General features: G+C 45.9%; 2 protein-coding genes across 3 annotated transcripts; one reads left to right on the forward strand and one right to left on the reverse strand.

Annotated features, from left to right (window-relative positions):
* The first annotated feature begins 2,649 nt into the window (after window positions 1-2,649).
* On the forward strand, window positions 2,650-88,473 carry CCDC93 (coiled-coil domain containing 93). Of its 2 annotated transcripts, none has more exons than XM_004589347.2 (24): window positions 2,650-2,810; window positions 8,651-8,764; window positions 10,754-10,848; window positions 17,504-17,615; window positions 22,576-22,674; window positions 23,768-23,824; window positions 35,770-35,870; window positions 43,922-43,958; window positions 45,572-45,664; window positions 45,851-45,898; window positions 46,970-47,056; window positions 60,936-61,052; window positions 64,478-64,540; window positions 67,427-67,500; window positions 68,583-68,664; window positions 69,562-69,627; window positions 70,851-70,904; window positions 72,230-72,292; window positions 74,478-74,586; window positions 76,291-76,373; window positions 78,181-78,218; window positions 79,372-79,456; window positions 81,778-81,891; window positions 86,140-88,473. In XM_004589347.2, exons 1-24 carry the CDS (start codon window positions 2,769-2,771, stop codon window positions 86,191-86,193), a joined length of 1,887 nt encoding a protein of 628 aa, XP_004589404.2. In that variant the 5' UTR covers window positions 2,650-2,768; the 3' UTR covers window positions 86,194-88,473. The 2 variants fall into 2 exon arrangements, with proteins under 2 accessions (XP_004589404.2, XP_004589403.2); XM_004589346.4 differs by having other exon boundaries at window positions 2,651-2,810; window positions 45,848-45,898.
* Window positions 88,474-95,246: 6,773 nt separating this feature from the next.
* On the reverse strand, window positions 95,247-113,481 carry LOC101527482 (5-hydroxytryptamine receptor 5B-like). The gene is made up of 2 exons (XM_004589348.2): window positions 112,496-113,481; window positions 95,247-95,807 (listed from the first exon to the last, which is right to left on the reverse strand). The coding sequence occupies exons 1-2, from the start codon at window positions 113,276-113,278 to the stop codon at window positions 95,490-95,492; spliced, it is 1,101 nt and encodes a 366-aa protein (XP_004589405.2). The 5' UTR covers window positions 113,279-113,481; the 3' UTR covers window positions 95,247-95,489.
* Between the last annotated feature and the right edge of the window lie 10,889 nt (window positions 113,482-124,370).

A 124,370-nucleotide genomic window follows, 5' to 3' on the forward strand; every position in this document is an offset into this window, starting at 1 on the left:
CCGGGCCCAAGCTGAGCACTTTAGCCTTTAGGCTACCGCACTGGTCCCTATCAAAGATTTTTGTTAAAGCTCTTGTTGTGTAATGGTATTTCAAAGGTTCATAGAAAATGGAATAAAAGAGAAGTTTCTTTTGGTATGAAATATTTTGAAATCCATGTGTTTTTTTTTTCATAGCACATATTTTCCTTGAACTTTTAAAAGACCTTCTTGTGTGTAGATTTCCCAATTGTTTTTGTTCTGAAATAAGCATCTCTTTCTCTTTATAAAGAGAATCTTTTAAAAAGATTTATTTATTTTTATTTTAAAGTCAGAGTTACAGAGAGGGAGGGAAGGAGAGAAATCTTCCATCCCTTGGTTTACTCCCTTAATGACTGGACACAACCAGACTAGATCTGCTCTGAAGCTGGGAAAACTTCTCCCAGTTTTCCCCAAGTGGGATCAGGTGCCCAAAGACTTGGCCCAACCTTTGTTTCTTTCCCAGGCCATTAGCAGTGGAGGGGCTGAGACTAGAACCTGTGCCCATATATGATGCTGGCACCGCAGATAGAGACTTAGCCTACTATGCCACTGCTCTGGTCACCTAAGCTTCTCTTTGCCAAGACCCACACCTCTGATTCTCAGACTTGGGCCTTGTTGGTCTGCTCTGCACAGCAGCAAGCCAGGAGAGCAAGCCAGGAGCAGGTGTGGAGGGCACGGGGAAGCTGGTTAGAACACCTCAGCTGCTCCTTCTCTTTGGAATGGCCTCCCCTGGTTTTGTCCATGGAGACTCTGGACAACTTAGTGACCCACTGGGGCAGGAGGAAAGGGATGCATGGGCCTGTGAGACAGCACACAGATCTCTTCATTGTCACCGTTCATTTCTTGAAAAGATTTATTTCTTTTTTACTGGAAAGGCAGAGTTACAAATAGAAGGAGAGACAGAAACATTTTTCCATCCACTGGTTCACTCCCCAAGTAGCCATAACAGCTAGAACTGAGTCCATCCGAAGTCAGGAACCGAGAGCCAGGAGCCTCTGGTGGTCTCCCATATAGGTGCAGGGTCCCAAGTCCCTGGGCTTCTTCCATTGTTTTTCCAGATCCCAAGCAGGGAGCCAGATGGGAAATGGAGCAGCCGGGACGTGAACCGGCACCCACGTGGGATCTTGCTTCTTGCAAGGTGAGGATCTGAGCCATTGCGCCAGGCTCCCACTGACACTGTTTAACGTCTTCATCAAGGCTGGGTAGTCAATCCCCCCTCCAATATGTTCTGCTTAAACTTTCTTGATTACTCTCAAGGCTGTTTGCTAAGATCTTAAGAGAAAAAAAAAAATGCATGCTGCTAATCCAACTCTGATATTACAGGACAGTGTCCTACTAGGCAGCTGTATAGGTACAGCTCCTGTTTCTTTACAGCAGGCGACCCGTGGGGTGGCCTACCAGAACCTGACTCCATCCCTAATCCCTGGCTGTTTTAGAAGCAGCTATTGAGACCTGCTGTTGGAAGTTGCTAGCTGTTTCTAGACATCAGGCAGCCAACACTCCCTCCCCATACCCCTTAACCACAACCTTTACTTTTCCAGGAAAAGCTGACAGCTACGCGAATAACACGCCTGGGAAGCAGGAGCACGAGTCCCTTGGACAGTGAGTCTTACTGGGTTCACAGTGGTGGGCGGCAGATGGCACACAACACGGGAGGGAGGGTTCTCATCTCAGTAACTTAGCATGTGTATTCAGATTTCCCAAATTCTCGGGAACTGGGCCAGGAGGCTTTGTGTAATTTTTACCACCTATACGCTGAGGAATGAAATGACATTCCTTCTAACTACTATCTTATCAAACTACAAGAGGAATTCAAAAAGCACAAAGAATTCCCCCAAAGACAAATATTTACCAAATGCCTACTTTGAAAGATGTTTTGAAGAGCTGTCTCTCAAAGGGGGTGGGGGAATAAAACGCAAAACTTCTCTGAGCCCAAGGGGCTTTTTGTTCCTTTCTCTCTTTCCCCAGCGCCCAGATGAACACAGGAGAAAAAGCTTTTCCACCATAAAATGTTTTCACCTAAATCAATTGTCTTTATCCCTTTGAGCCAAAAATTGGTGGAAGCCCTTATGCAGGAGGTACAGGGGGTCGTGTGGCTAGAGAGGATGTTTTGATACAGCTGCCACTTCTGGGACAGGGGTACATCATACAAGAAACGAAGCAGCTGGATGAGGCCCCATCTTAGAGATGTTGTTCCTCAGGGAGACACCTGGAATCCCAAGCGAGATTCCCCAGGAAAAAGATCCCCCTGGCTGATTGCTGGGAAAAAATGCTGCCCTGAAGCAGCTCCTCTCCAGGACCCCGTGTCCCCCCAGTCCGCACACAGAGGAAGTGTTTGTCAACCAGGGGGTCCTGGATGCCCCCTCTGGGATCAGACTCTGACCCGGGAGCGAGGTGGACTTTCATGAGGCTTGTGGAGAGGACTGGGCCCAGACTGCAGGAATAGCCTCTTCCCTGAAGCGCCTCGCAGAGCTCCTCAGAGGCTGGGAGAGGCGTCCGAGGCCTGGCTGGACGGCTGCCCGGACAGCTGCCTGGATAGCTGCCTGGTGTCCAGAGCCGCCCCAGCCTGGCCCCGGGCTGCCTGCGCGCAGGCGCACAGGCGCCGCGCTCCTGCCCCGGCGCGCATGCTCCGCCGGGCCGCGGCGCTCCCCGGCCGGCGACGGAGGAAGTTTCCGTTTCGCTCTCCACCCCGGTAGCAGCTTCTCCGCGGGGACAGCCTCCTCCGGACTCGCTGTGGGCCTGGCCGGACCATGGGGCTGCCCAAGGGGCCAGAAGGCCAAGGTCTCCCAGAGGTAAGGACCCCCCTTCCCCGCCCCGTGACACGTCGGGGCTTCGGGGGTCGATGGCCGAGCCGGCGGGGGCTGCGGACACTGAAGGACCGGCCGAGCCGCTTTGGGGGACGTGGGGGAACACCTGGCTCGCGTCCCCAGGCGTGTCCGTCGCGGGACCCGCTGCGGGTGGGTGGAGGACCCGCTCGAACCGCTCCGGGGTGTCCTGGGGGCGGAGGTGGCCTTTCGCCGGGCGTCGCCTGCTCTGCCGCAGCCCCCCCCCACGCCCCGCGGGGTCCCTCCTTTCCCGCCGTGACCCCCGCTGGTGTCCCCGGCCCCGGGCGCCGCGGGGTCGAATCCCCAGGGCCGAGGCTTGCAGAGCTCCCGGGTCACGAGACGCGCGCGCCGGACTGTCCAGGCTCGGGCGGTGACCTTGGGGCCCCTGCTGTGCCTGTTTGTGGAGGGGTGGGTGTGTGTGTGTGTGTGTGTGTGTAGGGCAGCGGGGGTGCTGCTAATGCCTCCCTTCCCGAGTTGACCCCGGCAGCAGGAGGAAGTTGTGGAGCCGTGAGGGCACTGAGGCTGTGTCCCGTTCCAGGTCCGCGCGCCATGGGGTTCGGACGCAGCACCCCGAGAACGAAACCCGGCTGCCTCTCTGGAGGATAACGAACATCTTTCCAGACGTGTTTGTAGTGCTCGCGGACTCCCAGGGACAGACGCATCAGTGGTTTCCGAATTTTCACATTGGCTAGGGATAAAGGCTTCAGAAGTGCGCTCAACTTCTTTTGGTTGCAAACAGCACTGAGCTGGGAGCCTTGCCCCTGCCTTCCTTTCCAGTTGATTGTCTAGTTCCTTAAATCCTGCAGAGTAATGGAATGCGCACTGCACGTCTGTCCCTCCCTCCCTAACGTTCAGGAGCAAACATTTGGCAGGGTGACTTGACGTGCAGAGCGGGCCCTTCCCACGTCGCTGTGCCCCATCCAGGATGTCCCACCAGGAGAGGGGGGGTCCCCCCTAACCGTGGAATCTCTGTGTTCAGTACCTGGAGGCTGGGGAACTAGAATAGATCCGACAGTGTGTGTTGCCAGAATGCAAGCCCACTCTGTGTTTGTCTTAAGAGATCCTTGTAGTGTGATGCATCCGACAAAACTTTCTGGTGCTGGTTGTTTGAAACTGAGTGGTCAGAGCAGAATCGCTACTGGGATAGTTGCAGGATGTTTTTAGCTGCTGCTTTAATTCTAAGCTCTTCATTAGAGTTTTCACCTGGCCTGTTGTTGCAGAAGCCTTTGCACTCCCAGGTTTTGCCTATACTTTTCAATTCAAGGTTCCATAGAACCCTATAGGAGACTTTCTAGAATGAAAAGGAACTTGGTCCTTTGTGCCCTTTGTTTAACCCTTCATTGACCTCTGAGAAACTGGGTCTAATTTGCTTTCTGAAACTCTAATAACAGTTCCTGGCCACTGGAGAAAGTGAAGGTGATTATAATCAAATTGTTACCATGAGCCTGTTTAACTTAATTTAGTTTTTTGACCACTTACTGCGTAATAAAGGAACTTCAAAAAGTTATCGACAGCTAGAATTAAAAGAAGCTTATTTGGTGGAAAAACCTTTTAAGTCCACGTACAGATTTTTTTTCCCCACAATGCACATTTTCCATAAAATTTTTGAATACCCCTGGTGCGTGAAAAAGGAAGATAACTTGCCTTGGTCTAATCTTCCAGCCTGCGTGAACAGTGCACAGTAGTTGAAAAATTTATTGGGCCTGGTTTAAGAGTTCACAGTCATTCATCTTTATGAGAAGTTTGGTTTTAACAACTGGAGATATTAACTGGCCTGGTGGATTTTTATGGCTTCAGGAGTGTATTCTTTCATTCCCTGTATTCCGTGTGTGTGTGTGTGTGTGTGTGTGTGTGAGAGAGAGAGAGAGAGAGAGAGCGCACACACGCCAGAGACCCTTTTCCTTCCTTTTTTTTTGTTTCCGTGCTGATCTTTTGCACAAGTGAATTTAGACTCAAATGTCCCTATTCACCACATTGTGCCAAAAAGTTATTTCGCAAGCTGTGTGGCAGGAGTGCATTTCTGCATTCTGGTTGTAGTGGACAGGAAGCACTGGCCAGGCATCTGCTGGGATTGGCCTGGGGCTGCTCATCGGATAGGTGTGGGGGCAGGGAGGGTCCCCCTGTGCTGTATTGTCTTCTAGGCAGTGTTTTTATATGTGATGGTTGAATAAAGGGTTCCTGTTTCACATCCCAAGATATGTAAGATATGTATACCGTCTCATTTCCTTTGTCTTCTCTGTCTGAATGGAATGTAATTGCTATTTTTCTGGTCTTTGAGTCTTCTCACCTGTAGATGTTTCTTAACCATCCCAGGTCTTTTGCAGAAGGAAGAGAAGGTGTGAATCATTGTTACTTTTGTAGGTCTTACCAAGAACCAGAGGATGCTGGGCTTTAGAGTTTTTGGTAGGCTAGACCAGGGTTATTTGAGGGACAGGGGCAGAGGCAGGTGAGCAGTTGCTCAGAGCCATCACCTATCCCCACCAACCTCCTACCCAGTCAGTCCCAAAGGATTAATGATTCCGTGTTCAGCTGGACACATGTTAATAGGTGCCCTCCATTTCCTAGCAGTTTGTGCTGCCAAATAAATATTGCCTTTCCATCATCATGATTATGAAAACATTTTGTTACAACATGATCTGATTTAAGTCATGTATTTCACTTAAAATGCCATTACATGTTGAATCAGTGTATGCTTTGAGCCAGATGCTGTTTTGGTACAAAGGAGCAAACATAGATATGTGTTGTGTATAGGTCCTCTCCCGGCCCAGCTAGCACTCCATTTGGAAAGACAGTTTTATATATATAGTAACAGACATGCCACTTAGAAAAGGTTGCCGCTTTATGAATGGCATAGACTGGAAGCAAAAGAGAAATGCGGAGGAATGACCACTCTGCCTGAACTTGCAAGGGATGGCATCAGGTAGAAGCTAGAATTTGAGTTTGCCTTCTGGTTGGGTAGAGAAAAGAAGGGGAGTGGTGTGAACAGTGAAGAAATAAGAGTGAGTGCTGGTTTACTGGATTGGCCATAACTATGGAATGCTTTGGGGGGAGATTAAAGTTGCAGTTGACAGGGCTACAACACCTGTGGGCCTCATGTGAGCCAGATCAGGGAAGAGCCAGGCTTAATTGACTGTCCCTACTGGTGCAAGCATAAATCAGAATGGGTGAGGGTTGGTTGGGCTTTGCCACAGAGCTAGCATATGCTGGCACTGGGGGGCTGATTCTGTCAAGTTAAACTGCAGAATCACTTGGAAAGTGCATGATCCAGGAGTGGGCCCAGGAGGGAAATAGTGGGCAACTCCCTCTTGGGTTATCACTCCCACTGGAGAGCATGAAAACCAGGACTGGGGCAGACCTAGCTGGACAGAATGGCACCCACCACCAGCATGTGCATGGGCTGGATAGTGGGCCTGATTGGGTTGAACTAGGCTTCAATGCCTGTTGACATGTAAGAGAGCTGAATGGGATGTGGGACAGACTGGACAAGTCTGTGGTACATACTGGCAAACACGGGAACCAGTGCAGAGGGCGGCCCTGGTGGGGATTATTGTGGGTCATTCCGATTAGGCTGCAACTCCCACTGGTTTATGTGAGGGCCAAGTGTGTGCTGGGCAGAATCAGGCTGGACTGCAACACCTATTGGTTCATGTGGAAGACAGGGCTGGGAACAGAACTCACCCAGCAATTGCAACCACCAGCTAATTGGGGCGACGGACTGTGCCAGGCCCTGCACTGGCAAGCACACACAAGAATCTGGTCTGGGATCACCTCAGACAAAGTTTCTTTGGGGATCTTCCCAATAGAACTGCCAGACTCAGAACCCAAATGGTGAAGAGCAATGCAGGTTCCATGGTCTGCCATGGCGTGCAAGTGTCAAAACTGAGCCTCCTCAGAGGCTCAGATGAAACAATGGAGAGCATACCCAGGTGCACATGGAGGATATGGCAGTCCCAGTCCATCAGAACCTGCAGAGGACACTTGGTACCACAACAGATGATGGAGGACAGAACAAATCAATCAACTATGCAGCCATGCATTAGTAGTGAAAATCTGGGCAAATGGAGACTCTAAGGTGGACTATGTCAACCAGTGGATTCTGCAGTGATTTCATCGTGCTTGGAATGGCGAGATTGGCAGCAATTCAGAACTTTGAATGATCAAAACCACTTGAGCAGGACCCATGGAGCATGCCCCACATCAGGAACCTGGGATGGGTGGGAGGCTGGATGGGACTTCTCACAAATTTGAGAGACCCGGAAGAAGCTCCTGGCTTCGGATCAGCTCACCTTCAGCCGCTGCACCCATTTGGGGAGTGAACTGGCAGATGGAAGATCTTTCTCTCTTTCTCTCCATAAACCTGATCTGCCTTTCCAATAAAAATAAATAAATCTTAAAAACTCTCAAATTTGTGCATATGAAGAGTCTTCAAAAAACTCATGAAAACTGCATAGCATTTTTTTTTAAGATTTATTTATTTTTATTGGAAAGTCAAATATACAGAGAGGAGAGACAGAGGAAAATCTTCCATCCAACGATTCACTCCCCAAGTGACCGCAACGGCTGGAGCTGAGCCAATCTGAAGCCAGGAGCCAGGAGCCTTTTCCGGGTCTCCCACGCAGGTGCAGGATCCCAAGGCTTTGAGCCGTCCTTGGCTGCTTTCCCAGACCACAAGCAGGGAGCTGGATGGGAAATGGAGCAGCCGGGACACAAACCAGTGCCTATATGGGATCCAGGAGCTTGCAAGGCAAGGATTTTAGACACTAGGGTACTGTGCTGGGCCCTGAGAATCTTTTTGCACCAAAATAGATGTATCTTTTTCATTTCCTGCAATTTTTTTTATTTAATTTTACTTTTGATGCTATTTACAATAATTCATGTCGTGAGGATCATTGAATAGGGTGGGGATGGTCGAGGTAAGGGGGAAAGTGGGTGGGGCAAATGCTTCCAATCTTCCTTTGCTTTCCTTTTCTCCTGTATGGGGGTGGGGACAAAGGAGATGGGGTGCTGCTCCCAGCTGCCAAACTACTCCATACCTGGGGTTGAGGATGTCCTCATGATATCATCTTAGAAGCTCTGACATGGAGAATGTTCTAGCAGAGTTGTTTGTACGGTTTGAGAGTTCTGAGATGCTGTTGGTGTCACTGCTCCAAGTTGAGAAAAGTCTTTCCAAGGTCCTTTGGCTGACCGTGTCCACCTAACACCTTAGTGCAGCCACTCATCCAGACACTTGCGGCAAACCCTGGCAGGGAGAGTTGTCCAACCTGTTCTGCTCTCCATCTTCTTACATCGCATTTGATGTCCTCTGTAGGCCTGAATCAACTGCCCGTCATGTCCCCCTTATGCACCTGGGCATGCCGTCCACTGCCCAGGCATCGTCAGTCCAGGAGGCCCTGTCCTGATACACGCATTCCAAGGTCGGATCACAAATCATGTGATCTCCCGTAAAAAATCTGTTAAGGCACTGTGGGATTTGAATTTCCCTGTTTGTTCTTACTCTATTCAGTTACTCCTGGGAGACAGGTGAGTGTACAGTTAATAAAACAACAGCTTTGTTTTTGTTTGTAAGGAACGTAACCTGTATTTGAGAAGCCTGGCAAGTAAGCCATGTGTTCGAGATGTTTAGCAGCTCATTGAGGAATGGAGAGTGTTTTTCTGTGACTCTGACAACACTCTTCCTCTTCTGCTTTTTGGTCTGTGCTGCATTTTCAGAGACCCAGGTGACCGAGTCAGCATTGCTTGCTACTTGGCAGTGGGACCGCAGCATCCTTTATAGTTTGTACCAGCCTAACACGTGCCTTGTGTCGTAGGTGGAAACGAGAGAAGATGAAGAGCAAAATGTCAAGTTGGCTGAAATTCTGGAGCTTTTAGTGGCAGCTGGATATTTCAGGGCAAGAATTAAAGGCTTATCACCTTTTGATAAGGTAAGAGGAAGCCTTCCTGACCACTAGCTGTGGTTTCTCATCAGGACTGCATGCTTCACCATGGCTGAGAGAAAAGAGATTGTGTTCTTACTTTTTCTTCCATGTTTTTCCTTCTCCCTAGTTCTGATTCATTGTGGAGATATTCAGATTTCCTGTTCAAAGAAAATGACATACCAGCTGATTCAAATTCCTGTTCTGAGCATACAGTTGTACTAAATGTAGAAAATGGCAAAGAAAAAGTTCCTCCAGTCAAGGACTTTAGAGTTGCGTAGCGATTATAGTTGTAAAATAAATTAATCTGAACAAATGCCAAGTCAGCCTTGCTCACTGGCAGGTGACGGATGCTGTGTGAATGAAGGCTCTGCTTGAAGGAAGGCGTCATTACTGTGGGCTGCAGTCCTAAAGGGCAGGAGAACCTTGCACAGTTATGCGCAAGACAGTTTTGAGGACAGAGACAATTTCTCACAGACCACATCTTCTGTAATAGTGGGGCACAGAGACAAGTAAACCAACATACAGAGGGTAAATGGCACAGTGCAGCTAGTCGTGCCGTGTGCTGCGCACAGAGGGGAAGTGCCCATTTACAATAGGGTGCATCAGGAAAGCCTGGGGAGTTCAACACTGTGTGCTCGTGGAGGTGCTTACCAGAATTGTCCTGGGTGGTTTTATGATGCGCATGTCCAGGCTTCACCCACTGGAACTGCACCCGGGCTGGGGCCCTGGAATCTGTATTTATTTGTCGTCTCATGGGAGTCTACAGCACAACCAAGAATCCATTCCACTGATGTTTTTTCTTACACCAAGCTGTGTGCGAAAAGGATTTTGTTTTAAATGGGTTTGGGGGGCTGGTACAGCGGTATAACAGGCTAGCCCTCTGCCTACAATCACCAACGTCCCATATGGGTGCTGGTTCATGTCTTGGCTGTTCCACTTCCCATCTGGCTCCTTGCTCAAGGCCTGGAAAGCAGTGGAGGATGGACCAAGCCTTTGGAACCCTGCTGCACCCATGTAGGAGACCTGAAAGAAGCTCCTGGAGCCTGCCTTTGGACCATCCCAGCTCTGGCCATTATGGCTCTTTGGGGAATGAACCAGCAAATAGAAGATTTCTCTCTGTGTCTCTGCTTCTCGTTACATCTGACTTTCAAATAAAAATAAGTAAATCTGATAATGAAATAAAAACACATAACTAAAGTGGGTTTTTAGCCTTAGTCTCATTTGCATTTTTGAGAAATCCCATAGATGAGTAAAATGAATATGTTAAGCAGTAATCACAAATTGTCTTTTTTTTTTTAAAGATTTTATTTTATTGAAAGGCAGAGTGACAGATACAGCTGTTTCATCAGGTGGTTCATCCCCCAAATGGCTACACTCCTGGGTCGAGCTGAAACCAGGAGCCTGTAACTCCAACATGGTAGAACTCCACATGGGTGGCAGGAGATCCGACGGGCCCAAGCACTGAGGGTGTCCCCTGCTGCCTTCCCAGGAACATTTGCAGGGAGTTGGATCGGTAGCAGAGTAGCAGACCTGGAACTAGTGAGCCATGCAGGATTCTGGCATTGCTTGCAGAAGCTTCTCATGATGGGGTATAACAGCAGCCCCGAAATACTGGTGTTGCCTATGTATCTGACCTATAAAACAGGATTCCTCCGGCATCTGGGACTTGGCTAAATCGAGTTAAGACTCCTTTCAGCTGAAAATGAGTGTCTTTCCCCCTTCACACATGTGTCTTTCATAATTAAAGTCGGTTTCTCGGTCACACTGGCCACACTTGTCGCTCGGTAGCCACATGTGACCAGGAGTGGCACGCACTGTGCAGGTTCTGAGCGTCTCCGCCACTGCAGAAAGTTCCATTCAGCAGTGCTCTCTTGCAGGAGATAGAGGTGAGGAGTAGGTGTTCTCTTTCTGTGTAAATATCTGTGGTTGTTGCTTACTTAGCAGATGATCAAGCTTCTACATCTCCTTTCCCAGCACATTTCCTTTGTTTTGCAGGTGGTAGGAGGAATGACTTGGTGTATTACCACCTGCAACTTTGATGTAGACGTTGATTTGCTCTTTCAAGAAAACTCTACAATAGGTCAAAAAATGTAAGTTAGTGATGTTTTCTACCAGAGAGGTGAGAAGAAAGCAGTCTTAAAATGGTTTTGTTGTTGTTGTTAATAATCTGTTTATATTCACATTCTGTTTTCATTTTGTGTATTACAGAGTTTATATTTGTTCTTAGTAACAACTCTTAAATATTGTGAATGGATTATCTCAAACTTTGTTAGCCCTTAATCAACTCAGTATGATCCCTCTAGCGTATTATAGTATGTTTTATTTTGTCTTTAAAAAAATTCAATTTCTAATTGTTTACATAATAAAAGCTAAAGGTATTAAACTAAGGAACATATAACTAAATCATAATATCCCACAGAAAATATTCATAAATGTGCTCCAAAACCATGCCTCATTTTTTCAAAACAAATGGCTAATGGCATCGTTGTCACAGTGTCATTCAGAGGAGAGCAAGCAAATAGAACTCGTTGTTTTCTTTTGTAATATTTCTTGTTCCAAAGTCTACTGTGTCTTGTATTAGCATGGCTATTCCTGCTTTTTTGATTGGCTTTTGATTGTATAATATTTCTATTCTTATACCCTCATCATTTTAAGGCTCTTTTAGACCAGATGATTCTAGCTTTTTAAAATCAACCTGTTAATTCTGTTTTTAAGCTGTTTGATGTGCATATGAACTTAAGTCTGTTTCTTAATATTATTTTGTTTTTCTTTGTCCTTTGTTGTTTTTCTCTTTTTCAGCTTTTCTTCTGAATTCTTGTTCTGTGACTCCACTCTATCTTCATTATCGGCTTACTGTTTATGCTCTTAAAAAATCAATTGTTGCGTTAGGATTTGTAATGTGTATTTCTAATTTGTCAGCCCATCTTTAAATATTGTTATAATGCTTCACATTCAGTGTAAGAGTAACAGTAAACACTATAGCTCTTAAAGAAAAAAGATTTAGTTTATTTGAAATTCAGATTGGTAGGGAGAAGAAGAGACAGGGAGAGTGATTTTCCATTAGCTGTTTCATTCCCCAGACAGCCGCAATGGCCAGAGCTGAGCCAATCTGAAGCCAGGAGTTTTCTCCGGGTCTCTCACATTTTGCATGGGCTCAAGAACTTGGGCCATCCTTCCCTTCCAGGCCACAAGCCGGGAGCTAGATCAGAAGTGGAGAAGCTGAAAAATGAAGTGCCCGTGTGAGATGCCTGCACTGCAGGCGACGATAGCACGCGAAGCCCCCACACAGCCCCGGCAGTACAGCTCTTCCTCCCCTTACATTCTGCTTGATGTGTGTCTGTCTTCACCTGTCCTGGAAAGTTCACTAGAAGTTTTGTTGATCCTTCTACTAAGGTTAACAAACTGTTTTTCCGTGAAGAGCCGGACAGTAAGTTTTAGACTTGGTGATACTATGTATGGCCTGTGCTACAAGCTGCTCAGCTCTGCTGTTGGAGTGTGGAAGTAACAAGTGACACTATAAAGCTGAATGAGCACAGCTGGGGGAGCTGAGCTTCTGCGTGCCCGAAGTAGTGCTGGATTCTTTGTATATTTGAATTTTCATCACAACATATGTTATTCTGATTTTACCAATGAAACAGGCTGAGAAGCCAAGGTATTCAGGCCGTTTGTAATCTTTTTTTTTTTTTTTTTTTTTTTTTGATCAAAATTTCTAGTGATTGCTTTTCAAAGTCTGTTAATTTGGATGTCCTCACCTCTGTTGCAGAGTATTCAGCTTATTATCTTGCTTTTCTTCCTCTCTTGAGCCTCAATATTCCATAACATTACTTTTATTTTAATAGCAAAAACATGTTAGCTAAAAGTTTGTTGTAAAATAAAAATTGTCATTTAGAGGTAGACTCTAAGAGCTAAGGATTGTGATGGACCCAGAGGACAGCGAGATCCTCTGGAGCATAATGTGTTGTTTAAAGAAAAGCTAAAGTTTCAGTCAAAGGGATCCCTTTTGATTTATTCTGAGAGGGAACATGCAAACCTTAGGCTGTGTAAGGCTCACGGAATCATTTGGTCTGGCCCCCGCAAAGGCAGCCACATGTAGGACTTGAAGGACTCTGTAATGGATTTATTAAGAAGTTGACAATTTTATTTGGTTTGCAAGTGATGTTATGAATATGCAAATAGTGCTTCGCAGGAAAAAAATTTCCCCGCCCCGTACTCACTCACCAAATATTTATTGAGGCCCTACTGTAGATAAGGCATTATTCTGAGTACTTGGGATACAATGGCCCTCCATGGGCGTAGTCTTTTGAGGGGAGACAGACCATAACAGAATTAAATAAATAAGTAAATTATGCATAAAGGAAAACCTGTGCTAAAGAAAGACGTTAATGCTGAGAAATATCTGATGAGAGATGTTTAGGTAGGAGACTGCTGACCGTTTAAGTAGGCTGTCAGTCCGGGTCTCTTGGAGAAGATGGTGCGGGAGCTGACGCTTGTGGGAAGGGAGCCTGTGCCAGCGCTGGCACCTGTGTCTTAGGGTCTAACCTTGACAGCTGTCTGAATCAACAAGGGGAGGCTGTTCTTCAGCTTGGGTGACCCTGTTGGACCAGGGAGACTGGATGACTTACCAGATGTCTGAGTGGGCGGTGGAGCTGGAATTTAGATGCTGATTTTTAGCTCAATCTCTTTCAAACTGCTGTGAGGAGGAAACAGTGCACTAAACACTCATGAAAAACAAAAACTACGAGGAGTCAAATTAGTGACAAGTCGGTGTGTTAAAATCCTACATGGGTGGGTGGGCCTTGAGTTAGCAGTGAAGCTCCTGCCTGGAATGTCTGTATCTTTTATCTTGGTGCCTCAGTTCAAGAACTGGCTCAGCTCCCAAGTCCAGTTTCCTACTAATGTGTCCCCTGGGGGATGCAGGTGATGGCTCTGGTACTCAAACTTCTGGCTGTTGGCTTTGGCTGTTGTAGGCATTCCGGAGGTGAGCAAGCAGATGGAAGCCCTCTTTGTCTCTTTCTCACTTTGACTTTCAAATAAGATGTATCGATCAGTAGTTTAAAAATCTCACACTAGATCATCTGCCTGGTGACCTCTGTAGTTGCCACTTGCACTGATTTTCTGGCAAGACATAGACTCATCCTGAGCTGTAGGAAAAGCTCAACAGAGCATGGTGAGATTCTGTAAGTGTCCCTGGCTTCTTTCCCTGCCGCCAATCTGGCTGCGGTTCCTCCCACATCCACACCAGTGTTGGTGCTTTCAGCCACTTGCGTGTGCTGCTGAGACTTGGCAGCCATTCCTGGAAGGCTGGTTTAAGAGGGTTGTAAACCCTGAGGTGACCCCGTGTCCTTCCCCACCGGCCTCTGTGAATTAGCCAGGCAGGCAGGCTCAGAGGTGTGGCCAAGGTGAACTGTCTGAGGGTAGGAGGTTGTGCAGGAAAGGGCTGGTCAGAGTGTTTCTAGATAATTGGTAATGCTATTCAAATACTGTTAGTTCTATAGCCACTAGAGGGAGCATTTCACCTATCAAACCAAAGTGCAACCGAGTGCTCCCACCAGCAGAGCCAGTAAGGTGGACAGGGAGACCGACAGGAAGTCTCTTTTTATTACTCCTTTTATACTCTTCCCCCCAAGTCCTTTACCCAAACAGTAGGATGCCCCTGAGTCCAATTAGTCTGGGTGTTTTTAGCCACAAGCCCATTTCCTGTTACTGTTCAGCGTAAGAGGGGCTAATTAACTCCTTAGCCTACAAGAATGCAAAAAAGGTTTGTTGATCATATGTATGTAAGTAGCTCAGATCAACACAGAACAAAGACAAAACCAGGTGGGAGGCCACTGAGTAGAAGGCGGTCACTGTGTAGGGTGCCACAGGGGAACCCAGATGGAGTTCAGGTTCCTGGCTCAGGCCTGGCCCAGTTCCAGCTGTTCAGGGCATTTGGAAAGCAAAGGATTAAACCTCTGGATCAAAGATATTGTCTCCCCTTCTCAAATAAAAATGAAAATAAATTAATTAAAAAATGTTTTTAAACCCAAAATTTGGTCCTTATCCTTGTTTGCTAAGTCTGGAGTTTGGGTAACAGGGCCCAATGATACATTCATCTCTTGCCGTAATAGAACCAAAGAAATTCAAAAACAAGGCATTGGAACTCGATGGAAAGCAAAGTACCAAAAAGCTTGTTGAAGCTTCCCTACCAGACTCTCCCACTTGCATCACCAGAGGCCTGGCCTACCATAGTCTTCCCCAGCAGGGCAGGCTACACCTCATGGCAGAGAGGACCCGTGTGTCCCAATCACAGGCCACTCAGAAAGGAGGGGCCCCAGCAGCAGCTCAGAGCCATGTGACGATCACTTCCTGCCAGTCCTTTTCACTAAATCACCCACGTCCCCTTCTGCAGAGAAGGCAGCTGCTCTCCCATATGGTTCCGGGCAACAAATGCTTGTACCTTTCTTGACCTCTGACCTGATAACCAGCGAGCAGGCTGTAACCATGGTCCTCGGCACAGGAAGCTACCGTTTGGATATCAGGCGTCGTTTCTTAGTGTGTTCTACAGGACATTGCCTGGACTGCCTTTCACCTCGGGGCCCATGAGTCATTTAGTTCCTGTACAGCAGCTGAGACCTTCAGGGACCATAGGCGAGCAGGAATCGCTTCATCAGGCTGAGCTAGATGCTGGTCTTCAGGTGTCTGTCTCCTGGTGACAGTTATTGACCTGAAGAAAACAGAAGGGTGGGTAAGATTCCTTTGAACAAAGGACACTTTTCGTAGACCCCAAAGTTGGCTGGATTTGAGGCATCTGCCCAATAAGACCTCAATGAACCCTGGTTCACCACCACCTGCCTCTCTTAAAACATAGCCCTGCATTTGTCAACACGTCCACAGGAGCTGTTGTGACCGGCTACAGTTGTTTTCAATAGGCTCTTACACAAAAATAAAAGCTAAACTGTTCATTTGGACTGATTCAGAAGCCCACATTTCTGGCTATGGGCGCACAAGGCTGTGCTTGGTGACTGTCTCAAGGTTTGCAGTGTTTATACTGTGGCTTTGGGGAATAGCAGATCCAGTAGTCAGAGGCAATAGGGAGTTGTGGAAGCAGCGAGTAAAACCACCACTTGGGACACTTGCATCCCATATCAAAGTCCCTGGGTGTAGTACCAGCTGCTGCACGCTTGCAGTCCAGCTTCCTGCCAGCGTACCAGCTTCCAGCAGCAACCAGGGCTCTTACCACCCATATGGGAGTCGGATGCAGTTCCTGGCTCTGGACTTCAACATGGCCTATTCTGGGCTCTAGCAGACTCTTTATCTTTTTCTTTATCACTCTGTGTTTCAAAGCAATCAATCAATAAAGATAAATAAATCTTTAAACAAGGAAGTTTTTCCTCCCAGGCTAGACTGGAAACTTAACCATCAGGAAGCAGATGGCTTGTCTTTTGACCTAGCCAGAAAATGCTCTGGTTCTTTGGGGCTCCTGGTGCCTCTCCTCCTAGCCACTCCATAGAGGAGGAGTCAGATTGTCTCTCATGAGAAGTGCAGACATTTCTCCTCTTTGTTGAAGTGAGGTGGAGGATACACAGCTCCTCTAAATTTATTATAGATGCATTTTTAAGTATAAAAATTGGTTACGGTTACTATTTTAAAGTCTTTATACAAGTATAGAGAATTCCATTTCTTTAATTTTTTAAGATTGATTTATTTTGGAAAGTCAGATTTATAGAGAGAAGAAGAGACACAGAGAAAGATTTTCCATCTGTTGGTTTGTTCCCCAAGTGGCCTCAACCACCAGAGCTGAGCCAATCCAAAGCCAGGAACCAGGAGTTTTGTAGGGTCTCAAGCTTTGGGCCATCCTCTGCTGCTTTTCCAGGCCTGAGGCAGGAAGCTAGAAGTGAGGTAGAGCAGCCAGGGCATCAACTGGCACCCATATGGGACCCCCATACTTGCAGGAAGAGGATTAATCAATTGAGCCATCACACTGGGCCCCTAAGATTTTAATGTATTTATTTTGAAAGAGCTACAGAGAAAGGGAGAGACACAAACAGGAATCTCCCATCTGCTAGTTCACTCCCCACGTAGGTACAAATGGCTCGGGCTGGTCAGGCTGTACCCAGGAGCCAGGAACTCAGTGCTGGTCTCCCGTGTGAGTAGTGGAGCCCAAGCACATGAACCTTCTTCCAGTGCTTTTCCCAGGTGATGACCAGGAGCTGGATTGGGCAGCTGGGACATGAACCAATGCCATGTAGAGTTCTGGCATTGCGGGTAGAGGCTCAACCCACTGTGCAGCAATGCTAGCCCTCCTGTTTCCTTTGAGAATGAGCCCCCAAGTGTGTCTTAATATCCTAGGCACCTGACACAGGGTCAGATGATTATTAGCTGTCTGAATGATGTTTAGGGAAAATACTAAACCATAAGTTAAATGTGAAGGAACATGGGTCAGTGATGGCTTTATTTTATCATACAAGATGGTTAACGAAATACTTACTCTCACATCACTTTCATTTTATAAAAAGTAAATATTTTAACGTCAAAGTAGGAATAATAGCATCTTGGAGTAAAACATATAGGGATTTCTATGTTCTTATACACACCTATGCAAGTATCTACGCAGTGCTAATTTTTCTTATTTTGTGGCCAGCCAGGAGGACTTGAGCACATTCTGGCCTGGTTTTGAGGACCTCAGCATTCTTGTGGAGTGTTTCTTGGATCGTTCAACCTGTTCACATTCTTTTTTGCTGCCTTTTTTCCTCCCCTGTCAAACAGCGCTCTATCAGAAAAAATTGTCTCAGTCCTGCCGAGAATGAAATGTCCTCACCAGCTGGAGCCCCACCAGATCCAGGGGATGGATTTTATCCACATATTTCCTGTGGTGCAGGTGAGAGCTTGGGACATCCATGTTGGGTCCTGGATAAGTGCTTGAGAGTCAGAAACCACAGTGGGGCATGATGATGTTAGCTGTGGCTATCCTCAGAACAGTGGGGGATGTGGTATCCCCTGTTGTAATCTTTGAATGTTCCCATCAGTGGCTTTTCATTGCCATTTTGATAAAGTGTGAATTGCAGAGCCCTCTTGGGGTTGCTGCTCCTGCTTGATTTGCCCAGAGCAGAAAAAGGAGTCATGTACTTTGGCTGACCTGTTAAATGAAAGCACCTAAGCCTCTTGAGGGATGGGTTCAGGGGTCGGGGGACAGGAATTGCAGAGCCTGTGTGCTTTGGCTCCTTCAGCTTTTAAAGCTTGATTTTGGCCCTTGCTTTTCTTTGTCCCTTTTGTTCTAGTCCTTCTGACACGCTTTCAGATTTCCCAGGACTGGACTTGTTACAAATCCTCCTGTTACAAGGTCATTGTGTGTGCTGATTCCTTGGGCTAGAAATGCTTTTCCTGTCGTCTGACTGTTAATTCATATTCCTCCTTTTGCTCTCCAGTCTCACCAAATCTCTTCAGGAAATCTTTGCTTATTCCCCCTAATCAGGAGCAGGTTCCTTTCACTGTCCATGTGACTATAGTCCCTTCACAGGAACCTTCCTTCCTGCAGTGTGCAGCCGTGTGTCTGATCACGTGTCTGTCTCCCAGCAGACTGTAAGCCTCATGCAGAGCAGCACCATGGCTGTCTTGCTCCCTGGCTTGTCTCTGTTATCTACCAGAAGGTCTCATCATTTGTAGATGTCTGCTTTTATTGACAAGCTCAGTGGCTTCTCTCCGCCTTGGCTTCTTCCCAGGGCTATATGATTAATTGACTTGACAGCTCCCTAGATTCTGAGCAGTGTGTCTGTCTGGGCTTCCTCTTGGGTTACCCAGAAAAGAGACTGGCAGCTGTGGCCTGCCGTGTGAATGATATTTTGAATGAGATCCTAATATAGTTCCTTGAGACATTTGTTACAGCTCCAGCCTGACTGTTGAGGATAGTGAGAATCAAGGAATCAGAGGGCGATCAGTTGGCTTTTGCACAGAACACTGGTCAGTGGACAAGCAGAGATTCCAGTCTGAACTTACTGTCATCAAGCCTTGTGCTTCCCCCACATCATTAATTCACACAGCCACAGGCCAGGGGAGCTGCACAGCCCTTGCCAGGAAGGTCTTCTAGGTTATGCAGTGTGGGCTTAACAGCATGGACTCTGAAGACGTCCTCATTCCAATCTTTGCTGTGCCATGTGCGGGCTATATAGGCTGTATGCAAAGACTTCTCATCTCTTAAGCAGAAATACTAACGGCACCTGCCTGATAGGATGAGAACTAAGCAAGTTAATATGTATGAATCACTTATTTGAAAGGATAGCATGTTTCAGTATGTACTTTATAGGGGTTATGTAGGTGTTTCTCTTATTAGTACTATTGCTATTGGATCTTTTCCCACACTTGACTTTAAATGCCATAAAATTAATATCTCATTTATGGGAATGTATAGTGATGGAGTAATAGATGTAGGGATACAATGCAATATGCATCCCTACTTCCAAATCAAAGATGAACTCCCAACGAAATTGTTGAAATTGTGTAGATAATGGGATACTGGACTGTCTGACACTGTCTGCACCAGCAGTGTTGGGGCACACCTAAATAACAGATGATGGAATCCTGACTCCTTGTGAAGGACTATACTATTGTAACAACGTGGGGAAAATCTATCAGGGGTGGGAGTTTGGGAGAGGGGAAATCCCAGTCTACAAAATTATAACATAAAATTCAAAAATTCAAGATAAAAATTTGACAGCAAAAAAAGTTAGTAAGTTAGACTATTAGTTTAACTTGAATTTTGATTTGCATGTTTATTAGACTTTCTGTCTGATACAGAGGGTGATAATTTTATCATTTTGTATGAAAATGGATAGTCGATATTGATGATATCTGAAGCCTCACCCTGTGATGTTGTTTTTCTCCCACCAGCCGGATTTCCAGAGGCTAGACACTTAAATCCTAATCCCTTTAGGAGAGGAAGATCAGGAAGTGATATTCTGTAGTCGGTTTGGGCATTTGAGTGTCTGCCTGGTTAGGTTTGAGTGGATTTCTGGAGGATTTCCTGTTTGGATAGAAGGGTCCAGGCTGTGCCTACCTGGTTTCATGGATCTTTTGGGCAAAAATGAAGACTGGCCTGGGGTTAACTTCTTTTTTTTTTTTTAAAGATGTATTTACTTTTATTTCAAAGTCAGATATACAGAGAGGAGAGACAAGAGAGGAAGATCTTCCGTTCGATGATTCACTCCCCAAGTGACTGTAATGGCCAGTGCTGCACCGATCCGAAGCCGGGAACCCGGAACCTCTTCCAGGTCTCCCACACGGGTGCAGAATCCCAAGACTTTGGGCCGTCCTTGGCTGCTTTCCCAGGCCACAAGCAGGGAGCTGGATGGGAAGCAGGGCTGCTGGGATTAGAACCGGCGCCCATATGGGATCCTGGCACGTTCAAGGCGAGGACTTTAGCCGCTAGGCCACGCCGCAGGGCCCCTGGGGTTAACTTCTGTGCTTTGCCAGTCAAGCAGGTTTTTGAAAGTGACCACCGTCTTGTTTGTGGGTGTGTGTGTGTGTGTGTGTGTGTTTTGTTTTTTCTGTCATTTCCTAAAAGAATAACCATTTGATTTCCACTCAGGAAGAAAGGATAGTCTTTCAAGTTGAATACAATTAATATCATGAAAAACTCACCACATTTTTCTTGTGGTTTTTGCCTGTTTTTCTGTGGACCAGTGAAAGAACAATAATGAGCCCAGCACAGTAGCCTAGTAGCTGAAGTCTTCACCTTGCATTCGCTGGGATCTCAATTGAACACCAGATCATGTCCCAGCGGCTCCACTTGCCAACCAGCTCCTTGATGTGGCCTGGGAAAGCAGTAGAGGACAGGTGCAAGATGCCTAGGCTTTAGGGTATCTCCTGCTTTTCCAGGCCGCAGGCAGAGAGCTCAATCTGAAATGGAGCAGCTGGTGTACAAGCCAGCACCCGCATGGGATGCTGGTGCTTATAAGGTGAGGATTTAGCCACTGAGCCATTGTGCTGGACCCTCCCTTGTCATGCTTCGCAGGAGCCAGTCCAGTAGTCCCTCAGAGAAGACTGCAGGTTAATGGTGCAGATCTGAACCAGCAGCACCCACTGAAGACCAGACACTGGGTCTGCCAAGCTAAAGTGAATCGAGCCAAGAGGCAGCTGCCTAATGTCCTGGCTAATGGTCCTGGGGTGCGAGTGCAAATGAGGGACTACAAGAGGTCTCAGTGCTTTCTGATTTATTTTTAAAGATTTATTTATTTGATTGGAAAGGCAGATGTACAGAGAGGAGGAGAGACAGAGAGGAAGATCTTCCATCTGATCTTCACTCCCCAGGTGACCACAACGGCCGGTGCTGTGCCGATCCAAAACCAGGAGCCAGGAACCTCTTCCAGGTCTCCCACGCGGGTGCAGGTTCCCAATGCCTTGAGCCGTCCTTGACTGCTTTCCCAGGCCACAAGCAGGGAGCTGGATGGGAAGTGGAGCTGCCTGAATTAGAACCGGCACCCATATGGGATCCTGGTGCGTTCAAGGCGAGGGCCTTAACCATTACACTATCACGCCGTACCCGCTTTCTGATTTTCTGCACTTGCTTTGGAATTTTCGTTTGGAACTGAGGTCATTGTTTGGAGGTTGGTGAGGGAAAGGTGATGGAAATTACTATCAATGGGTATTTGTCAAAGTCACTTTTGGCCATTCTTGTACTAGGCAATTTCTTCTGAACTGTGTCCGTTTCTTGAACTGTGTGTCCTCCTGATGCAGGAGTGCCTGGTATTCCATGTCATGTGTCACATGTCAGTTTTCTTGTGTAACTGACCCTGTTCAAGTGTGCAGTGCTCTTGGCAAAACGCAAGCACTATGTAAACGTTGCTCCCGGAATGTAGCAACCCTCTCTGAAGAGGCAGGAACAGTCCTGATAAGCAGCCCCTCCTCCACGCAGTCTCTACTCAAAGGGTGGGCTTGTATGGAGAGCCAGGACTAGAAGCACAGGCACTTTCTGCTCTTCATTCTGTTATTCTCAGTGTGCTCAGACTTGATGTTCCAGAACCTGTGTGTGTGTGTGTGTGTGTGAGTGAGAGAGAGAGCGTGTGCGCGCGCGTGAGAGAGAGATCATTGGGGTTTTAAGTTGGGAGAAATAAAGAGCACATGGGATTGTCAGTTTAACAGAGCTGGAAACATGAAGAATGGAAAAACCTCAGGGGTGTCACTTCCAGCTTCACGGCAGGTCAGCCACAGACCAAAGGGCAAATTTCGTGGTGTTTGCACCTCAGATTCTGTAAAACTCAGCCAACATCAGCTATCTGGTGTTGTCTGAAGGAGGAAGAGAGAATGTTCTATCAAGCTAGCCTGTCAACCATGACCAGAGTACTGAGTGCTCACATCTTTGGGGCCTTTCTTAGTCTGTCCAGTGAGGAGTTGTAGGAGGTATTCTCTCACATTTCCTTGGTCTGTGGTGCAAGCACAGAGAAGAGGGGTTTCCATTAACATCTGTCCCTGGGCCTGGGGAGTTGGGGAGGAAGGATAGCTGTATTTGTCTTCTGATCTAACTATTCACCGAGCAGTCCAGCACCTGTGATTTCATTTGCTTCCACTGCAGCTCTGTGGTACCAAGAATATCAAGACTAAGAAGGGCAGACTGAGGCCTGAGTCCCTTCGCCGCCATGCAGCGCTGGGTCCCACTGAGCCCTGGCATCTGGCATGCCCAGTCATTTGCTTTGCCTGCAAAACAGCAAATGTTGGTGGTAGTGCGTTATCACCTGGTCAGTCCAACTTTGCTGACTTGAGTTCATGAATTGGGCCACCTCTGAATTAGCCTTCACTGCAGTGGGATTTCATCCCTGTTGACTCACATTCCTCACTCTCTTCCCCAGTGGCTGGTGAAACGAGCCATAGAAACAAAAGAAGAAATGGGCGACTATATCCGCTCCTACTCCATATCCCAGTTCCAGAAAGCCTACAGCCTTCCCGAGGTCAGTATTGGCTATCTTTATTTCCCCTTGTTTGAAGACATAAATGCACACTCAGGGACTCCCCAGGAAGGACTGGAGTAACCTCAGAATTTGCTGCTTTCTGTGCCGCTGTTTGGCACATCTGCACCTCCTTCTTTTTGCACAAGCATTGAACCTGGACCTTCTGGTTATTAGGACTGCCTTTTTAAAAGACAGTTCACAAAGGGGGTCAGCACCATGGTGTACAAGTTAAACTTCCTGCCTGTGGCACTGATGTGTCATGTGAGCACCGGTTCTAGTCCTGGCTGCTCTACTTTCTTCCCAGCTTCCTGATAGTGGCCTGGAAAAGCAGCAGAGGATGGCCCAAATGCCTGCAGTCCTGTGGAAGACCTAGGGAGAAGTGTCCAGCTTCTAACTGGCCCAGCTCTGACCATTGTGACCTTTTAGGGAGTGAGCCAATGGATGGAAGATTCTCTCTTTTCTCACCATAACTCTCTTTCAAAAAAATTTTTTTGAAAGAAAGGCTACACCGTGGATACTTAATCTGGAATTTTTACTAAGTTACAAGAAGAGTGTGTATCGATAAAAGATGTTTTTGAGAGACCAGTTGCTTAGGAGGTTACTGTTGTAACAATGTGTAATTGTAACAATGGGTAACAATTGTAGCAGTAATAACAGTATTTAGTAGCTGTGAAATGCTTGCCACAGGCTGATTCCAGCATATCCACTACCACATGCCTTTTCTTCTGTAAGCCTTGTTTCAAGACTGCCTCCTGAAACATGTTCAGATCCCTGCGTTGCATTTGGGGCAACTGAGATGCCGAGATTAGGTGACTAAAATCTCAGAGCTTCTTATGATTTGAAATAGAACTTTTGTCTTAACCATAATCCCTCTGTCCCCACAGCCCCATACTGGTAGGGATCTGTGCTGAAATGACCACTGAGGTTCTGACGTTTTCCCAGGGAGTATACATTTCTACTTATTAGAACACTGAAAGCTCTTCAGGCAGTGTAGGAATGAGAAGGACATTTATAAGGGGTCTTACTGAGCAGTCCAGACAAGTGTCACTCTCCCCCTGGGATTGATTTAATCCCCACATGTTTTATCTTACAGGACGATGAGTTCATCAAGAGAAAAGAAAAGGCCATCAAGACCGTTGCCGACCTTGCTGTGAGTTTCCCTGCCCAGGTGTTTCTGCCCCAGCATTGCACAGCCCTCCTGCAGCCGCGTGGTGTAAAACAGAGCCGTGCTGCCTTCTGGGATTTCCAGATGGTTGAGCAAGGGGACTCCTGGCCCCTGCCAGGACCCTGGCCTCAAGGTAGAATCTGCCACAGGCACTGCCTGGTGTGCTGTTCAGTTCCAGTTTTAAAGATGAAATATCCAAATGCACAGCTCTTCCTCATTTATCCCCATGACATGTGTAAACTTTGATAGCTCCAAAGAGCCCACGATGAAATAGAGATGTGGGCTGGACCTTACTGAGAGCTGGAGAGGCAGAGCAGCTTCGGAACTTTGCGCAGGGGATTCTGAGATGTGTTTTGTCACCATACACCGTAATCCCTGAGGGTCCACCCTGACGTGCCCTCTCCTGAACGTGAGGGGCAGCTGAGGGCTTTGCTGCTCCTTTTCTAAGCATTGAGGCAGAGCCAGGGCCCTGCACCCAGACTCCCCGCCTGAGCTTAGGAGAGCAGAGCGTGAATGCACGCATGTGCACACTCTCTCCCAAAGGCTACGCAGTCTCCCTTCGCACCTTTCTGTCTGACTCAAATCACACTAAGCATTTTGGTCACCCTTGTTTGTGAGCTGTAAGTATGCTGATACCTGAAGCTGCAGTTGATTTTGACAGTTGTAAAGTCAGTTGAATTAACGAATGCAGCTTTCACATCAGAGGTACTTTTTGGGCTTTTTATGCAATTCCTTGATTTATATTGTGTAGTTGCAAAGGTTGAAGTTGTCTGGCTTGTATGGCTTTGTAAAGTGGCTGTGAAATTTTTCTAGAAAAGGAATTCTAAACTGGGCCAGGAGTAAATGTGTTGTCTTGCAATGTTATTACTCTGAAAGGAATAACAGTTATTTCATGATGAAAGACATGAATAGCTCATGTAAAACAAAGAAGACTTTGCTACTTTATAATTATTAGATATTTTTCTCAGTTGCATCTTAGAAATGGGAGGAGCAGAAAACCTTTTTAAGATGGTATTTCAAAGGCAAATATGATTTTCATATTTGACAGTATTAAATAATAAGAAAAAATGACATAATAGTTTTCATACTTGATTATGAAATAGACATTCAGCTTAAAGAATCCTTAAGATTTTTTTAAAAGATTTATTTGAAAGGTGCAGTCACAGAGTGAGACACCACACGCACAGAGAGAGAGAGAGAGACCGATACTCCATCTGCTGGTTCACTCACCAAATAGCCAGAGTGGCCAGCAGGTGAAACCGCAGCCAAGAGCCAGGAGCAGAGGCCCAAGCACTCAGGCCATCTTCTGCTGCTTTCCAAGCCATTTGGCATACAGATGAATCAGAAGTGGAATAGCTGGGACTTGAACCCATATAGGATGTCACTGTATCACAATTCCTCTAAAGTTGTCTTTAGAAAGGTCGATAGAGGGCTGGGCGCAGTAGCCTATTGGCTAAATCCTCGCCTGGCATCTGCCCAGATATCATTTGGTCTCTGGCTCCTGTCTGGACTGCTCTACTTCTCTTCTAGCTCTCTGCTTGTGGCCTGGGAAAGCACCAGAGGGTGGCTAAAGCCTAAGGACCCTGCACTCACGTAGGAGACCCACAAGAAACTCCTGACTTCAGATTGGCTCAGCTCTGGTGGTTGTTGTCACTTGGGGAGTAAACTAGCAGATGGAAGATCCTTCTCTCCTCTTTGTAAATCTGTGTTCCCAATAAAAAGAAAAAAATCTTTAAAAAAAAAAAAAAAGGTTGATAGATACAGGAAATAAAAATCACCCTTAATGTCACAGCACAAAAATAGCCACATTTCATTTTTGAGCATGTTTATCCTGTTATTAATCTACATTTTAAAATTAAATTAGAGTCATAGTTTAAATGGAATTTTGCTTTTTTTTTTTTTACTTTCAAGTATGGAATTTGTTGTGTGCTATTAGTATTTCTTCTTACAACATTTCTTATGATAGTAACCAATTGGTTGCATATGCTGTGTTTTCCCCTGTTTGAAGTATATACTATTTCTGGGACAATAAAAGCCAGGTGACAGTGTTAACTTCTGAGGCAGGGAACAGGTGCTTGTAGCAGGAAGGGAAGAAAGATGTCATTTCCCTGTTTATATTGCGCTATTTGAACTTTATACTGAGTCTGTGTATTGCCTATTCAAAAACGTAAGTACAAGGTAACATTCCTTTTAATGCTTAAATGAATAGCTCCACATATAAATCTCACTCTGAGCCATGGGTCAAGAGTGAGAAAATGATAAGGTTTTTGGCTGTGTTAATACAGAATGAAAAAAAAAAATGCCAGCATAGTTGTTGATCATACTGTCAGTAAAACTGGACCTGGCCTCCTCTCTGTATCCATGGAGTAGTTCAGGTCCTCAAAGACACATAATTATTTCTTCTTCTCTCTTGTAATGAAGATTTTTTTTTTTAAATCCATTTATGTTTCATAATGTGACTGTATAGAAATTAAGGAAGTAGTGCCAAAACACTGTTCTGAGTGTTTGTAGATTATCTCAGCTTCACAACCACCCTATGAAGTAGTAATGGCACTTTTATTTTCCTGTTGTTTAAGATGTCCAGGATCCTGTTGTGAAAGATGGAGTCAGACTTCAAACCTAGTGTGTCAGCACTGTGCTGTGAGCCTCTAGGTGAAACTCTGTTTGTAGCCCATTGGAAAACAATAGTAAGATGAAGGAGAAAGGATACATTGTATTGCCCCTTTGATACATTGTACTATTATTTTTTGTTGTTGTTGTTGTTTAAATATAAACCTAATCCTCAAATGACTGGCAATACAGTTTCAGCAGAAATGATAAAGAGTTTTCCATTGGGTGGCCAGAGGCTGCCTTGGGTTTTGTTTGTTTCCTCATAGCTCTGAAAACACTTGTCACTTGCAAAACCACTTCTTAATTAAACATCATTATCTTAAACATTGTTGCTTCCTTCCCACCACTTCTGCAAGAATAAACTGAATATTCATTATACCAAGGTGCTTGGGATCAGAATTACTTAATTTCAAAGGTTTTTATATAGATTGTGTCATTTAAGTATCACTAATCCACATACCTAAAATTTCCAGCAATTGTCACATTAGGAACATTCAACTGGTGTTTGCTTAGGTAGCCTGCATTAACAATGCCAGATACTGTGGGGAGAGTCCAGGACACGGCACCTTTCCCTGGCTCAGTCTAGTGAATTGGGATGAAAAATGCAACAGATTGCCATTTCTTATTTCTTGTCATTCTCCCCAGGGAAATACTCCCTGCTTCTTTAATAAAGGGAAGAAATCTTTTCCAGGTAGCCAGATGTTCTGGCTCTGTCTACTGGCTTTTTCCCAACTTTGCCTTTCAAACAGCTTTCCCTTCTCCTTGATGAACCTAGAATATGAGGTCACTTATGAATGTGCCTGGTTTCTAAACTCAGCATTTTTTGAAATGTGGGAACCTTGCCTTGTATTATTTTCTGAGTGCCAAGCACCTAATTAGGCATTTACCCCTCAGTGGCACTGATGGGGTTATTTATTATCCTTTCCATTTTAAGAATCAGGAAATTAAAACTAAAAAAGGTTACAAAGAAACTCGTTGTGTAGCTACACAGTCAACTGTGCATAAATTTTAGATCCGGTGCAATGGGTGTCTGTCTTCCCCAGTTTGCTCATTCTGGACTCTTTCCCTTGTAGTCCTAGCAGGAATTTGCTGGCCTGTGTCCAGACTCGGATATTATTCATCAGGTCACAGAGACTCAGATGCATCCAGAGTGGCTGGGTGCTCTGCCTCCCACTCCCCTCCCACCCACCATCCCTCCTGTTTCTCAAGGGGCATTGTCTGTCACCTTTCTTATCCATAGACCCGGGGTAAATGGATGCCAGGTGAAATTGCCCTGCTCTTTTCTTTCTCCGTTTGTCAGCATGATGTCATCGTGCCTCAACGGGCTGTAGTTCTTCTTGCTGATACTGAACCTCTGTTTAAAAACAAATACTAAACTTTTAGATATTAAGTATTTACCTTTTCCTTGCCTTTACACATCCTAGGAGATTTTTCTAGTCTTTTTCATTTGTTCTTGGCCATGTAAACCACCTGCCCACTCCCCCATCCACCCATCCACACATTCCTCCATCCACCGAATGGTTGATGCCCGATTTCTTTTAAAAATTGTTTCTTGTATGCTAATACTGTAGTAATAAATATAAAAATAGAGAACCATTACAAAGACTAAATTATCCATGATGTTACCAGTAGGGTGTGACTATTGGTATTCCAAGTAGAAGATATACTTAATGAATATGAATATGAAAAAAAATTTAGAAGACATTCCATATAAATTCTGTACTACTGTTTGCTCATTTTGTTCAACAGCATATTGAGATTTGCTTTCCATGCCAATAAATATTTTTAGGTATTGCTCGCAGATTATTCATTGTGTAGAACTAATTTATGTAAGCTTAGCTTTTTTTTTTTGTCATTATGTAGCACAGATTAATAGCAGGTTGCTTTCTTTTGTCTCGGTTTACTTAGAATACGTCCCTTAAGGTGGAATTGGGTCAAAGATATGCTTAAAGATTTTAGCATCTCTTGTTAGAAGGCCAGGCAAGGAGGTTATCATGAACCTCAGTGTCTGAACTCATGATTTTGAGGTGTTCTCTCTTAGTCTTGCCTCAGTCTTCTTCCTCCTAGGGGTTATTTCCAGCAGTTCTGCTGTTTGTATTTGAAATAGGTTACTTTCCTTTTCTATTTTTACCTCACACATGTCCATTTTAGAGTAGCTAATTGCTTTGGTAAAGGCCAGCATGAAAGGAGGTGACATTTTCAAAAATCAAGACAGCACAAACCATTGGCACCCCAGGACAGGTCTTCCCTTTCCTCAGCCTTCTACTTTTGCCTCCTAATCATAATTGGCTGATTGTCCCTCTGAATGCCACTCGACAGCTACTTTCTGCTCCTTTGAGCCAGCTGCCCTCCATGTCATTGGAATATCTGTGTGTTGCAGTGAGGTCTCATACTTCCTCTGTAACCTGAGGAAAGGGTGGCCATGGCAGTTTGTAGGTCCTCAGAAGATGCGTTTACTGTTCATGAGGAGATTAGATAGTGTTAGGAGTTTTTAGGAGGATAAAAGGGACAGAAGAAGACTTAGAGCTTCCAGGCCAATGGGAAGGGATTGTTTTTGCTGAACTTTGGATCATTTAAAAGACCATTGGAAATGTCATATGGACATACTGCTCTGGTGTGCGATTCTTTAAGTAATGCTGTGAAGAAGGCCTTTCCATCCACCAAACATAATGTAAATTCAGTGACACAGCCTAACAGTGCAGTACATCTATATGTATTATGTAAAAGAAATATGTATCTTAGCCCTTACTAGGTATCTGTTACTGTTCAGCACACTGATTTAATCTTCATGGCAGCTCTGTAACATTTTGTTACTCTAACTAAATGCCTAAGACAAGTTACCTGTGAAGAAAGGAGGTTTAGTTCAGCTGTTGGTGTTGGAGGTTCGCAGCCCAAGGTCCACCGTGGCGGAGGCTGGCAATGACCACGCCTTTGATCACCTGGGAGCCAGGAAGCAGAGACATAGGGCGCATGCTCATGATGGGGTTTCTCCTTAGAAGGCCATTATGACTCAACTAGTGCCCCAGTGCAATCCATCACCTCCCAAAGGCCCCAGCTTTCAGCACCGTAAGTTCATGACTTCAAGACCTAAATGTGAGCTGGGAGCCAGACCTTTTTAAAACATGCCAATCTGTTCTACAGATGGAAAACTGCAGAGGTTAATGTAAGCTGCCCCAAATCAGAGAGATTGTGAGCAGTAGAGCATGGGCTGAAATCCCGGTCTGACTCCATGTATTCATTCAGTGATACTAACCGAATGCTGACTGTGTGCTGGATCACCCTATAGGCACTAAGGAATGACCAGTGATATTGCAACTTGTAAGGTGCTTGAGGGATTTGGGGGCTCACGGAGAAGACAGTTTTTGATTGGAGGGGGAGGGTGGCAGCAGTGCATACAAGCTTTGTTCAGGTAGTACTTTGAGAGGTTTGTGGAGTGGAGGAGTCCCTCACAGCATGAGAAGCTTCCATGCAGGAGCCACAGTAGCTAGGGGACTAGGCTAGGGGACTCTCCCAGAGGATCCTGGAGGAGGTTCCCTTGTTTAGGAAGCCTGGTTGCTCAGCAGCTCATTTGGTCTCTGAAGGGTAGTGTGGCTTCGTAGCTTAGGTTAGCAAATTCTGATAGTTCCAAAGGGTGTGTTTTTGAAGATATGCAAAATAGGAAAGCTCTGACAAGCTTTTAAAAAATCTGTCTATTTGGGTCATTGGATATCTTGAGGCCACAGTTATAGCAAATAGGGTAAAGCCCCCACTTGTGATGCCAGTTTCCCATGTGGCATCGCAGGCGGGGGCTTAGTGTGCTACGCCATGGTGCCAGGCTCTGGGGTGAGATGTTTAATCTTTTTCCATGTCTGACTCATCATCTGTTAACAGAAAACAAAGATAATATCCCTCATGGGTGTGAGGTGCCAGTGGACAGTACATACTTAGTATACATATGCCTTTCTTATACCTGCCATCCAAAACATGATAGAATGTTATCCTTGCCAGCTCTGTATTAAAGGAGGGGAAAGGATTAAGGTGGTATTACATACCTTTCGTAAAGCATAATCATGTGTACTATGTTAGCTTTTTAATTAATAAAACTTCAGATTTTTGATGGAATTACACTACCAAGTCAGTAATTTTTTAAATTTGTTTTGTTTGTAAAGATTTGTTTTCATTTGAAAGGCAGATTTTATATATAGAGAAGCAGAGGTAGAGAAGTTTCTTACTCTTCTGCTTTACTTCTGAATGGCTGCAGCAGCCAGAGCTGAGCTGATCCGAAGCTCGGAGCCAGGAGCTACTTCTGGATCTCTCGCATGGGTGCAGGGTCCCAAGGGCTTGGGTCATGCTCTGTTGGTTTCTCAGGTCACAAGCAGGGAGTTGGATGGGAAGTGGAGAAGCCAGGACATGAACCAGAGCACATATGGGATGTTGATGCCACAGGGTGGAGGGTAAATATGCAGTGCTACCACACCAGCCCTGCCAAGTCAGTCTCTTCCCCATCCCCATTCCCCCACCCCCCCGCCATCTCAGGTTTATTTGTACAGACAGCACAGGAGGACAACAATCCGGTCACGCCAGTCCTCTGTCCTCACAGTGACTGGTAAAGGCTGTCACTATGTAACCTTCGTGGGGGTCTGAGCACCTTTGGGAGGAGACTGGTGCTGTAGGCGCAGGGCAGCTTGAGTCCTGAGTCTAGGCCTTGGGCTTGGTTGGGGATTGACCTTGCCATTGATCTGGGGCTCAGTATTGGCGTTTGTCTTGGCCTTTCACTGGGCCAGCCTGAGACCCTTGATCATGCAGGTATGAGCATGCTTCCCAAGCTTGGTGTGGGTGATATAGGCTACTCAGTTGAGCTTTCAGCTGACTCCCTTGGGGGATGGTAGGTTTCACTCCCTTGGATTTGACCATGGCCTTGATGTCCTTTGTCTGTGTGCTCACGACCCTAGCTAGCATCATTGGCCTGCATCATCTTCAGGCCCTTCTTGTTCTTGTTGTTCCTCAGGAACTTGGAGTATGCCCTTTAAGAGATTTGTCACTGTGATTGGGGCTTCTTGATGCCATTTGGGACTGCTAGTGCTTCTTGAACTTGGCCATGTCTACATTGTAACCTGCAGCTGCCGGAGCCCCAGGGACTGGAAGGAGACTCAAGTTATTATCTTAATAGGGCTGAAAAAAAAAAAGAAAGAAAAATGAGAGATGAAGTATCCTTTAAGATCTGTTAGTCTTAGCTTCTGTTAGAGATAAAAGAATGGAGAGAAAGTACCTGGCAGCTTCCTGGTGAGGATAGAACTTGGCCTAGTTTTCCTGACTCTTGCGCTTTAAAGGGTGACTTGGCCATAGTTCTTTGTAGTTGATCTGGAAACCTCTTGTGTTTAAGTCCTTGTTATTCAAGCAGAACGTTGTAAAGGACTGCAGGGCAGCTGCAGACGGTGTACTGAGCCTTGAGGGAGTGCTAGCAGCAGTGGTTGGAGGATGACTCAAAGCCCACCAGGAGCAAGCTTGTGTAGTAGAAAAGCCTTGGAATTAGAAGCTCCAAGGTACTTACAGCCAGACCTGATAGTTTCCTGGAAATCTTGAACAAATTCTTTGATGGCTTCTTTCTCAGTAGAAGAAAATAATAAATTGTACCCTGGTTATGAACATGAAATGTGAGATGTATATGCACATTTATGCTTTAAAGTGTATGAAATAATGCACAGAAACCATTGTTGCGATTTGTCCCCCCCAAAAAAAAAAAATCCTTTTAGCTGTTAGTTTCAGTGTACTGTTGTTTTGAAGTCAGTCAGTTTTTTTTTTTTTTTAAGAATCCAATTTCCTGTCTTGGGTCATCAATTCTTTGTATATATCTAAGAAATATTCGATTAAGCTCAATTATGAAGTGCTGTGGGAATAGTAGAGTTCAATGGAAATTGAATCATACAGACTGACGTCACGTGGCTCATTCCAGTTTTAATTTTCCTGTGGCTTTTTCATTGATAGCTGCCTATTCATATTGGCACCAGCAACAAATTAGGGAATGTTCATGGCAGCAATTTATTGAACTAGCTTCCAGCATTAGCTCAGACCCTCTCACATCTCCTTTTCCACAAAATTGTTGAAGTTCTGTAGTGAGAGTTACAAAAGAAGTATTTTTTTTCTCTCCCTCTCTGAAACTTTTTAATAATAAAATAGAGTAATAATGGAGGTTATCAGAATTATCAAGAGAGAACAATTCTAATTGCAGTAGAATACCACCACCTGGAGAAACCTGATCGTAATACTTGTTGAGTTGTCCTGGCTGAGGCTTTTGTGTAGGCAACTCTGGCAGGAGAGATGAAAAGGTCAGGATTGAACAGCTGGAATATTCTGCTGGTGCCACAGCTGCCTGCTTGCACTCCAGAGCCCTGAGCCCGTGTCACTAAGGTCATACAGCTTCCCTCGGCTAGCGCCTGGAATCAGATCTCAAACCAGGTCCGCTAGAGGTGGAGCGCTCCAGTGACCGAGCACCTGCTCTATGTATTGTACCTCCTTTAGGAGATAGACATCCATAAATTTCAGCATGTATCATGCTGTATAAAATAGATACATTTTGCTTCTATACATGTAACTTTAAAGTCATTTTTACAGTGCATTTTATGTTTTCATAAATTATAGTAAGGACAAACCTCAACCAACATAGTATTGCTTAAAATCATATGTATGTCTGACAGATTTGTATCTGATTGGTGAAGTGGATTGTGGCCTTAAGTGACAGGTGGGTCAGCTTATGTAGTGACTATCTACTTGAAAACTTGTCTTCAAAAATAATAACAATAATAATTTAAAAAGACTTAAGTAGAGGCACATATCTTGCTTATTGATGCTGGAATGTACTATTGTAGTGGCCAACATTGTGGGCCAACCAGGGGTTAAGCCCCCAGTTCTGACCCTGCCAACCCCTGCCAGGGCAGTCCTGACTGCTGTGTGCCTGTCGAGTTTCCTGCTAATGCATCTGAGACGCAACAGGTGACACCCCAGCCACCCATGTGGGAGACCCAAAGGAGGTCTTGGCTGCCTTCGGTCTGGCCCAGAGCTGACTCTTTGAGGAAGGTTGAAGAGCCTTGGTCTCTTCCTCCTTATGATGTTCTGTCTTTCAAATAAATAGATAACATCTCTTTAAAAATATACTAGTGTAAAGATGTCCGTTCTTTCCAAAGCATTCTACAAACTTGGCATGATGCTAACGAAAATCAGTTTTCTACAATGAACTTACCCTAAAATTCATTTGGAAGAGAAAATGTGTATGAACACCCAGGAAGGTGATAGGAACAGAGACGATGGACAAACATCAAGTAAAAGTAATGAAGGGGATGAGATTTGGGGGTATCATGTGGAATCTATCCTAGATAGAGGTCATATCGGAATAAGATGGGTAAACTGATAATGTTGGGAGTATTAATTTTCCATTAAGGTTTTACTCAACAAAAATGATTAAATATTAAAGATTAACTAATTATAGGGTAATTATAAACTGTAAAATAACATAGAATTTTTGTGTTATAATCCCTAGGCTAAGAAGTAAAATATAAAATCTGGAAATATTTTAGGAAAAGTTGTCTATACATTTGATTACATAAAAAAATAAGCATTAAAGGACCAAAAAAAAAAACCTACCAAATTGAAACGAAGTTAAGTGACAGTAGGTTGGTTGAAAGTATTTTCTATGTATCTAAAAGAGGATTAGTATTTGTATTATGCAGTAGTTTTAGAAATGAGTAAGAAAATGATACATTGATTGGCAGAAAATAATCAAAGGGTGAACAAGATAAATGACAGGGAAACAAAGATCTCCAGCCTTAGTAACAATTTGGAAAGTCAAATTAAAACCATGAAGTGTTTTGTACACTGATGAATGTGTAAGGTTCAAAACATTTTTATTATTTATTGTTGCCAGAAAAGTGGAAAACAAGTAGCTGGACACATAAGTCACAGTTTTTAGCTTTGTTGGTTCAAGTTGTTTCCCTGGTTTCACTTCTAGGTTATATCCCATTAATCCATATGTAAGCATTGTTTGTAAGAACTTGGAAATAGCCTGCATGGATCTCAGTCAAATGCCAAATGAACTGGAAAACACTAAGGAATATTACATCTGGTTAAAAAGAACGAAGTAGAGTTTTGGGCAACTTTATTTCATGGAAATCTGTACTGTTAAGCAAAAGCAAAAAAAAAAAAAACCTGGCATGCAACATGTAGAATCCATTCTTTCATGTAATAAGAACCCCTATGCTATCCACTTTAAGATATATGTTTGTCGTATAGTTGTAACATATGTACACACCCAGGCAAATGTCTGGAAAAATGCACAGTTAGCAAACTGACAGAGGTTCCTCTGGAAAATGATGGATGAGGCCAAATTTCTTTTAATTCTGCCTCTCTGAAAACCCTTGAGATTTCCATTATTTATATTATGAAATTAAACTTTAAAGCAAATGCGTATAAAATCCAATGAGAAACTGAGAGAACCTTATTACTTTCAAAAGTTGTTAGAAGTTCATTAGTTTTGCTTACCAGAAAGACAGTGGCTTTTCCCAAAGAAGGGATGCCAACCAGCCCCAACAGCACTCACTTCCTTATCAATAGAGTGAGTCCTCTGTTTACAAAAACTTTTTTTTTTTTTTGAAAGATTTATTTTTATTACAAAGTCAGATATACAGAGAGAGGAGGAGAGACAGAGAGGAAGATCTTCTGTCCGATGTTTCACTCCCCAAGTGAGCCGCAACAGGCCGGTATGCGCCAATCCGATGCCGGGAACCAGGAACCTCTTCCGGGTCTCCCACGCAGGTGCAGGGTCCCAAATCCTTGGGCCGTCCTCCACTGCTTTCCCAGGCCACAAGCAGGGAGCTGGATGGGAAGTAGATGGGAAGTGGAGCTGCCGGGATTAGAACCGGCGCCCATATGGGATCCCGGCGCGTTCAAGGCGAGGACTTTAGCCTCTAGGCCATGCTGCTGGGCCCCAAAAACTTTCTTTTTCAGTGAATCCCGATTGCTCTTATAACTTAAAAGTTAAGAGCGAAAGACTCTGGGCCCTCTATTGTTACTGAGCCTCTTTACCTCCGTGGGGCAGGAGCGTTTCCATTTCTGTTTCACATCAAGGAGGGTGTGCATCATCTCAGGGACCCAGAGGTTCAGGTCATCATGTCACCCAGAGCATTTGGACACCTGCCTCTGGGCCTTCAACCCAAGAAGGCAGCCACCCTGCCTGCCCTCTCTGTTTCTGCAGCAGGACCTAGAGGGCCAGGCAGTGACAAGGAAAAGGCCCCTTCCCTCCGACCAGCGATCTTCTCACACTTAGTAACTTGGCTGTCTTTTCCACTCAGGATGTTTACAAGCCCCGACGGAAATACAAACGCCAACAGGGAGCAGAGGAGCTGCTGGATGAAGAATCTCGAATCCATGCTACACTCTTGGAATATGGAAGGTAGTAAGTGGGACCCAGTCTTGGTGTCTGTTTCATAAAAACACTTAAGAGAAACACTGATTTAAGAGGCTTCCTTTAGGTTAGCTTTGTTGGCATCTACTTGATTAAGTTTACTATTTGCAGCCATGAGATTTCCAACATCAGGGTCTTTTCCTCTGTGGTGTTGATTGACCCAAGGTCACTACATGATGCTCCAGTTCCTTTCTGGATGTGTGCCTGTAACTGTGCACCTAGCCCTGCCCTGTATGGGGCATTTGCAGAAGCTGGGGCTTTTCTGCCTCTCTCCTTAGAAGGATGAAATGAATCTCAACAGTTTTACTTAGAATTAGAACTTCAGTTCCCTGTGCACATGACATGTTGGCTAGGAAAGTAGAAAATTTAGAAGTTTTGTCACATCTTAAAAACATCTCAAGTTAAAAAAAAAATCCCAAACTCTTATTTCATAACTCCAGTTTGTACTTGAGTAAACCTCACAAGGATGTGTTTCTCTCCACGGGAATTTTCAGTCAGCACGAGGTATTAACCTCGGTTTTTGTGTGTCCTCCGCTTAAGGTGACTGATCCCTTCATGTGAGTACTCCCTGTGCTTGGGGAGGCTGCTGTGTGCTGCTCTGCCTCACTGCCCCACTAACTGCCCTGTTCAGTGAGCATCTCATATCTCCCCTCTCTAGAGAACTGGAGGGAATCAAAAGGAAATTAGATTTTCATTATTATAGCTTCCGAAGGAAAGGCGATTACATTTGTCTTTTGGTGACACAGTAGGGCAAAGTCTGTCCTACCTAAAAGTAATGACTGATGTGTTTCGAAGGAAGTTGGACCATTCTGGTCCCTAGACAAGTGTGATGACTGCCTGCCCTGAGTCAGGTATCACCAGGACTAGCGGTGTATTTCAGTGAGCCCAGTAGAAATGAAAATTCAAGAAGTATGTTAAGAATTATTGGTGCCAGTTATTTAGTAAGAATATTAAGGCATCAACAGCAATCAAATGCAGAACTTTCTTAAGTTTGGAACCCTATGTAGCTGAACAGGTCACATGTGCATGAAGCCAACCCCAGGCACCATGGTGGTGATCGTGGTGATGGGTTGGAGTCTGTTCCAAGCCTCATGTTCAAATGGGCAAGGGGGAAACAGGACTCTTCTGAATGACACAGGTCTCGGTGCCAGGTAGAAACTGGTGGGATGTGGAAGGTCTTAGTTTGTACTGTTTGTGCCTCAGTTTTTTCCATTTGCATGGAAAATTAGCTGTTGCTGGAGAAAGAGTCAGTTTGCTAGCCTCCCTGAGGTTGTATTCATAACATCTCAGTACTTTGGTGTTGTCATCCTCAGTTTCATGTGTGCTGTAAGTGGTAGTCACTTTTACCTTGTGAAGGCTAAGTTGATTCAGAGCGTGCCTGCACATCCTCAGGGCTGCTTGTTGTAGTTTGAGGCCAGAATATGGCCAGGCCCTCTGTAGACATAGGTGCAAGGCAGTTTTTATTTGAGACTTGTGAAGTTCTGTGCGTAATAGAGAGCAGAGTGTCCTGTCAGTCTTCTAGCTGGTGAGGGCATCCTAACCTCTGATTTCTAAGCCTCAGTTAGATTTTGGATGCAGATTACAGTTTGTTTGTGGTTTTTTTGTGTTAGAATAAGGATTATTATGTTGTCGTTTTGGCTATTGTGACAGGAGAAGGATGAATTATGGGAGGTGGGACAATGAATAGTTAGGGTTTTCTGTGACTTAGCTCATTTTCCTCTCAGAATTATAATGACACTGTTCAGAAAGTCAAAAACAATAACAACAATAACAAAAAGCCTTACCCAAGATCATTAAGAAGCTCAGACTGGTCCTTGAGTCCATGCCATTATCATTATCTGTATTGTTTGAGTTTCTGCGGAGAGTGGCTTTTTAGGCTCTTGATTTTAGGAAGATAGTTCTCATCTTTGTTGTCTGATCTGAGATTAAACAAGAAGAAACTTGTGTTAAAACTAACAGAGCAAATTGCATATTGCATAAAATTCGGCCAATCTGTATTTTGGGCCTTTCCACTCCTTTCCACTCTGTCTGGCCATCTGACTTTTTTTGGGGGAATCTAGTCAGTGCTTTCCCCTATATGGAGATCTTTCCCATTAAATGAGGGTTATGTACTGAAATGTATGTATAATGTAAAGACATTTGGAGCAATGTGTCCCCTGTGGAAGACATTGGGGACTAGGTTACTGTTAGCTGTCACTTTGTTGTGCGTACCGTTACTATCACCAGCAGAGTATTCAGTACTGAAACACCCTTGCATACGCCTTTCAGGGTCACCTCGGGGTTCTAGCCTACACCTCCCCATCCAGTTCTCCTTATCCCTCTGGACGCTTCAAGAGGAACACCAGCCTTTCCTCTAGCATGTGTGTTGGAAGGCCCACCCCATCATCTTTCCCCATTCTACAAGGCCTACCCTCTGTCCTTCTAATCCCTCTATACTGGGATAACACTCTGGAAGAATTTCACTTCCCACCTCCACGGCACCACAGCGTTAGGAATCCTGATCCCCCAGCTGTTGTCAGTACTTTCCACTTTGCCTCACCTCTTGGTGCAAAGAACGGTAATATTTTGACTTCTAGAACAATAAGGCCAAAAACTTTCTTTGAAGTCAGAGGTCACTAGCCAGCTTTAATGCTTTCTGCTGTGAAGTGTGCATTCCAGCTTCAGCCTTTATTGACCCTCAGTTGCTCAGAGATGAATGCCTGGGTCTCGGGGTCATGTGGAAGGCCTTAAGGACTGGGTATCTGCTGGAAGCGTGTTTGGTTGTATTTTTCTAAGTGTTATGATTTAGAAAAGCATGACTCATCATTCTGATGGAACACTTAAACACAATTGTAACCCTGTATTCTTTCTATTTTGTTTGGTGTCCAATCTGATTTTAGAGGCTAACTTTAACACTTGCTTAAGCTGTGAAACTGCTTCCGTGGGTAAATGCATTTTAAGCACTGTAAATTTAACTTGCAAGTGGAATTTTGGAGCACAACTACTAAAATGCTATTTTTGGCATATTCTGCAGTAATTAGAGGCTTAATTTTGAGTTGCCTTAAAGTCATTCTTTAACTAGGAAGACAAATATAGTGTGTCTCCTATTCTGTTAGTGTTCTGAGTGATGCAAAAACCTATGACAGGTTCTTGGTGGGTGTTAGTCAATTTGGGGAAAAAGAATAGTTTACAGTCCTTGGTATTTAAATATTCTTTATACTCCTGTCTTGTTCTGCATTTCATGTAGTTATATAATTGTCTTAATTGTAAGTGCCTGGGGCACTTTCTTTTTTTTTTTTTTTTAAAGATTTATTCATTTTTATTACAAAGTCAGGTATACAGAGAGGAGGAGAGACAGAGAGGAAGGTCTTCCGTCTGATAATTCACTCCCCAAGTGAGCCGCAACGACCGGTGCTGCGCCGATCCGATGCCGGGAACCAGGAACCTCTTCCGGGTCTCCCACGCAGGTGCAGGGTCCCAATGCATTGGGCCGTCCTTGACTGCTTTCTCAGGCCACAAGCAGGGAGCTGGATGGGAAGTGGAGCAGCCGGGATTAGAACCGGTGCCCATATGGGATCCCAGCGCTTTCAAGGCGAGGACTTTAGCCACTAGGCCATGGCGCCGGGCCCTGGGGCACTTTTTAAAAAAGATTTCTTTTATTATTTTTTTTTGTTGTTTTTGGAAAGTCAGATACACAGAGAGCAGGAGAAACAGAGAGGAAGATCTTTTGACTGCCAATTCACTCCCCAAGTGGCCACAAGAGCTGGAGCTGAGGCAATCCGAAGCCATGAGCCAGGAGCTTCTTCCAGGTCTCCCATGCAGGTGCAAGGTCCCAAGGCTTTGGCCCTTCCTGTATTGTCCTCCCAGACCACAAGCGAGCTGGATGGGAAGCAGGGCTCCAGGATTAGAATTGGTGCCCATAAGGGATCTTGGTTTGTGCAAGGCTAGGACTTTAGCTACTGCAATACCACACCAGGCCCTGGAGCACTTATTTTTAAAGGTTAGTTTTCTAGAACCGTGATGTCCAGTATGGTAGCCACTAGCTCTCTGTAGCTTTTGAACAACTGAAATATTTCTGCTGTGGCCCCCAGATTTGAAAATGTGTGCTTGCTTTAGCTATTAGAAAGTGTTTAAGTATATTTGTAGCAACTTGGGTATATGAATGTACATTAAAAATTTTGTATACAATTCCTGGGTCCGGCGTGGTGACCTAGTGACTAAAATCTTCACCTTGAATGCGCCAGGATCTCATATGGGTGCCGGTTCTACTCCCGATGGCCCCACTTCCCATCCAGCCTCCTGCTAGTGGCCTGGGAAAGCAGTAGAGCATGGCCCTGAGCCTTGGGTTCCTGCATGAATGTGGGAGACCTGGAACAAACTCCTGGATCTTGGCTTTGGATTGGCACAGCTCTGGCCATTGTGGCCACTTGGGGATTGAATCTTCCTCTCTCTCTCCTCCTCTCTGTATATCTGACTTTGCAATAAAAGTAAATAAATATTTTAAAAAAATGTTTTATATGCAATTCTCATTGTATTTTGAAGTATCCTGTTCTAAGAGTTGTGCATCCTTAATTTAAAGATCAAGTTCTAGGCCTAGGGTCGAAGAACATGAACTGAGTGCATAGGAGGCCAGAGGGCTGTTGGTGTTGGCAGTATTAACTGAAGAATCAGGAAGTGTGGAGGCATGAGGCCTGCATGTCCGAGCTGCTGCTTGGGAGAAGGGAGCAGGGCAGAAGGGACAAGGGAAAAGGGGGATTTTAGTATAGCATAGCAGGACTGGGAGGGATGAAAGAGGTGCATGCTTCTGTTCCTGTAAAAGATGGTGGAGGCTACCCTGCTCTCCTGGTGCAGATGCAGCTCTCAGGGCCACCAGGACCAAATGGCAGAGTGAGACATGTGTGACTGGAAGACTGGGAACAGTTGTTCTTGTATTACATGTCACGTAATGAAGGAGGCTTTACAAACTCATCTGGACTCTTCATTGATTCAGCAAGCATTTATTGAGTGCCGGCAGGCACTGACATAGACAGTGCAGCTTCAACAGCCAATGAAACTGAACAAGAAAGGTTCAGAGCGGCGTTGTTCATAACTGCCACAAAATGGAAAGAGTGCACAAGTCAACTGATGAATTAACAAAATGTGTTTTTTCTTGAGAAGTAGGATTTTTTTTTTTTTTTTAGCCGTTAAAGAGGAATGAAACATGGTATGGATGAACTTGGAAAATATGCTCAGTAAAAGAAGCCAGATGCAAAAGAGCACATATTGAACAATTTCAGTTATATAAAATGTCCAAAATAGGTAAACCGTGGAGCTATAAAGTCCGTCAGTGGTAGCCTCAGTCTGGGGAAAGAGGGAATTGGAACCAACTGCTAATAGCTGTGGAACTTCTTTTCTGGGGTGGTAGAACTCTTCTGGATGTAGATCTGATGGTTATGTCTCACACACACACACACACACACACAGAGTGAATACACTAAAAACCACTGAGATACACACCTGTGTTGTTTGTATTATACCTCAGTTTCAAGTGTTAGAACTAAAAGTGAACAAAGCACATTTTCTCTCTTGAGGAACTGGACAGACGGGCCCTGAGATTTACACATTACAGGTCGTTAGTGAATACCACCCCGTCAGTACATTGGTAGTATAAACTCAAAAGCACACAGTTGGAGAGCTTAACTTCATTTTGTATGATCAGGGTCTTCCTGGGGCCAGCGTTGTGGCATTGCAAATAAAGCTACCACCCACCATGCTGGAATCCGATAAACGTGCTTATTCGATTTCCAGTTATTCCATTTCTCTTGCAGCTCCCTGCATATGCACTTGGGAAAACAATAGAAGATGACCCAAGTAGTTGGGATCCTGCTACCCATGTGGGAGAACTGGGTGTACCTCCTGGCTTTTGCACCACCTGGGAAATAAACCAGAAGGGAGATATCTCTTTGTCTCTCCCTCTGTAACTCTGACTCACATAAATAAATAAATCTTATAGACAAGTCTTCCCAGAGTTTTTTTCTATCATCTAGAAGTAGATGGGACCAGGGTTGAGCTACTCGGGTTTAATTGCTTACTCTTTATTCAAGGTCCCTGGGCTTTAGGGGTGAGGGTATTCTGCTAAGGATCTCCACAAGTTAAAGTCCTAGGTTAAACCCCACAAGTTAAAGTCTATGTATTGGTCAGGGTCCCCTGGTTGAGAAAAACAACCTCCCCCTAGTTTCAGTAGAAGGCATTGATCACAGAGGTCGATGGAAACTAGGCTGGTACAGAGTTGGCTCCTAAACCTCATGTGAGCACTGGGCCGGAGCTGGCTTTGCTGCCACAGTCAGGAGCTCAGAGAATTAGAAAGCCTGTGGGCTTAGCTGCTGACAGGGAACCACACTGTTTCTGCCAGAATTAGAAAATTCCTTCTGCAAAACTGGGAAGCCACTGCTACGGCTGTTTACCCTAGAGGCAGGCTGCTCCTGCTGCAACTCTCCACCAGCACAGTGTGTCCTTTGTGCTGTCTGTCTCCCCACGTTAAAGTGGGGAGATGCCTGCAGGAGCTTAGGTGCAGGAGGGTATGAGGCCGGTTATTTCCCAGCCCCTGCAAAATGCAGAGAGCAATAGCAATGAACCAGGTACACAGAATCTTCCACTAGATCCTTTATGAAATTTGTGTGGAGACCCAAAATTTAATTTTGTGCTAGATCTGCCACATCTTAGGCCTATAGATGGTTGCCTGATGGGGGAGGGGAGCACACCACCCAGCAGTGACTTCTTGTTGTCTCCAGATTCATGACAAGTTATTGCAAAGCCAGCCAATACTTTTGACTCATTGATTTCTGAATTTTTCACTTACGTTGAGTGTATTCACTTAAGAAATATTGGAGATTTAAAATATAAAGTTGAAGTACTGGTCTTAAGGAAATACAACCAGACAGTTGAACCTAATTGGCATCTGGCAAACAAGGGAAGGAAGATATGGGGAATGGACAGACCAGGGCCACACGTGTGTGTGTGTGTGTGTGTGTGTGTGCGCGCGCGTATGTGTATGTGTGTAGGGTACTGCAGAGAGGAGGCAGTTTAAGAGCTGAAGGGGGTGGCAAAGGACAAATAGAGGGCGAGGGGACACAGTTCGGCGTGTACAAAGGGCTGTGTTCATGCAGGGGACAGAATAAGGAACGTGAGCTGCTGGAAGTGAGGCTGAACAGATGTTGAACAAGACAAACTTCTGTGAAGCTGCTGAGGAAGAAGTCCTGTCTTCTCAGGAGGGAGAGGAGTATTGATAAACGTACTCAGGCCAATGAGATGTTGGATAAGGAATGGGCTGGAGGAGTGGGAGGGGAGTGAGGCAGAGGCCTCAGAACCCTGGAGGCAGTGCCTGAGCTGGGGCACAGTGGAGTGCTCAATTGGTTTTTCTCAGAGTTGCATATACCATGATTTCCTTGCAAATCACTTGAAGGCGTGTGAAACTGGGTGTTTTACATTACGCTTTTTGTTTTAGGCTGAGTGGTTTCTGTATTGTTTGCTTTTTTTAAAAAAAGCATAATTATAGCCAAAACGTCATTTAAATTGAGGTGTATTGGTGCTTTTCTTTTCAGCTAAGACTGTCTGGGGTGAGCGCACAGAGTTAATGGCATTACGCTTGAGTTACGTTTGTTGACAATCAAAATTGTGCTGAACTCAAGATTATTGACGCTGCCAGTAGTGATCTCGGCTTCAGGAGAAACTTTCGCATTTTTTAAGCTAGTATTTCTAAGGCTCTTAACTTATGATTCTGGAATAAAATTCTTGATTCAAACAGTAATGATTACTCGTAAGGAACATGCTGTAGTGTGTACTTTGTAACGTTCCCATTTGTAGAATTCGTAAAGCAAAGGAAATGGCTGGCCCTTCATTCAGAAAAACAGCGCATCAGGTGTGTGATTAGGCATTTGCAACATTTTCTCTAATCACCAAGTAGCCTAAATTGTTTTTGTTTTGTTTGGTTTTGCATAAAAAATCAACCAAAATTTGTTTGATTGAACTTATTGTGGTTTTTAAAAGTAATTGAATTTCTCCCCTTTCTTTGTGACCTGCAGGAGATACGGATTTAGCCGCCAAAGCAAAGCAGGGAAGGTAAGAAAGGCGTAGATACTGGGAGAGAATACATGACATTCAAAGGCTGAAGCAAACTTTCCCCACTTCTACCTGGTCTGGGCTTCGTAAGCTGCACAGCAGCTCCCTGGGAAGCCCAGGAGGAGCAGGATGTCAGGGCTGTGAGTCACCCCACCCTGGCCCCTGGCCACGCCTGAGTGAGAAGGATGTGCTAGGCCCCTGCATCTCCATCCTGCTGCCTCCGCAGACTGAGTACCAAAGCCAGGGATTCATCCTGGGACTAGAAGTCAGTGGCCGTGGCAGGTCATGTGTCTAGAGTCTACCAAGGTCAGACTTGCAGTTTGGAAAATGTGACAATGAAGTCTCTACTCTCAGGGTCCCAGAGACTGCCCGATCTGGTGAGAGATACTGTGGACAGGCAGCAAGACAGAACCAGGTGACCACAGTGGGGGCAGTAGGAGTTACTCATTTCTGTGTTTGTTAGTGCTCTTAACTGTTGGCAGTAATGCAAGCACTTAAATCTTAATGTGTCAAATCTTTACTATATTCCAGGCGTCCAATTAAGGCTCTCCATGGATTTGTTTTCATTTACTTCCCTCCATGTAGAAGGACTCATTTCTGTTCTTTGGGTCAGAGAACTACTGAGAGAGTCTCAGTGATTTGTCCGAGGTCACGCAGCCTTAAAGAGCCAAAATAAGAATTTGAGCTCCGGTCCATCTGACTGCAAAGTCTGCTCATGGCCATCGTAAACACCCAGTGCCAGCCACAGTGGTCATTGGTCGGGTAGAGTCCTACAACTTGAGATCTGTTCATGAGCTCTACTCCCATTCCTGCCAGTCCCCAGATTTCCTTGACTAGGGCACATTCCTGCATTTCCGGCTCCCCAGTCCCACTGTGTTTCCCGTGATGGTTGCTGTCCCAGTCCTTGCCGGACAGCCTCTGTGATCAGAGTCATGTTCTAAAGCTAGGCTGACTGAACCTCCCCTCCACTGTGTGACTTTAAATAATTTAGTTGTGTCTTACTTCATAGCATCTAATAAAGGGGCATTCATTGTACCTACCTGGAAGAAGTTTTGTGAAAATCAAAATGTAAAAGATTTAGAATTATCCAATGTGTAATAAGAATTTAGTAAGCATTATGTATTACCTTTATGAGTTCATTGGCATTCAACCATGTATTGATTATGATATGATCTTGTTTGATTTTCTCACTATTTTCACATTTGCTTTGCATTCACTACATAATCATTTCCTCCAGATCAGGATTATTTTCTGTATCTGAATATGATATGCAATAGTTTGATGTATACAATTTAATTGATATGTCATTTGAGTCTGGAAAGAAGGTATATGTGACTATGTTCTGAAATAATGCATTTTGGTTATGGCAGGAAAATCCATGAGATGCCCATAAATAGTATTCTAATTGGACCTGTCGTGTCAGATGGCACACTTGAGTTGAAAGGCTGTCCCCTGCAGCTCTGTCCAGCACTTAAGGTCTGAGGATGTTTCATGGGCAATGAGAGACTGTAGAAAAGCATTCTAGAGTTGGGATGATCCAAGTAGAATATCCTGTGGTCCTTTCCCGTGGCTCGAACTCCAGTGCTCAGCTCTCCTTATGCCTTCCCTTCCAGGCTGAGGACAAGAAAACTACACTTCCTGCAGGTCTGTCAGCTGCAGAGAAAGCGGATGCCCATGAGGAAGAAGAGCTTCAAGCAGCTGAAGAGGTGCATGGTTGATAGAGGCTCTCTGAGGTTTCCATTTAAGTCATTTGCTGCTGGGAGGCTGGGGTGGGAGTGTGGAGATGCGGAAAATAACCATTGAGTTTCACGCTCAAGACCCATGTATACCTGTTGCTCCATTGCTGTGGTTGGAATGCTCACTGCTGCCTCTCCCCATTCCTCTTTCAGCAGCGTATCCAGTCACTGATGACCACGATGACCGCCATGGCAAACGAGGAGGTGAGAGGACAGCCACTGTTGGGGAAGGGGCCAGGTGGTACTTGACACCAGCAACATCTGCTTGTTTTAAGGAACCTCCTACCAGAGCACACAGCTTCTTCAGACTGCTGTCCTCAGCACCCAGGGCTCCTGGTGGTTAGGGTCTGTCTCCAGGAAGCCTTTCTAAGTATATAGTGCTGCTGTCCACAGGGACCTCCAGCATCAGGGCCTCCCTACAGGGATGACTCCTAGGGATGGAGCACCCGGGGTCACCATAACCCCATGCCAGAGGAGCCGTTGCCACTGCTTCCTTCCCACGCTGTTGCGGAGGGAAGTGGAATACTGCATTTATGGTTGCTCCTTCTACAGCTCAAGCCCTGTGCAGGGGGTTAGCCACATGTCCTGAAGGGATTGCTCCTTTTGAAGGTAGAAAAGGCCCAGATAATCAGGATAAGTCAGGGCTTCTGAGATTGCTTGTTGTGTCTCATTTGGAGCATCTAGCACAGTCACGGGAATAACTTAAAAGAAGCAGCATGAGGCGTTTGTTCTAAGGCTTATTGCTTGGCTGTTGATGAAAACGTGGACAGACTCCAGGGTAGTGTTTAATTCTGAGAATGTTGTCCACAGTGTGACAAAGCGCAGCTCATTCAGCTTTTCTTGTGCTATGAAAGACAAGGCCCCTTGGAGATCCCTCCAACTGAACTGCTGATCTCAGAACCCCAACCATGAAGAGACTGTGTCAGCCCGTAGATTCTGAATAGATTTCATTGCTATTGGAACAGCGAGATTGGCAGCAATTCAGAACCTTTGAACTATCAAAACTGCTTGAGCAGGACCCTCAGAGCATGCCTCACATTGGGGACCTGGGATGGGTGGGAGGATGGGTGGGTTTTTTTTCCTTTGCTTCTCCCCTGACCCCAGATACAGAGGAAAAAATGATGATATTAGTGTCAAAACAATGGTATTATCCACTTTCCTGTAGTCCTTGACCCTTTGTACCCCAATCAGCTAAGTAGGATTGTTAAAAAATAAATAATAATAATAAAAGAAGAAAGACAAGGCCTTGACAGCATACCTTCTGTGTGATTGCAGAGCCGTCTGACTGCCAGCTCCGTGGGCCAGATTGTGGGCCTCTGCTCTGCCGAGATCAAGCAGATTGTGTCCGAGTATGCAGAGAAGGTAGGTGACCCCAGCACTCCAGTGTGTGCCTCAAGGAATGCCCCAAGGATTGATTCTCAAACTTCCCATCCCCTTCACATAGCAAGGAAGGGGTCTGCTTATCATTCATCAGCCATGTTAGCCCACAGTGTGTATACACTGGCTGCCACACAGATAGTAGGATTTGTCCATAGCAGAATTAGCTTTCTTCTGCAGTGCCCATGTTTGTATGAGTATTAAGAGAAAACTTGTCTAGAGACAGTTATCACATCTGATAACCTTGAAGCCTGGGATATGTCACAAGCATTTTTCCTTCTTTTTGGCTTCTTACAAGTCAGGCTCACTGCAGCCATGGGACTGAGGAATGTGGTTTTTTGCCACATAGCGAATAAATCCCATAACTCAGCCAAATCCACGGCAGAAATTTCTATTCTTTATTAGAAGGACTTTCAGGAACAAAAGCCTGAAAGTAATATTTCAGCATTAGCTTTTTCCTTCCATCCTAAGAATAGGCAAAAGGACCTTGACTATTTCCAGCAGGCAGTGATCAGTCACCTTACACATAACTGATTCCGGTCTTGCTGAGATGTTAAGTATCAGTAAAGTCAGATTTACAGAGCATTGTTTCACATTGCTCTTTCTCCTACCATACTCAGTCTGCTTGCTTAAAATGTTGATGTCTGTTGAAACTTGCAGCTTTCCTCTTCTCAGAAGCCTCAACAACCGATTAGTTCTGCCCTGACCCTCTCTGCAGTATTCTGAAGTGACGGCAGAAGACAGTGTCACCTGGAATCCAGAGGGATGATGTACTGTAGGCACGGCAGGCTGCCGTCTCCCACTGCGCCAGGGTCTTGTCTTCCTCAGACATGTCTGGAGGTTCCTTTGTTTCCTTACCCGCCTGGAAACACTTCTCAATGTGGGCTTTCAAATCCACTCTCACAAAATCCAAAGTGCCCACTCTTTGCTTGCTTTTACCACCTGAGAATTATGACACCAATCGAAATAGCATTTCAGACTTGACCACAAAGGAAATTAAGTTACCCTGAGGTGCAGATACACTTGAAAGGCTTGAAGACACAGTTGTAGGAAGAGACTAAGTCAGTGCCCAGCACACACCTGAATGGCAAGTGTGTGGGTCTCTTCCTGCCCTTGAATTGCCACAGCACTGCTCAGCCCTCTGGTTTAGAGTGTGCACTCTGGTGTGACTATGCACTGCTGTTTCTGTAGGGTCCTTGTGTTTTGTTTTTGGACTTGCCCACTGAAAGCAGATAGAAGCTTAAATTATTAAACACACAGGTACTCCGAATAAGAGCACAAAGCAGCAGGCAGGTTCCTTCTCAACCCTCTCCCTGCCCCAGGTCCGGACTCTGCATTTTGCATGTCCGCTTTGCCTCCTTAGCTCCTGAACTTTCTCTTTCTAACCCTTGTACAGTAACCTCTGCCCAGTTCTGATGGCTGAATTTTACTGTCCACCCTGTACTAGTCTCTATCTCCATCCCACCCTTCCAGGAAAGAGTGAAGTTAGAATTTTGACTGGCAGCAATGTCAAATCTCCTAAAAACATATAGTTAAACTTCTCATAGCGAACTGGAGCTCTCCCACTCAGTGCTGCTGTTTGCTTTTTCACTGCATGAGCTATGTAGTGTTAAAGCTGATGTCTTTTAAAACTAAATTATCTTTGAACCCATTTCTGTATCCCAGTTATTGTATATTTGCATGTTATCTTATAGTCAGTTGTAAATATAACAGGTGCCTAAAAGACAGTAGGATAGCACAGCCTTTACAGTGGTACCTTGGCTGCCATCTGTCCCTCCAGCCCCGGGCGATGCTGGTCATTTAAACTGCCTGTGCTCTGCTGTCGCCATCACAAAGTGAGGGTAATGTTGCTTTTGTTTGCAGTGCACTGGCAGATGGGACTCTTCATATCTGTGTGTTATGTGTCCACACACTCACGTTCATGGCTTTCAAATAAACAAACTAATGCAGTTAGAGGCAAAAGGGGTTTCAGTATGACCCAGCAGTTCAAGCTTTGATCATTGGCTGTCTAACCCACTGCTGCAGTAACTGTAGCTCTTCGGACCACCAAGAGAACTGATGATTTCATTTTTCTGTTTACTCCATTTTTACCTGAAAGTTGTCTGTTCGGGACAATAGCCTTTTAGCTTAGACTGTGGTATTTTTTTTCTTATAAATTAAACCAGCATTCTATATTTACATATTTACCACAGAGATGCCAAAATTTCTCAGGTGCTTCAATTTTTTCATTACATGCAAAGGATTTGTGTCTAAATTGTTCTATCTTTTTTCTTTGTTATTGTTTTTCTGTGGGTCTGATAAAGTAGTCCATTATCTTTTACTCATCGTTAATTCTTTAACCTATGTACAGTTCATTTAGTCTAAAGTGCAAATCAGTTTTCTTGTTCCTGTAACCATTTATCAAACAAATTATATTCATTTTGGGATACCTTATTATTACTAAATGGTTAAATAATTCCTTATTTTATTGATTTTTCCTTCTAAATTTTGTCCAAAAGGTGAGGAAATCACAGATAGACATGGGTCATGTTGAGGGATAGAATGGTCCGGGAGAAGAAAGATGAGAGAGAAATGTTTCTACCTTCTACCTTGGATGTGGAAGAAAGAGATTGTCCTCTCTGTTGTCGGGCTGTTTATGAGCCTTGGAAGGGAAGTGGTTACATGATACCACCTCCGGGTCAGGGGGGAGGGATTTTTGATTGACAGGTAGTTGATTGGGATTACATAAAGTGGGAGAGGTGTGGCTTCCAACTCATGACCCTAAACTAGCTTCCTAACTGTCCGTCCCATTTCATTACCCCCTGATAGATTTCCAACCTTTGATCTTAAAGATTTGCTGAACAATGCAGATTATCACATCTTCTGTAACTGCCTCATGCTGATTTGGGACATCTATTTCTGACTAATGAAGAAAAGGGACAAGATAATTTTTGGAGGATAAAGTGTGAAAATGATTTTGTGACCAAAGAGTAAAAGCAGGCTGCTTAGCACAAGTGTTTGGAAAGTCAGTAGGCCTTGGGATATAAAAATTAGGTTAAAAAAAAGTGCAGACTGGGCCCGGCGGCATGGCCTAGTGGCTAAAGTCCTCGCCTTGAACATGCCGGGATCCCATATGGGTGCCGGTTCTAATCCCAGCAGCTCCACTTCCCATCCAGCTCCCTGCTTGTGGCCTGAGAAAGCAGTTGAGGACGGCCCAAAGCTTTGGGATCCTGCACCCGCGTGGGAGACCCGGAAGAGGTTCCTGGTTCCCGGCATCGGATTGGCGCATACCGGCCCGTTGCGGCTCACTTGGGGAGTGAAACATCAGATGGAAGATCTTCCTCTCTGTCTCTCCTCCTCTCTGTATATCCGGCTTTCCAATAACAATGAAATCTTTAAAAAAAAAAAAATGTGCAGACTGCTTTCATTTATAACATTCCCAAGTTCATGCGATAATTAATCCGTGTATCAGAGCATACCTCTGACATACATAACTCAATTTATTTTGGTTCCTGTGAAAACAGTGAAGAGGAAGGTGAAGAAGCTTCCAGATACAGATTTCATAGGCTCTGGGCCAAGTAGCTCCATCTCCCTTTGTTTCCAAGGGTAGCACCCTTCCCAGAATGGGCCAAATTAGGCACCGTTGTGCTTTTTGGTGTTGATGTCTGATATTCTTACTGCATCATGGCTTTCATTTGTATAGAGAAGAAGAATCTAGTACTAAGATTTGCAGAAAACTAGAAGCCTGATTGCATGAAAAATGCTCCGTCCTCCTGTCACCTAAGCCTTTAGGAGCCTGCAGGGTAACAGGGTCTGCCTCTGATGTCATATATGACCATTTTGACTGCTTTAATATTAGCCTAGCTGTTAAATCATTGCTCAGCTACCATCTCCCTAAGACAGGCTTTTAGAACGTTTTGTGGAGCTAGAGACACAGATCTGCCTTGGGGAATCAGAACTTTCTCTTTTGGCACTGTGTAAGATGTGGCATTCAGTTCTTGAAATGGTGTGCTGCCCCCTTGCTTGGCATCTTCCTCTTCAGTTCTTCATTATCACACTACGCGTGCGCATTTGAAGCTTTCCTCTTACGCGAATGTGAGCCACATTTACCTCTACTCTGTAACCTCAGAGCCTCAACAAGCACCTGCCAGGCTCACACTTTACACATGTGGAAAATGAAAAAAAAAAAGCCTGGAGTTACAGGTAAAGAGGTTTAGTAACTTGTCCAATACCATACAGCAAGAAAGCTGCACGTCTGATTCCAGGACTGTCTTTGAAAGCAGTGTTCTTTGGCCAGGTGAAAGCTACTTAGGGAGAAGCAGGAATAGTCTCCTTTTTCATCCTTAATGTTCACCTTCCAGGCTTTGTAGTGACCATGCCTCCTTTAGACTCTGCCATCATCTGAGTGCCATCCTGGGCCGTGTGACATAGGCCAGGGCATGCTGGCAACGTACCACAGAAACAAGGAAAAGTGGAAGCGATGTAGTCCTGGCCCTCACGCACAACCACACCTGTGCTGCTGAACATGGCAGAATGCCTCCGAAGTGTCTGGGTGGCTTCATGTCAGCGAAGGTGCACATCACAGTGTTCTCATTCAGCCCTGTCCTAACCGAAAGCCTGCAGCGTCATCTTCCCTTCCATAGTGACATGTATTTAGATCATCAAGGACTTATTTCTAGAAGGAATTTTTTCCCCAGTAGATTTTGGAAAATTACCTATTCAGCGATTACGAAATACTGGCAGTGCTGCTTCTGACCTTTTCACTCAGAGAACCTTTCTCTGGCAGTTAGCAGCTTTTTATGTTGGAAGTTAAATTGTTGAAGAACTCCCACGAAGTCTCATCAGGTATTTAGAGCCTGCACATGGGCAGGGATGTATGTGCGAAAGCCAGAGCTGAAGGCAGACGATGACATTTGACATCCTCTGTCACGTTACTTTTTACTCTGCTTTGTGATGCAACTGGCAGAGACTGTCTCTTCAGTTCTGTCCCTCAGTATAGCCTGGGCAGTGTCTTATAATGAGAGGACCTCTGTCCAGAGGGATGTGTAAATTGCCTTTGTCAGCCTTCAGAACTAGGAGTTGTAGGGGCTCCAGCAGCCTTAGCACATCCCTCTGCTTTTGGTTTTTTTGTCATCCTTTTCTCTTTGTGGTTGTTGCCTTAAAGGCCTTCTACAGACTGTGAAAGTCTTAAGGCTTCCTCCCCTTGCCTTCACGTAGTTTCCTAAGGAAGCGCTCTCCTTTTTTGCCATGCCTTGGTTCACATGCTGCTCCCCAGGAGTTGTGCCCTGAGATTGGCAGCTGCTTTGAACTAGGGATTGATGGGAAAACATGATTCCTCCAAAGGAAGCGGTTGCTGTTACTAAACCTAAGGATGCTGGGCACACACAGCACTGAGCAGCTCCCTTGTTTTGGTCTCCAGGAAATTCATCTAATTACATTGGATGGAATTGGCCTAAAATAACCTTTTGTTAATATATTGTGTTTCTTCTTGAGGTAGTTACCTTTATGATGTTTTTTTTTTCTCTCATGACTTTTTTTTTAAAGATTTATTTATTTTTATTGCAAAGTCAGATATACAGAGAGGAGGAGAAACAGAGAGGAAGATCTTCTGTCTGATGATTCACTCCCCAAGTGAGCCTCAAAGGCTGGTGCTGCGCTGATCTGAAGCCAGGAACCTGAAACCTCTTCCTCTGGGTCTCCCACGCGGGTGCAGGGTCCCAAGGCTTTGGGCCATCCTCGACTGCTTTCCCAGGCCACAAGCAGGGAGCTGGATGGGAAGTGGAGCAGCCAGGATTAGAACCGGCACCCATATGGGATCCCGGGGTGTTCAAAGAGAGGACTTTAGCCGCTAGGCCACACTGCCGGGCCCTCTCATGATTAAAAAAAAAAAAAAAATCACATAAGAAAACTCTACCACACCTCAAATGCCTGAGAATTGGAAGCTCATCCAGGTCTTCCCGCTCAGGGTCAGGGTCCCACTTCCTGCCTCAAGGATCTCCCTTAGCAAAAGTTGGAATCTGGAGTGGAGCTGAGACGCAAACCCAGACACATTCCAGTCTGGGAAGTGGTCACTCCTGCCCATGCCTTAACCACTAGTCGCAGTGCTCACACCTGCTGTGATTTTACAGCCCTTCCACAATTTCTAGTTAGCATACAAAAACTTAAACTTCATACAACAATTTTGGGAATATTTTAAATCCCAAGCTTGAAGTTTTTTGTTTTTGTTGTTGTTTTGTGTGTGTGCCAAAGAGCTTGCAGAATCAACTCCCTCAACGGGTTTGATTTTTCTTTTTCTGCAAGTGCCTACCAAGTCCATCCTATGCATAGGCAGTGTAGGTATAAGGGACAGGGGTGGGGTTATAAGTAAGAGAGGGTGCTGCTAGGGATGTCCCCAACAGGAATCAAGCAGTATACAGATAAACTACAAAGTGACACAATTAGAATATTTCTGTACTGGATGCTACTAGCTACCTGTTTTGTGTTGGCATTTGAAAATGTCACTGTCTGCCCAGAGGAAAGTGATCAACATAAGTAATATTGAACCTTATTTCCCTGGCAATAATTAGATAGAACTGATAAATTTTTAAATTTAATTTGTTAGTATTGCTTACGTAGTTGAGAGGGTTGCACGCCCATGTAGGCCTCTGGATTAGGTTGTGGGGAGGATTGAGGTATGGAGGAAGGTGGATGGGACAAGTGTTTTAGTTCTCTTATTTTATTCTCCTGGTCTGCTGAGAGGAAGGTAGGAGGACACCTGCTTGCTGTAAACTGCATCAGCACCCGAGGATGGGGACAGTCACTTGATAATGCCCTAGAGACCCCTGTGGGGAAGAACGCTCCCAGGTGCTACTTGAGTGGTTTGTGAGTTCTGAGACATTGTCGGCTTCATTACACCAGGGTTGAGAAAAGCTTTCCAAGGTCTGTTGGCTGGGCAAGTCTACCTTAGTGTGCATCTGTAGACCCAAACACTTGCTGTCAAGTCTGGCCAGGAGAGTGTTCTGTCCAACTTGTTCTGTCCTCTGATGAGGCAGTCAGTGTCCTCTGCTGGCCTAGATGAGCTGGCTGTCTTGTCTTCTGTGTGTATCTGAGTATGTTATGCCCTGCACAGGCATCAGCAACTGAAGATGCCCAGTCCTGAAACATGCATTCCAAGGTCATACCACATATTTTGTGATTTTTCGCTGTGGCCAGGATTTGAGTCCAACAATCTAGGTGGGGAGTCCCTAAGAAACATTGCCTGGGGTGACCTCAGTACAGGGTCAGGTTTGGTCCATTACCTACACAAGTGGACCAGTGGATATACCTGTGCATGCAACTGCCTGGTCATTTCTACTCCAAGCCCCCTCTCTCCTGTGAACTGACAGGTACTACAGCCTAGCTTGGCCCACCTAGCCCACCACAGTCCCAGTCTTCATGCATGCCAGGCTAGTCAGGGCCACTCCAAATAACTCCTATCAGACTCACTCCCATTCCCAGTTTCTGCATGTGCCAGTATGTGTTGCAGCCTAGCTCGGCCCATCCTGCCTTTTATCTGGCTCTAGTCCACATCCATGGGTGCTGAAGCTAAGCTCAGGCTCGTCCACCCCCAGACTTGGCCTACACACATGCCTGTGGATGCTACAGCCTTACCTAGCCCTGTACACCCACAGCCCCAGATCTCACTAGTGGGAGCTGCAGCCTCACAGGTGAGTTCCCAAAGTTCAACTACCAGCCTGGTTTCCAGTCCCAGTTGCCTATAGCTGGGGAGAGCTGAACTTTTTTGTATGTAAATGAGGTGGGATTGAATAAGTGGGAGACTGGAGCCTGAATGGAGATAACCACAGAGGGTCACAGGAAACTCAGCGTCTGGGAGCATCTTTGTAAGTGAATTCAGCCTGAGCTGCCCCAGCTCAGAAAACAGGTGTACCACTTGCTGCGGTTGTTGGCATGCGGAGCTGGGGGAGAACAGGGAGAGGTTGCTTCTCGGGAACCTTCTGCTCGTGCCCACCGAGAAACCCCCGGGTTAGATCAGGTCAAGTGTGGATGTATGGTAGATTTTAAACTTCATTCTGTACTCCATGCACATACTGTGACAGGTATTAGAGCCATAATTTTCTACATCTGTAAGCTCTCAAAGTGCCCACAGTTCATCTTTCATCACTGTATCCCTGTTGCCTGATGCATAGTAAATTTTCAGTGGTTTTTAACAGACTCTGTTTTTAACCTTGACTCTGAAGACATACCCAACAGCCATTAATGTCGATTCCTTTTCGTAAAGTAGGCTCTTCTGTGACATTGTGGAGGATAACTCCTTGTAGACACCTACCAACGGAGGGCTGTACGCTTGTCTCTTTGCCTGTCAGACTAGACTTTTCCTGTTTTTTAAGGGCTAGAGATTTTCCAGTTTTCATTGTGAATCCCTAGTGTTTAGCATGAAGAGGTTTTCCACAAATGTTTGTTGAGGGAAGGAAGAAGGAACAAGAAGATTTTTCACAACTGTTTTCCTCTGTGGCACAACTTAGGCCTTGGAGGGAGCGTGGAAGAGCTAACACTGTAAGTGCCAGGAGCTAGGCTGACTAGACTGACTCAGGTCCCCTTCTGCTGATTGAGTCTGGACTCATCTCATTCTGCTGTTTCTGCTGGCTTTTGTCCATGATACTTTGACTTCTTGTATGCTGTTGGTTTTATTCTTGGATCCCTTATTCCTTGTAAATTTATCTGTGGAAATGTTTTGAGGCCTAGCGTTGAGGTGGTGTTCTAGGGAGAATGTCTTTGTTTCTGTCAAGCACCCGGAGTCATGCCTGTCCAGGCTCATTGTGCAGACTTGCAGGGTTTTTAAGCCTGTGGGTATGTGGATTTAGGTACAGAACTGCAGGAGGGCTAGGCTGTTGGCAATCTCTCTGCAAATGTTTTCTCTCTTACTCCTGTATCAAAGTTCACATAGGTTACTTGTTACTGAATGGGAAACGTTATTCCTTGAGATCTCCGGTTTGGATGAATACCCTTAGGACAAAAGCTGAATTCTCTGAGTATATGTCACTCACACTGTCTCTTACTTTGTGGCCTAATAGAATTTCTTAACATTTCTTCTAGATGCTGTATTTAAAAATAACAAATAATATTTTGCATAGTCCATTTAATGTTTTCAACTGGAAAATCCAACAAAGTACTAGAAACTTAAGCCTGTTTACTTTTGTGGAGAACCTTCGACAACCTTAAGAGGTAGGGATTGTTTGTAACTGTCAGCTTAACATGGTAGCCACACTTTGATGAAGGAGGATGGTAGGGGAGAGATCCCTGTATTGGTATGTGAATAACCTTTTGGGTCTCTTTCAATTATAGAAATACATAGTTTTAGCTAAAGTAATCATTTGTTTTGTTTCTCTTGAGAGTTTACCATGTTGAACTGGACTCATGTTGAGTGACATTTAAATCTGTCATCCTTAAGAACAGGAGTTACAAATATCTGTCAGCTATTAGAAAATATTGGATTCGTACCTAAGTCATCTTAATCCACGCTGTGGGTTTGAAAGCACGTTCTTAATCTAGAATTGTGGATCAAAATTAGATTGGCCCTTTAACCCTCACTCTAATGTAAACACATTCAAATATTTGGTGTTCTTTGGCAAACAGTGCATTTCATAAGTAGAAATCAGTTAAGGTGCCCAAGGGTTAAATTTTTACTGTCAGGGATTTAGTATAAAGCTACTCTCTTTCTCCATCTGTCCAACTTGGCATCATTGATCAAGGTCCAATTTGGAACTCCTCAGCTCTCTTTCCCATTGTAACCCCCAGTGAACCAGTGGTGAATGAACCTTGCTACATTAAGAACCTGTTTCTGTCTTCATCAGTCTGCGTTCTCTTGGATTGGAAGAGAGTATCTGAACAAGAATCTTAGATTGGTTGATGAAAAGTGTGTTTGAAATGAACAGTCACCTTTTCATTGACTAGATGAAGAACTCTCTTCAGTTCAACCCTAGAAGAAATTGCCTCTGTCCAAAAATAACTTTCTGTTAAGTCTGTTGACTTTTCTGTTGTAGAACAGTCTCTAGACTCACGGGTAAATGAAAGCACTCTCCAATTTAATCTGTACTTGAGATCTGTATGTGGTTATCTTATTCGTCTTAATGAGTTCATTTGATGGACTGGAGAATTCTCAGGGAAATGGAGTGTCATGTCCTGATATGAGTGTGCATTAATGCTTTCTGGGTAAGTCCAAATTTAAGGGACGCCATAAAACAGAATTGTTACCAAGCAATAAAAGAAAGCATTTTGAAAGCACTATTCACTTGGAACACATATGAAGTTTCTTTGAAAAGTTGAAGGTGGAATTAAAAGATGAGTGTATTTTGGTATCAGAATTTTTTGAAATTTCTGCATACAAGGGGGTCTTTTAAAAGTTCATGGATACTGTTCATGGATTCTGAGAATCGTTATCTACACTTGATTGACTTTGAAAAACACTAGTTAAAGTGAAACAGAATAAATCAGATAATTGGTTAACTATCAAAAATAAATGCATGAAAAATGTGTGTTGTGAAATTTTATTAGCAAGTACAATTGATCTTTTAATTCTGTTTTTCAGTGAGCTTTTGAAGTGTCCTCATGCTGTCATGCAGATGGAGATTTGTATAGAGACTTCAGGATTCTTTTTTTGTACTGCAAACATTTTCTCTCTGTGTGGTTACCCAAATTACCTGAATAGTAAAATAGGGGAATCAGGAAATACTTTCTGTTCTTTTTTTTTTTTAAAGATTTATTTATTTTATTACAAAATCAGATATACAGAGAGGAGGAGAAACAGAGAGGAAGATCTTCCGTACGATGTTTCACTCCCCAAGTGAGCCTCAACGGCCGATGCTGCGCCGATCCGAAGCCGGGAACCAGGAACCTCTTCCAGGTCTCCCACGCGGGTGCAGGGTCCCAATGCATTGGGCCGTCCTTGACTGCTTTCCCAGGCCACAAGCAGGGAGTTGGATGGGAAGTGGAGCTGCTGGGATTAGAACCGGCACCCATATGGCATCCCGGGGCGTTCAAGGCGAGGACTTTAGCCACTAGGCCACGCCGCCGGGCCCAATACTTTCTGTTCTTATGGCATGAAATTTGAGTGAGCCCAGTCAGTGAAGCCTACAGATGGGTCTCAAAATTCAGATCTAGCTAGATAGCTGGCTAGCCAGTTTGGAAATTTTCATTTCAGAAATCAAGAGGGTTACTGGCCTTCCTGCTGTTAAGAGTTCTTTTAAGAGTCCTTATAAGTGAAATTTGGAGGTCAGTAGTTTTAAAGTAAAGTTGTATGTGTGTCCCATTCACTGGTAGGAGTTTGAAATTGTGGCTGGCATTGTGGCATAGTGGGTAAAGCTGCCCATCTGCAATACCAGAACCCCATACAATTGCTAGTTCAAGTCTCAGCTGCTCCACTTTCCTGCTAATGTGCCTAGGAAAGCAGCAGAAGAGGGCCCAAGTGGTTGGGCTCCTGCAGTTGTATATGAGATCTGAAAGAAGTTTCAGACTCCTGGCTGCAGCCTGGCCCAGCCCTTGTGGGCACTTGGTGAGTGAACCAGCAGGTAAAAGATTGATCTCTCTTTCTCTCTCTCTATGTAATTCTTCCAAATAAATAAAAATAAATCTTTTTTATAAAACGAATTTGCGATTGATAGGGAGTTAATTTTTTATTTTCTTGCGTTTAGTTGAAAGAGCAGTTCATCAACATAAAATCTGTTAAGACTTGGAGTCAGAAATGAATCAGTGTGTGCTCAGCCACTGTAGACCAGAAGGGGTCTGTGGGTTGATGATACTCATAGAGGTTGGACCTACCTGCTTCAGTGGATCTTATTCTGGAAGCCAGAGTGATAGCTACAGGAGGTCAGGATATCCAAAAATAATCTCTCTCTCTTCCCTACCACTTTCTCCCTGCCCCCATCTCTCTAGTTTAGTCTATATAACTCTGCTTTTCAAATAAGTATTTAAAAGCAAGCACAAAGCAGGTCTGGCATTGTGGTGTTGCTAGTTACACTGTCTGCTAAGATGCAAACATACCTTAGGAATGGAAGTAAGCATCCCAGATACTGTTTCCATCCAGCTCGCTGCTCATGTGGCTGGGAAAGCAGCCAAAGATTGCCGGACTGCTTGGGCCCTTGATGTCCACATGAGAGGTGTGCATTGGGAGAGTGAACCAGTGAAAAGAACATGCTCTCTCAATCTCTGTGGCTCTATAACGCCACCTTTCAAATAAGTAAATATTTCTTGTAAAGATTTATTCTATTTTTATTGGAAAGTCAGATATAGAGAAGAGGAGAAACAGAGAGGAAGATCTTCCATCTGATTATTTATTCCTGAAGCCACTGCACCAACCAAAGCTGAGCCAATCCGAAGCCAGGAGCTAGGAGCTTCCTCTGGGTCTCCCATGTGGGTGCAGGGTGCCAAGGCTTTGGGCCATCCTCCACTGCTTTCCCAGGCCACAAGCAGGGAGCTGGATGGGAAGTGGGACCACTGGGATTAGAACAAGTGCCCAAATGAGATCCCAGCACGTGCAAAGCGAGGACTTTAACCACTAGGGTACTGCGCCGAGAGCCAAATATTTTTTTTTAAAGATGTTAACATCAAACATTGAAAATTACTATGTAGGGTTTTTCTAGGGAATAGGAAATTAATCCAGTTTGGGATGTCAATAAGTCATGAATTAAAAGGTTTATATAATTCTGCTAGTAAGGTAAAATGGTCTGAGAGTGTAAGTCAGTGTGAAGGAATCTAAGTGGGATATAAAATAAAAAGCTGAAATGGACTGTAAGAGAAAAGCTGTTAACCTCTGTATAGTATACAGAAGTGGCTAACCCAGCAGCAGAGCTCAGGATGAGCCAACAATATTATTCTATTACTTCTGACAAATATTTTGGATATAGATCATGTTCTTTTATCTTCCCACTTTTAATACCTCAGAATAATTTTCCTGAACAGTTTCTCCTTCCACAGACTACAGATTATTAATACATTTTAAAAGATTTGTTTATTTGAAAGACATCGTTACAGAGGGAAAGGAGAGACAGAGAGAGAGATTGGCATTCATTCACTAACTCTCTCCCAAGATGGCTACAATGGCCAGAACTGGGCTAGACTGAAGCTGAGACCCATTCCTTCCAGGTCTCCCAGGTGGGTGCAGGGGCCCAAGGACTTGGGGAATTCTCTGCTGCGTTCCCAGGCCCCAGCAGGGAGCTAGGACAGAAGTGGAGCAGCAAGGACTTAAACTAGCATCCAAATGGGATGATGATGCTACAGGAAGAAGCCTAGCTTGCTTTGCCTCAGCCCAGCCCCAGATTATTAATATCTTAATATGTCCAAAGTTAAATTTTAAAAGTTAGCCCAATTCCTAGAAACCCTGACAAACTAATTTTGGCATTTTCCAAAGTCTCAAGTTTAAAGCTGGACATGCTGTTATACCTAATACTTAATTTTTAAAAAATTTCTCTAATGAGCTACCAACCCACAAGGTAAAAAAATCGTAATCTTTGCCATTTTATCCAGCCACATCCTGCTGGAAGTTTTCTATTTCCAGAGTTGTTAAGCAGTAAAAGCTCATCATCCATTAATAATGTTGCTGAATTATTCAGAGCAATCCTTAACTAAAACAAATGTTGGTCATAACCATGTCATTTTGTCGTCCTCACTTTCCCATCTGTTTTATCCCTTGGTAACTGCCAGACTTCCAAGCTCTCCATGCCCTCTGCCAACAAGCACAGACTCTCTGGAAGGCTTGCGGTCACTGTGGGAGAGTCTCCTTAGGAGCAGCATTGTGAGCAGGGCCCTGTAGGTGCCCTGGCGCCCTGCGACTGCTGTCTTCTGGGCGGGGATGGGTTATATGCGTCCCAGCGAATTGAAATCCTTTCGGTTTGCCCTGCCCTTTTCCCCACAGCAGTCTGAGCTGTCAGCGGAGGAAAGTCCTGAAACGTTAGGAACATCCCAGCTACATCATCGAAAAGTTATCTCCTTGAACAAGCAGATTCTGCAGAAGACCAAACATCTGGAAGAGGTTGGTTGTGTGGTTTTGTGTTTGTTTTGCTTTTTAGTAATTTTATTCAAGTAAATTCTTCCCAGGAAAAGGAGAATTTGTGAACTGAATGAAGATCTCCGTGGTAGATTCATCAAAGGAGATTCTAGAAAAGGGATTGGTGTACATCAGGCCCAAGACCATGCAGGTTACCACTAGTTACTCGTTTTTGTAAAGTTTTTTTGGGGGGGTTGTGGGCAGAATGTATGAATATCCATCTGATAACTTTTTTTGTGGTTGCTTTCAAGCAACAATGGCAGTTGAGAGGTTGCAGTAGAGACGGTATGATCTACAAAACCCCAAGAAGTACTATGTGGCCCATTCCAAAAAAAGCCCACCAGCATCTGTTACAGAAAAATATCACAGGACAAAAACAGCATTATTGCAAGTATTTACTGAGCATGATGCGTCCTAGGAACTGAGACAAGGGATGAAGAACAAATTGTGACCCTTGCTGTCAAGGATGTTAGTGCCTGCCTAGTGGGGAAATGTCAGTTAAGCAAATACATTGCACAGATCTTCATTTAATGATAGCCATGACAGGTGCTTGAGAGGATGCATGGGGTGCTGAGGGGGGGTCATAGGCAGGGCTGACACGGGAAACATGAGTGGGCTGCGGCTGCGCAGGAAGTCTGTTCTCAGTACATGAGGGCTAGGATGGGGACTTGACGAACACTATGAACAAGGACCAGGGAGAGGGACAGTCTTAGCCAGTTTCTGTTTTGTGACTGAAGAGTGCTGTGTGAGGTCGTTAATTGTCAGTCTGCTCAGTTCAGAAGGCCGTCCAGGAAGCCTCTGGAGGGGCTAAACAGCATGATCACATTTGCAGGTTGTACCCTGTTCAGTGTGGGATGAGGGTGGGACAAGAATGAGAAAGGATTCAGGGAGAACTGTTACCCTCACGCAGTGGTGCAGACCTGGGCTATTGATCATTTTAAAGGGAGCTGTAGGAGATGGCATTTCAGAGTCATTGGCGATGGATGGGGCTGTTTTGGAAACACCTTATGTGTTTGCCCTGGAAGGTAGATGTGGCAGAGAAGGAGGAGTTTGACTCAGGAATATTCATTAGGCAGTAACGAGTTGTTGCATGCTTCAGTTGTGCTGGTAATCCATTTTAATGAGAAAACTACACATAACGGGTTATGGAATGAATATGACTTTCCGGAGGACAAATCAATGATATTGATTTTTCCAAAGACCAATTTTTCCAAAAATGGGTGCTAGTTGGCATTTTAAACTTGTACATTTTTCATTCTTTCAAATTTCACATATTCAAAAGATAATAGCATATAAAAAGATCCTACCCAATCATTTCTTTGAATATGTTCTATGAGAAAGTGTTCTACCAAAGCTGAACAAACAACAGATTGATTTTATTGAAGTGCTTTGGTTACAAATAAGTCTTGTTTAAAAAAAAAAAAGATACAGAGATTGCATATGATTGGTTCTTGCCCAGTGTTTTGCATAGATAGTTTAGTAAGTCTTAAACTCTGAAAATGCCATCTCTGTTCCTGGCCTTTGCCAGTGATAGGCATAAGAAATGAAAAGCTCATGAAGAACACTTGAGAGCATTTGGCCTAAATAAGACCCACTTCAGATGCCTGCATTCCCGATCAGAGTGCCTGGTGCTTAGGATCTGATTCCACTGCCCATTCCTGCTTCCTGCTAAGGCACACCCTCAGAGGCAACAGGTGATGGGCCAGACGTCGGGATTCAGTTCCTAATTCGTCACTCTAGGTGGCCCAGCTCTAGCTATTGCAGGCATTTGGGGGAGCAAACCAGCATAGGAGAGTGAACTTGAGTCTCTTCCTGTCTCTGTACCTCAAACAAATACAATAGACAAATAATTAAAAAAAAATAATAATAATCACAGAATCAGGATGAACAATGACCAAGGCTGAGAATTCTTTACCATCATGTCTTCATCGTGTGTGGTTGTTGTAGGCTGCCGGAGCCAGGAGTCTCAGCACAAGTGCCTGTTTACTTCCACCCTCCTGTCTGCTTCAGCAGCGGATGTTAAGTCTTCTTCCAAATGGCCATCCTGGCACACACTCTTAGTCCAGCCAGTGGGCAATCCTCCTGACTCTTAGGTCTATTTTTGCAATTGGTTCAGAACCTGTGTTTACCAACCACCTAGTTTTTCTCAGAGATACCACACGGAAGCTCTCAGTAATGAACTGTTGCCTTGGTTAGTATCATTAAGGATGACCAGCATGTGCAGTAATCCCTGGCCAGGTAGGTAGGTCAATGGGATAAGGCCAATACTGCGTCTCTGCATGAGCCTCTTCCATTAAGGGTCCTCATTGCATTTGTGAAGATGGAATCTCTTATGGCTTCACTCTTTCCCAAAGGCCCCACCTCTTCAGGGCACTGGGTCTCAGATTCCAATTTAAGAATTTTGGGAAGACACTGATGTTAGACTATTAAAATTTTCAAGAGTGTAATGACTACAATTCAAGAGAAAGCCAACTTTCCTGCAAAGTTCCCTCATGTACCAATGCTGTGTGACCCATGCCTCAGATTATCCAAACTGCCACATGTTCAGCATTCATGTGGAGGAGCCCACGTGGGCTTAGGAAGGCCAGCCTGATGCGTACACAAGTCCCTTCATGTACACAAGTAGTTAACAAAATCCTCTGTGAAGGCGATGCCACAGCCTGCCTGCTTCCTCTCTCTTGCTACGTCCTGACATCAGGCCTTCACTCATGAAGACTGGGGACTGGAAGCATAATTTAGGAAAAACAATTTGTGAGAGTGACACAACACTTCTAGACTCAAGAGTGACACAGGTCGTCACTGAAAGGAAGTTTAGGATTGCACATTGTTAATGTGGACCCAGGTGAACGAATCTAATAGTGGCTTTCTGCCAGTTCTCCTCTTCAGAATTACGTATGGACAAACACTCTGAGCATTTAGTGCAGTGTTTTCAAATTTCTAGGCATTCACAGACAACATAAGGATATGCATTTTCAGGAAGGGAATGGGAAATGGCAGTTTAAAGAAGTGCATTTAGAATTAAGGTAATTCGTTTCACTCCTGTTAGTGTTGAACTCCTCAGTCTTGTCTTCTCTCTAGCATTATCTTCCAACTAGTCGTATTCTGGAATAGCATCCTGAGTACTGAGGTGTAGTCTGTGTGCTGTGGATGCAAAGGCAACCTGGGTTAACTGTAACCAATTAGAAAAGTGAGGTACACCCAAATGGGAATCTGGGCTTCATCGATTGTCAGTTGTGAGAATGTAAGCCAGTCATTTAGGTGCTCTGGAGCTTTATTTCCTCATCTGTAAAATAAGGGTAACACGTTCTGCTTGAGTGTCCGTTTTCTCATCTCTTAAATGGGGATCCCATCCATATACTTGTGGTTCTAAGGAGTAAATGGGAGCATATGTCTTTGTCATTAATTTACAGCTGCGAGCAAATCATACCAACCTGCAGTCCAGATACAGTGACACAAAGAAGACGCTGACAGAGGTGAGCAGATCTGCTTTTATTTGTGGGCCTTTGTCAAGGATTGTTTTTGACCAGTGCTGCTAGCGGAATGTCACATGTCATCAGGCTGTTGGGGTGTCTAGGGGGAGGTACAATTCTGTCATCAGACACCAGTCCAGTTGAAGTTATGGTGTGACCCATGCCCTGAGACTGTCCACACTGCCATGTGTGCAGCTGTCAGCCATTGAAGTGGAAGGACCTGTGCAGGCTGAGGGAAGCCAGCCTGACAGGCAGGGGGTTGGGGCAGGCCTAAGGAAGAACCCCAAGGTCACTCCTCCTCCTCCTCAGGGAGCAGGCTGCATTTTGTTAATAGCTCCAAAACACTGGGCTCGTTTTGAATGAGAACATTTCTTTTGCAAGGTGAGAAATGGTGAGTGATGTTATTTGTTCACAACTACCATCTCCTGTGGGGGTTGGGGAGCCTACAGGAGGAGATTGAAACAGAGGGCTACTTGGGGCACATTTGATGGTACAGTTTGTTTTCTAGAACAGGGTGCAAGTATGCCAACATGTCAGCATGCTAGGAAGGCCCGCCTCCTGCTTTGGGTTGGCTGGGGAGCCAGGTGTGGCACACACATGCCCATTCTGTCACGAGGAGCATTTGGAGAGTTCCCTTGAGTTTCTGTGCTGCATTTGTTGCTTCAGCTACGGCTGTTCTCTGCAAGGGCCTCGCTGTGAGACAGTCTGGGTCATTTGGAAGCCAAAATCTTCAAAGACATCTCTGAAACCAAAGCAGTGCCTCAGTTTCTAAAATGCCACATAACGTGGGTCAGACTATTCCTGTAACAGTATATAGTACTTTACTTATTCCCGTGATGTTACACTAACATAGGCTGATCATTCTTACTTGAGCTGGTGTTTTCAGGTGTCGTCAAAATGATTTTAAAAATGCAGACACTGGAATAACTATTAGAGTAATTATTATTTTCACTTTCTCTGAGGATGCCTGCGATCCCTTTGAACAGATCAGTTTCCTTTACATTGCTCTGTGATTGCATTCCTTCGGGACTAAATGGTAGGTTCCCCAGGGTCAATCCCTGCTGCTTTTAATGCCATGAAGTTTGCCAAGTCAGGGACCAGTGTTTGTGTAACGGTCTGAAAGATATTAAATGCAAAACATTTTTATGTCGATTTCCTAAGGCATTTCTATGCCTTAGAATATAAACCTCAGTTCCAATAGAGTGAGGTGTTTGTTTTGTTTTGTGGGTTTTTTTTTTTAATTTTGTTTCTGTTTTTTTGTATTGAATACTAAATCAAGTGTTTTGTACATTTAAAAGTATGTTTGATTCCTTTTCATGTACTAGAAAATGTAGAGGGAGGGAAGTAGCTCAGTAGTCTAGGTTCCTGTTGTCATCGTGACAGCAGCAGCCAGCCAGTATTGCATATGTCTCTTGTATTGGTCCAGGAATTCCTTACAGTCACCTCTAGCTACACGCTAGTCATCAGCCCACTTCTGAAGCTGGGAACATGAAGGCAGGGAGCCTGCTTCCCTTGAGAAAAGCAGGCCAGCGTGACATCTAAGTCCCGTCTTGAGAGCAATGATGTGTCCAAACCACTTCCCGTCAAGAAAAGAACAGGAAGCTGTCCAGCACGTGGTGCTGAGTAACTTCATGGAGAGGAGCTGACTTGCTTGGCCTGTGAAGAAGTGAGCCTCTGGATCTGGCTCTCTTGCTCTACTCCAAACCAGGGTTGAGCAAAATATGTACCCCGATCCACTTCATGCCAGGGTTCCCGACTCCTAGCTTTCTAGCAACCCCGGCCCTTTCAGGATGACCTAGTGGCACTGACACACAGGCCACCTTTCTGATACCAGTATGAGACATAAATGGGAACCAGGAGGAGCGCCAGCGTCACTGCCTAGCCAGCCTGGCAGCTGGAACCCTGCAAGCCAGTTCCTCCTACCTCTGCCAACCCCACCCTGCAGTCTCCCCCAGCCCTTTCATGTCTGCTGGCCACCTTTACCCCAAGGAAACCTGCTCTAGCGTTCCGGCACAACAGTCTGCATTGCTTTGGAACTGGGAGCAAGCGGACACTGCCTTTTTCAATTAGAACTCTTCGAACTTTTTTTTACCTTTTTTGTTTTTAAGGAACAAGCACATTCACCTTGTTGAAAATTCAAAAAATAAAAGGAATGTACTCCCACACCCCAGCCATCCAGTTACCCTCCCCAGAGGCAACCTGGGCTAACTCATTTCTTTTGACTCGTTTTAAGAAGTATTTTACTGATATACAAAACGTTAAATGTAAATTGTTTTATGGATTATATATGTACTATATGATGTATATTTCTTTATATAACTCATGGTTTTGTAGGTTGTTCTTTTTTCGGCTGACAGTAGGTATTAAAAATCAAGAGCTGCATGAATCATGTTCTTTCAAAACAGCGTCTCAGGATTCTACCGTGTTATATAACTTTACATATTTTATGTTTTAAAATGCAAGTTTCTTCAGAGTTTCTTATTTAAAAAAAGAAGAAAAAAACTCAGTGTCTGCCTCAGAGTTTATTCGAGAAGCTCAGAGGTTTTAGTCCTGCCCCCGTTAACAGCTGTAACAGGTCTCTCATGGCTACTCTCCTTATATGCCCCTTGCTCCCAAAAGACACTTGCCATCAATATTACTCTGAACTTTTCAGACACTTACCTCTGTGATTTGATGCCCTTGCCAAGGTTTGTTTAGCCAGCAGAAAGCTTCCACAGGGTCTGACTTTGACCTTTCTATTCTGGCCACTACTATGCCGTTTTTCCATTTTCATCTTTTCTCAGGGAGCAGCCAAATCCAATGGGTGTGGGCCTGATGGAAGGAAAATTAAAGTGCTCTTTCTTCTGTACAGCCACGTCTTTGGCAGCAATGCTTCATTCTCTCTTGCAGCTGAAAACCTACGGGGAAAAACTAGACCAAGAGCAAGCCGACCTGGAGAAGGTAGAATCCAAAGCTGACCCAAGGTGAGCGCGCTCAGGGTGTGTTTCTTTTTCCTCTGAATAAAGCCACTTTGCCAAGGTCTAGTGATCTAATTTAACAGCCAAAATTCACGGGTTCTGCAGTCCCATGGAGGTCCTCTGAATTGAGAGGCCCACCCAAAAGCCTGCTGTTGCTCAGGCTCTTGCTTGGGCCATGCTGCGTGGACCACTGTTCTCCCTTCTGGGCAGAATCAGAAGCTGTTTTTTTCATTTTAGTGAATGTAAAGAGAGTCATGCTTTCATGATACAAAAAGGCTTTTGGATGAAGAGACTCCTTCCCTCCCTGCCTGTACATGGCGTCAACTTTCCTTACCTGTTTTTGAGAGCACATGGGGTTTTTAGCCTTGCGTTTTCGGGATCAGGGTATGGTCTTTGTTGTTTTTGGCAGAGGCAGTGGCTGTAGTCTAGTTTTTTGAGGTTTTTTGGTTTGTTTTTGTTCCATGTGAAACCCTCTCAAACACACAGAAGAAGCACTCACTTAGTAATGCTTGATTTTTTAGTGGCAGACTGTTTGGCTGGTAGACTCCACCAGGACTACCTAGCAGAGAGAATGAGTGTCAGGCAAGGGAGTTCTGGTTTGATGGGCATTCTTAACAAGAAAAAGGTCCTCACAAATCACTTGCCTTTGTAATTAGAAACCTGTTTATCATGGTGTGGAGCAAAGTGTCATCATTTTTATTTTCAAGACAGTGTTTTTACTGGCTTTAAACAGTTCTTTCCTTTTTTAGAATGGGTATTAAAAATAGTGTCAGTACTATATATGTGCAGCTTAAATTTACTTGAGTTATCGGCATCGCTAAATACATCCAGTGCCACTGAACTCACGCTTGGGTCTGCTCTTGACCTTTCACTCTGGGATCTGTGTGTTTATTTGGATCCAGCTTAATGAACTTAGATAAATGAAAACTGAAATGTCAGTAGAATGCAAGTCATTATCATTTGCAGAGAACTCATTTGACTCTCTTGGGAGGAAGACTGAGGAAATTAAAAAGGAAGTCCATTTTCAACTGTGATTCATAAAATCATATTGGCCTGCCCTGTGTCTTTTTCTTTTTTGGTCTTTTCAGTATCCTGCAGAACTTGAGAGTACTCGTGGCCATGAATGAAAACTTGAAAAGTCAGGAGCAGGAGTTTAAGGCACATTGTCGAGTAAGTGTTGTTTCGTGCTGGCTGACAAACCAGGACTTTTGTAAAGCCTTCTAGTGCCCCTCCTTCCCTTCCCTTGTTGTCTTATAGCATCCTGTCCAAGATTAGTTAACCAAGTGGATGTGTATAGGCTGTAGAAGGCGAACAGAGGGGTAAGGTTGGCACCCTCCCAGGATACCAGCATGCACTAGAGGAGTAATCATGTGCCTACCCTGAAATTGAGAGCACACTAACACGCAGTGTTATCTAACTTAACAAATGTATTTGACAAAGGAGTCTTTACAGAGCTTTAAAGAAAAACACATCATATTTTGTTGACAGGTGGCCTTTATGAAAAGGGTAACTCGCAATGCCTGAGGTGTCCTACAAACCTGGGATGCCTGTGTGTCATATGTACAAGCCCTGGCTCCAGTCACCTGGCTGTGATACAGACAGAGTGAGCTGCAGGCAGGAGATAACACCCAATGAATTCTGTGAGAGCTTTGGGAAGGGAAGGCCACTCCCAACCAGGAGCCATCAGGAAGCTGGATCTGAAGGGTGTGGCAGGCGGGAAGGTAGAGGAGACACCAGGCGAGCTGAGGACTACTTAGATGAGGAGGCAGCCGGGCTGATTGGCACAAAGCTCTACATGCCTCCTTCATATTATCATTTCCCAGTGATTACTCCCCACGTCCCCAGCCCTTTCGGAGGAGATTCAGGTACAACTGCATGGGCACTCCTACAAAGGATGTTCCCAGGATGAAGACTGGGGTTCTGGACAGGCAGTTCCTAATGGGATTTTTTGTGCTAGCATTAAAGTCATTGAAATGTGAAAATAAGACTTCTGGACCAATTAATATTTAAGTGACTACATTCACATTGCATGTCCAAGTTGTGCACATGCTTTTATTGCTTTTAAAGGAGGAGATGACACGGCTCCAGCAAGAAATTGAAAACCTGAAAGCTGAGAGAGCACCTGATGAGAAGGTAAAGGCTCTGAGCTGACTGCAGCCTGTGCCCTGTTGCTGTGAGCCAGCCCATGGGGGGTTCCTGGAGAACCAGCCAGCAGGCCATCTGGGGCCCACAGGCCTGGCTGGCTTACTTAACCTGTCCTGTAAATACAATTATTTGCCTCTCGATTGCTTTCCTCCCATAACTTGCTTAGATTTCCATTCATGTCCTTTGGCTTCTTGTTGGGTGAAAGGCAGCAGTGCTGTAAAAGGAGCAGCCAGAGACCATTAGCCCTGTCCTCTGCTTCCCTTTAGGTACACCTGACCTCATTTCCCACTCATCTACTGTGTAACTTTTACTTGTATTCTCTCATTTTAGCTTCTTCCACACCAGCCTGAGGGCGTGTCCCACTCCCAAAAGGCATTAGCAACAAACATGAAAAAAAGGAAAATCATGTTGTGTATAAAGTCAGAACCCTGGAACTATAGGAGAAAGAGCTTCCTTCCACTGGTTCACTCCCCAAATGGTCACAAGGGCTAAAGCTGGGCTAGTCTAAAGCCGGGAGCCAGAAGTTTCTTCTGGATCTCCCTTGTGTATGCAGGGGCCCAAGGCCTTGGGCCATCCTGTGCTGCTTGCCTGGCCATTAGCAGGGAGCTGGATCAGAAGTCGAGCAGCCAGCTTTAGCCATTGTGTTCACCGCCAAGCTAGCCTCCAGGATTCTTACTTTCAGAAGGAGCTACAGTTTAGCAAAGCAGGTGATAAATATTTTAAAATATATTAAGAGTCTGGGGCTCATGACGGGATGTCTGAGTGCTGAACTTTGAGTCCTGCATCCACTTATCATCCATTTAATGTGCACGCCGGGAGGCAGCAAAAGATAGCTCAAGTACCGAGCTCCCTGCCACTGTATGGGAGACCCAGACTGAGTTCCTGGGTCTTGATTTTGGCCCGGCCTTATCATTGTTTTTGTAGGTATTTGAAAAGTGAACCAGCAGAATAAAGAGCTCTGTCTCTGTTGTTCTCTTTGTTCTTTCAAGTAAAGGAAAATATTTTAAAAATAGATAGATATCATGCAGTGGTCATATAACCATCACTTCCTTTCTATCCTCCCTTCAGACATGCTCAGTGGACATTAAGGCATTTCTCAGATCCACTGCCACGCCCATGCCTGCCAACTTCTTAATATAAATTCACAGATATATTCTTTGTTGTATGCCTTTACCTCAGGAAGGGAGTTTATTATTTCTCCATCTTTTCAGACCCTGTCCAGTGGAGAGCCACCTGGTGCCCCAAACCTCGCAAGGACCCACAATGTAAGTACCTGCCCATCTCCACATGTGGTGTCTTCTGAGGGTGTGGCAGTAAGCTTTGCTGTCTCCCATGTGGAGTATCATGCTTCTGAGGTTCTCCGTGGCCACCTTCTCACCTGGGCTCAGGTCCCCTGTCCCACTTCACTCACCTGGCCCCTTAGAGGCCGTGTCTCACAGGGTGGGTCCTGGAGGTCACTATCCCGGTGGGTATTTTGTTCTTGGTGGAGTCTAAGCTGAGAAGGTGAGGAAGCAGGTGGGACTGGCATTGGCTGCACCTGCTGCTCACAACCCATAGGCTCTGAGGGGTTGCAGGGTGCCTCCTGTGGTGTGCACTAGGGTCAGCAAACAATCTCGCTAAAGATCCAAGCAGTAAATTTGTTCAGCCTTGTGCCCCAGTTCTACAGCAGTTCTCATAGTCAGTACGGGAATGAGTTGACATGGCTGTGTTCCATTAAAACTTGATGTAGAAGAAGAGACGGACAGAGCTCACAGATCGCAGGCTATCGTCTGCTGTCCCCTGCGCTCAGCATTCCAGCAAACCTCCAAGGGAAGAGTAGGAAAGGAAGAGGATGCAGAGGAGAAAACTCTCCACAATGCCTTCCTCAGGATTCCCTCCCTGCGTTTCCTGTTAAGCAGCAGGAAAGTGAGCTCTGGACTCGTACTGGGAGCTCAGCTATGGGGAAAGGGAGAGAGGAAGTGTGCTTGTGGACACATATGCACTCTGACCTCTCTCCGTGATTACCTCATCGGGTTCAGGCTGGCGTACTTTCTCCCTGTTCTCCACAGCAGTGCGATGGAGCAGATTCCCCGCACTGCAGGCAGTGCTGTGTCTCTGCACTGCCCAGTGTGACAGCCGCTGGCTGCATGTTGGTACCAACTGTTTGGAACCCTGCCATTGCAACCAGAAAACTGAATTTTGTTTTAATTCTATCTAAAGTAAATTTGCGTAGGTACATGTGGCTAGTGGCTGTGTGACTAGATGGTGCAGCTTTAAATAGAAACATTGAAAAGTACCACCTCTCCAAGCATGCAGACTTAGGACGTCATCTATTTTTGTTGGTGTTATGTTAGTGTGGGTGCTGTGCCGTGTGTGACAGGGGAGATGGTACACAAATCTGAGTGTCTGGATCCAGAAAGGATAGTTATTACGTGATGTGAAAGTGTGAAGGACTTCACGTGAGATAGGACCCAGGCCCTGAACCTGGGAAAGAGAGATCTAAGTGCTCGTAGTAGAAGAGCTGTGGTAAAAATACATTCAGTTTCCAAAGACTGTGTCAAAGAATCAAAGTTTCCTATTCCTAGCTAATTGCGGCTTTTCCTGTTCTTAGGAGGATCTAGACAGGCAGTACAATATGGAGAAAGAGAAGCTCTACAAGATCCGATTATTACAGGTGAGTAATATCCCGCAACAGATCCAGAACATCTCCGTATTTAAGAACAGAAGCCTAGGCAGGCCTGCTATTTGGTAGTCTTCCTTCTACCTAAAGTGTAACTTAGTGTTTTAAGATTTCAGTAATAGTGTCCCACATTCGACCTCTACTGGCCATGTGACTTGAGAGTGTGCATTCCTGGCCTCACTTTTCTGAATCAGGATAGGGAACTAGCTAAGGTCAGGCAGCGAGTCAGAGCCAGAGCCAGAGCCAAGCTCCAGTGTTCTTATCTAGCTCTTGTGTTCTGACACGAACTGCCCATATAACCAGAATGAGAGTGGCTTCAAGAATAGGCTCTCAAATCACTATAAAACTAAATTCGTGCAGAGTCAAAATTACATTTTGAAATCTCATGAATTGTAAGGACCTGGATTGTAAAAGCTTAGCAACCTACAGTTGCCCTGTGTTATACTCTGGCTCAGCCTTTTATTGGTTCTTGGGGCATCAGGGCCAACAAGAGCCTGTTTCTTTCTTCACAGCTCCTGCTTACTTTGCTAAACCGTGTGGTTAAATTCAAATGAGTCAAACTAAATCTTGATGCAAGACCATTGTAGTAATTTTGAAGCAGGCACAGACATAGGAACCAGATTAGGACAGTACAGCTATATATTCGGTAGCGTTTAGACTGGGTGCTTATCATGCAGTCAGTGTGGTGCTTGTCAGCTCTTGGAATAGCAAGGGGAGGACCCATGCTCTGAGAGCTGGCTGGCTATCTGAGAACCAGGATAGGTACAGATACATCAAACTACTCAGAAGGCTGTGCAAATTACCTACTACAAGCAGCTTCAGACCGAGGGGGAAGGCTGGAGTAAGACCAGTAGCTTGCTGAGGGTTGGTTTTAGGTACTGCCTGGCAGGGCACAGAAAGAAACATGTTGGCTGTATGAAATGAAATTTAGTGTCAGTCATGAGGAAAAGGAATCACAGGTGATAATCAGATCTCTGACAAAAATATGTATATTTGTGATATTTACTTGAAGAAGAAAAGAATCCCCTCCCCCAAAAACATGACTAGGAGCTTGTAAAGCTTTTAAAACTTAGGGTACCCAGTGTAGCAATTATGTCCAGGGAGTGAGTAGTTGTTGGAGCTGACTCCCAGAATAGCTCGGGCTGGAGATTTGTGTGTTTTCTCTGTGTAGTGATGACTGGGGCTCTAAACAAGTCTAGGAGGCCCAAGCCCTAAACCCTGGTGAGTGTGTGTGTAAGAATGGACAAAGGGAATCCACTAGTGAGGATGAGCAGTTGGGAGGGCAGTGCACATGAGAACAAAGGCCTCCAGGAGCAGATGGTAATGCTGCTGAAAGTCAGGAGAACCAGGAGCTGAGGACTGTCCAGAGGTGACCCTGAGAAGTGACTCTGGCAGCAGCAGTTTGGTGAGACGCTGGGGAGAAGCCGAATGCAGCAGGCTGAGGGATGACTGGAGGGGCGGCTGTCCACGGGAGAGTGAGAGAACCAGTTTCTGAAAAGTGATGGGTTTTGGGAGTGAGGAATTTGAATATTCCCACATACTGATGAGAAGGAGCTCATAGATAGGGAAGGTTAAAAATACAGTAAAAAGAGCAAGTTGAGATTAACTGGAAAGAAACGGGAATTAAAGCATGAGTACCGGTGGGGAGTGTAGTCTTGTCCTGAAGGAGGAATACAGCTTTCCCTCTAGGGATGGTTGCAGAGGCACTATTTGGGCCTAGGAAGCTTGCTTTTCCCCAGTGAGTTAGTGATCCATTTCTCCAGGCCATGGAAGGGAGACAATGCTAGAAAGATATTCAAGGAGTGCCCAGCAATGTAATTGTGCGGGACCAGCAGAGACGCTAAGAAGCATGCTGCGTTTCCCCAGTCCCTGCCTGGCAATGAGGAAGCTGGCTTCTCTAGAGTCCTCTGGGGCCTGCTGTGTTGGCTGCAGACTTCCCTTGCCATCTAGAACCTTCCTTCCTGGTCCATTCACCTAATGCCTTCTGTAGGTCAGCTCCCAGCCTCAACTCCTCCCGTATGTTGGACAGTGGCTGAGATTATGACTTCAAGCCAATGACCGAATTCTCCTCCTGAATTTCTAAGACATGGTGTTGGGCTTGAGTGGGATTGGGAGCCCAGGTGGCTCGCAAGAGGTACAGGAGGTCTTTTACCAAACAGTGTTATCCTTTTGCCTTTAGGCTCGAAGAAATCGAGAAATTGCAATATTGCATCGGAAGATTGACGAAGTGCCCAGCCGAGCTGAGCTAATACAGTATCAGAAGAGATTCATTGAACTCTACCGCCAGAGTAGGTGCATCAGTCACACATGAACTCTCAAGGCTGGGGCAAGGAGTTTTATCCCACTTTTGGAGAGCTTGTACCAGAGCACACTGCACAAATGTCACTCCCAGAGGGGCTCCATTTCCTTATCAGGTCTGCTGAGCATTCTTCCTATAGCACTGCAGTATACACTCACCAATTGCTTCAGCCAGATGAACTCTTACAAATAGTGCCTTGAACCAGTCCTCCCCCTGGTCAGCTGTGTGGCCTCCCTCTGAGTTCCTGCTCCACTTGTTACGTGGAACATCATCATGAAGCTGTCATCCGTCCTCTGTACAGACTCTTGCTGGTGTCCTTACAGCATCCTACTCCTCCAGGAATCCAGGACCCATGAGCAGTTTTGCTCTGCTTGAATCAGTGATCTCAGCATGGCCCGCAGGACTGTTGTTGCTGTGCCGCCAGCTCCTGCCTGCTGCTCTTACTGCATCATAGCTGCATGACCACAGCTGGCCTGGGGCGCCTCCTCCTAGTGCCTCACTTACTCATGACTGTATCACTTCTCTTTCAGCTGGTTGCTCTTCAGGCCAGCTGATGAAGGCCTCTCCCTCCTTACTATGCCTAAGACTCTCCCCAGCCTCAGTGGCCTGCCTCAGCCCCTTTCCTGTGAACCCTCGTTCAACTTAAATGCACATGATAGCCTTGGCATCCTAGTGTTGATGTGCTGTTGCATGTGCCTAGATCTCTCCATTCTGGACCCTCCACCCCAGGCAGGAACTAATGCCCCACTTGTAGGCTTGCTCTCACGTGTCCCAAACTCAAAAAATGTCCAAAACTGGGTTTGGCCTCCCCAGCTCATTTCCTGTAGCTGAGCCTGACCTATGCTGCCCGTCTGGCTCTCTGCTGCGGCTGCGGCCTCCTCTCTGCGTTTGCCTGCTCTTTACCCTTGCTCAAGATAGCATTCTCACATGTGAATTTGATCATTTTACATGTTTGCTCTGAAAGCTTTGATTCAACACCTTCTTGTTATATACTCTTCAGATCCCAGTCACACTGTACCGAGTCCTAGGGACTCGGCAGGACCACATCATCACCTGCTTTGCCCCAGCACTCAGCGTTCCACTTCTTTGATGTTAGTCCTTGTGTTCAAATCCAATGACCATAGCTCTCAACAGTGACCATTTTGACCAAAAAATAGTTTCTGCCTTAGGCTAGATCTTTCATTTTAATTTTCTATCCTGCCTGCTTGAAAATTTTTAGCAATATCTTCCATCAGTATATTTCACGGAAGTAATTCCCACACGCTAAAGTCATTTGGAAAGGATATTTTTACACCAAAGATACTTTGGACAGTTGCATCAGAATGCATACATCACGGTGGTATAGTGGTGAGCATAGCTGCCTTCCAGAATGCATACATCATTTTTTAACTATCAGATAGCTTCAGTATCTGCTCAGTTCTCAAGCCAGATATGGGCAGGTGATTGGTTTCTTTATGTTGGTGATGTTCAACTTTGATCACACCTTGTCATCTCCTGGGTCCCACCTACAGATATGTCCTTTTAATTGGTCTTGAAAAGGTTCAAAAGCTGCCCAGGTGATCACACACTGTGGGGCTTCCACAGCAAGGGGGCACCCAGATCTGGGCTGACTTGAGTCGTGGGGGAAGGTACCTAGGTCCTTTGATACGCATTCTAATTGACGTGCTCTTTTTTTTTTTTTGCGCATTTACAGTCTCAGCAGTGCACAAAGAAACCAAGCAGTTCTTCACTTTGTATAATACCCTGGATGACAAAAAAGTCTATTTGGAAAAAGAGGTAACAACAAAAAAATAAGAGAAAGTAATTAATCAACTGAACAGTTAGCAGTACAGTGGACTCTGGAAAGTACAGATGTCTGCGATGGTTGCCTTTGGTTTAAATGGCAAACATACCTTTTTGTCGTATGCCAAGTGCAGCATGCCTGGAGAGCTCGCTTTTCTTTGGGATAAACTGACAGTCGTGCCCTGAGAGAGAGATGTGGTGATAAAGAGAAACATTGGGAACTCCAGAGCTGGGGATGGAGAACAGTGGGCTCTATGTGGAGAAAAGTAGATGTTTAATGATCAGGGCAGGCACAGGCATGTCCCAAAGGGGCCACTGAACACAAGGTGGGGTGAGAAGGGGTTTCCATGGGCACTGGTCCCCTCTGTCTTCATCACTCAGGTTAAGCCCAGGCAGGATTCAGGACAGAGTGTGAAGACCACACCTGGTCTTGACAATAGTGCAGTGTAGTAGAGAGAGAGCTCAGGTTGGAATTCTCATTGACTTCATTTTTTGGTCACCTACAAAGTGGGGATACCTTATTGTGTTGATCATCACCATCATCATGAAGACAGGATGAGAAAATGCAGAGCTCCTCACACTGGCAGTGCAGGAGTTCTACTCTCCCACTCAGCCTGAGGTTGACCGCATTTGTTTTCTTTGTATCATCACCAGTGGCCTGTGCTACCTGAGCCTAAATCAAAACTTCTGCATTAGTGTCTCAAATGAGATGCATCCCTGTGCTCCTGGAGGGTAGAACAGTCCTAGAGAAAGGGCTGTTTTCTGCTTTCCATCCAGAGCCTTACATGATGCCCAGCACCTAGCAGGAACCTGGTCACTGGTTGGCTAGATGTCTAGAGTGCATCTGGTGGGATTTGTGTCATAGCAGGGATGGGAGGGGGTTAGCTCTACCCAGCACCCTGGCCTTGGTGCCTTCCTACCTGACAGGAGGAAGACTTGCCAGCTCTAACTTGGAAACAGACAAGACTCTTGTCAGAAGGCTTTAAATGCCATCAGCCTACCTTCTTCAGCATTGTGTAATAACTAGAATTACAGTAGGTTGAGGGAGGGGCTAGCCTTTTAATTTCAGTTAGAGCTCTGCATTAAATATATTGTGTATTCCTAATGATTTTGTGTCTGTGACATTTTAGCTTGAAAGCCTGTCTTTGGCATACTAAAGACTTAAAATGCCATTTCCATGTTGCAGACTATAATCCTGAAGTCCAGAGGTGCCAGTTGCTTGGCACCAGGCCCCAGGTTGAGAAATTAGATGACAGCCAGAAAGAGGACTCGGGTTTCTAGACTGTCACTCAGCCCTTCGCAGGACTGTCTCGCTGGGGCAGAGGGAGGGTCCTGCTGCGGGGCTAAGGCAGTTTCCCTGGGAGACTCAAAGGCACCCAGAGCTGGCTGCATGGGACAAAGATTCTTTGGGAAGAAGTAGGATGGGGGCTGCGTTTCTGACTCGTTTCTGAGTGACTCCCCTGAGCTGATGGCCCTGAAGAGAACACGCAGTGTTTGGCAGGATGGAAGGGGGCTATGGCAGCAGCTTGCCTACAGCCCTGAGTCGGCTGAACGCCTTCTTGACCCTCTCAAGAGCCCTCTTGCTGTGCTCCTGGGGTGACATGTTTAGAAACGGGGTTCTGTGAGTGTGGGCTCCATTATTCTCTCTGTCTTTCCATCTGTTACCCTAGCCACCACAGGCAAGGTATGCATTCCTTCCGAAGCAGTGTACAGGGACAAGGCCAGCATTCAATACTCGGGGCAATGTGGGGTCTCTCAGCCTTTTCCTTAAAGTTTTTATGTTGTTTTTCTCCTTCCCCAGATTAGCCTGCTGAACTCAATTCATGAGAACTTCTCACAGTAAGTGCTGCCCACCTTCCGTCCTATAAATGATCCTGTGGCCCCGTGCTTCCATCCAGCGCACCTGCTCTGTCTGCAGCATGGCTGGAAAGGAGCACATGGAGTGATGGCTGGGCACTGACCCTTGCCATTTCACCTCTCCTGCTCAGTGGACATGGATGCTGCTTTGCACTGTTCCCCAAGTTCCTGGAGTGAAACCTTGATATACACACACCAAGGAGGTGCTCACGAAAAAGACAACAACAACAAAACCTTCAAACCTTTCAGCCACGCTACTTAATTTCTTCTATATTTTCTTCTAGATTTTTTCTTGGTAAAATCAGATTAACATTATTTGTCCTTGAACATGCAGACATGCTTCTATATGTAGAAATCTAGTTTGCATCCTTTAAACTGCTTTGTTCAGACAGAATGTGTTTTGCTGACTGTTGGAGGCAAGCCCCAGCCTGGACCCAAGCACAGCAGCCCAGAAGCCCATCCCAGCAGCCGCTGGGTGACAGCGTTCCCGTCTAACACAAACCACTGAAATGGGAAGCATGAAGATTGAGATCTTAATGAATTACAGGCTCTAGATGTCAAGCTTTCCATAGTGCCTGTTAAAAATTCAGACTTAATGGGTTAGTGACTTAGAGCCTTTTAACAAGGCTAAATGGTGAGCGAGCCTGCAGGTGGAGCATTGCGGTGAGATGCACTGCCCTCTTCATCCTTTCCCTGGGACAGTGCCCAGTCCTTGCATGTGAGGTTATCCTGTCTGCCTCCTGCACTGTGGGGGTAGAGGAGTGTGTGAAGATGTAACAGGACATTTTAGAATTTGTCTAGTTGTCACGAGCAGCTGCTCCCAGTCTGTATTTTCTTTAAAAACCATATGGAATCAATTTCTTATTACTTGCTGAAATCAGCATAAGCAATGGTTTTGTTTGCTTTCGTCACTTTTATATTACTTCAAGAAAACACCTGTTAGTCGAGCAAGTTGTGGCAGAGAGTATCAAGGGACTAGACTGCCATGTTCTCCATGGGAGTTTAGAGCTCTTAGTGGCCTGGGATCCTCAAGGGCCTCGTGGAGCTGTAATCTGGGTATGGCGTCTGCTCCTGCTTTGTCTCCTCCTCCCCAGATTCTGTGTGCCAGTCTTACCTCAGCTGCTTTTTCTTTCAGAGCCATGGCCTCAACTGCTGCCCGGGACCAGTTTTTACGTCAGATGGAGCAGATCGTAGAAGGAATCAAGCAAAGCAGAATGAAGGTCAGCTGGTTCCTGTGTGGTAGTGTGACCCAGGCTTCCCCGGTGGAGATGGGGCAGGTGTGAGGGAGGCACCTTCCTGAACCACAAGAGTTCAGACACTGATTTCTGCTGTGTGTCTCAGCAGCAGCCAGGGCCTGCCCTATGGCTTCCTCCCAGGAGTCCAGAGGCCCGGCACTGTGCTTAAATCTGAAGGTTCTCCCCGAGTGCCGCTACCCCAGGCCACAGGGATGCCTGCCTCTCCCCAGCAGGCATCCACCCTTGCCCAGTGTCACCTCCTCACTGGCTCTGTGGCTCCTGACATTCTGCCAGGAGGTGATCATCTCCTTAGAGTCCTGAGAGCATTAGCTTTTGGAAATGTGCTACGAAAAATATTCCCTGGGTTCTGCCATTGTGAGAGGACACTGAACTCAGAAAAGAGGGACTAGACCAGGGAGACGGCAGGGAGATCTTTGTAGAGAAGCACCCAGTCGGCGGCTGCAGGGGTGTCGCCCCCTTGTGGCCTTTTGTCAGCAGGAAGGTGGCTTTGCTGGCTGAGCTGCAGCTGACACAGCTGCCGTTTCCTGCACCCATTCCTAGGAGAATCCTAAATAGTATTTCCAAATACCTCTTGCAAGTAAAAAAAAAAATGTATCCCACTCTTGAGTGGTACTTGAATGTGGCCATAACGTCTTCTGGGAACCTGGAGTGTCTCTTCTCAGGAGGACCAGTTGCTCCAGTGCCTGAGGCCAGAGTATAAACAGACTGAAGAATAAATTGCCTGTGGGTCCCATTGTCGTAAAAAGCCCACTTAAATGAACCTTCAAGCTTTCCATAACCTCATCTCACAGGATGAGCCATGGGTGGAAGTGCTGCAGATCCTAATGTCTAGAGTTCAGCGGAATGTCAGAGGAGCCAAAAAAATTGTATCACTAGCAACAAGTGATTTCTCTTTTTCAGCCTCAAAAATGAAAGCCAACATATGCCGGTGCTTAGCTGGTACACGTCCACTCACCTAGGGCAGAGAGAGCAGGTGGAGTCCCTTCTTTCTGACCCGAGGTGTGAGGCAGGGGAGAGGTGGGAAGCGCGGCTCCACAGTGCCAGTCTTTGTGCAGGACAGTGCCCCCCGTCAGTGTTCACCCTAGGGAACACAACCACAGGATTCACTGGGATACTCTCCTTTGTGGCTTCCTCATTCTTGGGAGAAGAAATGGGCCTAACTCCTCTGCTCTCTCCAGTCTGCCCCAGGCTTCATGCTCTTGCTGCCTTGGCGCTGGCAGGTGAAAGAGGTCGCTCATCCCTGTCCACCCACTAGATAGTGATGGGCAGTGTAGGCTGTTCCTCAGGACGGCTCCAGAGGTTGCTGGAGCTCCTGGTCCAGGACAGGCGCTCAGCAATTATTTGTCAAATCAGTGCATTCATTCAGTAGATTCCAAGGGTTTTCCAGACAGGGCTGATTGGCACCCTGCATGCCATCAGTGTGTCTGCATCGTAATGCTCATTCGGATGAATTTGTCTACTGCTTCTGTGGACACATCAGTGGCGTCAGTGGCCACCCATGCAGATTCCCCAGAACTGACAGAGGCAGAGTGTCACGGGACAGCCAGCTTTGGGCATAGTGGTAGCATGCGTGTCTGTCCTGTCTAGGTTTATGAGTACAGGGGGTTAGTTACATGTTAGCAGGACTTTGACCTCACTACCCTTGACTCTAAAGTTCCACGAGTGTGTTTGGCAGCTACCCACTTGTGGGAAACGCAGGTGCAGGCAAGGTTACCACACTCATGACACAGGACGGTGTGCATGCAGACCTATGCAGAGAGGAGGCAGTGTGAGGACTCAGGAGCTAGGCAGAGGTCAGGATTGAGCCAGGCAAATAAATCCCCATGTACAGTGAGCAGACTCCCCCAAAGAGCATCGGGATAAGGCTTGGGGATGCCAGGTTGCAGTTTACCTATAAAGTGAACAAAGGGTCGCTGTGTGCAGAAAACAAAGTACAGCCAATTCACCTGTAACTTGTGCTTATTAGTTCTAAAATCCCATTCAAGTGTAACTGTAAATGGAAACAGTTTATGCCCAATGATAGAAGCATCGCAGTTATATAACCTCCCATGTAATATGCCAAGAAACCAATCACCACAAGTGTGCGTAGGAAGCAGATCATTAGCCTAGCAGTTAAGACACCATGTCTGATGTCAGAGTGCCCAGGGTAAATTCCCACCTCCAGTTCCTGATTCCTGCTAAAGGAAATCCATGAAAATTGCAGGAATGGTTGCCTTTAGCCTATTGCCAGCAGCCCTTGCTCAGAACATGCCCTTTGATCACCATTTGCCAAATCGTTTCAACAGATGGAAAAGAAGAAACAAGAGAACAAAATGCGAAGAGACCAGTTGAACGACCAGTACTTAGAACTGTTGGAGAAACAGAGGCTCTACTTTAAGACTGTGAAAGAGTTCAAGGAGGTAAGAGGAAGGTTGGGCAGAGCAAGTTAAGGCTAAAGACATGCATATGCATCTCAAAATGAGCCTTTAAAAACCAGACCAACTTTTTAGTTTTCCTCCTGTCTCTGATGGGAAGTTGCAGGTTGTTAGTGTGGCATCCAGGTGTTGGAGATTGCCTTGTCCCGTAGGCTGCCGTGATGGTCTAATTAAACGTTCTGAGAGAAGTCACTGCTCTATGTGCTTGTTCCCAATACATAGTTAGCACATTAAACTCAAAATCTAGCACCATCAACCCTTATCAAGGGCCACCCAGACACAGCGGCGTGCAAACACAGAATCTTTTTTCCTGCTCGTCTTGGGACAAGCAGGGACTGGGACTTTATCAGATTGGTGGAAGGAGAACTTTGGAGTGTGTTGCCGGCCTGGGTCCAAATGCTGCCTTCACCACTCGGCAACTGTGTGCTTCACAGAGTAACTAAATCTTCCAAGGCTTAGTTTTCTCATCAGGCGGCTTCTGCCGGGTCAGATGAAAGCGAGCATACATTTAGTGTCATGTCTGGCACCTGGTAACATACAACTTTCCACCAAATATTTTGTCTGTTTTTTTCCCTCCTTGTGTCTGGGCAGGGTTAATCTCTTATTGGTCCAGAAAGAAAAGTGCCCTTTTCTCAATAGATTCTCCACAAAGGAGACTTCATGTTGTCCCTTGCCAGGTCTCTGCAACTTCATAAATACCCTCTTCATACTAACATAACTGCATGTGACTTTCACTGATTCTGATTTAGAAAATGCCAAACATTCAAAGGCATTAAAGGTAGTTATTTTCTAGTGTTTGATTTACAGAATAGAAAATGCAGTCTTCCGGGTCAGTCACTTTGATCTTGTGTATTTTTAGGCTTTTCTTCCTCCTTCCATTTTAGTGTTTGGGAAGCACATGCCTTGAATCTTTCATGCTGTCAGGTGTTCTGGCTTCCCCGGGTTGTAAGAACTGGCACTCTCTTCAAGGGCTTTGCATGGTAGTTGGGGCAGACAGATAACAAGCTAAGAGACAAACAGAAACCTTAGTGAACAAGTCTTGGAACATTTTCATGTGATGGGACTTATTTAGATTGTGTCGTTAAGAAAGTTTTCTGAACAATGAGTAGGACTTGGCCATGGAGCCACACACAGGAAGGCCCTGAGGATGGGCAGCACGGGGAGGGGCCGTGCAGGGTGCTGTCTCAGAACCCTTTACAGTGAGCTGAAGTTTGAGAAGCCCCAGTGATTGAGTTAGCAGGCAACACAGGATCCCACTGCTCCCTCCACTCTGAGTAACCCCCAAGGAGAACAGGCCCCAACAAGAAGAATCAGCATTTAAAATGCTGTTTGGACGCTCCAGAACTGCCCTTTTGACAGTAAAGAAACAAAAAGCAAGTAAGTTGAGGAGAAAAAGTATAAGCTATAAAAATCAAAACAAATAAAAAAATGAAGTGGCAAAGCTCCTTCCTGCACCACAGGCACTCCAAGTGACCCCTGGAGGAAGCAGTTTCTTCCAGGGCATTCCTGCTAAGATGCCCACGTTCCCACAGGCGTAGTTACTCTCATCTCAAGAGACAAGGCCCCTAGACCAGATACTTACCTGCGCCCAAGTTTTCTTCAGTCCAAAACAAGCATAGCAAAAAGGGGTTTTTCATATTATATATTTCATACTAATAATTTCACCATTTTAAACAATAGTATGTTTGGGGTTTTTTATATTAAAATGGCCTTTCTCTTACAAAAATAACAGTGGTGATAGTCCTTGACAGAATTTTTTAATTGACAACTACATGTCGGTATTCCAAAATCTTAAAGTCTTTAAAATTTTCTCCCACAAGCTCCAGCTTCTCTGAGGTGTGAAGAGGTGGCCCACGGTAACTCTGCCTTCTTCTGCTTTACACATTGCAGTTCCACAGAAGACTTACTTTGTAGCAGAAGAAAGGCAGTCTTCTCCCAGAATCCTCTGTCTGTCTGCCTTACATGCCTCGTCTCCACGCTTGTACTGAGCAGTAATTATTCTTCATGGAATAATTTTTCACCTTAGCAGTTGCCTTTACTGGGGTTGGTTTGCCCCTCATTAAATTGAGTGCCAGCGATGGGACACCAATTGAGGGACAGAATTCATGCCCTTATCCTCAGACGCCAGGCTGCTGATAAGGAGTGCTTAGAGAGACTGGGTTTCCTCTGAAATCTCATTGGCTTCCACCTCTTCCCCTGGGAGAGCTGCTGAGCTGCAGGTCAGCCAGGAAACAGCATACCTGTGTGGTTACCTTGATCGCACGCCACCCTGCGAGCCCCAGCCTTCTACCAGGGCGTGAGGATGGCTTCAGTCCTGGTCTCACTGCTGAACATCAACTCTGCGTGTGTGGAGCTGACTTGCGTGAGCTGGGCTTGCTCCAGGTGTTGTAGCAGGCATGTAGTGGGCTGGATATAGTCCTTGGCAGGAAAAAGGTGATGAGACATTTCCCCTTTTCTTCTAGAAAAAAAATACATAGAAGGCCCTGTTGCGTGTAGAGACAGACAGTATCATCCTGTAGGCTCTCAAAAGGCTTCTGGTGGATTACATGAAATTTAATCTGCACTCACACACTTTAGAGTGACGGGAGAGAATCTGCTGAAACATCCAGACAGTATTTCCGTGTGCTGTGGTTTACAGAATTACCCACAGCCAGGGCTGCACAGCAGCAATGTTCTGATGTTTCTGAGTTGTTTTGCCTCCTTTAAGAGGTGAGGTAACAGTGGAAATACTTAGTTTTTTATTTGGGGTGGGGGGAGTTGGTGTGGCATTTTTACTGTTGTAATGTTTTAAAATACCTGAGCAGTATAGTTTCACTACTTCCTGTTCATTTCAGCTCAGCTCCCTCTGTGCTTTTTCTCTCATTTTGGACTGGAGATTTTCTCCCCCAAGCAAATTAAAAAACTTTGATTTTCCTCAATTTTACAATAGAACAAATGTAACCCAACCTTACCTTTTCTTTCCAACTCCAGAAAAAAATTAACTGCAGTCCCTTCCAAAAACCAAATATGCTCAAAAAGTATTAAAACAGGCTGATATCCTGAAAGAGGAGCCTGTCCTTACCTCAAGCCAGGAGCACAGTTCATCCCCTCACTCCCCAAGTGCAAGACAGACTCAAACCTCTAGATGAGCAGCATTCATCTTAGCAAAGCCAAGGTCCTTGCAATCCTACCACCTAGACACTGCCACAACAAGCAGGCAGAGTGTCTCCGAGAGCTGGGAAGGCCTGAGCCCAACCAACACAGGCAGGCGCAACTACTGGCTTGGGCAAGCTCGAACACAGAAGGCTCAAGAGGAAAGAAACTTTTCTCCCACAATGAGTAGTTCTCCTGAAAGTATGGCAGCCAGCGTCCTGACCCAGCCTAGGGAAGGAAATGGTGGTTTTGAGAAGATAGATGCTGTGGGTTGTCAGAGCTCAGAGAAACAAGGGTAGTGGAAGGTGCACGGTGAGCAGCTTTTGAAGCTGTCCACAGAAGGGAATGGGGATTCTTGCAGAGGGACTCATTCTGTGGAATGCTGGATTCGTGAGGCAGCAGCTGTGACCAGTGATCTCCCTCCATAAGAACCCTCACCACAGGTAGCCCCCATTTTTAAGGGGGCGGGGAACATCTTGACAGATCTCTCTCCGTTTTCTTTGACTTTGCTTCTTTTTTTATTATTATTTTTATTAATTAATTGCATTGTGTTGTAATTTCGTAGGAACTGGGATTAACCCCACGCTTCCCCACACCCTCCCCACATGGTGGGTTCCTCATAGTTGCTTAATCATAGTTCAAGTTCAATTGAGATTCCCTCTTTGCAAGCATATGCCGAGCATAGAGTCCAGCATCTTACAGTCCAGTCAAGTCCAACTACTTATTGGGGAGACCCTCTCTGGTCTGAACAAAATACAGTTCTTTGTGGCCAAATGGGCCAAACTGGAAACCATAATGCTAAGGGACTTTGCTTCTTAAAGCTAAAACCTTCTCTCCCGTTAGAACAGCAGCTGCTCCCTGTGTCCTTCCTGCTGTGTAAACCAGGTCTGCTACTCCTTCCATTGGAGACACTAGGCTGTTGTGGTATTAAAGGTCAACAGGTCACAGAAAGTTTGTCCTTGACGGTAGAACCATGCTAAGAAGTGGGGTTTGTCGATCAAAATGTCTACCCTAGGACTTGCAGGAGAGACAGTGGGACTGTGTGGGCCTCACAAGGGAGCTCATGTAACTTTCCCCTCTCTGTACACTCTTCTGCCCTAGGAGGGAAGAAAGAATGAAGTGTTGCTTTCCAAGGTGAGAGCCAAGGCCTCCTGAATATCCCTAGCCATCACCATATGTCATTGGATTTTTTTTCCTTTAACGCCGAACGCCAACTACAGGATCATGGAATGGTTCAGAATGAAACAACAGAGAGATGCAGGTATAACAGTTTCAACTCCCTGGATGTTTTCTTTCTCTGTTTGCTTCCATCTGTGTGGGTTGTTGCTGGAATCAAATAGTGTAAATACTGTGGTTGGAATAACACCCATCAACTTACGAAGAAATATGGACAGTACTTGCTCTCCGTGTTGATTCAGCTTTTACTCTGCAGTAACATTGCACTCACGAAGGCACCTGAATGTGTATGGACTCTTTGAATAAAGAAGAATTCTTTTAACTGAACAGCCACCAAGGGCGTCTCGGAGCAGTGTAAGACACACAGTCCCTTCCCTTCAGGCATCCGCCTAGTAGCCAGAGAACAGATGTAGCTCACTTGGCCCAGAGCTTGAGACCTTTTTTTTTTTTCACTGAATAGAAAGTTGTTTGCAAATGATCAGCCCTTGTAAATGCTGGTCACTTAGACTCTTCACCTGCCCGTGGTGCCTTTTGTTCCTGACTCAGCAAGGTGCCAGCCAGGTGACTGGCATGAAAGCTTTGATTTCATCTTCATATACTACACAAGTTGATTGCACCAGAAAAATTGAAACTGGGCCCAGTACTGAGACTGCTTCAGTAAAAACTACACCTCCCCTGCCCAAATTGTCACTGAATCGGAGCGCACGTACAGATAAGCCTGCACAGCCCCCTCACTGAAGACCCAGTCCAGGTACACTGAGCCAGGCAGAGCAGCTCACCGTGAAAGTGGAAGAGACATGGACTCCATGGCAGCCAGAGTGGGCAGAAGGAAAAACAATGAGCAGGTGCTATGGATCAGGAGAAGGGAGCCGTGGGGCTTGTAGAGACCCAGAAAACTTCATAGACGAGGCAACATTTGAGCTAGGCCTGAAGGAGATGGGGAAAAAAATAGATAGGAAAGCTAGATAAAGGTGCACTGAGACTAAAATTCAGAGACCAAGCTGGAAAGGTAGGCCGGGACCAGACGCCGGAGGCCTCACGGGATAGCTGAGAGGTGAACTCTCTCCCCTAGAAATGAGCCCAAAGCAGGTACAGGCAGCTCCTCTCCTGGCCCCCGGAGTCTGGCAGCTCAGTCACACTCGGTGAAGCCAGCAGGAGGCTCAGGCTGTGGCATACACAGCACAAGGCAGGCTGGGACCGTAAGATACGGAGGCTCAAGTGTGTTGGGTGAGTAGGCATTCTAAAGAGTCACAGAATTGTTGTGCTCACCTACATTTCCCTGATAAATGTGATGTGGTGGGACTGTCATAGACAGACTTCCGAACCCTCCTATGCTGGGTTAACAAGCAGCACTCAGCCCTGTGCCCGGCCTGCTGGACAGGGCAGCAGTGTCTGAAGGAGCGCTCCTGTGCACAGAGCAGCATGGCGCAAAGCCCTGTGGGATGTTGTCTACGCTTGAGTATTGCTGGGGGAGCTACCTTGTCAGATGCATCTTGAGGAGCCCCACGCCATGGTGGTCTTTTCCCCACGTCCAGCACATTCTTTCACACCACACGTGGTGATCGGCTGAAAACAAGACATAAAGAGCAGTGATCCAGCAGCCTTCCTCTGCCGGCAGTAAGCGTTGTACCTGGGATACCACCAGGGACTCATTCCATTCCTGACCTGCAGCATGGCAGCTGGGAAACACGCTGGTTCTCCTTGGCAGCTTTCAGTCAATGCCGGAGATGTACAAAGCTCACACTCCTCACACCATGCCCTGGGCTTCCCTGTGGCCAGAGCACAGGCCACAGCCTCTAGGTCATGGCTTGCCCCAGCTTCCCATGCCTCCAGCCCTGTTCACACTCTGCGCTTGCCCTGCTGTCTATCCCCTGCACGCACTCTTGCCCTAGGGAAAGTAAGGGCCAACAGCAGCAGGAGCCTTCCCCATCTAGCCATGGCATCCTTAGCACCCTCCCCCAGATTGCCACTTTACGTCCCTATATTAGCACAGTTTGTACTTCTTCTTTTCTGTAACTCAGGCTGAGTCTGAGAGCAGGGAGCTGGTTCTGTCCAGTAGCGTCGGGAGCTGTCACAGTGACTCTCTAGACAGAAAGGTTAAGATGGGGAAAGGTGTTGTGGGTTTCAAACCTTTCAAAGGAATTACTGAGATGATTTTTCTTCCTGTGTGGAGGTGAGGAAAGGAGAGTGAGAGAGCATATGAACATCAGAGATAAGATCATGAATATGTTTGGGCTCAAAATGTGTCATGAACATAACGATCACGACTGGTAGGAGTGACGGTGCTGCATGCACCCACACGGCGGGAGGAAGCGGCTCTCACGGGGTCGGCAGAAGTGCGGATCGCACAGCTTCCCTGGAGGGCAGCTGGACTGCATTTGTTTTATCTATCCATAGTGCAAATACAAAAGCCTCTCTGTGTACGACTTTTATTGAAGCATTGTTCGTTGTTTGTAATAGCAGAAAGATTGGAAACTACCCATATAGTGCAATGGCTAAAGCAGTTATGACCTCCCCACATAGTGGACTATTTGGCAGAAATGTTAAAGAACTGGGCTGTGCTGTGCGTGCGCCGCGGTGAGATGCTCCCTACATGCATGGCTGACTGGGGGGGACGGGGATGGCGAAGGAAGGAGGCTCGCAGGACACTAAGCAGTGTTTGGAATGAAGCGAAGTGTGTTGATGTGTATATGTGCACACATAGCCATCCGGGCGGCTAACACAGGGCTGCTCACGCATGCCTCAGGCATCTCGGCTGCTCCTGTGCACGGGGGCGGGAATGACTTTTCACTGTATACCTTTTGTACCTTCTGAATTTTGTACCATGTACATATACTATCTATTCAAAAAAATAAATAGTTTTTAAATTTTAATCTGATTTATGTTTCTTTAAAACAAATAGAATCAAGATGGAAAAAGATTCAGGTTTAGTAGATGCATTTTCTCTGGAAGACAAAACCCTTGAGTGAGAAGCAGTGATGCCATCCTTTTCTTGGGCTGGGAAGGCTGTGGGCCAGTGAGAGAGGAGCTGTCTGCTGGTGGAACAGCTCTGGGCAGAGGGATCACTGAGAGGCTGACCCTGTTCCACCCTGTGGGCCCACTGGGCTGTTGGGAACAGGAGACGGCAGTTATAGAACCGCTAAGCACTGCTTCTGACAAGTTGTCAAGAGCAGACAAGACTGAGCAGTTTGAAGCACCTTGAGGCCCTGAGAAGGCAGAGCCTGACACACTGGGCCTGGCGGAGTGTCCGAGGGGCACGAGGTGCTGGGAGCACCCGGGGGTCACTTACCTCCTTATTCCTGTCCCCTGAGAAGAGTGAGTCATTGTTTGCATTCAGACGACCAGTAACTGGAGCTTCTGTCAGGTGTTAGGCCTGGGAATACAGCAGTGAACAAAGGGGACAAAAGAACGTACTTCCCTAGAGAGCTAAGATAATACGTAAGTTGTACATTGCTTCAACCCAACGTATTAAGGTAAGGAAGCTGTTTCAGGTATCTGAGGTGCTGTGCTGGTGGCAGTTGCGGTTTTATAGTAAGGAGCTGGGGAAAGCCTTACTCTCTGGTAGGAAAGTCAGTCAAACAGATCACCTGCAAGAGAACCTCCAGGCAGAGAACAGCAAGTTTAAAGGCCCCTGGCAAGAGTATGCCAGCAGGTGAGCTTGAAGGACATCAAGAGGACCTGTGTGAGACGCCGTTGAAGGGTTCTAGGGAGAAAGATGAAGTGATACAAGTTGATCTCAGCAGGATTTCTGCTGGAAGCAGTGTTGATGACAGACTGCAGGGAGGCAAGGGCAGGAAGCTGGCCGAGACTACTGTAATAATCCTGATGAAAATATACGTTTGATGACACTTAATCCTGTCAATACCACACTCTAATTTCTCCCTCCCCCTCTCACTCTGTCCCCCCCCCACCTCCACCTCCCATCTCCTCAGCCAGTGTTCTACTAATATTCTTAAAACGCTAAGCATTGAATTAGTGGAAAGCAGATACCTTTGTCACGGCAGGTGGACTAACTCTCCATCCCTTGACTATGGGATTTTGCTTTGGCCTGTGAGTGGATGGGCATTTGAAACTATCTGTGTGCTTGGGCCTGCTACTAAGAACACACCCTGCTGACCCAAAGAGAAAATGAGGGACACATGGACAAGACCCAGAGCTCAATGCATCTTTAACCCCAACCTGTTAAGAGTCCGGCCTACATCATTGAAATCCTACTCACCTCCTTGGCATAGGAACAGGAAACACAGGCTTATTGCTGTAGACCATGGGGTGAGGGGTTATACTTAGTTGCATAGGATTACTGAAAATGAAGCTGAGACAATCTGACTGATTTTGATGGATCCTAACCTGAAGTGTAAAAGGCATCTCAGGATAGCACCCCACGTTAGTATGGAAGGACTAGGTTGAGGAGCCAGAACAAGCTTCTAGGGGTGGTGTCCACATGTGGGATAGATGTTCACAAAGGACAGAAATCATGATGAGACAAAATTTCCTTCAGACTCACATAAACAAATCCAGAGTTCATGTCAAGGGGGAGAGATCTTGTGATACAGTGGGTTAAGCCACTGCCTGCAATGCCAGCAGCCCATATCAGAGTATCTATTTGAAAACTGCTGTACTTCTGATCCAGCTCCTAGCTGAAGTGCCTGGGAAAGCAGAAGATGGCTCAAGCACTTGGGCTCCTCCCCCCAGGCTCCTGACTCCAGCCCGACCTAGCCCCTTTGTTGTGGCCATTTGGGAAGTGAACCAGCGGCTGAGGGATCCTCTGTCTTCCTCCCCGCTCCTCTCCATCTCTGCCTATCAAACAAGTAAAATTTTAGGTTAACCATGTCCATGCTGTGGACCTGAGAATTTGTGGAATTGAATTTACATACAAATTAGCCTTCACGACCTCTTAATAAATAAGTCCAGAGGAATTATTCTTACTGCCTCCCAACCCAATCTTAATCGTTTCCTGAAGGCAAAGGTATTTATTTGAAGCAGAACAGAAATACTGCACTTACCATTGCTGTTCCGGGAATGTTAGTTGTAGATAAAATATTTTCTCCAATAGAATTTTACCGCTTACAGTTGAGTTAAAAGAATCGCAGTGCATTCTTGCAAAAAGTCATGGCATGAACAGATCTGTTTTGGAAACTCACTATCCATTATAGTGAGAGCTCAGGGGAGGCCTCGGAACTGAAGGAAAGATTCAAGTTTGAAAGATCCATCACAAGTGGCCACCAACCTCATTTTTTGAAGGATTATTTTTTTTCTTTACAATTTATTTTTATGGGAAAGTCAGATACACAGAGAAGAAGATCTCCCATTCTCTGGTTCACTCCGCAAGTGGCCGCGACAGAGCTATGCCAATCCGAAGCCAGGCTCCAGAAGCTTCTTCTGGGTCTCCCACAAGGATTCAGGGTCCCAAGGTTTTGGGCTGTCATCGACTGCTTTCCCAGGCCACAAGCAGGGCGCTGGATGGGAAGTAGAGCAGTTGGGATTAGAACCAGTGCCCATATGGGATCCCGGCATGCAAGGCGAGGACTTTGGCCGCTAGGCTATTGCACTGGGCCCCTGAAAGACTCTTAAGTAGTATCTGCCTTAGAATACTTCATACTGATACTATATTAAGTCTTATCCCAGGTCAAATAAACACAATGACAAAATCATTCTAATAGCAAGAACCAAACAAATTGCATAGGTTTCCATGCAGACATACCTGGATTATCTTCCTCTAAGCCTTCTTCTGAGAGTCCAACCAGAATAGTCCAAGAGAACCCACTCTGTCGGGTACCATCTGCAGGGATGAATGCAGGTGGGTCCTAATGCTGTACAATGCAAACCAAGGGCAAAACGCAGGCTCATCAGAATTCTTTTGGGCTCCCACTTGATGGGTAATTCCATTCCTACCTGTTCCACTTTTTCTGAGTTTTCAATCATCTGCTTAGTACACTCTGCCCTGCCGTAGTTCATGGAAGACTTGAGGTAGCTTGCAGGACATAAGCAGAATGAAGATAGTAAAACAGAAATAGGGCCTAAAACACTGGAATAGGGAAAACTTAATAAAAATAAGAATTATTGGGCCTGGTAATTAGGCATAGCAGGTAAAGCTGCCACCTATGGTGCCAGCATCCCACATAGACACCAGTTTGAGTCCCAGTTGCTGCACTTCCAATCCAACTCCCTGCTAATGTTCTCCCAGAAAGCAGCAGAAGATGGCCCAAGTCTTGGGCCCTGCTCCCGTGTGGTAGGCCCTGAAAGAGCTCCTGGCTCTTAGTTTCAGACCAGTCTATTTCCAATTATTGCAGCCATTTAGGGAGGGAACCAGCAGATGGAAGACTCTAACTCTGCCTTTCAAATAATCTTTTAAAAATTTGAAATTAGGGCCTGGCGCGGTACCCTAGAGGTTAAAGTCCTCGCCTTGCATGCTCTGGGATCCCATATGGGTGCCAGTTCTAATCCCGGCAGCCCTGCTTCCCAGCCAGCTCCCTGCTTGTGGCCTGGGAAAGCAGTCAAGGGTGGCCCAAAGCCTTGGGACCCTGCACCCATGTGGGAGACCCGGAAGAGCACCTGGCTCATGGCTTTGGATTGGCTCAGCTCCAGCCATTGCGGCTGCTTGGGGAGTGAATCATCAGGTGAAGATCTTCCTCTCTGTCTCTCCTCCTCTCTGTATATCTGGCTTTCCAATAAAAATAAATAAATCTTTAAAAAAATAAATTTAAAAAATTTTGAAATTATTAGTTAGCTTGACACTATACCAAATAAGATCACAAAATCCTACAGATTCCAGTGTTGATCCAGAAACATGGGTGTTTATGTTTCGCCTAATAAAAAAAATGGAAATTAAAATCCTATCATAAGAAAATATGCCTTCCAAGAGTGTACTGTGACAACTACATAGCGTGTGAAATATATTAAGTTTCCTGTTTCTTGTCACACTGTCAGTGAAAAACAAAATTCCACAATCCCAAGGAGGCAAGCTGTCCAAAGGACGGAACAGGTCACCCTTCTGGGGTCCTAACCTCTGGCAGCAAAGGAAGATCAGACTGTGTATTCTCCCACTCTTCAGAATCCCTCTCCTTAACAGGCTGCACCCTACCAAAGCTGGGACTGCAGATGGTTTGAGGTTGTATTGGTCTTCAGTCACTTGCTCACTGTAGCAAAAATACAAAAAGTTCAGGAAACAAACATTAGTAGGGACTCATTTTACAACTAAATTGATTTCATGCAAATAACCTTGAGTGAGGGGAAGCTACTTTTAGTCCATGTATCACAATGCACATATTGGTACGGTTTACTGCAAAAACATTCAAGCATTCATTATAGGTTGCTGCCCTAGACTCGGCCAGGTAGTTCTCTGACTTACAGACTATCCTTCATAGTAACTTTCTAAAACTTAAAATAGAGTCTGGATCCTGGTGGCAACACAGTGGCATAGCAGGCTAATCCTTTACCTTGTGGTGCTGGCGTCCTTTATACTGATGCAGATCTCCAGTCTTCCACTTCCGATCCAGTTCCCTGTTTATGGACTGGGAAACAGCAGAGGATGGTCCAAAGCCTTCTATATTCATGCAGGAGATGTAGAAGCAGCTCCTAGCTCCTGGCTTCAGACCTTCCCATCTCTGGCCATTGTGGCCCTTTCAGGAGTGATCCGGAAGATGGAAGATCTCTTTTGACTTTCCTCTTAACCTCCCTGTTTTCATGTAAGATAAATTAACTTTTAAAAGATAATATAATTCTGGCTTCTGAGACCCATCTGGTCACAAAGGTTTTATAAGGAACATCATGGTCCTGTAGTACTCAGTTAAATGTGTCAGACATCAAATGAGCCAGTAGCATGTGCAAATTAAAAACCCAATTGATGAACAGCCACTTCAGCTCCAAGTTCAGGATTGGATTTACTCCAGTTTCCCCTCGTCCACATACTTGGATTTATATAGATATGTAGGCCACACATAGTATTTTCTGGAAGACCAAGAACCACTATAGGGCCTGGTGCTGTGGCCTAGCGGCTAAATTCCTCGCCTTGAACATGCCGGGATCCCATATGGGCGCCGATTCTAATCCTGACAGTCCAACTTCCCATCCAGCTCCCTGACTGTGGCCTGGGAAAGCAGTTGAGGATGGCCCAAAGCCTTGGGACCCTGCACCCATGTGGGAGACCCAGAAGAGCTCCTGGCTCCTGGCTTCAGATCAGCGCAGTACCGGCCGTTGTGGTCACTTGGGGAGTGATGGAAGATCTTCCTCTCTGTCTCTCCTCTTCTTTGTATATCTGACTTTGCAATAAAAAAATCTTCAAAAAAAAAAAAACACTATAGCTATTGGGGAGGGAGGGATTGTTGGTACTTATGACTCGTCCCACAGCATCATCTTCCCCATCTCGGGGTCATACAGAGTTGTGCAAGCACCATGAGCAAGAACAATTCTGAGCCTAGAGATGAATGCCTCAAAAATGTTTATTATACATACAAGTCAGTATGGGAAAGTAATGGGAAATTTTTACACTTGCTCTCCCTTGCATTAGGAAAGCAGAGAGAAGACCTCACTGGGAATTCTGTATCTATACAGTGAAATCATCTAGTAAGTTTTGGCAAGGCCTCATCTCCCAGCAGTGCCAAATTAAGGAAAAATCTAAGCGTTCAGCAGTATCAATGACAATAGAGAATATAATGGAATTACCAAGCCTTTTCTTTGGGAGTGGTCAAATAGTTCTGGGTTGTGCTAAATGCTTTCTCAAAAATGTCAGGTAAACCTTCTGGGAACATTCTGCCTTGCTGGGACAAAAATGGCTGAAGAAAATAGGCTAAATTGAGTGGGAAAGGGCTTGGAGAGAGCTCTTTTGCAAAGACATCTCCCTGACTGGGTCACAGGAAAGCCCATGGGTTCCTGTTCTGAAAGGCTCACTCTGAAGCATCCTGGTCAACAAAGGAAGGCAATTTAGCTTCGGTTCATGTGGCAGTTCTGATCTGTTAGTGGAACCAGCACGTTAGTAGTCGTAGACGTAGTGGCGATAGCAGCAGTATCCTGGGAAGGAACCTGGGGAGATGGGCCGTGAACGTTTCACAGTGTCTGCATGAATATGGGGAAAAGAGTTGTTTGCAAGCCACCCGCACAGTTGCTGTCTTTCTCGAGAGTCAGGACACCACTGCTGTCCAAGTTCAGGCCCAATGGCCTGGCTTCAAAACATCTTTTGACAGCAATGGAGGGACGCTAAGGAACAATAGACATTCAAGTTCCCTGCCTCCTCCTAACCATACCCCCACCCATCCAGTTTGTCTCTCCAGCCCCTGCGTTTACTCCTGCTTGGTAAAGAAGTTCTTGAAGGCATCGTTGTAGTTCTTGTTAAAAGCCGTGTAAATCAGAGGGTTGAAGAAAGAGTTGGAGTAGCCGAGCCACAGAAACACGCTTTTCCAGGTGGGCGGGAGGCTGCAGGCACAGAAGGGACTGATGAGCTCCGCCACAAAGAAGGGAGTCCAGCACAGCACAAACACGCCAATCAGAATCCCCACCATCACCGCTGCCCGCTGCTCCTTCTGCTCCCGCCACGAGGCCCTGGCTTGGCAGTGCCGGGATGCTGACACCTCCTCGGCCTCCCGGGGCACTCCCTTCACCTTGGAACAACAAAAGAGCAGAAAAGCAATTAAGAAACACAACAGGGAAAAGGCTAAAGAAGCTGAAAGCCCCACCACTCTGTGTCTCTCAAGCAGCAAGGTCACAGGGCTAAGTGCTGCTTGGGGGAAAAAAAATGGGAGAAAGAAATTGACCACAAAGCAGCACAGTTTATGTAAAAGTAGATACTAGTGCAGTGGTGGGAACACTGAAACTGGAATTGACAGATTGCGGGCGGCTCAGTGTGGCTGTGTGTGAGGATGAGACACTCAGGGATCACCCAGTCACCGGATGCCTCCCTCAGAGTACAGTAGCCAGTCTTCGTTATTACAGTGAAATACTTGAGCCAGCTAATTTTATAAGGAAAAAAAAAGTTTATTTAGCTCACCGTCTTGGCAGTTCACTTCCTGGATCAGGCAATCCCTTTGCCCTGGCATCCGGGGAGAGCACAGAGACCAAGAATAACCGACCCAGTGAGCACCCAGGGAGAGTGGCCAGACCCAACTCCGGCTTTTATAACCAACTTCATGAGAACTACCTGTTGAGGGGCCACGCCACTACTGACCCACGGACCTGCCCCATGGCTTCATACAGCTTCCTCCTGGGCCCCATGAGCTTATGACTTTGAAGTTTAAAATGTGTGCATGACTTCAGGAACCAAATAATGTTCAAACTACAGCTGTAAAGCTGCATACCTTTTTTCCCTTACCTCCAGGAGCCCCCAGCAGGTCCTCACAGTGAACTTAGAAACACTCCTAGAGCTGCAAATGGAGAGAAGGTAAGGAGGATCCATTTGGAAATTCACCAGAACATTCTGTTCCTCTTAACAAGTCTTCATGAGAAGTCAGGTCACTAGAGTCTAGCCTGGTAAGGTGTTTATCAGGCAGAAGTTTTAGTTCCCCAGGAGAAGGGACATAGCCAGCTCCTGGCTCCTGGCTTCAGATCACTTTGGCTCCAGCCGTTATAGACATTTGGGGAGTGAACCAGTGGATGGAAGATCTTCCTCTCTGTCACTCCCTATTTCTGTAAGTCTGACTTTCCAATAACAATAAATAAATAAGAATCCTTTTAAAAACTATCATGAATATGCTAAGGGCTTTAGTGGAGAAAACAGACAACCTACAGAAACAGGCGAGTAAGTTTAGCATAGAAAAGGATATCCTAAAAGCCGTAAAGAAATGCTAGGAATCAAAATCCCTGTGACAGAAATGAAGGCTGCCTCTGATGGGCTCGTTCGCTGACTGGCCAGAGTCCTTGAGGCAGAGGATGTGACAACAGACACGAAACTGAAAAACAGAAAAGCCGAGAGAGGAAAGCAATATCCAAGACCTACAAAAGCTGTAACCTGCAAGTAAGAACCCCAGAAGGAAAGCCAAAAAACAAAAGGAACAGACGCAATAAATGCTGAAGATCTCCTCCCAGTTAATGTCAGCCACCAAGCCACAGAGCCAAGACTCAAAAAACTCCAAGGAAGATAGAAGTTGAAAATAAACAAAAACCTATACCTAGGCATATCATATGTACACATCAGAAAATTGAGAAAAAAATATATTGAAGTACAGGATAAGAAATATACCCATTTTTTTTTCTCCAGAGAATTCACACAACAAAAAAAATGAATTGAAATATTTAGAGTTAATGGTTTAAAAAAAAACTAAGATCCATGCTGTGCAAAATTACCCTTTGAAAGTTCAGAAGGGCCCGGCGGCATGGCCTAGTGGCTAAAGTCCTCACCTTGAAAGCCCCGGGATCCCATATGGGCACCGGTTCTAATCCCGGCAGCTCCACTTCCCATCCAGCTCCCTGCTAGTGGCCTGGGAAAGCAGTTGAGGACGGCCCAATGCATTGGGACCCTGCACCCACGTGGGAGACCTGGAAGAGGTTCCAGGTTCCCGGCATCAGATCGGTGCGCACCAGCCCGTTGCGGCTCACTTGGGGAGTGAATCATCGGACGGAAGATCTTCCTCTCTGTCTCTCCTCCTCTCTGTATATCCGGCTTTCCAATAACAATAAAAATCTTTAAAAAAAAAAAAAAAAAAAAAAGAAAGTTCAGAAGACTTTCTCAAACAGAAATTGTGAGTTTATTGTCAGCAGGATGCTGAGTAAGAAATGACGTAAGTGAGAAACTTAAATTTACATAAAGGAGGAACATCAGAGAATGAATAGATATAGGCAGCATAAGTCCTTTTTATAACTTGATCTGTGGATGATTTTATACAAAATGAATTACAGCAAGAATGTATTTAATTATGTGTATGTGCTCGGGCATCCTTACAAATAAGTAGACAGAATGGGAGCACTGATATAAAGGATCAGAGTGTGAGAAAAATTAGAATTATTTTGTTATTATAAGGTACCTTCAGCACCGTGCAAAGTATAGTGTTATTTGAATGTGGATTCAGATTAGTCCTAAATGCATGAGTATATAAGCATTAGAAAAGGAACCAGGAGGCTATGGTGTAGCAGATAAAGCCTCAGCCTGCGATGCTGGCTTCCCATGTGAGCACTGGGACAACTCCTGGCTGCTCGACTTCTGATTTGGCTCCCTGCTCATGTTCCTGGGAAGGCAATGGAAGATGGCCCAAGGGCTTGGACCCCTTAACTCCTGTGGGAGACCTGGAAGAAACTCCTTGCTTAGAATAGCCTACCTCAGCTGTTGGGGCATTTTGGGGAGTGAACCAGTGGATGAAAGATCTATGTTTTGTCCTCTCTCTGATTCTGCCTTTCAAATAAAATAAACGTTTTTTTATAAGATTTATTTTTATTGGAAAGGTGGATATACAGAGAGGAGGAGAGACAGAGAGGAAGATCTTCCATCCGATGATTCACTCCCCAAGTGACTGCAATGGCTGGAGCTGAGCCAATCCAAAGCCATGAGCCAGGAGCTTCCTCTGGGTCTCCCACAAGGGTTCAGGGTCCCAAGGCTTTGGGCCACCCTTGACTGCTTTCCCAGGCCACAAGCAGGGAGCTGGATGGGAAGCAGGGATGCCGGGATTAGAACCAGCACCCATATGGGATCCCAGCACATGCAAGGTGAGGACTTTAACCACTATGCTATCGCACTGGGCCCAAACATTTTTTTTGAAAGGAAGAAAACAGAAGCGGGCATTTGGCCTGAAAAATGAACCAGTTCAGACACCTGCATCCCACATTCGAGTCCCTGGCTCCAACTCCTGGCTCCAGCTCTTGACTTCAGTTTCCTACTGCTGCAGATCCAGGGGAAGGCACGTGGGGGACAGCAGTGATTGGACAAGTAGCTGGATGATGCCACCCATGTGGCAAACAAGACCACACGCCCAGCTTTCAGATTCAGCTTCCCAACTGTGGTAGGCAGTTTAGGGGAGTGATTGGGAGTCCCTTCCCATTCATATTCTTTCTACATACCTCTCCCTTCCCCATGAATATTCTCTGAATTAAAGGACTATACCCAACAGGAAAAATATAAGGATAAACTTATCAAAACAAAAGGCAAAAAAGTGTAAGAAAATAAAGATAGGCGAATAGAAAATAATAAATACAGCAGATGTTAATCCAACGATGCCTCTAATCACACTGAATATTGGTGGGCTCAGTATGCCAATTAAGTGAGACTGTCAGAGTGTATCAAAAACAAGACCAAACCACATGGTGTTTATCAGAAATACACTGTACATTTAAGGACACGTAGAGATTCAAAATGAAGGGACACAAGAATATCATATATTCTCTGTGATACAAAGCAACATCTATGCAAAATGCAAAACAAATAGATATACATGTGAACAAGTCTATATATATAAATTCTCATAGATGAACTATGTCATGGAGACCAGCGTTATCAGAAAGCGAGGATATGTTTCAGTAAGCATCTCTACTCCCAGATAAAACGAGGACTCCCGGTGAGACTGTTAAGTATACTTTGACTGTTCTGGTACCATTTTTCACCATTGCCTATAACTAAAACTCCAGGACACACTAAAACAGCAGGATGTTCAACCTGTAACTGTAATAATATGGGCAAAATGTGTAGGAAGGGAACACAAGGAGAAAGGAAGAGGCAGGTGGAAGGAATTCCTATACCTGCAAAACTATCATGGAAAATAATAATTTAAACATTTTTAAAAAGATATTTATTTATTTATTTTTTAATTGGAAAGGAGGATCTACAGAGAGGAGAGACAGGGAGGAAGATCTTCGTCTGATGGTTCACTCCACAAACAGCTGCAAGGGCTGGAGCTGAGCCAATCCGAAGGCAGGAGCCTCCTCTGGGTCTCCCACGTGGGTGAGGGTCCCAAAGTCTTCGGGCGTCCTCAACTGCTTTCCCAGGCCACAGGCAGGGAGCTGGATGGGAAGTGCGGCCACTGGGATTAGAACCGGTGCTCATATGGGATCCAGGCGTGTGCAAGGCAAGGACCTTAACTGCTACACTATCGCACAGGGCCCAAAAATAAATAAATCTTAAAAAAAAATGGACTGGGCTTGGCGGTGTGGCCTAGTGGCTAAGGTCCTTGCCTTGATCCCATATGGCTGCTGGTTCTAATCCCGGCAGTTGCACTTCCTCTCTGTCTCTCCTCCTCTCAGTGTATCTGACTTTGTAATAAAAATAAAATAAATCTTAAAAAAAAAAAAAAGACTAAAATCTCAGATACCTCACCAAAGAAATGTGCAGAGAGGTCATATAAGCATATAAGATGTACCAAATCATACATCATGAGAAATGCAAATCAAAACAAAAACAGGATTCCGCTACAGACCTGCTAAAATAGCCAAAAGCTGGAATATTGACAACACCCAGTGCTGGCAAGGCTGAGGATCCACACAAACTCTTGTCCATTGCTGCAGCTTCAAAACGGCATGGCCATTCCACAAGACCTTCTGCTGGCTTCCTGCAAAAGTAAATATCCTCTCACCCCATAATGTAACAACTGCACTTCTTTGCTTTTACCCAAAGAAGTCACAAACTTACATTCACACCCAAACCTATACCTGGTTGCCAGAGATAGACTTCTTCCCTAACTACCAAAACTGGGGAGCAACCAAGATGTCCTCCAGTAGGTAAGTGAATAAATGAACTGTTGAACTTCCACATAACGGCACGTTATTGTGCATCACAAAGAAATGAAACCCAAAGCTATGAAAAGATATGAAGGAGACATAAATACCTGTTGCTAAGCAAATAGCCAATCTGAATGTTACATACTGCCTCCAACAACGTCATGTTCCAACAATATGAAAGGACAAAACTAGGACGACAGCAACAAAGATCACAGATTGCCAGAGCTTGGGACGGACTGGCAAAGTATGGAGGCTGTTTAGGGGTAGCACAGTGGCAGGTTCATGTCACTACAACTTCGTGCAGAAGCATAGCTTGCATAGCGCTCAGCATGAGCCCAAGTGTAAGCTATGAATTCTGTGTGATACTATCGTCAACGGAGGCTCATCAACTGTAGCAAACGCATTATTGTGGTATGGTAGGCTATACAGTTGTAAAGACAATGTGGGTTATTACGATAAATGTACTTCCCATTTTTGCTGTAACTCTAAAGCTCAAAGTTTGTTATTTACAATACTATAGTGTAGGATTAAAGCAGCTTGAGGCCACTCCAATCCTTCTCACCTGCTTCCCTCCAGCTCCCCTTGAGGAATGTTTGTAATACAATCTATGCAAAAATATAGTGAGAGAGTTAGAGAAGTTACGGGTCAAACTAAAAGGCTTATCATTCTTCAGGGAGAGCAAGCAAAAAATCCCTAAATGCTGACCTAGTAAGAGCAGAAGCCCTGGTGTGAGATCCAGGCCAGCAAGCGCCTCTGCCCCTCCGTGCGTGATCCTCCATCTGTGATGTTCACGGACGCAGCCCCCTCCCTTACACAGCTGGCATGGCGATCACACACTCAGTACCCAGCACATACCCAGACACACACATTTCCCCATGCCTTACACAGGGAGTGGGCTCAAGAACGGGAATACGTCCACAAGCAGAGCAAACCTAAGCCCACTCCACATCTGCACGCATGATCATTGCAAGCAGGTCCACTGCTATGGCTCAATGAGCCCATCCTCTCCTTGCAAGCATCAGGATCCCACATGAGTGCCGGTTTGTGTCCCAGTTACTCCTCTTCCAATCCAGCTCCCTGCTCTTGGCCTAGAAAAACAACAGAGGATGGCCCAAAGCCTGGGAAGCCTATACCAGGATGGGAAACCAGGAAGAAGCTCCTGGCTTGTGGCTTTGGATCAGTTTAGCTCCAGCTGCTACTGCCTTTTGGGGAGTCAACCAGCAGATGGAAGATCTTTGCTTCTGTCTCTCCTTCACTTAGTAAATCTCTCTCCTTCTCTTTGTAAATCTGCTCTGCCTTTCCAATAAAAATGAATGTCTTTATTAAACATTGCGAGAAATCATGCAATTTCTGTGATTAGTGGATTCTGTGATAATTCTGCCTTGCACAACAGTAGAAAAGGAATCCAAAAAGACGTTTGTGACAGTATTTAGCTGCCTGTTAAGAAGCCTTCTGTACACACCCCAGAACTGTCACTTCTTCAGCTAACTCCCATTTGGCTCTTGAGCCTCAGCTTGATTTCAGCAACCCTGTTGCCTTCCTGGGTTGTCGTAACTCAATCCCAGCTCCCTGTGTGGGCCCATGTTTTTTTTCCAGGGGGTGACTTAAGTAATTATGGGGTGATTTCTGGCTCCCCCAGGCTAAGCGGAAGAAAGGCAGGGACTGTTGCTCCTGGCACTCACTGCCTATAACATGGCTGATGACCATGTAAATACCCAGGAAATATCTGCTTGATTAGCAGTTCATCTTTCAACAGTGTGGTCTGTACCTGCATCAGTTTTTTTTTTCTCAAAATGCTATCAGTCATGGCCACGGATGCCAGTGCATGTAAAAAAGGCAAAAGACTTGCCGGCAACAGCCTAATGTCTCTCTCTTCTAGAATTCACAACTGAAAAATGCTGGGAGGTCAGCAACATCATCACAGGCCACTTGACATCTCCTATTTGGATCCAGACAAGCAACCGTGAGTCCCAGTTTTCAGGTGATCTAATACAACCTTGGGACCCTTCATTTAATACCAACCTTAAAATTCCAGGTCTTCTGCTTCCTCCCCAAACCCCAATACCTCCTAGATCAGTCAACACGAAGATCACAGAAACAGGGGAAAATAAGGGTTCTTTTCCACTGCTTATTCAGCATTGTCCATGCTACCAGTTGGAGAAAATGAAAGCCAGTAATGCCAGCACGAGAAGAAACAGCGCACTCTGGGAAGGCAGCTGAGAACTGACATACCAGACAGAAAGCCAAGTACTGCTGTGTGCAGGTGGTGGGAGGGCATGCCAGCTTTTCTTTTCAGAAGATGCTCATTTCACCCCAGTGCAGACCATCATCAAGTCAACCCGAGACCATCCAGGCCTGCTGAGATCTTGGCCACACCTTCAGTGGGCAGCACCAGCATTGCCCACCCATTTCCTAACTGATTAAGAGACCCCTAATGGGGAACATCTTACCTACAGGTTCCCCGCCCAACAAGGAGGGATCAGGGAATGCTTAAAATCCCAAGATCATTCCTCAAACCTTTGGTGTCTCTCTCTCCCTCCCCTTCCGAGAGGCACCCCACCTCCTGGCTTTCTCCCTGAGGTGCTTTCCCCTTCCCTGCTCACCTGGTCCCTTCGCAAATAAACTTCTTTTGTCTGCAACAGATTCTCTGATTTTTATTTCTATACTAAGCTGAGGAAAGAACTCATCAGGCATTTCTGGTAACAATCCAAGTAAATCTAAGCCACAGGACATGCTATCCTGAAGTCACTTTGTGACTATGTAGCAGTCTGTTGTGGAGGGGGAAAACATTGTCAGAAGAATTAAAAAGTTGATTCCACCCCCCATCACTTTCCTCCTGTGAAGTTCATTAATGGGAGTTTTATAGCTATTTTTTTCTACGGACCCAAAGTACCTTAAAGCACTAGAGTGCCTCTGTTGTATAATGCAAATTCCAAATTTGTGCTAAGAAATGGATGGGCTGGAGGAAACAGGTGTTGTGGTATTACAGCAGGTTGAGATGCCACCTGCAATACTGGCATCTCCTATGGTCACTGTTTCAAGTCCTAGCTGTTCAACCTCTCATCCAGCTCCCTGCTAGCGCACCTGAGAAAGCAGTGGACAATGGCCTAAGTGCTCGGTCCCTGCAAACCACATGGATGACTTGAATGAAGCTGCTGGCTTCAGCCTGACTCACTCCTGGCTGTTGTGGCCATATAAGACTTAAACCAAAGGATGGAAGATTTTGTCTCTCCCACTCTGTGTAACTCTGCATTCCAAATAAAAGGGGTGTGTGTGTGTGTGTGTGTGTGTGTGTGTGTGTGTGTGTGTGTATTAAAGAAATGGATATGGCTGGCATCAATGCTGTGGTGTAGCAAGGTAAGCTTCTGCCTGCAGTGCCGTCATCCCACATGGGTGCCTGGTCATGTTCCCACTTCTCACCCAGCTCCATGATAATATGCCTCAGAAAGCAGCAGAGGGTGGCTCAAGTCCTTGTGCCCCTATACACACACGAGAGAATCAGAGCACACCCCTGGCTTCTAGCTTTGAATCAGCCCAGTTTCAATTATTGCAGCAATTTAGAGTAAATCAATAGATAGAAGATATTTCTCCTCCTCTCTCCCTCCCCACTGCAAATCTGCCTTTTAAATACAAATAAAAAAGAGAAACAGAAAACGCACATCTACTGATTAAATAGTGTTAGCAGTTAGTAAGAAAATGTTCTGGGTTTCAAATTCACAGTAGGGTGACTATGGTTAGCAGAACTATATTCAATATTTGAAAACAGCTAGAAGAGAGGATTGGAAACTTTTTATTATACAAAATTATAAAGGTACGAGGTAACAGGTAAGTATCTCAATCTGATTATAAATCTATACATGTGATCAAAACAAGATTGTAACCTGTATATATGCATAGTAGTTATATGCTAAGTTTTTTTTTTTTTAAGAATTTCACTCTTTAGAAACACACTTTGTCCCCTGCTGCAGCCACCTCATCAGCGTTGATGTGTTTGCTAGAAGCCCTGTGTCCACAGCTTCTCAGCTTGAGCTTGGTACCTCCATGCGGAGTGATCCAGGAAGGCAATGGAACCTTCCCAGAGATAGCATCCATGAACAAGAGTTAACTTCGGATAATCGTGGTTCAGGAGGGGTTCTCCCAGTTGAAAGTGCAATAGCCTTGAGGAAACCAAAAGGTAGCATGTATACTAAACATTGGCAATGAAAGGCATACACTCATCCACACACTGACCCCTGGAATTATTATTCCCATGTCACCAATGGAAAAAAAACAACAACCCAGGAGTTGGATACTTCAGTCTCAAGTGACTTAGGTGCTTATTCTTGGAGCTGGATGTGAAACGTGGGTGATTTGAACCAGAGTCTGCACTCGTACCCCCGTGTGTTATTCTGTGTTTCTAAGTATACGTGACTTATCTGCAAAGGCTCCCACAGAACTTCTGGAGATTTAAAACTTTAATTTGCTTATTTGAAAGGCAGAAAGAAAGAGAGCCAGACAGAAAAAAGACTCGCAGCTTCAGTTCTCAAATGCCTGCAACAGCTGGAGCTTGGAACCCCATGCGAGTCTCCCACATGGGCAGCAGGGAACAATCACTTGAGCATCGCCACTGCCAAGTGGGGTCTGCACTCACGGGAAATGAGTCAGGAGCCAGAAGCAGAGACAGACATCAAGCTCAGGTCTATAGTGTAGGTTCTGGGAAACCTCACTGCTCTTTAACCTCTAGGCCAAACATTCAAGTCCAGAGCCTCTTCTAAGAATCATATTTATGCATGGGGTACATTCATACTGGGGAAAAGGCAGAACCAAGGTGCCTGTCCAGTTTCTCTGGGTGTAGGCCAGTAGGGTTTCTCTCTGCTGTGTTAAGACATGGCTTGAAAGAGGATTCCACCTCAAGAAACTCCTGTCTTCTACCAGCATCCAGTGAACTGGGACAGGTTGCCATGCCGGCTTGCAGAGTGAAATCGTAGGCACTTCCTAGTTCTTCAAGAGATGACCTTGGATAGGAGAATAGAAATCAGCCTCATCTGTGTGGAGGTTCACAGGGAGAACAAGGCACAATTGGGAAGGAGTGGAGCAGCAACCTCAGGCTGGAAAGCACGCCTTGGAGCCAGCCCAGTGCTTCACACTCCAAAGCCAGGGGGTCCCAGCCTCTCTGCCAAGAGAAGCTCCTCTGTCTGGTTCAGAGGGCTACTCAGCCCTGTAATACAATCAGATCATAGGAGACATTTCACCTGTTTCTTATCCAACAAACTTTTTGCACAAGAAAAGGGGATGGGTGGGGAGAGATGGTAGGAAGACCTGGACCCCAAAGTCTTATAAGCCTCCTTCTAAATGCAGACTGCCTTCGCCTCTTTGCTGACATGCCTGCCTGGCCTGTCAGGTGAACTCTCTACATTAAACTTTTTATTACCTTGCTTACCCCATACTGAATACCTTGGCACATGCCCAGATCTGTCCAAAGAGGTGCCCACCCGTTCTGACAGATGCCCTAACCACATTAAACCTTGCCACCCTGACTACTACAACTGCTTCAGCTCTGAAATTCCTAGGGAAACAAGAATCTGTACTCTAGCAATCTCCACTGGCAGATCCACACACGATCACACTCAGTCATACCCGCAACAAAATCAAGAGAGAATGACGGAATCAAGGCTCAAACCAACGCAGACATTTAGTGCTATTCCAGTGAGGTGCCACATTTTGTTAATGAACCATGCCCAAACTGGGTGGAGTTGCCACAGAGCCCCAAACTGGTTCTATCCATCTGATGAACAGTAAGCCAATCATTGGCACTGGCAAAAATGATTTGTGTTTTGCAAATGCTCAATTCCCAGAGCTCCGAAGATGCTAGAGGCAGTGAGTCTTGTAGTTCCAGGGTGACGGGGTAGTGGGGGTGAGCAGAGAGACGTGCCTGATTGGTTCATGTGGGGTCTCTAGTTGGTCCACCATGTAACTGAACTTCCTTTGATTGGTCAGAGATACGGGTCAGCGTATGTTCTGTGGAATGGCAGATGTGTGTTCCAGTCTGTGTGGTTCTAAGTGCAGGTCGAGTATTTTCCTTGATCAGGGCATCCGAGTTCTCCCAGAGCTCTTAGAACAGAGGCCAGCATCCACAGGTTAGCCATGGGGCAATTTGAGTCTATATAATTCAGGGTTTAACTCATGTCACTCCCTCATTTCATAGTTTAATCTTTACATAAGACCTGCAAGCTAAGGAAGAGATGCTGGGATGTGATCAAACACCAAAGGCATTGGGGTCTCATCTTCAGTTTCCAACTTTCTAGGAAGACTATTACCTGTACTCCAAGTTTCCTGTGGATACCACAACGGAAAGTGTTACAGAGTAACAGTTTCATATTCTCCAACTCTTCCTTTAAAAATCAGAAAGAAAAAAACCCTCCAGATTCCACAGAAAGAACCTACAAACATTTGTAATCCTCTAATACTGCCAGATAACTGGCTTAATAAGAAGAAACATCAGGGCCTGGCACAGTAGCCTAGCAGCTAAAGTCCTTGTCTTGCATGCACCAACATCCCATATGGGTGCTTGTTCATATCCTGGCTTTTCTACTTCCCATGCAGCTCCATGCTTGGGCCTGGAAAAGCAGTTGAAGACGGCCCAAAACCTTGGGACCCGCACCCACGTGGGACACCCATAAGAAGCTCCTAGTGCCTGACTTCATATCAGTTCAGCTCTGGCCATTGCAGCCACTTGTGGAATGAACCAGAGAATGGGAGATCTTTCTCTGTGTCTCTCCTTCTCTCTGTAAATCTGACTTTCCAATAAAATTAAATAAATCTATTCAGAAGAAAGAGAAGGAGGAAAAGAAGGAGAAGACGAAGATGAAGAAGAAACACCACCAAAGGAAATCTGAGAGAAGGAAGATTGGTCCTAATTATTCGTGGAACCTACCAGTTGACATGTTGACCAGACACATCAGACTTCCAGGATGCAAAGATTCCTTACAAGGCTGTTATTAAGCCACTACAAACAATTCCAGTGGTTGTTCAAAATCAACAACATCCGTGAAAGCAAAAATAGTGAGAGTGTCTCAAATACAGTTGAAACAGTCTGGATTATGAATGAATCATCCAGGTCAGGGCTTGGGGTTTTTTGTTTGTTTGTTTTGTTTTTTAAAGGGTCAGGGAAAGAGAGTTTGCCAGCACAATGGCTTAATTGGCTAATCCTCTTTTACAAGCCTTGGCATTCCATATGGGCACTGGTTCATGCCCTGGTTGCTCCACTTCCGATTCAGCTCCCTGCTTTTGGCCTGGGAACACAGAGGAGGATAGAGCTGTGGGCCCCTGCACCCGCATGGGAGACCTGGAAGAAGCTCCTGGCTTCCTGGCTTCCTGGCTTCTCAATTCCAGCCACTATGGCCATTTGGAGAGTGAACCAGCAGATGGAAGATCTTTCCCTCTTTGCTTCTCTCTCTAGAAATCTGCCTTTTAAGTATAAATAACAAAATCTTTTTTAAAAAAGTATGACCCTTCCTGAATCACTCTCTGGCTTCCTGTCTTGAGATGTGATGATTCCTTCTCCCCCGTTTCCTCACAATACTTAGTGCCGTGAGATGCTCTTGTGGCAAAGAACTGAAGTCTCCTGCAATAGCCAACTTGACGGTACCAGTAAAGGAGCTTGGAAAAGAGTTCCTTTGTCCTGTCAAGCCTTTGGATGAAAGCAGTCCCACTTAACATCTTCTCTATACCATGGGAATCCTCAAGCTGGAATTGTGCAGCTGGGCTGTTCCCTATTTCTGACCCACAGGAACTGTGAGCTAACACATTTTGGCTGCTTTAAACCACTAACCTGGGATGATTTGTTACACAATAACCAATCCACCTAGGGTAGCCAAGAAGAGCATTGAGAGAAATAAAACAATTTTCTTGTTTATAAGAGGAATGGAAAATAATCAAAAATATAGCAGCTATCATTTATGGTTTATCATTTTAGGCACCTGATGTACACCATTGTCTCATTTGCTTTTCACAAGAACATTATGTGACAGACGGTCCTATTTCCATTTTACCAACAGGGAAATGCAGACCTACATGAAGTCATTTGACTAAAGTGATAATAAGTAGCACAAGAAAGAACAAAGACTCCAGTCTCCATATTTCCCAGGCTCAGGCTCTTAGAACACTGCACACCACCATCCAGGACCCAGTTAAGGAAGCAGGGATTTACAGGTACCATCTTAGTCTGTATCTTGACTTTCATCATTCCCTTCCTCCATTAAAAAATAATTAAAATTATATTGACATAAATGCTAACATAATCAAGGCTAGATTTGTAACTATGTTGATTTCTAATTTTAATATAAACCAAAACATTTCCATGGATCTCTAGAAGAAATCATCATTTTGTGTAGGATGCCTACTGTGGTCTGAACATCAGCTTGTATACAGAAGTTAAACAGTGAACAGGAGAAACAAAATTGGTGGCACATGTTAAAAGTCATATAAACCCTTCTTTCTCCTTTTCTAAGTAATACAGTGTATGGAGCAATAGAGAATAACTATAGCCCGTGCTGTGGGGAACAGATTACAACAGGGGCGCTCAGTATCTCAGTATATGAGTATCCATAAAGCTGTTTTCTACAAGAAGCCCAGCTGTGCCACTATGGTGCTCAACCATGTTCAAATCTCCTGGAAAGGAGAGTTCACGTGAGGGCTCTTTTCCCCCCTCCTAAATGACTTATTTATTTGAAAGGCAGAGTGACAGAGACAGAAGCAACAGAGAGAGGAGCGACAGAGAGGGGAGCCACAGACAATGATCACCCCCAAATGGCTACAATAGCCACTTCTAGTCCAGGCTGAGCCAGGAGCAGGAACTCCTTGAATCACCTACTGTCTTCTCGAGTGTATTAGCAGGAAGCTGGCTGAAATGCAAGCAGCACAGCTGGGACTGCAGCCATCACTCTGACACAGGTACTGCAGGGGGTGGCTCAGTGCGCTGCAACCTCAACACCGGCCTCCTGTGAGTGATTCTGAGGTCAGGATCCTCTAGAGAGACCTGGACTGGGATCTGAACACAGTGTTCTTTGGCAAGCGAAACACCTGTGAGCAAGACAGTCCTCAAAGACACTCTGGATGGCAAGTAGTGAAAAGACTATCAACACTAGATGTGGTGTGGACTTTAGCTACTGCCCCTGGTAACTGCGTTGGTTTTGGAAGAACTAACTTCCTGCTCCCTTGGTTTTCTCATCCATAAAATGAGGGCTGTGTGACAAAGCTAGTCTTTTCAGGTGCCCATGTGCTCCGCTCCAGCTCCCAACTGGGGCCCGGCCCGTGGACTGTGAGCAGGATGGCATGTGCCTGATCCGGACAAGGATGTGGTAAAGTCCTTGAATCTCCACACACCTCTTTTCCCACTGCAACTCTGGAAGCCACATGTTCTAACCAGCATAGCTAAGAGACACCAAAGAGCACAAATCCATGTGTTACTGCCTAGAACACAGCCATTCAGGGAGCTGCCAGACCCTCCATGCACTTGGGATGCAAAGGCACTTCTATCGCCTTGGGGCTGGGTAGGACTGCAGCAACTCTCAGCTTACCCTCGCATAGGGAGTGAATGCCAATTCTGTCAGATCCTGAGGACTCAACAAGAGGATGAATGCAAATCAGCAAAAAGGGTGGGGCCGGGAGCAAACGATAGGGGTTCACTAAGTAATTTGTTTTCCTTTCTCTAGTTCTGAAAGGATTAATCACATTCCAGGAGCTATTCAGACCCCTTGACGACGATTACTTTAGTGCAAGGATTTGGGAAAAGACTAGGCTGTGGTCTGTCAAGAGCAGTCTTCTGATTCCGTGAAGATTTTCATCCCTTGCAGAAAGCAGCACACTTGGCAGTGCCCAAATGCTTCCCAACTCACATTCCCTAGGGCCCTGAAGCAAGGAGGAGACAGCGAAAAGTAGAGAGAAAACCTCCGGGAACCTTATTTTAAACGTCTGCTTGGTGTCCCGTGGCCAGAGGGCTCACCAATGCTGACTCGGGAACAGCGCTCAGGTTTGAAGGTTTTCAAACGCCAAAGCAGCTACAACTCAACATTCTGCCCTCCAAGGCTGTTGGACGTGACTTAGACCGAAACCGGCATTAGCGATGCAACTAGAGACCTGATGCGGGGAAGGGCTGGCCACAGCTCCCACCGCCAGTGAGTGATTAAGTCACAACCCTGCCCCCTGAGCTCTTTCCTCTCACCAGTGGCCACTTCCTTTGGGCCAGCCTGCTTCAAGCCGCACCTTCCCTGTGTCACCTGCGTGAATGGGATCTGTCTGAAGCAAAGATGACAAGCAGGCTTGGCAAGCCTTTCGCGACTGTTCTGGGTGCACAGTAGGTTGATACAGCTAGTAAAACTCAGGCTGACCTCGGCAATCAGGAACGTTATCATCATTGCAGGCATTTCTGAAGCACTTTGCAAACACCACCATTAATTCGGAAGCAAGCTCTTCCCTACCAACGCTTTTCAATTATAGTATTGACATTCTTACGCTATGTACAAATGTCATTGCCATTTAATCAAACAGAATGCTTTTAAAAGCACATGTGTCTGGTACCCTAGGTGTCTGAGTTAATTTTCCAAAACTAAAACCAGAATCGGGGGGTGGGGGGAGGAATCCTACCCTGTCTCCATTTTCCCCTTACTGCACCTTCCTTCTTTGGTCCAGATGTTTCCATCGGGATGGAGCAGTCACTTTAATTCACTTAGGGCTGGGAGCTTCTGACGTGAAACACCTGAGACCACCTCTTCCTCTAGACCCCCCCAGAGGAAATTTGAGCCTCCAGGGTGAAGAGAGAGCTTCCTGAAGAATGACAGAAGTCTGCCAGGCACACACTCTCGGTAGTTTCAGCAGCAGTTTCCCACCGTGAAGACTCCCAGGACATATCCTGTTAGTATCCTTCTGCAGCTTAGCCCTGCCTTCCTCCTCGGCGAGCCAGACCGGGTGGCAGGTGCTTCACATTAATGTCATGAAGCCCCCACCCAGGGCGCTGTCAAGTAGGAATTAAAGACAAGGAAGGAAGCCCAGGGAGATCACATAACTGCTCTAATGTCCCCACGTGGGATTTGAACACGTGTTTCTGTCTCCAGAATCACTAAAGGATAGTGTTGGGATGACATAACTGGATTTTTATGCCTATCCCTACTCCCTCACCAGCGAGCTGCCCAATTGAGGCGAAGAATGTAGCCTGTGGGACGGGTATGGAATCCGGCGCAGATAGAAGAGCCAACAGATTCTTTTCACACCAGGGCAGAATTGCGGGTTGTCTCGCCCCAGCAGGTTCCAGGAATGGGTGCCTTCAGGACTCAGGAAGACACAATCAACAATAAACGAGTGCAGGTGCTGGACGCTCCCTCTCCACTACGAAGGAACCTGCTGCACCTGCGGCCTTCGCAGCGCCGCGCGGTTAACGCGGGCTCCAGCCCTGGTGTGCAGGTGCTGAAAACCCCTCCCCTGGCGTGCACCGGGTTTGAGAACCCAGTGCTGGCGCGCCAATAGAGCGAGTGAGGAACCTGGGGGTGGGGGGGAGGACGCCCGTTGCGTTCCAGGTGCGCTAGCGCCCCATCTTTTGCACGCGCGTCCCAAGTGTGCTAACTTCCTCGTCCTCCTCCCCCAGCGGCGGCTCGGTATCCTAAAGCCCCACCCGATCTCTCACCTGTGTGGTGGCCGGCAGCGGCAGCACCGTTCCACGGCGAAGGCGGCGGCTGAAGCGCAACTTTGCCGCCTTGTAGATCTTCCAGTACACAAATAACACCACGCCGAGAGGCAAATAGAAGGCGCCGCAGGTAGAGAAGACGGCGTAGGAGGGTTCCTGGCTCACCTGGCAGCGCTGGAGCCGAGCGTCGTACGCCTCGCCCCAGCCGAAGAGCAGCGGCGCCAGCGAGATGAGCGCGGACAGCGCCCAGGTGAGTGCGATCATGAGCGCCGAGGCCCGACGGCGGGCCCGCAGCGTGTACTGCAGGTGTCGCGTGATGGTCCAGTAGCGGTCCAGGGCGATGGCCGTCACGTTCCAGATGCTGGCGGTGCAGCACAGCACGTCGAAGGAGATCCACGTGTGGCACAGGTTCCGGCCCAATCGCCACCGGCGCCCGTCCGTTAGCTCACTCACCAGGCTCAGCGGCATCACCACGGCTGCCACCAGCACGTCCGACACGGCCGTCGAGGCCACCAAGTTGTGCGGCACGCGGTGGAAGGAGCGGACGCGCAGGATGGTGACCAGCACCAGCAGGTTCCACAGCAAAGTGGCCACGATCAGCAGCACCAGCAGCGTCACCACCAGCACAGCGAACGCGGAGAGCGGTGGCTCGCGGCTGGCAAGCACCGCGCCACCTGGGGTCGAGCTGCCCGCTCCGTTTGGGCTGGGGCTGCTGCTGCAGGTCCCGGGGCCTGAGGGAAGCGTGACGCTGGAGACGGCCGCCGGTAGGCTAGCGGCTTCCATGGCGAGCTGGACGGGGACCCGGACCACCAGCTTGGTATGGACCCGGCAGGTGCACAGGGCGGCGAGAGGTCCAGTAGGTCCTACCCTGGTGCTTTCTTTGTGGCAGACCTCTGACACTTTTGCCTGGAACTCTAGTGGGACTCCTGCGACCAGCTCCGCGGGCCCGACACAGGTGGCGCTTGGAGGGTTGAGCGCTTAGCAACTCACGAGCACAGAGCCCACGAGCTCGAGTCTGCGCGCAGGGGCGGGTCCAGAGTTGCCCCCGCCTCCTTGACGGCGGCCGCGGACGCTGAGCCTTAGCTAGAGTGGGCTGGGCTGGGAGCCGGACCTGTCCAGCGCGCTCCCCGCGGGTCTGCCACCCGGAGCTGCAGTAGAAAACCGGGAGGATAGGCTGTGGTGCAGGAATCTCCTAGCCTGAGCCGCTTCCGCAAGCAGCCCGGTAGCACGGTGCGACCCTGGCAAACGCAGGGCTCCTCTATACTTGAAATAGGAGCCACGGGGCTGGGGGATCTGTATAATAAAAAGTTCCTAAACCCCGCCCGTCCTGCGCTCCTTTCTGGCGAGGGCTTCGCGGTGCCTGGCCGACTTTGCTCTCTGCCTCAGGGTAGAACTCTGTGGCAGCGGCCAGGAAGAGGGACCCTTCCAACCTCCTCCCGGGCTCGGTCCTGCCCCATCACGGCCACTCTACCCCTTAAAACACACACCTGCATTTCCTTGTCTGACGGATCCTTCTTTTTCAATCACATTCAATCGGGGTTAGGAATTAGGCGTTCCTCTATCACTCCGCTCCCAAGCCCCTTTTGCTCTTCGATCAATTTGAGAAGCTGCCGAGTTGGGGTGCGGCGGAGGCTGTGCTATGGAGAGCACGCACGTGGTGGCGCACTCCCCAGATGCCGGCAAAGGTCAGGAGAAGCCAGGCTGAATTCAATGGATCCAATGATCAGAGCAGCCACCTGGTGCCTGCTGGGGTCGACATCAGTAAGAAGCTGCAATCAGGAGACCAGAACCAAACCCAGGTATCCCTCTATGGGATGCCAGGATTTCTTTTTCTGTGTACTTATTTCATTTGAAAGGCAGAGAAACAGAGATCTTTCATCTGCTGGTTCACCCTGCAAATCAGCAGCCAGGGCCGGGCCAGGCCAGCAAGTATCCTGGAACTCAACAGAGGTCTGCAGCACTACCTTAGATCTCCTTAAGGCCCACTCATCTAAGCAAGCTTCCTGCCCTTGGGGTTTAAACCAGGCTCTCCACCAAACCCTGTACCTTATGACCCCCATAACTGATGGTTCTACTCACCAACAGCCTCATCTGCCAATCCCTGACCCCGCACTCCCCACACCCACCTCTAGGCTACACAGGGGCCTTTTCCCTTTGTCCTCTGCTCTCTCCCTCTCCCTCAACTCCTTTGTTTTCTCTGTCTTCCCTTGTACATCCTCTCTGCCCTGTAGCTGCCTTTCCCATCGATATAAAGGCCTCTCAAGCAGCTTGCTGACTGTCTGGTGTCTTGGGTTTGTGGAGGAAATAGTTAACAGCATTCCCTGAGACAGTGTGAGGCAGGTGTTTGACACTGTGTCGTGTTGTAAGTCTCTGCTTTGGGGACCTGCATTCTGGGTCAGACTGCCCGGGCAGAGTCCAGCGCCCTGCCAAGGGATGCTGGGAGCAGATGGCTCAGGTAGTTGGGTATCTGTCACTCATGTGGAAGACCTGACTTGGGACCACTTCCAGCTCCTAAGGTTGTCTGGGCCTAGGTCTGGCTGTTGCAGGCATTTTGGGGTATGAAGCAGTAGGTAAAAGATTCTCTCTCTCTCTCTCTTTCAAAGTAAGAAACGAAAATAAGTAAATGAAACATAATGTTTTCCAGTGTCACGTCTGACCATTTATCCCAGCTGACTGCCCTTCAGCCCCCATGGCTAGTCAGTCATGCCTTGCACAGGACATGAACTTCCCTTCTCAGGACGGTTGTATGTGATGTTCCTTTACATAGGATGCCCTCCCTAGGAGAGGAGTGGTTCAATTACTGGCTTCACTCAAGACTCTGTCTCACTGTCACTCCCCCCCGCCCCCCACCCCGAGGCAGGTCTTCTATGAACACAGGATCTAGAATCATTCTATCCAAGGACCCTCTGTTCCACCACTCTTTCTTATCACAACACTTTGCAAAAGTAATATCATGTTGGTTATTTAATTCTCTTTCCATGATGTGCCTTGCCTAACAGGAAGCTGTTCTTGGGCAGGGAATTTGGTCACCGTACTATCTAGCTCTGTGCCAGGCCTGCCGTTAGTCACCCAACGCCTTCGAGTGTTTGTTGCGGGATGAATGCAATGTTATTGGAGGAGGTTATAGCTGCACCTTCTCCTTGGGTGTGCATTAGCCAGGCCATTTCTGTGAGCTGTATTTGTAGCAAGTATCCTTAAAGGGTGGCCAAAAGGCAGGCTGGCTCCCACTTACGATCAAAGCAATGAATACTAAGTTGAGGCTTTCTGTCCCTTGACGGAGTGCACCACGGGCCCTGTCTGTGACCCTGGGTGGGACACGGGAAATGTGGGGAACCAGCACACATAAATACAATGATCTAGCTACAGTTTTTGGCCAACTAAATTCAGAAACCTGAATTTCTGATACACGAGTTTCATGACTAGTGCAAGTATAAAACAGGAAACGGGGTGGGGGCGGGGGCGGGCGGCCTCCTAGCTTGCAAGGAGGATTGAATTTCATGATTGCTGCTTGGCAATCATCTAGTTTATTGATTTTTAAAATTACAATTAGGTGATTTTTTTCCACTTGGGAATGATTTCCTTTTAAATTTCATAGCCAAGTAAAAACATGAGAGCAGTGTGATTGTTCTTTTTTACACATTTCCAAATCATCTCTCAGATGTAAGGGCTTCCTGTTCTTTTAGCACTGCCTTTGGAGAAATGAGATTGGCAAACTTGTCAAAATAAAATTTTTTTTATGGTTAGGAAAAAAATGTTTACTTGGTATGAAATGATGCATTTTTATTTGGCATTTTTTTAAGGGCTAAAAAGTCTGCATTTTCCTCACATCATTAATTACATTTACTTGTATATCCTTCTGTCCACACTTTCAATTTCTTTTAAAAGGAATCTATATTGACACTGTGGATATTTATCAACTGTAATGTATCTGAGAGTATATTTTCATCAGTCTATTGTTACAAAATTTTTCTCTATTAGCGCTTTCTTTGATTCTGTTCCATGTTGTTAAGTTTCTCTCTTTTTTTTTCTCATTAAAGATTTATTTTTATTGGAAACGTAGATTTACAGAGACAAGAAATAGAGATATTCCATCCAGTAGTTTGTTCCCCAAGTGGCTTCAATGGCTGGAGCTGAGCTGATCTGAAGCCAGGAGCCAGGAGCTTTTTCTTTTTGGTTTCCCATGTGGATGCAGGGTCCCAAGAACTTGGGCCATCTTTCATTGCTTTCCCAAACCTTAAGTAAGGAGCTGGATACAAAGTGGAGCAGCAATGACACAAACTGGCATCTATATGGGATGCTGGTGCTTGTAGGTGGAAGGTTGGCTGATTGAGCCATCATGCTGGCTCAGTAAAGTTTTCTTTTATGTCCTGAGCACACTAATCTAGCCTTCAACAGTGTCTTAAATTTGTTCAATAATCGCAAATTGTTCTTCTTTCCCTTATTTCTGGAAGTGTATAAATGGATTCACAATGTGATTCTTAGGTGCTTCCGGAGTACTGTGCAGTGCTCAAGGCGGCCCCAACCACATGCTTTGTGGTCCCATCCACTGCAGCTCAACCCTGAGGCTGGAGGACCAGTCCTTGGCCAGAGGCCAATCTGGTTATCTGGTAACAGTGCCACAGGTCAGTGTGCTGCCAGCAGGGACCAACAAGGAACTCTGATCCAAAGCAGGGAAACCTTCCTTCTCACACGGAGTAGCTTCTCAGCTGGAACTAAAATGTGGAAAGATTCTCACCAATAAAGAGAGTGAAAGGAGGAGGAGGGTGAGGGGCTGAGCCAAGGCTTGGATGCAAAAGACCAACAAGATGGAACAGAAGGGCAGCAGAGAATAACCAGGGAGTACCCAACATTGATTAAACAGGGGTCCGCTGCCTTCCTGCTTGCCTATTTTTAAAATTTTTATTTTCAAGAAAATGTAAGTAGAACCTTTCTCATCCCCTCTCTCTCTGATCCTTGCGAGCATTTCCTGTGCTTATCTTTGTGCTGTTATTAAACAGCCTTCATTCATTTGTATTATTTCCCTGGTGTGTTCTTCCTGGTAGTTTTAATATCACTTATTTTTTAAATAAGATTTTTGTTTTTATTAAAGGGAGATTTGCAGAGAGAAGGAGAGACAGACAGATCTTCTATCTGCTGATTCATTCCCCAAGTGGCCACAACAGCTGGAGCCAAGCCGAATCCAGGGCAGGAGCCAGGAGCTTCCTCAGGGTTTCCCACATGGGTGCAGGGTCCCAAGGCTTTGTTCCCTCCTCCACTGCTTTCCCAGGCCACAGTCAGGGAGCTGGAAGGGAAGTGGAGCAGCTAAGATACAAACCAGCACCCATATGGGATCCTGGCGCATGCAAGGTGAGGATTCTGAGCTTTCGCGCCAGGGACATTATCAGGTTCATGAAAAAGGGTAACTGTTATCTCCTCTGAAGAGCTGGTCCTAAGTCCCACAACTGCCTGAGCCCCATAGGCTGCTCCTGCTGTGGTCCCTGAAGCCGGTTTGGAGCCTTGCTGTGATTCTGTGTCTCCACTAGATGGCAGACTTCCCGAGGCTCTCAAAAGGCCACCACCCAGGGGCCGGCGGGTAAACGTGGATGGAGGGAGGGGATGGAGGGAGGTAGAGAGGAAGGAAGAAGGCAAGGGGGAGGGAAGAGAAGGGAACAGAAGGGAAGGAGGGAAGGAAGGAAGAAACAAACAATATGAAAGAAGACCCAGTCCACTGAAGATGGAGAACAGTTCAAAGATAGGAAGGACATCACCTGCTCATACATGGTGGGCAGAAGGCAAATAAAAGAAACAACAGAGAGAAGGTAAGAGAGGGAGTGAGGGAGGGAGTTTTCATATGCGTGCAATGGACGGAGTCCAACTGGGACCAAAGCCTGTAGCTCCACCCTGATCCCCCATGTAGGTGGCAAGGATCCACCAACTTGAGCCATCACCACTGCCTCCCAAGGTCTGCATTAGTAGGAAGCTGGAATTGGAAGCCAGAGCTAGGAAAGAAACCGCAGACTCTGGTGTGGGGTGTGAGCTTCTTAACCACTGGGCGGATGTCCTATCCAAAGAAGGGTTTTGTCGTGGTGGGTCATGCTTGTGGGAGATGTTCAGCTAAGGTCACACGCCACAGCACACATGGTGACATCCTCTTTGATGAGGCCCAGAAGCCAGTTTCCCCCCTGGCTCTCCCTGATCCTCTCTGTGCCGGAAATGACTGCTTCTTAAACTTGACCTAGAGCCGGAAGGCTCAGGCTGCCATCCAAGATGAAGCTCAAACCTCTACCTCTTAAGGTAACTGCCTCCCTCTTCCTCATCCACTGCTTGCCTCCATCAAAGCTTGAAAAAGTCACTGGAACGAGAAAGAACTTTACAATCACACAAAAATCTGCACACTATTGTTTGTGGAACAGCTTTACCCTTAACTGCCAACACTTTGTGGCCAAATGGGCCAAACTGGAAACCATCGTGCTAAGGGAAATGAGCCAATCCCAAAAGGTTAAATACCACATGTTTGCCTTGATTTAAGATGATATGATGTTATGTATAACATGTTATGTTTTGAATGTTATATGTTGTGTATAAACTAAAATTGAAGTATAGGTGAGGTGGTCACAGAAGGTGGCTGGGAACTCGCATTTACTTTTAACATATTGGTTACTCATTACTATGTCAATTAATTCCATAATGATGTAAATTTTTGCTGATGGTATGTTGGAGCTTTCAATTGACTGGGATGATACTCTGCTGGCTCTGTCTTCAGACCAGAGAGGGTATACCTAAGCCGTTGAACTTGACGGGACAATAAGATACTGGACTCTATGTTTGGTATATGCTTGCAATGGGGAAATCTCAACTGAACTTGAGCTGTGGTTATGCAACAAGGTGGAGGAATCCACCATGGTGGGAGGGTTTGGGGAGGGGTGGGGAGAACCCAAGTATCTATGTAACTGTGTCACATAATACAGTGTAATTACTGAAGTTAAATAATAAATAATTAAAAAAAAAAAAGAAAAAAAGAAAAAAACGCATGGGGTCTCGTTTCAGCCAAGTACCCCACGACACCTCTGGTCAGAGACAAGGCTGTGTCTATATCCTCTGTGCATTACCATGGTATGGTGTCATCTGCTTTCATAAAACTAATTTTTTCAAATATTTATTTGTTTTTATTGGGAAAGCAGATTTACAGAGACAAGGAGAGACAGATCTGTCTGCTGCTTTACTCCCCATATGGCTGCAACAGGCAGAGCTGAGTCAATCCAAAACCTGCAGCCAAGAGTTTCCTCAGGGTCTCTCATGCAGGTGCAGGGTCCCAGGGCTTTGGGCCGTCCTCTGCTGCTTTCCCAGGCCACAAGCAGGGAGCTGGACGGGAAGTGGAGCAGCCAGGTCACAAATTGGCACTCATATGGGATTCCGGGTATGTAAGGCAAGGATTTAGCCACTGAGCCATTGCACTAAGCCGTATAAAACTAATTTTTTAAAAGATGCATTTTATTTGTTTGAAAGGCAGAGTTACAGAGAGAAAGAGATCTATCCTCTGGTTCAGTTCCCAAATGTTTGCGATGGGACTAAGCTAGGTCAGAGGTCGGAGCCTGGAACTTCGTCTGTCTTTCTCATGGCTGCCAGGGGCCTAAGGACTTGGACCATCATCCACTGTCTTCCTAAGAGTAATAGCAGTGAGCTGGATTGGACACAGAACAGCCGAGGGTAGAATGTATAACCTGATAGGGGATGCCTGTTGCAAGCGGCTGCTTAACCTCCTGTGCCACAGAGCCAAATGCCATAAAGCTATTTTAACCACATTGCTTGATTTACATTTTATACTGACAGTCAGTAACAGAAATCATTCTCTTCTGTGCTACCATTGTTGGTTCTCCACTATCCACACTCACCTGAGCTTGGTATTGGTTCAACCTCTTCATGGTGCAGATTTGCTGTGGAAGAAAAGTGGGCACAAACATTGTGTTTGTATAGGGGACGGGCTCACTTCCAACCTACTATCAAAGTCATGTTAATGATCAGATGGAGATGGGAAGAGGAAAACATAATTGGCGTTTGTTTCTCCCACTATGTGGGAGTAGAAGCTAATTTGTTAGCAGGAAGACAGGATGAAACAGTGCCTTACAGTAATTGTTTCTTCTTATAATGAGTGTTGTAAGGACCACATGGGTTCCTCTCCTGCCCCCACCCCAGCTGTCTTCTTGGCAAAGGAAATTTTGCTTTCATTCCCATGCACTCAAACCTCAGCTTTCATTTATTCCCTTTGTCATGCCAAGACCTCTAGCAAAGATTCTTAGGCAAGAACCAAAAGCTGTCAGAACTGATGATGATAATAAAGTTGGCCAATGGCTGCCAGGATCCTGCACAAACAGGTCACTTAAGCAACAGCATCCGTGTTGACTGATGGCTCTGCCTTGCTGAGGCATGGTTTGAGGCTCGAGGTTTTTCACTCTGACTCATCCTGCCACCTGTTGTGCATCCCAGCTGGCGTGGAGCTGGAAGAAATAGAAGCAGAATAAAGGAGAGAGGGAGAGCGAGTGGATGGAAGAGTCTGTGTCTCAAGTGGCTTTTTCTGTGTTACCTTTCCTTTTTTCTCTCTCCCCTCTCTTTTCTTTTTGAAAGGCAGAAACAAATGGGAGCTCCAATCTGCTGGTTCATTTTCCAAATACCTACATTGGCCTTGGCAGGGTTAGCCAAAGCCAGGAGCAGGAAGTACAATTCACAGGGGGTGGGAGGGTGCGGGAGGTGGGGACTGGGGGTGGAGCCATGGCAGGAACCCAAGCATTTGAGCCATTGCTGCTGCCTCCCCAGGGTCTGTATTGCCAGGAGCTGGCTGAGAACTGTGTCTGATCCAGTATCTCTCCCGCCAGGTCAGCTAGCTCCTGCTTTTCTGCATGCTAAACAGCTCACAAAGAGAAACTCTTGGGCCAGGATGCTGGAATGAGCAGACTGAATTATATCCTAGCTCTGCTTCAAGCAGCACGAAGCACAAGATAACAAAGGGATTTTGTTCCAGATCCTAAAATTGAGCCATCCGGCCACAAATGACCAATAGCTGCAAATTGTAGCTCCACGGAAGAAAAATGCATTTACAAACCAAAATGAATCAAAGAACAATGGGCCTGGCATGATAGCCTACCAGTTAAAGTCCTTGCCTTGCACACGCCAGGATCCCATATGGGTGCTGGTTCTAATCCCGGCTACTCTTCTTCCCATCCAGCTCCCTTCCTGTGTCTGGGAAAGCAGTCATGGACGGCCAGGAGCTTTAGGACCCTGCACCCATGTGGGAGACCTGGAAGCAGCTCCTGGTTCCTGGCTTTGGATGGGCTCAGCTCTGGTTGTGGTGGCCACTTGGAGAGTAAATCATCAGATGGAAGATCTTCCTCTGTCTTTTCTCCTCTCTGTATATCTGACTTTCCAATAAAAATAAAATAAATCTTAAAAAAAAACCTGCGAGACTTGTAATATGTCAGGTAGCATTGTGGGAAGTATAGACTGCAAATATAGATTGAGGTAACACAACATTTCATAAAGTGAATACACTGATGTATAGAGTCAAGTAAAAAGAAATATCTTGGAGCTGGCGTTGTGGTATAGCACATAAAGCAGCTGCCTGAGAAGCCAGCATCACAAATGGGCATGGGCTTGAGTTCTGGCTGGCACTTCCAGTCCAGCTCCCTGCTAATCCACCTGGGAAAGCAGTAAAGGATGTTCCAAGTGCTTGGGACCCTGAGACCACGTTGGGGACCTGGATGAAGCTCCTGGCTTCTGGCTTCAGACCAACAACCCAGCTCCAGACAGAGAGACCATTTGGGGAGTGAACCAGCAGACAAAGACCTCTCTGCTTCTCTTAGTAACATCCTTTCAAAAAAAATAAACAAGTTAAAAAGAAAAGTCTTATCAGTGTGTTTCGTCCAATCATCATTGAACAGTTTTAGAGAAAAGTCTAAAATATTTCGAAGCAGGCATGGAATTATCTACAGGTTCCAACTCCAAATCCTTTATTCACTACCCTGCTTCTCACGGAGATGGAAACCACAGTTACTCCTGACAGTCCCCCTCCCCTGGGCTGGAGGGAGGACAGTAGCTGCAGGGCCCGGTCTCCCAAGGGTTAACTCCACAGCTTAGCTTGTTTTTCAAGGGGTAACAGGATGCACAATCTTGGCCTGATACATTTAGTTCCTGGCTTAACCGCAAGTTCCTGCTTCCCTGCTTCCCATTGATTAAGATGCCCCTGGGAGTCTTAGCAGCTGCTTGAAGGTTGGAAAAATACTGGGAGGGACCAGAGTATAAAAGGCAGGCTAGACTTCAATAAGGCGGCATTCTCTTTGCACGAATGGCCCAGTATGTGTTGTCTTCTTTGTAACCCAAGTCCCTCTGCTCCACCTGGGGTATACAGCAACGTGGGCGTTGCTGACAGTAGCTGTTCTGATACTTGGAAGCTCTGGGTTCTGATTCCTGCCCAAGGTGGCCCTGAAATGAATTCAAGTTTTGGAGCAGTGGGGAAAGGCCTTGAGGTCCCCCCTTTTCCACTTGTTGACTAGCAGCTCAAACTTCAAAAGAGGAAAGGGATAACGCTTTCAAGTTGCCCAACCCCACATCTGGCTCACTTCTGTCTTGGCCCACCCTTGCATTCTCCACCCAGGATTCTGGTCTCCTGTAGATCGTAGGAGAGAACCCTGCCACACCTGCCCGCCCAGGTCTTCTTTGATGTTCATCATTTCTGATTCCAACAAAGCCCAGACAACACTCCTTTCACCTGAGAGCCTGAGCCTTCTTTTGGTCTCTGAATGATCTTTCTTTAGCCAGACATAACACTCTCTCGATTTATTTTTATGAAAAAAGCAGATATACAGAAAGAAGATAGAGAAAGATCTTTGTCCACTGGCTCACTCCCCAGGTGGCTACAACAGGCAGAGCTGAGCCAATCTGAAGCCAGAAGCCAGGAGCTTCCTCTGGGCCTCCCACACAAGTGCAGGATCCCAAGGCTTTGGCCATCCTTTACTGCTTTCCCAAGCCACAAGCAGGGAGCTGGATGGGAAGTGGAGCAGCTGGGGCACGACCCTATGGGATCCTGAAGGTTGCAAGGTAAGGATTTAGCCACTAGGCTATCACACCGTGCCCACTTCCCTTTTTTCAACAATATTATACATGTATGCACTGGCTGACTTCCTACCCTGAAACGTGTCTTTGGGTCTCTAAGGGTTACTGAGACAGGAAAGCCAATCCCAAGGTTCTTTCTCTTTGCTTTGTTCTTTTCCTTCAGCATCTCCACATCGGAGTGCCTACTTCAGGTTGCACTTTCTGTTCCAGCTTCCTGGAACAGAATGCACCCAGCATGCACCCTGGGGAAGCCGTGCTGACGGTTCATGCGCTTGGGCTCTTGCACCAATGTGGGAAACTTGGGTTGCGTTCTGAGCTCCGGGCTTTGGCTTAGTGTGGCCCTGGCTGTTGTGGGCATTGGATGGGAGACCGCTGTTTCCTCTCTCCATCTATCCTTCAGCTACTCAAATAAATGTTCATGGGAAATGTGTATTATGAAGAAAACGTGTGTATGTTTTGCCTCAAAATAAACTTCTCTTTAAGTTTTCTTTTCCATGAATTGGTAGGTGCTGTTGTGCTTTTCAGCAGCGAAGTGACCCAGGGATTTTCTTTGTCAACTCTGGAGCCACACAGACCAGGGTCCAAACGAGGCTCAGCCAGCAGGTGGCAGTCGGGAGCCCTGCCTGCAGGCATGATGCTTGGTTGCCCTGCAGGTGGCCCTCTAGCTTCCTGCCCACTAAATGAGATTAGAGAGCAAATGTGATCATCTGACCACTTCCTCTGCTCTTCCTGTCCCTCCTCCACCTCTCTCTCCTTCCCTTCTCTCTCACACACTTTCTAAATATTCATTTAT

The sequence above is a fragment of the Ochotona princeps genome, chromosome 5 (assembly GCF_030435755.1).
Source record: "Ochotona princeps isolate mOchPri1 chromosome 5, mOchPri1.hap1, whole genome shotgun sequence".
Classification (NCBI taxonomy): Eukaryota; Metazoa; Chordata; class Mammalia; order Lagomorpha; family Ochotonidae; genus Ochotona; species Ochotona princeps.

What these genes read in the sequence shown, in the direction of transcription:
- CCDC93 (XM_004589346.4), top strand. Translation starts at nt 2,769, where the DNA reads ATGGGGCTGCCCAAGGGGCCAGAAGGCCAAGGTCTCCCAGAG. An exon ending in AAGGCCAAGGTCTCCCAGAG is followed by an intron (nt 2,811 to 8,650) that starts GTAAGGACCCCC and finishes CTTGTGTCGTAG; the next exon opens with GTGGAAACGAGAGAAGATGA. An exon ending in ACACTCTTGGAATATGGAAG is followed by an intron (nt 35,871 to 43,921) that starts GTAGTAAGTGGG and finishes TGTGACCTGCAG; the next exon opens with GAGATACGGATTTAGCCGCC.
- LOC101527482 (XM_004589348.2), bottom strand. Translation starts at nt 113,278, where the DNA reads ATGGAAGCCGCTAGCCTACCGGCGGCCGTCTCCAGCGTCACGCTTCCC. An exon ending in CGCTGCCGGCCACCACACAG is followed by an intron (nt 95,808 to 112,495) that starts GTGAGAGATCGG and finishes TGTTGTTCCAAG; the next exon opens with GTGAAGGGAGTGCCCCGGGA.